Source organism: Strix aluco, chromosome 4 (assembly GCF_031877795.1).
Source record: "Strix aluco isolate bStrAlu1 chromosome 4, bStrAlu1.hap1, whole genome shotgun sequence".
NCBI lineage: Eukaryota > Metazoa > Chordata > Aves > Strigiformes > Strigidae > Strix > Strix aluco.
Genome location: NC_133934.1, coordinates 119,806,945 through 119,920,411, shown reverse-complemented (window position 1 = coordinate 119,920,411; position 113,467 = coordinate 119,806,945). Strand labels below are relative to the sequence as shown.

Below are 113,467 nucleotides of genomic sequence, written 5' to 3'. Positions count from 1 at the left end.
TTTGACTTGTCAAAACTGTAGTCCCAAAGACACGCCTGGGGACATTTCAAGGATCGGTGTGTGAATGGTGCAACCCATAATATAGGGTTTTTTAAAACTCCCCTCATGCTCCAGTATTTGAGCACCACAGAGCTCACTGTAGCTAGAACAGAGCCAACATCATCTCTAGTGTGTCCTGGGTAAGCATCCCTCATCCCTTACAGAGTGCCTAAATGCTCCTGGATTACTTCTCGGTTGGTCTCACCCGTGTTACTCCAGGATATCTTAATGGGGAAGGCTTAGGCAGGTATTTCGGACCCTGCTCTTCCTTGCTTGACCAAACCTACCTGGGCAAGGCCAGCAGGCTGGGGCTGCTCAGCTTGAGGAAGGTGCACCCACACTGCCCTGGGGATGGGGCTGATAGCTGACAGGAGGTTTGAGGGCTGTGTGCCGGAAGCCTTCTCACAAGTATTCATGCTAATCAGCCTTTGACTTTTAAAAAACATTTCTACTGCTCTTGAGCTGATTTTTCTCTGCACAGTGAGGACTTCAGATGACAACAAAGTCTTTAATTATGGGGGTATTAAATCATAGCACTCAGCAGTGCCAGGGCTTGGTTATAATTTAAGCAGGAGAACATTTCTAGAAAAATAAATTAATTGTTCAGTATGAATACATTATTCTTTTCTTCCTTTTTTTTTTCCCCTCAAGTTTGGCCAAGCAAAATTCCTCCCCAAGTCCTCCACCACAGCCCTTTGCAAGTCTTCTATTCCCTTAAGGCTTCTGATTCTGGTTACCTAAAGAGTCCCTCCAAGCCCTCAGGAGAACTTTCAGAAATGCGGCAATTCAAGACTCAATGTGAAATGTTTCTCTGATGGTTCGCTTTCCTCTCCCTGGAGGCTACCAGTCTAGTAGCACAAGTGAGGAATTGAGTTATGCAAGGAATGAGGATAATTTGGTCTCTGCCTGTTCCATTTTCACAGAGGCATTACATCAGGTCCCGAGGCTGGGCTGATGGGTGTACCACTCACTGGAACATGTTGTCACTTCTAGCACAGATCTTCACCCCAAAAGTCTGTGCGTTTTGGAATACATACTGGTGTCACTTGCTATGCAAGAACTAAACTCATCTGCCAACACCTCTGTCTCCAGCACAGATGTGCCGAGAACAAACAGCTTCCTAAAGGGGTGCAATCTGCTTTCAGTTGGGAGGGTGTAAACGCTGGCTTATTGTTGCTGGGTAAGTGCTTAACACAGCTAAATCACAGGGAGGGCAGTTCAGCATGAAAATGTTGAAGGTCCAGGCACTCTCGTTGTTCTGCACAGTGCCAGATCAGGCATCCCTGGGAGAAAGCAGATGCATAAAAATCTTAAGACCTGGCACTGGTAGTCCAAAGCACTGAGAAGCAGGGAAGCATTTGAGGGAAGAGATGAGTGTGGGAGCTGAACTGCACCTTTAGGTACAGTTAAGCAAAGTAACAGCAGAAGGTGTCACATCATGACCACAAACCTTGTCTTGCTGCTGAGCTTAGCCTATTTTAAAAGGAAATGGGGAAAAAAGAGAGATGGTATTCTTGCATGCCAGACTACTGGAGCATCTCATGTCCCAGTTTGCACCCTGCCTGCTCTGTACACAAAGCAGCTCTGGCAGACAGAAGTGAGGAGAACATTCCAAAAAGTAGCATTCACCTGAACTTGCCTTCCATTGTGGTGGCAGCAGGTCTGCACTGCCTGCTCCTGTTTGCTTACCCCCCTGTAAACGTGGCTCCTCTCAGTTTCCCCTTACATCCCTCATTGGCAGCCTTGGGCTCCTGCAGCTCGTGGGGCAAGAGCTGCAGCTGGGGTTGGAGGGGAAGGGGTGCCATGGGCACAGGTACTGTGTCAGGGAGGCAGGAGGGAAGGCACCAGCGTTGGAAAGAGCCAGCACGGTCTCGGGGCTCCCTTGCAAAGCCCTCCTGTTTCTGGGGATGTGGGGTGATGACGAGACCGGACATCAGCTGCACGCCTCTTGCAGGATGCCAGGGAAAGCCAGACGTTGGCAGAGCCTGTCCCAGAGGCGAATGATGCTCAGACTAGCGTTGCCGACGGGGTTAGCTGAGGACAGGAGCAGAAGACAGCAGGACGTGCTCAGCAAGCGAGAGCTGCAGTGCTGCGCTCTAGCCAGAGGAGGAACATGAACTCAGGAATCAGCCGGTTACCCGTCCTTGCAGCAAATATTTTCCCTGCTCCCCAATAAGCTGCAGCACTTTTTTGTCACCTGACTACACAGGTTTATGCAGCTTTATTGCTTGTTTTCTCGCAGATAAAGCCCTCAGATTTTTTGCAGCATCGCCTGCCTTCCAGTTTCTTACGCAGTCCCTGCTCTGCGGTCCCATGAGGAAGAGCAGCGTGGAGCCCTGGTGCTGATGGAGATGGCCACCGCAGCGCCTTGGCCAGCTCCTGCACTCCGGTGGTGCCAGCCCCTGCCAAATCCCCTCCCCTTCGCTGCTGCTAAAAAGAAAATTAAACAAAAATGCATTGGGCCAAGTCTGTTTGTAAGCTCGGTGGTATTTTGAGCACTGTTGCCTACTGCACTGTCTGAATATGGATTTGCAAAACTTCTGTGAGAGGCTGTAACTGCGTGGAGGGAAGGCACAATGATACGAGTTGGTGTCCATTAATAGTGTGCAGGTTGTTTTTTCTTTTAAGACCCCAGGAAGCAATGAGTCCTGAGATCTGCCATTAACACTAATGCGTTTTGCATTAGTCTGTCACAGCGGGGGACCCTTGACTCTCAGGACCAAGAACAAAACAGAGCCATCAGGTGCCCAGCCACGCCGTGCACAGCCTCAGCGACATAAACCACCCATTTAATGCGCTGCTTACCGAAAATGTCTGCGAATTAAATTCCTTGTTTAGGCAGGATCCCAGGAGAGACTCTTGCATACCAAACCCCTTCTCGTTACCCTGCCTGCACCGCGGGCTGTCTGCGTGTGACGGTGCGCAGGGTAGTGATCATGGATACAGCTGGTTTTCCAGCAGCTGTTGGCCCCTGGCATCACAAACTGACTCTGGCGCTTCAGTTTTTTCTGCAGAGCTCCCCCCTCCCTGCGACGCTTTCTGTATGAGCAAGCAAACGTGGCTCCTGAAGGAAAAGTACAGAATGTGCTCTGCTAGCGCGCTGACAAAAATTGATCTCTACTTTAATTAAAGCCTCTATTGTAAGTGACCTCGAGCTACTAATGCATTTTAAAAATGAAGCCTCGCTAGCAGCAAATCCGTACACCCCAATACGGAGGGGTGACCAGGCGGTGATCCGTGCGGCAGGGCAGCCTGCCTTCCTCCGTGCCAGCTGTGCCGTCAGCTGCGCGTCCCCAGACGCTGTCCCTCCGCACGGGCACACGCTGACATCCCTGTGTGCCCAGGCGGGACGCAGAGCTTGGTGTCCTCAGCTGCTTGCAGGGGAGAGCTACCATCCTGCCACCCTCTTGTGCAACGGTCCCTGTTGCCAGTGGGTTGCCTTTTCCCTCCCCCAGCGTGTGGACAAAGGATGCTCTTGCCTCTCTCGTGCCTTCAGCACACAGCATGGGGATGCAGCTACCGAGACGCCTCGCCATCCTGGAGCCAGGAGCCCAAAAATAGCACAAGGAGGGAAGCAATTCACTCTGGGGCAAGCAGCAAGGGGCTCCTTGGGGGAGGGCTCTGAGCCCTCTCCTTGTGCGAGGCAGCGCTGGGGTGATGGGATGCCTGGTGCAATGACCTCTAACATGCAGCACCGCATTGGCCTCGGCTGTGGAAAAATAAATCGTGTATGTGTGTATTTAAAGGCTTGTAAGCTAGAGGAGATTCAGTCACTTGCAATGAACTGATTTGAAAGGGGAAAAGAGCACAAAAAGGCTCTCGCAGGCAGCAACTAAAACATCCGTATAGATATGAATGCCTCCCCCTCCGCATCGAGACCCAGCTGCGGCGCAGGGCCGACAGATGCTGTGGCTGCTCTCGCAGGCACCATGGTAACATCATGGAGCCCGCGCCTCGCCGGCAAGCAACACACAGGCTGACTGTGCTGCACGGTGTCCACACCAGCCCTCCAGCCATGGGGTGTTCTCTGGCCTCGTGAGGTCCAGATGACGGCTTGTGGTGGTGCTGGGGAGGGGTGGGGGGGTGGGGGGGGCGGGGGTCTTCCTTGAGTTCACGTCATGGGGGTGACTGTGTGATGTGGGGTGAGTTTTGGGGGCCTGGCCCTGGGCGACTGCTCTCCACAGAGATGCACTTTTTGCAGGACCACGGTGTACCTTGGGTATTCCCACTCTGCCGGTGTCAGCCACCACCTGCAGCAGCCAATAGCTTCCTCTGATATTTGACCCAAGCTGGTGACTGTTTCATTCAGCACCAAGAGCCTGACAGCCACAGCAAAAACTCCTGCCCCAGCAAGTTCCTTCTCCTCCCAGTACTGCCGGAGGGGCACCCTCAGGAGAGACATGCACGGTGAAATCCCAGCGGTGGGCTCCCGAGCACAGACCTCCTCCCAGCCCTGGCTCTGCCCCGCTTGCAAAGCGACAGCAGCAACTGGGGGCATGGAGATGGTCTTGTTCCCTGCTTGGCTCGTGTTTGTGTCCTGCCGGCTCACGCTGCCCGTTACCGGTGGTCTCTCTGTGGGCAGCGGGGAGCAGGGCTAGTCTCACTGCTGCATGCTGCCCATCACCCTTCATCAGGACTCTGATGCACCTGATGATGAATTCCCAGGCCTTTGAGACGGGATTATGTCTTCCAGAGACTAGAACAAAATATAATAAACTTAAAATAGCTCCTTCCTTATGGAATATGCCAACAAGCCCCACTGAAAACCCAGTAGAGTGTAAATTTGCATAAATTTTCATACATCTCCATAATTTCAGCCTCACCCATCAGACCTGCTCCCATAATGAAGCGCTGCCTGACATTGCAGGCAGCTGAGAGTATTTGACACAAGCCAGGCCACAAACACCATCGCTAACGAGGCCCCTGGGTGCTGCTGCCACCCTGACCCTCATTAGAGACAGCCCAGAGTGACTGTCCCCAGCTGTTGGGCTCCTGCCTGCACCTCTCTCCAGGGACCCCCGGCACCATCACCAAAGCTCTTTGCCCTTGTACTGTGAGAAGATGCACTCTCTCACCATGGGAATAATGTGATAAATCCCAGGCAGGGCCAAGAGGGTCTTATAACTGTCAGCCTGGGCACAGAGGGAAGGAGCAAGTTCAGGTGGCTCAGCGGAGGGGATGGGGAGGGAAATGTTTGCTCAGGACAGTGCCTTGTGCCAGAGGGCTGGGAGCAAGGTCCCAGAGGCAAGGAATGGGGGACCCTGAGCAGAGATTCCCCAGAACTGAGCACACTGCTGGAAAGTGATATAATCTCCTTTTAAACCCAACTAAAGGGTCTAAGCCCTGAAGGCTCCAGGCCACATTTTGAAATGTGTTTGAGCACTGGATTTCCATCATGCATCCAGGCATGCATCCTTCAACCTGCTGTGTGCCCTGGGCAAATCCAGCACTGTGCTGGCTAAAGCACAAGGTGCTGAATTAGACCTGAACTTCCCAGATATCACCTAAGACCCAAAGCTCAATGTTGAACTGTCTAAAAAGGACTGATACCTACAAAATACAGTTTAAAACCCAGAAGCAACACCAGGGAGGCTGTGTCTGTGTGGCTGTGTCCTTACAGTGAAGGTTTGCTGTGGTTTTCTTCATCCTGTGGACACTTTTATTTAGGTGGGATCTACTCGCTTGTGGTTTAGATCCCACCAGGAGTGACATGAGGGGCTGTGAGGGCTGGAGAGGCGGCAGTGTCCCCAGGGAGGTGGTGGCTGCCCCTGGCACGAGGCCATGCCATCAGGTCTCTGTCTCGCTTGCATCATACAGAGGGTTGAGGTAGAAGACCTGGTGGTCTTTGGGAACCATCTCCTGTGGTGTCTCCTCTCCAGGGTCAGCACTTGGTGGCTCCTGCAGCAGCAAGGGAGGGAAAAGCAACTGATGGGGAAGGGAAGCAAAGCCCTCAACAAAACCCACCCAGCACCGAGTCCCTGCAGCTGAGGAGCTGGTGACCCACAAACCCCTCCTGGCCTGGCATGTTGCACTTCCACCAGTGCTCGAGAGGGTCCTGGTTGGGGCCCTGGCACCTCCTGCCCATGTCCCTGAGCATCCCTGTGCCCAGGCAGTGGCAACTTACCACGTCAAACATGGGGTTGTCGAAGCCTCTGTCACTGGCCAGCTCGGGGGACATTGGCTCCTCCGCTCTGTCCCAGGGCCGGGGGAGGCGCAGGGCAGGCAACCTGGGGAGAGACCTGAGCATCACCACCCGCATCCCTCCCATCCCAGCAACTCCCCCAGCCAAAACCCTGCATCTTCAAGAGGTGGATGGGAAAATACAGGGGCAAAGTTTCAGGTTGTCTCTGAAACAGGATGTTTGGCCTCTTTCCTAGGGAAAAGCTGCTATATCCAGTAGAAACCATTAAGCCTGGAGGGCTGTGACCTTCATCCTGGAGGGAGAAGTTTGTCAGAGGCAGACAACCCCAGCACAGTCTTCACTTCAGAGCCATCGCTCTCCCCCTGTGGCCTAAAATGAATTGCCACAGAGCTGACACCTGTTCCCACTGCAGTCTCAACAAGCACTAATTATTTTTATCATTACTTTTATCACGGTATCATTTTATCATCTTAATCACCATCACTACTTTTATTATTTTCTTAATTACTCTTATCCTAAGGGTCCCAGTTACCGAGCATCATCCCCTGCACCAGGGACCTGGTGCTGTTGGGCTCAGCAGTGGGGCCACACACATCACCTCAGGTCCTGAGAGCCCACCGATAACTGTGACCACAGGCTCTATATATGCAATAGGAGGAGCTGTGCTATCTGCAGGGAGGCTGTGCCAGGCCCTTTTTGGTGGAAACTAGCTAAATTTGCTTGTCCACTAGTGGTCAGGATGGCTCTGCTGCATGGAGGGAGACTCTTCGCAGGTTCCCAGAGCCTCCTGCCCAATTTGCAGCATCCCTGCTGGTGTCAGACACCTCCACGATGCTCAGCAGCACTGCCAGAGAGGGCCCTGCCCCGGAGCCACCTGGGGACACGCAGCAGGAGCGGGTCGGCCGGGGACGTGGCCTGAGCTTGGGTTCAGCTCTGTCTCCTGTAGCTACACAAACTTCCCTCCCACTGCTGACGGAGCCGTTTTCAAAGGCCTGTCCAGCATCCAAAGAAGTGTCAGTGGAAGATAAATCATCAAGTAGCAATTATGGGGCTGGAAGTTTTATTTAGAAATTAAATGAAGGCACAGGTTTATTGTTAGGAAATGTCATGTCAGCACGTGCCAAGCAGCAGGGCAAGCATCCCTGGCCACGGCCACTGCTGCACAGCAAGAAAACCCCAGCAGAGGAACCAGGAGGGAAGAAACAGTCTGACTTGTGAGCCTGACACACGGCTGGCATGCCCTCCTGGTTATAAAAAGCATAGGGTCCATCCTGTTTGCCTGTGGTCAAGTAGGTGACATGAGCCATAGCGGCTCAGCAGACAGCCCCCCACACAAGGACATATGACACCCTGCAAAACTCTCCTTGGGAGAGGCAGGGCCCTGCGTGAAGGTGGGTGCATGAGCGAGGAGCAGAGGTGGGTGCCCCACACGCCTGCTGTAGGCACTGCTGGGATGCCCTGTTCACTGCTGGAGCCTGTTTCCAAGCTGTGAGGAAAAAGCTGATGAAGAAAGGTATTTTGGACCAGCTCCCAGCCACAGTGAGGTCAGGTGCTGTGCACCTCACTGTCCCTCCCCCAGGACCTGCACACCACTCTCCATGCATCATGAGCAACTAATGCACCAGAAGCTGCATTTATTTCTGGATACTGTCACACTTTTTCATGGCTACAAAGCTGCAGGACAAGCGCTTGGCATTATTTTGATGCATTTCTATTTAGCAGCTGGCAGTTTCAGCCCTCCCTCCCCCAGCAGGACTACAAACTAACAGGTACAAGGAACAGATTTCCCCAGGAAGGACAACCAGCCTGTGCAGAGCTCAAACTGAGCCACAGCCCAATTCCTGCCAGATCACACCATGCCACATGGCACCAAGAAGCAAGTCCTCCCAGCCAAGTACCAGTCCAAGAGTACAGAAGTACCTTTCAGCCACCTCACCTCCAATAAACTACAAGGAACAAGGAGGGCAATAGTTTTAGACTAAAAAAGAGGGCAGATTTACATTAGATATAAGGAATAAATTCTTCAGTATAAGGGTGGTGAGACACTGGAACAGGTTGCCCAGGGAGGTTGTGGATGCCCCATCCCCGGCAGTGTTCAAGGCCAGGTTGGACAGGGCTTTGAGCAACCTGGTCTAGTGGAAGGTGTCCCTGCCCATGGCAGGGGGGTTGGACTAGATGATCTTCAAAGACTTCTTCTAACCCAAACCATTCTGTGATTCTATGAACCAGTAACGCTGAGTATAGCAGACTGCCTGGCCGTGCCCACCACTGTGGGAGCTCTGGGCAGTACTGTGTGCCCCTGTGCCACCAGGCTAGCTGGAAGGACAGCATGGGGTGACAGTTGCCCCCAAGCAGGAGAAGCCTGGCAATAAGCTGCCAGCAGAACCCTCATCCCTACCTTAGCTTTCCTTTTCTGTAGAGAAAGAGGATCCCTCCAAGGAACAGGAGACCAAAGAGTAGCCCCAAAACCGTCCCGGCTATGATCCTGCTTAATGCATGGCTCCCCGCTTGCCTGCTGCCAGTAGCCACCTCCATTTTGCCACTTGAAATGCCAAGAGTTTCACCTGGGAAAGGACAGGAAGAAATAGGGGTGAGGATTGGACAGGGCAACACATCCCCACACCACCTCATGCTCAGGGCAGAGGGACACTGCAGCTGGGTCTGGCACTGCTCTCCTGGTTGATTGCCTTTCCCTGGGGACCGGGGGGTGAGATACACAGCGGGGTGGACTCAACTGGGACAAGCCTGTGTGGGTCTGCTACTCACACAACAACCACCAGGTTCCCTGGCTGTGACCTACATGCTCATCAGCATCTGCCAGCTTACATGCCTCCACACGCAGCCTTCTGGCTGGAAAGCAGCTCTGCAGAGAGGGACCTGGGTGTCCTGGTGGGCACCAGGCTGACCATGGCCAGACTTGGCATGGAAGGACAATGATATCCTAGGCTGCATGAGGAGAAGGGTTGCCAGCAGGTGGGTGCCAGAAGAGAGGTGACCCTTCCCCTCTTCTCTGCCCTGGTGAGACACAGCTGGAGTGCTGACCCAGGCTCTTCTCAACAGTGCCCAGTGACAGGGCAAGAGGCAATGGGAGCAAATTGAAATATGGTAAATTCCACTTAAATGTAAGAAAAAACTGTTTTACGGCAGAGATGGTCAATTGCGAGGACAGGTTGCTGGGAGATGTTGTAGAGTGTCCATCCTTGGAGACATTCAAAACCCAACTGGACATGTGGGCTGCTGACAGAGGACAAGGAGCTCTGGACAGGAGTGGGTTTAAGTGCACCCGCCAGGGACCCGCCGAGGAGGACAGCAGTGTTACCATGCTGTGCTATGTCCTCCATGATGTCTGCTGCCAGTTGCTCCACCGTGGTGCCGGTCTGCACTCCTGCTCCATCATCGATCAGCACGATTTGGATGAGCGGAGTGGAGATTCGGGGTATGAGTCCCAGGAAAGTCTGCTCTTTGTGCACCTTGGATATGGCCATCCGCATGCTGGCGTACTTGGGCTTTTCAAAACACAAGGAGACACATAAAGCCCATGAGAGTGGTAGGCAGAAATTAGTCACCTCTACAGACAGCCACAATGGATGCATCAGCAAGGCCCACCTATAAATCTTCATGTGAGCCCCTTCACAGAGCTGCCACCCCTGTTACCACAGTGCCATTGTGTTTCCCAAATGAGAGGTTCATATCTCCCCTCCCTTCCAAGCTCTGACCAGCACCTAGCAGGCAGCGTTCCTCTGCAGAGGCGAGCACGCCAAGAAAGCAATTTCGTGTAGCGCACCCATTAAACGCTGTATTAAGACGTGTGGCTGTAAGGAGGGCAGGTAGCAGGCTTTCATCTTGGGATCAATAGAGCAATACTCTGATATCGACCCTCCCAGTGTAACTCAGAACACTCCTCCTCCCCCAGCAGCTCCCAGCCGGGAGGAAGGATGTTATACTGTGTCTGACAAGCAGCAGCATGGAGGGATGCCTCGTAGAGCATGCATGAGTGCTGACCAGTGCCAGTTACCCACCCAGTGCTTGTCTACTGTGGAATGAAAAAGCAGCCCAGTGTTGGGAGCCATCTCCCAGAGGCCACAGGATCCCCTGCTGCAGGTTTGCATGATCCCAGCTGCATGGGCTGACCTCCCATGTTATCTAGACTTGACCTCCTGGCTGGCCTCCTGTGTTTTCTAGACCAGGGTTTGCAGCAAGCCCTGCTGCATCCTTACCCATCTGCGCATTGGCAGCTGCTCCTGCCCCACATTGAGAGGGGCAGCGTGGCTGTGGTGGGGAGAGAGGGAGGCTGCACCAGACTGCCTGGCAAATTGGCACATCCAAGAGCCCAAATATAGGGGGTGAGCTCTGTGGGGTGGTGGGGAATGAGGCTGAACCCCCTGCATTACTGGGACCGCATGCCCCCCCCAGACAGCCTCACCAGCATCGAGTCACCAGCAGATGTGGCCAGTGGCTTGTGGTTTCGTTAGCCCCTCCCAGTCTGGTGGGGTGATGTACCTGGCTCAACAAGGCTTCGATCAGTCTGTCCCGGTACTTCTGCAGGTCAAAATCGGGAGTGAAATCCAGGTTAATGGTGGCTCCTGCAGCCCAAGAACAGACAGACATGACATTGTCACCAAGCCCAGTCAGAGACCTGCCATGGCAGCACAGCTCCAACTGCCACAAAAGACACTGGGGAGCCTCGGGTACCTCCATGCAACTGGTCCGACTGGGCTCAGGAGAGGTGCCTCCAGAGCCCTGCCTGAGAAGTGCTGCCCCGAGAAACCTCTCACTCCCTCACTGGTCTTTTTATTGACTGGTTTTGATGAAAGGCTTTTGGTTTCCACCATATTCCAGAGAGAAGCTTTCCCTGGAAAGCTTTCTCCCACATATCCCTCTGGGAAGCTCTGTATGTACCTGTACCTGGTTTGGGGGCTGCAAGGATGCAATTCAGCAATGCAACCCTGGCTTTGAAGGGAAGGTGGAGAGGAGGGGACACCTGCGCTCCCCGTACCACTGCACTGCAGTCATTGAGTCGAATATTTTCCTTGGAAAAAATGCAAGTCAGCATTTGTTGAAATATGAAATTCTCCTAAAGGCTTTAAGGGGCTCTGTTTTTAGGAGCACATTGGAGAAACATATGGTGCTGTTTTAATGAATTTGGTATGAAATACCAAATATGATATACCAAATATCTAGGTACAATTGTGCATGAAAAATTCCCCATAGCAACCTTCCAAGTAGATTAATGGAGAAGCGCCCATTGCAGAGGGAATGCTGTCACTCTGCATGCTTTTATTTTAAAGGAAATGAAACAAACTTGCTGTTGGAAAGCTGACATTACAGTGAAAAAGGTGCATTTCCTTTGAGTATTTTTGGCTGCATAAACTCAGCAGAGCCCTATTAGCTTGACAAGGTGTAACATCCTGACAGGATAAACCAGAGGCAGGGACAAAGGGCTGCAACTCAGAGCAGGCTCCCAAAAGCCAGGCTGCTGCTTCAGAGAGATGCCCTGGGAGGGTGACACGTGGGATGCGGATGGGACCCATGGGAGTAGTGATACAGCAAAACTTCAACCCACGACCAGCAGCACCCCCTGCACCCAGCTTTCTCCTGTGGAGCCAGGGGAAGGGGGCTGGGGCAGCCGGCACGGCGGGGAGGAGGAGTAGGGCTGTGCCCCCCACTCACCACAGACCCCACAGCAGTGGCCAAGGGGCTGCAAAGGGCTCCGACACGCTGGCGCAGGGCACTGCCTCCCCGATGCCTCGAGCAGGGCCGCACAGATGCGGTGGAGATCCTAAAGGAGAGTACAGCAGCATCAGTCACTCACCCCGCGAACTGCAATGGGACCCCCCTAAATTGCAACGGGAGGACTCACTGGGGCATTCCCGCAGGCACAGCCGGACTTGTCGGGACAGCCGGTGCCCGTCACCTGGAGAGTGCCATTGCCATGAAACTGCAGGGGGGCGAAGGGACCCCGCAGGTACCCGGCCCAGGCCTCAGGGCTGCTGAGCTCCTGTGCAGGGAAGAGCAGCAAAGCGGGTGAGTATGCTCAACCAGGTCCCAGCGCTGTCCCCAGGCACCCGGCTGTGCCGCCTGCACACCCAGTGCCACGTCTGACAGCCAGCTTGGGGCAGCCCCACCACAGGCAGTGAGTGCAGCAGGAAAATCCTGCCAATACACCCATTTGGGCTTTTCCACAGAGACAACAGAAAAATCCTTTCTAATTTAAAACAAAAAAATGACCACAAATAAATCATGAGATGACTGGGCATTTTTTTCTTCTCGCTTTCCCTCTTTTTGCTGGCCCAGAGAATTCAAGTTATCAGCTTTTAATTTCTGGGAGGAAGAGGCTGGATCTGAGGTGTTTTCCTTCAATCTGGGAAGCGTTTCAGTGGGCTCAGCATTAACAAAGGCTGAGTTGGGCTGACCAGCCTTGTCCTGCCAAACTGCTTGTAATTCCCTCATCGCTGTCTTCCACAGGAGGCTTCTCCATGTCCTGGCACAACAGGAGGATTTCTCAGGCTCTGGGGTGAAACTATCCCACACAGAGCAAGGAGCAGGCTGGCTTCAAAGGGACAAAGTAACTTATAAGGTTAGTTTTTAGGAATTACACTGTGATCACAAAGATAAAGAGCACGTTCTCCTTCCATCTCATCACTCAGCAGCCTCTGCCCCAGGGCACAGCCAGCTGCAGTCCCTGGGGGGTGGGTTTGGGGGGGCTGATGTGCCATGGGGCAGTCCCCAGGCATCAGAGGGACTGGCATGACTCCAAGCACTCAAGACCATCCACCTCTGCATCCCTGGGGCTACATGTGCCCACGGTGAGCTCTGCTGTGGCGCTGCTTTGTACAGACTCGCCTGCACCTGCCTGGACACCAACTGAGTTTATTACTCAAAAAGCAGTTACCTAATGCCTCGCCCCAAAATGGCAGATCCCAGGCAGTGCAGCAGTAGAAATAATAAATAACTTATTAAATGTATGCTGCATCCCCCACTCCTGGAAGGAGCCTGTGTTTACTGCTGCAGTGCCTGTGATCTTTCACTCCTCTGACCAGCAAGGGATGGGGCTTGCCATGCGCCTGATTCCTGGGCTGAAGCACAGCACGCTGCCAGAATTTCTATAATTATCCCTCCAATCAATTAAAGAGCAGTACTGAAGCAAAGCTGGGAGATAGTTGCTGGGCCATGGGCCATGTTAAGGTCGGGAGTGGAAGGGAAGTGTCCCCAGAGGGTCCCTGAGCAGAGCAGTTGCAGACACGTGCCTGGGAAGGGGGCAGCCCCTGGGTGCCGGAGAAGATGCCATTTGCTGGTGGTTTGACCCATACGCATTCACCTTTTTTTTAAAGTGAATAGTGAGACAGCCTGTGTTCCCACACTGCAGGGAGGTAGGCGATAACAAATCGGTAGAGGAAAGAAATCATGGAGACCGTCCACAGTAGCAGCAGCAGCCCATGAAGCTGCAGCACCGTGGGAATGCCCCATCTCCCCACACAACACTGCTCCTCCATCCCCGGCTGGTCCTTCCTCTCCTGACCTACTTTGGGGCCATGACGAGGAGGCGTTGAGCCTGTTTCTCATCAGCCCCACATTACCTGGCCCATAAGAGAGATGCTGCGGAGATGAATCACTCGCCGTGATGAGTCGACGTTTACCCGGAAGGAGGTTTCGGGCTGGAAGATAACATCATCGTAGTGGCATGGGACACGTTCCTCATCCACAGAAAAGATGCGCCCGCTTGGCTCGAGCTCACCGCCGGGGGACACAGCCTGCCACAGCGTGGGGTTGAACCAGGCATGGTGCTCGGCATCAGCGAACCTCACTGTTGCACCTAGAAAAGCAACACGAAAGGTTGAGCTTGATCCAGACCTAAATCCACAGCCCCAATGGATGCATCTGGGTTGGTAAAACCAGGCAGTGCTTGTCCCAGAGCGGAGGAGCTCACCCTGCGGGCAGGGAGCGAAGGGCTGGCCCTGGCATCACCCTCCCAGGAACGGCCGCCAGCACCTCCTGGAGCTCAGCAAAGCTTTCCAGCACTCAGGGCTGGAGTCTCAGCAGCTCAGCCCAGACCCCACTGCTGGCTGCAGGCCTCTGGCCCCAGATCCTGCAGGACGTGTCTTCCCTGCTTCCTTAAAACTCACCCTTACAGTTAGGAAGGAAACCAGCTGCCCGGATGCTGAGTAACAGCTAAACTGGATAAAAATGGGTATGATAATTCATGTCCCAGTTTCCAAGTAGCCTGGCAAGCCTGCAGAAATCTGACTGGCCCTGTTCCTGGCAGTGGGCAACCCCAAAACCAGTGCCTCATTTAACCATTAATTATTTAACAATTAACCCTTTCCCTGCTGGTCACAGGTCTAATGATTCAACTAGCATGCAGGTGTTTATTGACTGAATTATTTGCATTCATTTTAAAATCATGCTTTAAAAAAATCCATTTGTGAAAGTTGCCCAGAAACACCTGTTGATTTCAGGGGAGCAGCACATGGTCAGCAGGAAAAGCTCAGTGCAAAGCCAGCTGCCAGATCATCCCTGATGAGGGGCAAATGGCCCCAAAGCAGAAAAATGATAGGGATGAAGGATTTTGGAGTGGCTCCAGACGGCCTCACACTACAGTCCTTCCCCTGGGCAGACCCATTTGGGCTTCTTCTCTTTTTTTTTTTCTTTTTTTGCCAGTCGGAGCACAGGCACAGTTGCTCTGCTTGTACTCTTCCTTTCCTGCAGCTGAAGTAAAAAGTTACTTGCCACTGAAAGTATTAGGTAGCTCTTAAATACCCAAAATACATCTCCCTAGCAAAGAGCTTTCAGACTAATAACAGGCACCAATGAAACAAACCTGCTGTCTCAGTCTCAGCAAAACTGGGCTGGAGGCTAAGAGAGGAGGGAAGGATGCTCTTGCACCAAAATGCACTGAAATGGGGCCAAAGGCCAGCTCACGGTGATGGCTGCGGTTCAGCTCACTGGTGTGTAATTCCTAACCAGTTTTCCTTAAAAATACCATGGCAAAGAAAATGAGGGCTTTGATGTGGCTACATGCTTAATAAGCAGGGTAAAATACAAACAATATTTGCCTCTCTGCTACAACTTCAAAGACTTCCCTACTATAATTACTTTTTTAGAAGACAGGTGATCTAGCAGGAAAAAAAGATCTGATGTGAGGGAGGTCATCAAAGAAAAGGTAGGTATTAAAAACGGAGTGATTCACTTGTGGGACAGCAAAGACCTTTGTAGAAGCTTTTGGGTTGAATTTGCATGATTAATCAGGGACCGATGGGGTGACGGTCTGGGCACAAAATACCTGAGTCACAGCCTGGATCCCAGCTGCCATCGAAAGCTGCAAATCCTGCACCAGATGCCAGCACAAATTCTCCGTTCAGGGGCAGGTACTAGACGAAGGATTCAGAGTATTACTGTGCAGTCCTGCTGCCAGCCACCCAGGCTTGTAATCAAGGAACAGTGCTAATTATTAGGCTGCCTATTACAGTTCCTGTCGCTGAGGCACTTTACAGTCATTAGGAGTTACCCTCGCTGTGCCCTGCGTTAATGGGAAAGTATCGGCTCCCGTTTTTACAGATGGGGATGCTGCAATGGGGAGAGGCAGTTTGACGTTATCTTCCAGTAACACAGAAAAGCACGAAGCGTGCAGAGAAACAAGAACAAGGAAAAAGCAAAATAAACTCTTTTGACAGCTCCTTCCTCCTCTTGCACACTCTCCCAGCAGCTCAGGAATGGCTTTATACACTGGTATGCCATGAAAAACCCAACCTTACTCCAGAGCTCCCCTCAGTTAGTGTGTTCCCACCTCCAGGGCCTGTGCTTGCCCCAAAAAAAGTAACTCAGGGGCCCAAGCAATGCTTGGTGAGGTGCTAGCTAGTGGATTTGCACTCAGCGCAAGCTAACGAAATCACACAGCAGCATTTGGTGGCGCAGCTTGCCATAGCTAGACCCTCTTTTTGCTGGGTAGGACATTACCAGCAGGTAGTCAGGGTCACCACATTTGCCTGGCTTCAGCCTGGCCAGGCTTCTGCTCAGAGACACAAGGACAAATGTCAACAGGCACAACTCTGCCATGAAAGCCCTTTCAGCAAGGAGCTGTGGCCACCTGGGTCACCAGCTGGCACTGCCAACTCTGGGACAGGCCGTGGCAAATGACTGAGTCAGGTACCTCGTTCACAGCACACAGGTTATTCAGCACAGCCCATCTTATTTTACGTTTAGAAATTGCCAGAAAGAAAGTCAGGTTTTCCCCCAATATTTTCACATGTCAAGGAGTGAGTGATGTTCAAGGCTCCCTTCTCTAACTCGGTCTATCCAGGGTTTTAGCATCACTCCCTAGACAGCCTCTGGAAGCAGTCCAGGACTGCATTATGCCGATGCACTGGGTCCTCTCCTCAGGCAGAAGCACGTTAGATGGGATTTTAAGGTTTCATCTACTTAATTGGTCTTTAAATATGCATATAGGTTAGAGAAAGCAAGATTTATGAATGACTGCTGCAGGTGGTTGCGATAGCTCTCTGTCCCTGGGGCAATCTTGCCAGAAGATTCTCTGTCCCACACAGGGACCACCTTGTGAAGGGAAGGGCATGGCAAAAAGCTCCTCACTCCCAAGCTGTAGGCAGCTGTTTAGAAGTTTAGTGCCTTGGTGGTGTGGTGCTTTGAAGGTCATAGCCCAGGTCGTCCTCTTGGTTCAGGAACTGGGAGAAGCCAGCGGGGAGAGCTGCCACCAAGAGCCCTGCAGTGCTCTTGTGCACCATCTGCTTCAGAGCCAGCTGAACAAGAGGGGATGACGAGGTGAACATCTGAGGTCAGGGAAACATCTGCCCCAAGGGTACGGAGTCTCCCCACCAGCCAGGAAGAAAGAAGCCTTTGCCTATGAGATCATAGCATGTGTCATGCCTAACTGGAAGCCACGCCATCATATTCTGTGACTTTCTATTACTCTTGAGTAAAGCTGATTTTTCCAATACTGAAACACTGAAAGAGGCTGAAAGGTCTGCCAGGCTACAAATGGCAATGTGCCCTTTAGCTGCAGATGTAAAAGCTGTGTCTAGTGGTGTTCTGAGGCTCAGGATTTGGCCTGTTTTGAGCTGGGCAAGATCTATGCCTCTTCATTTCAGAAGTGCCCTGGCTTGTTTTCCTGTGAGCCCGTGCAGGAACGGGTGGTGGGACACTTTGGAGCAGTCAGCTAAAGCCTATACCCAGGGCAGGTACCAGCAGCACTGCTGGCCAAGTACCTTGTCCTAAACCCACTGGGCTATTTCAGGCTGGAGCCCCTCACTGCTGCCTCTTGCCCAGTTTGCAGGTTGCCACCCTGCAGCCGGCTGTGCACGATGGGACCAAGCAGGGAGTGTGGCCAGCTGGCTGCTGGGGTCCAGCTGAGCTGCTCAGGGTGGGTTTTTGGATGGGATGCAGTGGATTGCTTCACCAACATAGGGTACCAGCTCACCACAGCAGTGTCCTGTGGGCACTCAGGCCCATAGGTGCAGGGATCTTTGGGTGGTGGAAGAAAAATCAGAGAGCAGCTGTTGGTGATGGGGATGGGTGACTCAGCAGGGCCATGACTGGCTGGCCTCTGCTTGCTTTCCCAGGCTGCAGAAGTGGGTGTTTGTGAGTGTTGTGGCTGGATCAAGACCACTGGGTTGGGAAGTCCCCAATCTCATCCCTGCCTGCTTGCCTGCTCTTTTCCCTGTAGTTACCAAACACTTTGACTATGGCTGTGGGTCAGAGCTTCCCAAACGCCCTGCGGTGGCTATGCAGGACACAATGAGCTTTCCTGTCCAGGGGATTGTTCATTCAGATCTTCACAAATTAACTAGGGGGGAGAAAAAAGCCACAGAGACAATACTTAGACAAATATGTGCCTACATTTGTAAGCTGCATCACTCACACTGCTCCAGGGAGCAATGTAAGAGCATTGTGTGCACGCATTATGCACAGAGCAAAGCAAGGAAAACCCGTAAGGATTTACACGGTGTGGCTGAGTTCAGTATGGCAAGAGCAGGGATGAGGTGGGCTTGCTTTGGCTAGAGATACACACATGTGTGCACACATTGCTCCGCATATGCTGGTCCAAAGACCAACCGAGGTTGTGTCCTCCTGTGCCTGGGAGGGCCCAGGTGAGCAGGGGCTGGATGGGGTGCAGAACAGTCGCAGGGTTAGCAGTGCCCAGCACCAATCCTTCCCACAGGGAGAGGTGAGGGGCAATGCCTTCTGCTAAACCTGCCCCACGCCTGCTGCGCCTGTGCAGGGCTCTGGAGACACTGGCCTCTGGGCTCTCTGGAGAAGATGCAGATTCTCCAGCTACCACTGGAGATCTCCCTCCACCACCAAGGCCAAACCCCCAGGCTGGCTGGATTTCCTAAGCCCAGAGGAAGATGTCTGTGTGAGTGTGGCAGTGAAATGAGAGTCCCACAGCACAAACAGTGTCCCAGCTGCTGGCCCCTTCATACTCTGGGACTGCCCAAATGCTGCTAGCACCAGCCCTGGACTTAAAATGCAACACAACACAATGTGAGCTGGGGGATGGACTCACCTCATCTCCACAAACATGAAGTGCAAGAAGAGCCCTGTAGTCCTGGCTTGTAGCAGGAATTTCTGAGGCTGGCCACCGCAGCTATGGCTCCTTGCCCACCAAGGTGGACATGTTGCTCATCCACCACCAGCCCTCCCTGGTATGCACACCACTGGGCCACATCTCAGAAGTGGCTCCATCATCCAGTGGATCTCAGTTTGTAAATAATTCACACTTTCTTTTCTCCTAACGTAAGTTAAGAGTCTCAGCTCACTGCAGAGGACAAATGGAGCCTCTGGTTGGGCAGTGACTTCCTGCATTTGGGAGTTTAGTATAGAAATTGCATATAGGCTGGGCCACTTTCCAAGTACATTTTGAACTGATCAATGACATGTACCAAAGGACCAGAGCCAAAAAGCTGGCAGTTTCATCTGCTTTCCCTTGCTCCTGCCAACCTGTACTCCAGGGCCATTAATACAGCGAGCTTAGAGTCCCATTAGTCATTTCCCATCCCTGATACTGGTAAATGACTTATCTCCTCGGTCATCGTTATCAAGTGTAATGACAACTGAAACACAGTCATCATTTTTCTCACCAAAGTCAGCAAAAAAAAAGAGGAAAGACCCCATGTGGCTCTCAGCCCACAGTCACCATATTTGCAACCCCAGCATTGCACCACAGAGAAGAAATCCCACTGCCCCAATGTATAAGTGAAAATGAAACTAATCTCCAAAATGCGAAAGAAAAAAATAGCAAAGACCTGAGAAGTGGCTTTTGAAGTGGGTGGCTTTGAACCGGCCTCCTACACACCCCAGCTCTGCTCGATTCATGAGCATTGGGCTGAGATGACTGACAGCAGCAGTGTGACTGGCATGTCACTGTCATCAGTGCAGGGAGCAATGTAACACTTCTGCTTCGAACCTGGGTGAGTGGTGCTCATGATTGCAGCCAGCTCTTTCCCCAGCCTTGTTTTAATTCGCAGCATCAGTGCATTTGAATTCCTGGCTCGGGTGAGACAGTGCCACCATCGCCACCGTGCAGTGCTGAGACTGCTCGGGCATGCTGGGCTCTGCAGTGTTGCACCCATGGGTGCAGCAGGGAGCAGGTCAGTAGCCATCACGGCTGCGTGTGGCTACTGGCTACATTCCCTCGCCCAGCACCCAGCCCAGGGGGGACTTTGGGGCTGGTGCTGATGGCACCCCATTGTAAAACATCACTGGGGTAGGATGCAAGGAGGTTATTTCTCCAACACGGAGTGCTGTAACCCACCAGAGGTGTTAATGTGCAAGGAAAATTATTTCTGTGTCATCACTCCCAGGCCTGCTTTGCTGAGGCAGTGGTAGCCCACAGATGGCAGCAGGCAGGCAGCCCCTGCCCCTTGCTGTGCACAGGTGGGAATAGTGGGGTTTTCCCAATGCCCATTGGGGCTGGGGGGTCTGAGTGCACCTGGGCATGCGGGTGCCTGGGTGGGATCCAGCTGCTGGCTGAAGGCCCCAGAAAGGCACGGGGCCAGATTCATCTGCAGGTGAATCCCTTTGACAGCTCTGGAGCATTGCCAGGGGCTTGCTTGCTGCAGGGTTTCTTGAGTTCATTAGCGGGGGTTCATTCACTTACTTTCCTGCCTGGGTGAAGCTCCCACCTGCATCTTCAGACCAGAGTCCTTCCCCCCAGCCGCACACATCACCCCATGTCCCCAGCCCACTGCCACATCTGGCCTGTCCCTGCCATGGCCCCTGATCTCGCACTAGCTATTCCAGATCCCCCACGAAAGGGGCCAGCAAGACACCACCTGTGTCCACCCTGAGACCTCTGGGTGAGCCGAGGAGGGTGACTTGCTGCTGTACTAGAACTTTGCTGCCCAAGGAGCTCCCTGCCCAGGCACCTGCTCCCATAAGGAGCAGGGCTTTAGCATCCCAAGGAAACCAGGCAAGAAACAGTTCTTATCCCCATAAAACCCACACTCAGACAGGCTGGTGCAGCGTGGATCAGGGCACAGAAGCTAGTGGTCCTCTCCGTGAGACCCATCAGTGGCGGGCAGAAGATGCCCACCAGCCCTCCTTTGCTCCCAGCAATAACTTGTCCCTCTGCTTTTGCCCCCTGTAGCAGGCAGGGGTACAGGCAAAGGGCAGTGTGCTGGTGGGACATCATCATGTCACCATCAGCCCCAGCAAGCTAATGAGGCACATGGCTGCTCTCCCCTGCCTGTGTCCCTGCCTCCCCCTCCTGCACGGCAGGGTCCTTGGGCAGCAGTGCAGCTGTGCTCTCATTAATGCAGGAGCTGGTTCCCCTGCCATGTCTGCTTGTCACGTTTTATGCTGCGCTTCAGGGCACGGGCTCCCCACATCACCTGCCCAAGCTGGCCTTGCCACTACATCCCCTGGCACAGGGGTGGCCTGGCACATGGGCTTCCCAAAACATCACACTTCTGCCCATCCTCACAGAAGAGCCACAGGTCCTGGCCATCCCATGCAAGTTCTGGCCAGCACACACCACCCCGCAGACCCCAACAGAAGCCATGGAGGCCCAAAAAGGCCATTAATTTGACTGCAGTTCCCCAGTGCACAAATCCAGATGTGGAGCCAAACAGTTCCCAGCAGGCTGCAGAAATCAGGTGTTCTGGGGAGACTCAGGGACATCAGGAGCCCCTCGGGGAGCACATTAAAGTAAACCAACCCAAGACACTTGAGTTACAGATGCAGAAAGCACACAGAGGCTTAAATCCATTAGCCAAATGTACTTCAGGTTCAGCTCATTTTCCTGAACTTCCCTCCACAGACAAGGTCAGAGAGAGCTGGAAAGCAGCTCAAGGTGCGGGCAGGGGAGCCATCCCCAGCAGCGAGGGACGGCAGCCGGTCCACAGAGCATCTGCTCAACATCCATCCGCTCCAGCCTGGGATGCCAGCAAGCTGTGTCACTTGTCACAGGCTTTAATAACGGCTTCTGCCGGAAACTAGCCTGCAAGGAGTAAATAAACTCAGGGAGGCGACTGTAAAAGGCTGTTTTATCGCACTCCTTTCCTAGGGCAAACCTTCAGTGGGAACGTTGCCAGAGAAAAGCCTGCAGGATTTGGGCTTGTAATTATGTGCTGGCACACACGCATGCACACACACCCCCATGAAATTTTTTACCTCCATCTCAGGAGAAGGAAAAATAATCCCTTTTCTGGGTGTCCCATTACCCTGCTGTTTGGGAAGCAGAGGGGGAAGGGAGCACCAGTGCCTGGGACAAGCGAAAACTGTGGCAATTCATTAGAGCCGGCGCCCCTGGAGAGCAATTGGCATTTCGAGATCAATCTCTGCCAGAAACCGAGAGGGAGCATTCTGCAGCAAAGCCGAGTACATTCTGCTCTCGCAATTAGGTAGCTAAAAATATAAGGCTGAGCGAGGCATCCCTGGTTAGACCCCAGCACCCCACATGCTCCCGACCCTCACCCAGCGTTTGCGGCCCCTCACTGGGCGGTCAGGGAGGAGGTACAGGCAGCTGCTGCCACCGTGGCAGGGCTCGGTGACAGGGCAGAGTTGGAAAGGTGACGTTGGCGCTGCTGAATAACTCTGGCCAGTGCCCTGACCCTGGCACCACAGGGGTTGAGCGAGCCAGCTCTGCCCACATGGTTAAACCTGACTCTTGCCACCCCAAAAATAGCAAGTGGCATCATCCATCCCTGGCCCATGCTGCAGCGTTGGCCAGCTAGGGCACAAACTGCACCAGGGCTGGTGTTATCCAGGCAAATGATGGGCTCGCAGCCGCAGCCATGCCCTAGCCTGGCCACCTTTGAAAGCACAGCCGTAGTCAGAGGGTCCAAACCCTTTGAAGGAGCCCTTCTCCCTCACCAGGGAGACAAGCGAAGCCAAAACCCACCTTGCCCTGGAGCACCCACATCAGGCACCACCACCCTGAGCACCTCCATCTCTCTATCTTTTTTGCAGATTTATCCCCAGACGCTTCTGAAAGCCAGCTAAATACTGATCAGCACCTTTAGGCAGCTAAAAACCATAGAAAATCCAGCCTAATCACAATGGTTGTGCTTCAAAGTCACTTACACTTAAACTGGATTTGGTTTTAGTGTGTGGCTAAATTAGGGACCCACTCGAAACTTCAGAACAAATAACCTCCAAACTGGGTGATAAATGGGCTTCCTCTGAGCAGGGAGGTGGCTGCCTGCCCCAACAGCCCTGGCCTTCTCCCAAGAAAGCAGCTCCCAGCACTCAGCTGGTGCCCCCATGGGATGATGGGGAGGGGAGCTGGGGGGCTCACACCACACAGAAGTGTTTCCTTTAACATAAACATCTAGGGGAGGCTGACAGTGGCACATGAGGACCCCTGGGCACACCAGATGCCCTCATCTCATCTGGGGAGTCAGGATGGGAAGTCTCATGCCGCCCCTCCACTGGTGGGGCACCAGCACCAAGCATCCCCCCCCCACGCCTGCCGCAGCGGTCACCGTCCTCATGAAAGTCAATGAGAACCCAGCCCCTTCCCTGGCCGTGAATTTCCTCCTGCGCTACTATAGCAAGCAACGCTCTCCTATTTTTTTGGCCAAAGGCTGTATCGCATCTCCATGGCGACTCTAAAGCTTAATGTATTCCTGCTGATTTAAGTGATTAATGCTTCGGCGCAGCGCGGCCGGCAGCCGAACAGGTGCAGCCCAGACTCTGCAAAAAGCCTCACGACCAATTCATTTTCTAACCACCCCGTTGCCAAATTTCATGCCATCCCCACAAGTGGCAGACCGGCTCAGGTGCTGGGTTTCATTCTTTTTTCATCCCTGATCTTGGCAGCCCCCATATCACCTGGTGACAACAGAGCACAGCAGCGCACACGAGGGAAGTGACTGAGCTGAAATTAAAAAGAAATATTAACCACCACGCTAGGAAACTCGCTGGGACAGTTCATCGCAAGTCACTGGGGCAGTGATGCGCAGAAGGAAGGTGTGAACTGCAGCACAGGTTAGAGCCTAGGGCGAGCTTGGCTGCTTGCAGGAGGTGCAATTCAGTGCAGCGGGGCGAGCCCCTGACTGGAGGGGGATGGTACCGCCCTCTCACAGCTGGTGTCGCTGCCACGATTTATTCCCTTCTGGGCCCCCCAGCCCTCCTCTCACCCTGTACCACAGTCAGACTATAATAGTCACTGTAACCCTGGAGCCCACCCAGGTGTTTGCCAGCAGTGGGGTCCTGGAGAAACCCCGGGGTAGCAGAGGGTCCCCGGGGGCTCCTGCGAGCACTGCTGGATCCTTTGATGGGGATGAGTTGGGGGCTGCTCCGGCACCCTGACCCCATCACTCCATCATGATAGGAAACGTCCGCCCGAGCAGCTGGCAGACGGTCGGCACGGCAGCGCGGCCACAGGTGTGACCAGTTGTGCAAAGGTTGTGTTGTGCCTCCCTCTCCTTCAGCCAGCCACAGGGCTTCTCCAGCTTGGCTCTCTAGCTCGGTTGTGAAAGGCTCATGCCATAATGAACAACACTGCTTTGCAATTATGCACTTCGCAGGCCTCTGATGAAAGTACTTTAGAAATATACATTCATCTGTAAGTAAAATAAAATCTACTGAAGTGATATTTTGCTCTTTTCTTCTCTGGGTAAATTCCACATCACTTATTACATTATATTTGTACGTATTTCCCCAGTACATTCTTTCCTTCAAAAATTCATATTTAAAATGCCATATAAATAAAGTAACTCCTCCAAATATTTGTAGAGGGATTAAATGTGGCGCATGGTGTTATTAAAGCATCAAAACTATTAGTGGCATAGACAGCCTGAACAAATCACACCACATAAATTTCAAGGGCTTGTTTGGATTTAATGACCAATAAAAGAGCAAAGCTGCCCTAAAACCAAGAGAGAAAACTTGGCCACAAGCTTGTCCTGTCCAGGGGAGGAAGTTTTGCAAATGGGATCAAGCCCATTTTGTGCTGTCACGGTGCGGGGATAGGGCTTGCTGTTGACGCGTCCCACACCAGTGTGTTGGGGCAGCGGGTTTGCTTTTCCCTTTAGTTCCTCCCTGTTAAATTTTACCTTCCAAACCGTAGGGATTAAGACCCCGTGCTTTCATGGCTGCCTGTCAGCCTGCTCCAGGCAGGGCTCCTCTTCTGAGGGGACACTGGGTTGATCAGAAACCCCTCCGAGACGACATCCTCCCAAGCTTATGTCACTCAACACTCAACACAGTAGGGTGTCATGCCTGTCCTGCCACAGCCAGGCTAATAACGCTGCAGAAAAATATAAAATCTAATAGCACTTGAAAGAAAATTTCTTGAGCAACATTTTGGGATTTCCCAGAACAGTTTGTTTTCATTTCAAGATATTTTGATGTCAGCTTCACTTAGCCTCTGCCCGGGGCTAAAGCCTGCTCCATGCTGGCAGTGCCGTGGTGCTCCTGAACAAACTACTACCAAGGTCTCAGTCCCATGGAGGGTGTTTTATCCTTCCTTTAGGGGCAAAAGATTAATTTCTTCCAAATGAAAGTGGTTTTGGGGTGCTTTCTTCCATCTCCCCTAATGAGTGAAAAAAAAAAAAATCGCAGAAATGGGCTTTTCTGCTCCATGGTGCAGAGAAGCCAGGGCTGCTGTGACTCTTGACCGCTGCCCCAGCTGAGGCATCCTCGGTCTGGCTGGACCATGGAGCAGAATGTCAAAGTCCCTGGAGAGGGGGATAGGGGGACGTGCCACCTGGCTGGCAGCGCTCCCACGTCGGCCCTGCGCTCCCCCACCCTCCCGGCACCACCGCACGCTGCCTTACCATGTCTGTCAGTGCATGGGGAGACCTGACGAAGACTGAGATGACCTGTAAGAAAAGTGAAAATAAAAGTAGGCTTTCCTCTGGCAGATAAAGGGCTTTTCCGATGCCTAATGGTGTTTTGCAACAAATAAAATAGGAAAAAAATAAAAATGTGCAATACCTCGTTCTTCTCAAAATGAACCACGTCGCTGGCACAGGGGACTCTGCCTTTATCCCAGTTGGAGGCGGTTTCAAAATTGGTGTTGGGGATCCACTGCTTGTACACGGCGGCAGCAGCAACTGGGAGGACCAGGGAAACCAGTGTAACCCAGTCCACAGGAGGCACTGGGAGCCCTCTCTGAGATGCGCTATGGGATGGCTTGGCCCTTTTGGGCCAGATTTGGGGATTTTTCCACCCAAGAGCAGCCCCTGCATGTTCCCAGTTGAGCAGTCACAGCCCTCCTCTGCACAGGGTATTTTTTTGGCTGGGTGATAGTTTTTACCCACACAGGTAGGAAGAGTAAGGGAGAAATGCTTGGCAGGCAGAGAGAAGGCAGGAAAGTCCTGCAGGCAATGGGCAAGAGTGGTACATCTGGTACATAAACATTTACTGCAGTGGCTTTTGTTGCCACTCAGACTAATCAAATGTGCAGAGACCCCTTGACCTCAGTGTTTCCAGCAGATATGGAGTGGGCATGCAGGGCCAGCAGGACCATGAGGACAAGGTGAGAGGAGAAAGGGCATTTGCTGTGGGACATGTACAACAAAATACAGGCTGGTTTCATGTGTTTGGGGCTGGAGGGGGAGGATTCAGCAGTGTCCTGCAGCCTGAGGCACCGACAGATTGGGAAATAGGAGTCTTCCCCATGGGGCTTACCAGGACAGCAGTGGTCCTGCCCACGGGTCCCTGCGGCGATGAGCCCACTGGCCGGGGCCAGGCCATGGCAGAGGTGGGTTTCCACTCTGACCCACTCTGCACGAGTGCAGTGGGGCCACACGCCTCCTGGCCCGACATTGTCCAGGGCTGGCTGGGAGGTGCACATTCAGCTGAAGATGAATCTCCAGCAGCCTGAATTAAATGGCTTTGGGCAAGTGAGTTATGAGACAAAAAGAGGAGAAAAAAAAAAAAAAAGATAAAAAAACCCTCTGCCCTTTTCTTTAGGGGAAAACCCCACAAAACTATGAAATAGAAAGCCAGTGGTGGAGGGGATGGGGCAGTGAAGTGGGATGGATGTTGGAGGTCAGGTGGAGAAGGGGGCAGGAGGGGGCATGGGGACCTCCCAGACTGGCCTGGGGAGGGAGGGGGGTCTGAATGACTCCAGCTGATGGAGGGAGGTGCACTGCAGAAACTCTGGGCCCTGCTAGTCCAAATGATGGGGAGGGATGTGGCCGGTTGTGCTAAATAGGTTCTGCAGAGGCTTTATCAGCACACAGCAATCGCCTCAGAGTGTAATTTGTACTGTCTGACTCTGCCAGGGGCTCTGCTGAGACCATTTGCTGCATATAGCCACGTCTGGGTGAAGAGGAAACGATGTATTTTTAACCAGAATGAAAGTCCTAATGTAGGAACGGGGCTGGAGCCCAGGTGCAAGGTGCAGGGGGATCCCCCAGCCCCGTGCCAGGCTGCAGCCACTGCTTTCAGCTGCCTGTAGGAGCCCTCAGGCAGAGCAAACACCCCTCTGCCCCATATCCACTTTAAAACCCACCGAGAGGGAAAAAGACTGTAACAGTGCTAAGAACAGGACACAAGCAGCTGCTTGCAGTTGTCCTGGTTTCAGCTGGGATAGAGCTTATTTTTCTTCTTAGTAGCTAGAACAGGTTTGGATTCAGTATGAGATTTGGTATGAGATGAATGTTGATAATATAGCGATGTTTTTAGTCGTTGCTAAGAAATCAAGGACTTTCAACTTCCCATTTCTTGATAGCATGCAGGTGCACAAGAAGCTGGGAAGGGAGCACAGCCAGAGCAACAGACCCACATTGGCCAATGGAATATTCCATATCATACAACATCATACTCGGTATATAGATGAGGGTAGGCTGGGAAGTTGGGGGGCTCACTTCCAGGATTGCAGTTTTGGGATCTTCTCATCTCCAGGATCACTAGCTGGGAACAGGCTGGGCAGTAGTAGGCAGGTGGTGAGCAATTGCATTGTGTGTTACTCTTTTGTATATTCTATTGTTATTACCATCATTATTTTTATTTTATTTCAATTACTAATTTTTTTTTTCCTCAACCTATGACTCTCCTTACCTCTACCCCTTCAATTCTCTGCCCCATCCCTGGGGGTGGGGGAGGGTGAGCAAATGGCTGCATGGTGTTTGGCTGCTGGCCAGATTTAAACCACAGCAGTGTTGTGGGTACACACACCTTGCTGGCTTGGAGTTGGAAAGAGCTTAAGAAAGAAAAAAGCCCCAGATGGTAATTATAAGTTGTTCTGCCCCTGCTGTGGTTGACTTGCATCCCTCCCATCCCAGGAAGCCGGGGAACGGACAGGTTAAAGCTCCAGCAGAAAGGCTCAGCCAGCCCTATCACACACACACCTCATGTTCCCACAGCTACAAGGTTTTGTGTCCAGCGAGCTCATGCCACACCACGCCACACCACAGAGATGGCAAACCACACACCAAGCACAGAGATCAGCAGCAGCATCTCCTCCAGCTGGAGGCTCTGGGGCCACAGAGGTTAATGTCCTGCTGCAAAGCCTTTCCTCCATGCAGCTGCACTGATGCATTCCTGCACCTTCCACAGCCCTGGAAATACCAGCGTGCTATTTAATCAGCCTTGTCTCCAGGGAAGTGCAGTCCTTGAACATCAAAGCAACATGCATATTCAAGAGAGAGTGTGTCCTGCAGTGCCGAGTTGCTGGCTTCACATAAGAGCAGGAAAAGCCGAGCTGTGAAGGTGCAGGGGGCACAATACACTAACCCCAGCCTCATTCCCCTGCCTTCTCTCTGTCCAGCTGGAAATGCCTTTTCCCATTTATGTTACAGATATGCCTGAAGTGACAGAACCTGCAGCTCTGCTCTGAAACAGGATTCCCAAAAGCACACCCAAAATGGGGAAGTCATCCAGTGGTCACCCTGCTCGTCATGGCAGTCGAGCCCTGAGCGTACTCACCAAGGAACTGCAGGACACTGAGGAGGAAGAACAGGCGCTTCATTTTGGAGCAGGCTGCCAGCCCTCGCTTCCACAGGCCCTGCCTGGCCGGACCTTGGACCCTCCCTGGGGACACGTGATGGGCTCAGCCTGGAGGAGGCTGCGGGGAGAAGGGAGTAAACCAGTACAGGAGGCAGGTTTTCCCCCAGCACAAACCAGAGCTTTGCTCAGTTCCAGAAGCTGGTTTGCTCTCAGCTCCTTTCCCAAGCTCCCCACTTCCTTGGCACCCATGCAGAGCCTGGGAGAGCCACTGGTGCCCCCAGCTCGGCTCACCAGACCCCACCATCCACCAGGGTGGCAATCACAAACATGCCACACCGCTCTCCCCTGCAGACCGCCAGCTACCTTCTAATTACTAATAATGGTCTCAATGTATTTTCAATTAGCTCACTTGGAAGAGAGCAGCTCCCAGCTATGACTTGTAATTGTACTTTGGCCACCAGCTGATTTGCTCATTACCCGGTGTGTGCTGCGGCAGCACCAGCACAGCCCCACGCTGCTTTTGTTGAGGCTGTGGGGAGCCGAAGGGGGCAGCTGGCAGCAGTACCAGCGCACGTGGCTGCAGGAGGAGGAGGAGAAGGAGGAGGAAGGACTCCACCATTCCTGTCCTTTGCCCCAGTGCAGAGCAATGCTGCATGCAGCTCCAGGCCCATGTCTTTACAAGGGTGTTAGGAGCAGAAAAGGACGGGAGAAGAGAAAGGATGTCCTGGGAAGGGGACAGTGTGGGGATGGTGACAGAGGACCACACTGTGGGATGGGGGGAGCTGGGGGGCTCAGCACCACTCTGGCAAGGACCCTTTGGCTGACACTGGTACAAGCAGGGTGAGGGCAGAAGATTTGTGAATGCAGGGGTTTACAGGAGCCCAGGAGGAGACTGGAGAAGTGGTTGGAAGGGACATCAGTGGAGGGGTCACAAACCACAAAGAAGCTCTGACCTGACAGCAGCAAGGATTTAGGAGCACAGGAAGGGGAACAGCACATGCCCGTCCTCATCCCACCCTTCATGCTTCCAACTGGGCAGACCAGGGGAGAGTGAGGACCAGGGATCCATCACTCCTGGGTAAGCTTCTCTCTGTCTCCCAAAACCTTAATCCATTTGGTGCAACTTCCAACCTCTGCTGCAAGCGCAGGAGTGAGAAGAGCAGCAGGGCTCCTGCTCCCAGGGTGCCCTGGCGCAGCCCCAAGTGTGCCCTGCGAAGGAACACAGAGGTGACCCTGCCTGGAGCTCTGTCCCCATGGGTATCATCAGCGCAGCCCACAAACTGCCAAGAGAAAAAGCTCCTGAGCAGCAGCTCTCAGCCTGGGCATCAGCCAAAACGCAGTCAGCACTTTCTGCACAGGGAGCTGGATGCCAAGAGATGTCCTCGAGGTGAAGCCTCCTGCACTTTCATTACCACTCACAAATTTCTCCCGTGGGACTCTCGGGGTGAATCCTAGCTGCAATGAGTCCTGTATTTTAATAGAGTGGGGAAAAAAAATATAAATCATGGATACTCAGCAGTAACAACTTGGAGAAAGGACGGCAGTGTGCAGAGGGCAGGCTGCATGCCTGTCCGCAGCCTCAGCATCTCACAGCATGGCCGGGGCTGGCAGGAGGGGAGAAACTGCTCATGGGACCCCGTGCAGAGGGCAGTGCCATGGCTACTGAAACTCAGTGTTTTGGGGGGTGATCCACACCCTTATTTTTTGTGCCCTGCAGACACTGCTTTTGGGCGCTGCTCATTTCAGCTGCTAGGCAGCTCCAGTCCCACCAAAGCTGCTACTTGCTTGATTTTAAGTGAGCTAGGATTCATCTGACAAGGAGGCAGAGGTCTAAAATACCCAATATGCCCTGTATTTATCAAAGAGCCTGTGAAATCCTGGCCGTGGATGGACAGTCCCCACTGCTCCTGCTCTAGCATTAGAGTAGGACAGGGCATGGCAATTACAAAAATCCCAGCAAAACCTGCATTACTGGGGACAGCTGCTCATTGCAGCATTACTGCTGGGAGGGAGGGGATAGAATAACGTGACCCTTGCCACAAGTCTCTCCTCGGGGCCAGAGCACACTCCTCTCCAACTCAGCTTTTGTCGCTGCTACCACGCAGAGATGCTGCTGTGCCCCAGGACCAGGCAGGCACAACAGAAGGCTGCACAGGAGCATGATTTGGATCAGGTGGTTACAGGGAGAGAGAAACAAAGAAACAAAGATGAAAGGAAGCAGAAATGAGACCCCAGAAATGAAAGCAGCTGCCCTAACATGGCGATCAGCACATTTTACTCCTTGCTGCCAGCCCACCCTTCTTCTCCCCAGCCTGCTCCCCCTGTGCTGGCTGCCTGTGATGCCCCTGGGGGGAGGCACATCGCCACCACAGAGGGGGAAAGCAGTGCACAGCGGATACTCAACCTTCCCAGCGTTGAGTTATAAACTGGTATCAAAGCCAGAAACACCATTCCCCTTAGCCAGTCAGCAGAGCCACCTCCTAAAGGAGCATCCAGCACTACTTTCAGGAACATCCAGCACTATTCTGAATTTCCCTGTCATACAACTACATCTCTTCTCACCACTTAAAACAGTTGTGGCCTGCAACACAAGGGACATCTCCTCCCATGGGAGCCCTCAGGCACCTTGCGGCTGGAAAGGGAGCCTGGCAGCATGAAGCACCGCCAGTCGTGAGCACTAGTGCCCAAGGTGGGTGGTCAACCCCAACTCACACACCAAACAGCCAAGCCACAATAGCACTGTCCCCAGAAAGTCATGAAGCACATGGAAAAATTATTCCATGATAACCATATTAGGCCCTGTGGCCTCAGACAGAGAGGGCAGAGTCATGCCACAACCAGCTGGCTCCAACCCCCCTGGTGCCAAACTACCCCCCTGTTCCCAGGGCATGCTGACAGCCTGGGCTGTACCCAGGCACATGTTACTTGCCAGTCTCCTTGGCATGATGTGTCACTGCTTAAGGTTTGGACATGAAGCTAATCCTAAATAATTGGGGAGAAGAGCCCTGTCAGGTGACAGCCCCTCTAGCTATTACATCTCATGTCTGCCCTCAAAGCAGGCAGCCCTGAGCAGTGATCAGAGGGAGCAGAGTAAGATCCCATATAGGATTTCCTTTTATTTAAGAAAATGTTAGTCTCAGGTGCAACAGCACAAACTATACTGCCATGGCCGATGCCCGGTGGCAGAGGAACTGTGTACACTGCCAGGAGAGGCACGGCCCCACATCAGGGCTGGTTGGAAGCTAAAGCTGAATATTCAGCCAATCCATGGAGTTGAACCCTTTCTGGGACTCCGTGCCAATTCAACAAGAAGAACTTACCTGGTGCTTACAGGCCTCTGGCAGCCACACGGTCACCTTCCCCTGGGAGCGGCAAGGCAGAAGTTGCCAGAGGGGATCATATTTGATCTCAGTGCTGTCTGGAAGCCACACTCAGATTTGCTTCTTACCTATTGCCTGAAGCAGGAGGACAAGGGCTTCCTGCTGAGGATGGCTACAAGAAGCACCTACAGAGTTACATCTGTGTGGATGTGGGGATTCAAGCAGCCAGGCCTGTTTCCCAAGTCCTGAGCCCACGCTTCACCAGACACTTTAACCAGCCCACTTCATCCAGTCCCTGCACTTGGGTAAGATTTCTTTTTAACCTCAGGAGACTGAGTGCTCCTTAGCAGCCACAACTATCTACCCCCAGGACACCTGCTAAAGGATCAACAGCTCATCTGCATTCCCACTGGCTAATGGCACAGGGTATGCTGAGACAGATGCCATTTCCACCAGCCAGGGCTGATCCAAATAATCTTCTCTGTGGGAGCTTGTGTTGGCACAAAGCAGCCATCAAGTGTCCATAGCAATGTCTGCAAACAACTCCTGCCTCTAATCAGCACATCAACGCTGTCAAAACACAGAATTCCACCAGCTGCAACTGGTACCACAAGCTGTGGCCAAACTCCACTTAACCCAATTTGCAGCCCATGGAGTGGAAGTCAGTCCCCAGGGTCTTTTCTGTGATTGCCAGGTGGGAATTCAGCTCCTGGCTTGGGCCATTGCCCATTTTCAGGAGCCTACAGAACACACAAGAGAATGTATCGAGGGTCCAGCATTCACCACTGCCAGAGGTCACCCCGAAGGAGCAGAGCTGGGTGGGCTCACCCTCCCCAGGTACCACATTAGCTGAGGGGGGCAGGGGAAGACATTCGGGTTATCACTTCTTTTGGCCAAACAACAAGGACAAGCCAGATGCGTTACTCAACGGCAACAGCTTCCAGGGCTCAACCCAGGCCAGCAGGAAGGAACCGCACAACTGACTCATGGAAAACTGGCTTTGGGGAAGGACAGGGGAAATCACCTCTTTCACCACTTGTTTTGATCACTGGATATTTCCCTCTTCCTCAGACAATTCCAAGACTTGGTCACGTCAAAGCAGGCTATCCCAGAGAGCAGGAGGCAGGTCCATCTGCAGGACCAAGAAGTCAGAGGTTTTGAAGATGCTTCTCCTTACCAGACAGCAAGCAAACTGAAGGCTTGAAACCCTGGAAAACTTAAAAAAAAATCCCCCTGCAATTCTTCCAAGAGATGACCCTGGCAGCAGGTCCAGGCTTGGGCAATGTACATGTCTGCACAGCACCCTCTGTAGACCAGGAGAGCTGCTCAGCCTGCTCTCCTCAGCTGCTCCGCTCTCCCAGCACCCACACTCTGATCCCGTCACCCTCAGCACGTATCTCCCGCTGGGGAAAGCACGCAAGGCAGCCAGTTGCCTTCTGTGACCTGTTGCAAAGAAGAAACCTATAAAGACTCATTCTTGCCAGGAATGGCATCATGTATCATTTCAATTACGATTCATTGCTGGGGGAGGAGGAGCAGGGAGGCGAGTAGAGAATCAGTGTTTGCCTTCACGTTTAAAGCACTTTGTTTCCTCGTCACCTATCCTGCTGCACTGTAATGACACAAGTGTCACATCTGAGCAGCACCAAGCAAAAAAATTTGGAAGGAGGAGCAGCTCCAGGGGTAGCAAAGGTTGCTCTTCCTTAAGAGGGCTCTGCTTGAAGGTAACCCATTTCATTAAGACAAGAAGTTTGCCGTCTTTTCACACTCCACAGCGAGATGTGAAGAGCTTCAGGCAGCGCAGCCTCGAGTGTCAGCCGTGGGAGTACAAATGGAAAGTGTGATGAGCAGGGCAGGGGATGCCAGAGCATCCAGAGAGTCACTTACCAGCGACTGCACTCAGCAGCAGAAGGGAACATCCACCTCACCACATCCTGCGTGCGGCGAGGACGGCACTTCTTAGCCACCCTTCCCTCTCACTATGCCCACCTTCCTGCATTTGCCTTTTCTCTGGCATCCCCATTTTGTCAAGACAAGACACTCAGCCACCCAGCACTTCTAGACTACCTGCTGCAAAGACTGGTGTCGACGGGTGAGGTCGTACTTGCACTTGGGTGTCAGCAGCATGGCAGTGGCTTTTGCTGAGACACCACGGCCTTGCCTCCGAGCACAGGCAGGACATCCCCACATTGCTAAACCCAGTATTACTCCTGCAGTGACACAGAAGAGGGGAAAAGGGAATTTCAGTAAGAAAGGGGTGGGAGGGAAGAAGAAACGGAAGGACAGACAGATCAGCATAGTGCTCAGTAGAAGCGAATGCTTCATTACACCACCACTGGGGATCAGGGTTTTTATCACTAGGCCGAATCTGAAATGGGGTGAAAATATTATGGCTTTGCTCATTTCAAAACAGCATGCTGCTTTTACAGACTGCACTGTGTTCCATGATTTCAAACACACACCTGAAATGCATTTCTGAGTTGAGAAGAGTCACTAATGACACTGAAAGAAAAAAAAAAAAAAATCTACATTTTCAGACACTGAAGCCACAGAGTGTCTCTCCATTCCTGCACCTCCTTGAGAAAATAGTGTACAACAAATGCACAAAAAGCCATTTCAATTATTTCTAGTCTATTTGCACAAGGACTCTTGACACTGATGTTAGGATGAACACCATCACCTAATTTATTCTAGCAGTTATCACATGGAAAATAGGACTCTGATAAAAGCTATGGCAAATTTCCTCCAAAGAGGAAGAGAAATGCTACAAGAAGGGTCTATCAGGTGTGCAGGTGTAAAGCACTGAACAGCCAACCTAACAGTGGGTTCAGAGAGGAGAAAGGATGCACCATGGCCATTTGCAAGTCGACAGCAGTCATTCAAATTCAACACACCATTTTTTTTTAAAAATATGATTTCCTACTTAGATTTATTTTTCCTTTAATAACACAGTTTAGCATTTCAGAGTTCGGCATTCTACACTCTTACACACTGTCCTTGTTTATTAGCATTTAAACACAAAAAGACATAGCAAGACCTCCAAACACAAATAAATACAAAAACACAATATACAATAAACTGAAATACAACATATAATAATGCTATTGGGAAATTAAGACATGTTGCTAATTCCTTTTTTTTAATTATTATTTTAACAACATGGTTATTGCTGAGCAATAAATTATACATTTTAAAGTTGTTTTTCCCCCTAAAAGAAAAGGACGAGAACCACTGGTTACCAGATCACTTGCACTGTATCCTTACAGCTATTGATAATTAAGACAGGCAGAATATACACAATCAAATGAGGTTGGCCTTCTTTGGTCTTTGTTTTTGATCATAAAACTGAACACAAGTGTACCGTTCACTGAAGAGTATGAGATTAAAGAAATGGATACACAAGTTTCAAACACATTAATTTGTACATTATTCTCAATCACTGATGTCTTTTCCATAGATATTTCTTACAGAATTTCTTGGAAACAAATGTGAGCTTTAGTTTTCCCAATTATTACGTTGTTCCATGCGTCTTAAAGGTTATCCTACTTGTCTAAGAGAAATGGACCTACATTTAGCCCATCATCTCCTAATGGGGTATTTTTCATAGCTTTCTAGTCACCACTAAATCATTGGAGTTTTATACCTTGTAGAAAAAATCCTGAACTTCCCCTGTTTTTTTTTTTATAAAACTGAAAAAAAAAAATATATAAACCAAACAACAGCTATAAGAAAAACAAAATAGGTGGATCACATGATGCATCAGCAACAATGGAAGCTTGTACCTTCCCATTCCACAAGTACAGATTATACAACTCTCTGCCAGTGACGCAGGTCATAGTTGGAAGATGTGTCCTTTCAGATATGAGCTATATTCAAATCCAAAGCTCAGAACACTATGCAAGAAAATGACCTTTACGAATGATAATGCTGGTTTATCTCAGTAACCCTTAGACAGAGTCAAATTTTATCACTACGCATCGCACTGCCAGCAATGGAGCGTGTGAACACCGGCATTGCTAAGAAGTTAAAAAGTCCTTGCAGAACTGGCAACCAAATTAAAAGCTTAGTTCCAAAGGACCATAAACACAAACACCACATAGAGACAACAAACCCTTCCCTAAATGGGTAGGTTAGTAAGCCACAGAGTTGGGATCCAGATTTGAATTCCACATCAAGTCTGGGATGTTTGGATCCAGGATTTTGGTTCAGGTGCTTCTCTGTGAAATTTAGAACTTATTTGAACCCTAAGGAACTAATCCTAACTTGGAGGGAAAAAACCTAAACAAACACATCTACACTAAGATCATGAAATGGAAGACAGAAGCTGCAGTCTTGACCATAAATTAGAAGAGACACAGGAATGGTCAGATCCCTTATGTGTTGTATATCTCTACTCTTCTAAATCTTAAAGAGGATGTCCCTGAATCAGCGGTCCAAAGTTTTCCACAATCTTCCTGTCTGGTGCTTCTCAGCAAAGGCCTGGATTAAGAAGCAGGAAAGAACAATTAAGCCCTCCATATTTTGGTTTAAAGAAAAAGGGAGAAAGCCCCACAAGAAAGAAATGGTCAGTCATGCTACAGGCTGGTACCACAAAAATGAAACCACTTCACTTTAAAATGGTATTCTCCCTCCTCAGTTAAGAGGAACATCACTTGAGACTTACTTTGTTGGGTGATTCTGAACAAACAGAGCAGGACACGTTTGCTGCTATTATTCACACCGACACACTGTGCTGGCCTTCCACTCTGCAGGCTGTGCAAAGCACCGCCAAGTAGCGAGCAATGTCTGGGCTACCATACACGTACAACCCCATATCACGACAGCTTGTATGTTTAATTCTAGCCCTTACTGTCCTGATGGAGGTCTTTAAGGTATGTTAACTTGTTTTTCAATTCCTTTAAGGGACCAATGTATTAAGAGTAAAACCTAGTGATGTGAAGATAACACTAGGGAACTGGAACCTCTCATTCAGTCCTGGCTCCAGGAGATTCCTTTCATTACTCTGGGCAAGACACTTCACATCTCATCCTTGATTTCCTTTTTCCAGGAAAGGCAAATAGCACTTGCTATAAGAACAACACACTTGCAAATGCAAAGTGCTTCCTATGCTGTAGATAGCACTAAAAATATGTGTGATATGGTGTAGTTGGGATCTGTCAGTGCTAGGTTAGCGGTTGGACTAGATGATCTTCAAGGTCCTTTCCAACCTAGATGATTCTGTGAAAAACTACCCTCAGACAGACTGAATTCCCAAACTGATCATTTTTATTGGAGAAGCTATGATTTCTAGGTCAACCAGAATATAGAGGTATTGACTGAACAGGATAAGAATTCCAGGAAGAGGTCCAGCTGCTTTTTATTATCTTTTGTTCCCAAATTAAAGGAAAGAATTTGCAATTAACAAGTTGCCCATCACTATATTTGTTTAAAATACAAGAATCTCTAAATTAGCGGAGTATGAGGAAGGACTTGTGTCCTAGATGACATTCCAAGGTCTTCAGAAAGGCTAAACAAACTTTGTTTGCTATATACAGGTCTTCAAACCTGGATGATGGGAATCCAAAGTTTGCCCTTAGCCAAGATCCTGCCTTAGCAGCAGCAAGTTATATTTGCACCAATCAATCAAGTATAACTTGGAGGAAAGGGTTTTGTTTCATCACTTCTACGTAAAGACTTTGCATATATATGTGCATGCATGTCTGTGTGTATATGTATGTACCTACACACGTACGAGTAATTTACAGAGCAAAAACTAAGAGATTAGGTATGCAACCCAAGAATTTCCCCCCCACACCTATTTGTATATTTGCATAGTTAAATCATATCAAGGCATCAATACTGCAGTCACATTTTTCACTCTTCTGTGGTGCAGGCAACTCTTCTTGTCATTCCCTACGTGCTTCTCTGTCTTGGACCAAACAGCACCAGTGTTTTAAAAACGAAACAAAACAACAACAGAAACCCTGCATTGTTGGTGAAATGCCTATCCCACATGATGGAACACAGATACAAATAGGTGGTAGCTTTTAAACTCCATCTCAACAAGCCATAATCATGGCAAGCCGAGAAACATGAGTGACATAATCAGAACCTAACATTCATGGGTTCAACGCTTAAATTACAACTAACACAAATCTATTACCTTTGCATCTGAGAAATTCACCAGGCACAGAAACAGGCACATATCTTCATCTTTCCTTTTCCAAATAGGAAAACCCATGGGAAGAGGAAATAAACTGTATTTCATATTTATAAGAAAGCTAGCATGTTACCCACAACATCTTTTTTCCATTGGAATTATACCACCCATCATCCCCTTTTCCTATTGCACATTCTCTTTGTGAAGAACATTTACAGTACAAGGCTGAAATCAACATTGCATATTGTAAGTCAGCAGTTGAAGGTGTACCATGTAGACAGTAACTGAAACAAGACCCCTTTAATTAGATCAGAGAAGTAATGCAGACATGGTCATGCATCATAATCACAGGTTGCTCTTTAAACACCCAAATAGTTTCATCCTGTTTAGAATTCAAGACCTTCTAGATAACAGATGCACTCACCCTGTGCTGAAGAGCGTATAAAAAGGGCAACATCCAGATGTCACACACTGGAATCTCTCTAGAGAAAGCTGGAAATGGAAGAGGCTTGTACACAACTTGGAGCATCATCGTTAAGAAAGAATACCAGCAAGAGACTTCAGTTGTGCGCTGCTAAGAATTACTAAGCAGAGGGAAAAAAAGGTTCCGTTGAAGAAACTCTGTTCAAAGTAATACAAATACTCTGGGACCCCCTTGCAATAATGGCACACCACAGGAGTTAGCCAGGACTCAAGAGTACATGTGGGGGCAGACCGTTGCCCTGTGAATCACTTTAAACAGACAGTCCCTAGAAAACTTTGGATATCTGAGTCAGGAACATACAGAAAAAAGGATAAAGGGCATTTCAATGATAAGAGGAAAAGTTAAATAATTTAAAGTGTTGAGTAAAGCACCAGGTATCTTTTTCCTTTCAATTTAGAGAATATACAGTGGCCTTGTTTTCACAAAATGCTACATACTCCTTGCTGGAAAGCAGAGGAAACCGATTTCTATGTACACAGTAAGAACTCTACAGAGATGGCCCGTGAGTTCTGCGGAGAGGGGGGTGTTACAGTCAAGGCTTCAGGTATTCCACAGCAGGCGGTGTCTACATTTGTGTAGCAAGATCCTGGATTTCACAGTACGCAGGGTTGGCAAACTGGAAATTCTCTGGCAGCTTCATGTAGTTTTAAAAAATAAGTGCAGTAGGCCTCCATTTTATTAACTGTGATAAAAAGCACATATGCAAAAATATTTTTATATCGATAGCACATTACTGCATTATAAAAGCTGCCCAAGTGAAGCTGAAGATTCTGGCAGCTGGTGCTTTTGGCACTTGGGAGATGTGGAAAGCAGCATAGAGATCTGTGAAATACAACAGTGACTGATGTTTCTGCTACAGTGATCGGCATTAATATAGTTAGCAGTGTTCATATTTAAACTTCTCTATGAAGTTTCTGAGTCAATATCCCACTAAGAGGAGATATTCAGATCTCTTAAAGCTACTAGTTTAGGCTGTGTGCAGACTCAGGAAGACTTCCCTATTAGTTTACACTTTTCGCATGTTTTAAAGTCCTCTTTCAATCACAAAGGCTGGCAACACTTTTTTCCTCCTCTTTTAAAGAGCCTGGACTTAGAAGCGCAATTCTGTCACAGGAGTTGGAAACTGTAGTCACAAATCTGCAGAATATGCTGGGCCCTGCTTATACTAGAAATCTCCTCCAAGTCCCAGATTGAAACAGGATATAAACTGTTTTGAGATGGCCAAACGGTTTCATTTAAGTTTACAAGACATGCATTAGCAATGGGAGGAGAGTCCTTTGGACATTTCCACTTGGGAATCCTGTTTTCAGTAAAATTCTGTGATGCACAAACACAAAAGCTCAGCTGCCTACATTCACAATTATTTAAATGACACAAGTTGAGCGAACCTTCGCCCTAAAGCGTAAGTGATGGGTTTGCTTATGCAGCCTGCATAAAACTGCAAGTGCCATATAATTATATCTAGAGATATAGATGCGGGTATATCTATAGATATTTCTTTCTTGTGCAGAACGTCCTCCTTCCGTGCTAGAAATTAAATGCTAGCACATGCCTCCAGATTTGAGCTTGCACCTGTTGACAGCTATGTACCATAAAGGGAGTACAGTACCTGGACAATGGAAGGCAAGAAAAGGAAGACAAGTTGCTGCTGACAGCTGTGACAGTCAGCAGCAGGCAGTATTCTAGCAGGTGCCTGGAAAACCCATGAAGACCACTTAGCATGCATTGTATATTCATAAATACTTCTTGCAGGCACTGTGTGTGAAGGCACAGCCAAAAAAGACAACGGCAAAGACAAGCTGAAATACAAAGGCATGAATTCAACTGCACCTTAGACAAAAATTGTGACTATGCCTCAAAAAAGCAGAAAACTGATACAACCTGACATTAAAGGCTGAGATGCAATGTTTTCTTTCAAGCCCAACAAAGGCTAAAAACAGTGGTGCAAGTCCACTCTGCTTAAGCAGCTCTTGGATTTTAATGAGCACCGCAGTCAGGCTATGTATCTAGACTTGCTTGTCACAGGCTATTAAATAGAAGCAGATGAACACAGCAGGTTGCAATCAGCATGTTTCAGGGCTAGCAAATGCTTTCCACTACAGTTCAGGCTGTTGTAAGAAAGAAGCCCGTGCATTCCCTGTTAGGATGCTTGTCTGCTATGAAAAGCTGTCATGAGCGTATACATTCACAGCCCCACAGAGTTCTCAGATGGGTCCGTTTCAAGTGATGCCACCTTACAACCACAGGCATTAGAGGTAAAATGTCGCCTGCCTTCACAGTGGCCATGGAGACTGTCTAGTCCAAGCTCCATAGGAGCACTGAGCATAACGTTTTGGCACCTGAATAAGATGGATTCCACCATGGCCAAGTCATAGAAGCTCCAGAAGCCAAAGAAATGGGCTTTGACTTTCATTTTGTACATTGCAAGGTACCTAAGGGCTCTGAAGACAAGGCTAAACATTATGCCTGAAGTCCAATTAAACTACCATTTCAGATATCAGAATTAATCTGAATAAAAAGCTATGGTTTATAAGCAGCACAGCACATCTAAGGCACATGTATGCATGCAAGCCACCATCACTGTATTAAGACATTGCTGATTTGTCCTTAAGAAGCAATGGCTGCTAGTACAGAACAAACATACAGGCTTTTTTCAGCACTAATCCTCCTCCCCAATACTGAAAATACTATATACTGCTGACAGCATAATGTGCAACATATATAGCTTGATTGGAAAGCATGGGGCAGAACTTTAAAAAATGCACAGGATTCCGTTTAGAACTCCAAAGTTCAACAAATGCCCTATTTTAGGGTGAAAACAATTATAAATCTGATAATGATGCACAGCATCCATGAGTGATTTTTCCTTAATTTTGAAATAGTGTCATTAACTACGACATATATTGTAGGTTTACATTTCTAAAGAGAAATAACAGAATTGAATAGTTTTTTTTCCTATCACAAGTGATAACCAGTGTTTTATATCTTCTATTTTTCTTCCAAGAAATATCAGTCTATCAACAGTTTTAAAATAAAATGTTTTCTGTAACAATAGAACTTTAAATAAAAATATGATTTTGATTCAGATACTTTTGAGAAGACATGGATACTTTTCCAAGATCTTCTGACAAAGTAATTATTAAAACAGAGACCAGATGAGGCCTTAAAAAGACAATATACTATATTTCAGACAAGATTGCACCTCAGTTTTTCAAATAATATCATAATTGCAACATTACTTCATCATTTCTTCTTTTAACATGCTGACAATTTCCAGCTAGCCCACGTGTGAAGTTTTTTTGTTGTATTCTAGCTTAAAGAAATAAAAGTCAGTAATTTATTCAGCACATACTGTATATGTCTTTTCACCTCCAATTGACTAGATCATTAATAAGTTAAAAAAAAATCCTCTCTGACCATAATCATTATCCTCATGAGGGATAAGTGATTCTTCAGAGCTTAAGTGTTGCTAGTTCTATTAAAAAATATACCATGGTATGATTTCTTAATGTGTTGCTACTTTCGCAATTGGACCCTATGCAGTTATGCCTTCAAACTCTTCCGTCTGTTCCACAAGGTGGTTCTGTGAGCTTTAGGACCTCTGATTGAAGACAAACTGATATAAAACCCCCAAACGGAGTTGTCTTCTGTTTAATCCACCTCCCCCATTGTATGTCAGGGGTCTGGTAGATCCGATGTATCCACTATGACTTTAATAAAAATAGTATCATCTTTAATATACGTTCCATTCTCTAGAACAGTTTGAGCCACAAAGACTGGGCAGCCAGATGCAATGTTCATTTCTCCAGTTGGCTTCTTGAAACTGCTGCTGTTTGGATCTGGCTTGAAAGCATCTCCCAAGTGGCGTCGAGACGGTCCCTGATCCATTAGCATGAGAGTCACTTTCTGTTTGAACGGCCAAGGAAGCAATGCATCGTATTCTCCACGCATTATGACAAAAAACAGCGACAAGTGCGTCCCCTTTCCCATGCCATCTCCGTTAAGGTAAACTCTGGCACACATTTTGTAGCCAAAGTATCCAGTATAAAAGGGTTGGCTGTACAAGGACAGAGTCTTCCCCATGACTGCCTCTTGCTTCCGACGTTTATAATCTCGGATTTTCCAAATTAGCACTCCATTGTAGCTGGCAGTTTCCAAAACTTGGAATCGGAGGTCCATGTCAGCCAGCCGAATATCATGAACACTCAGCATCTGATCATGTCTGCTCAGCTGTGTCTCTAGAAGGCCTGTTAGAAAACACGAAGGACAGGGGTGAGAAAAGTGGTTTTTTCTAAAGACTGTAAAAATCAATTGCCAATGCTGCTATTGTATAGGAAAACACCTTCCTCCTCAAGAACCAAAGAGCATTCAGTCACTGATGAAGCAATTTCCACAGACAATAGTTTGCCAGCTACTATCTAAGTTAACTGGGATTTTTATAAACATGGGTGTTAATCACACATGCAGTAGAAGTCAAATATCCAAATCATCTACCAAATTTTGTCTGGTCACTAAGCAATGTAACTACAGAGGCTTCCATTTTTTGAGAGGAGACTTGGTAGCATTACCTGTAGATTGCTATTAGCAGTGAACACCTTGGAAGTGGTCACACATCCTACATAATCCCTCTGAAATTCAGAAACACTGCTGATCACTCGAAATACTCTTCTCAGACACTACTTGTCTCAGAAGGACAGTGCTGTTATGTCTAAAGTTCATCATAAAAGAACAGAAAATTCAAGCTTAGCTTTGTATTATATGATCACTTATTCAGTTTGGAGGGAGGGCTGTTTTTAATGCCCCCTTTCCCTCACATGAAAATGTTACTCTTTGTCTTTGCATACTGGCAAAATGGGCCAACATAAGATACTGAGAAACAGATGAATCCTTAAGGCAGGTTTGTTTTATACAGATCTATTTAAATGTTAAGTTCTTTGTCCCAATCATTTAAACACTTACATATGATCTACCCTATCCTGCTAAACTCATTTTCACTTTATTCAGCAAGCATGACCATATCCTTATTCTCAAGCAGATCTCACAGTTTTCTTTGGATCAAATATACCTCTGTAACAGATATCAGGACAGGTGGTTTCAGGTGAATAATCATACTGTTGATCCATTCATATGGGAGAAGAGTAATAAAAGAAGACTTGTCAATATACTGAGACTACATTTAAAGAAGCTGCTGAAAGCTATTAGCTGTCAAAGATCAATTGAGAAACTATTTATAATGAACTAACATTCCAGTCAAGACAAGGGTCAAGAAAACAAAATAAAAGACAAGAATCAAGCCTAAGAAACAGCATAGAAGCAATGCCACATCATCAAAGGGATTACGCAGTTTCCTATTCAAAAATCAGAAGAATCAGCATTGTTGACGCTTCCACATAAAAATCACAATGGGAGTGCCATTCAAAGGACACCATTTTTCTATTGACAGCACTGAGTACTTCAGTCCATTGTGCTTACACTCACTTGTATTTCGAGCTCCTTGCCCTCCAGTTTTATCAACACTTTCCAGCTCAGTCACTCTGTTCTGGAGGGATTCTACACTGCTCTTCATGCTGTCAGCCTCCTCCCAGTTCTGGCGGAAGGGACGGATTTCTTTGTCCAGTTCTTTCAGTTTTTCTGCTTGACTGTCTATCACTCGCTTTATGAAACAATAAATTAAGAGTTAAAATAACAAAAATAGATTAATGTATGCAAATTAAACAAGGATTATATACCGATAATAAGATGCATTTCCACTATAAACAAGTTTCACTCATGTCAAATATTTTATTAACACAAACCTTGAAAATTTAGATGAATAGCCCAAATATTTATAAAACACCCATAAAAATCTTCAGTGCTGTATAGGTATTAATACTAGAGCACTATCAGAATTATCAACACAATTATTTAAAAAAAGGAACTGTTAGTGTGCTCTTGTCTGTTTTTTTTTTTTTTAAAAAAATCTTTCAATACAAGAACAATATTCTGAATGTCTCTATGTTGATATTATGGGCTGACATTTGTAGGGTTTTGTGTCGGAGAGTCAGCAACAAAGTATGGGCACAACAACTTACCATGGTGTGAATCAAGTGGCTGCTCATGGGCACGCATTTATCAGTGGGTAACAGCAAAATAACTTACCCCTCCAGAAAAACATCAGCACTCTTGCACTCATGGAGCAGGAATGCATATAAGTGCAGATACAGCAGCATTAGCAAGCTCCAAGCTCATGTAAATCAGTTATCAAAGTCTAAGTTATTATGTGCCCATAACCACTGCAGAAGCCCTCAAGAGCATAAAGCAAAACTACCACTTCCATCCCCTTCAGCACTTCTAAGATTCCCACCCTTACTTCCTAAACTGAATAAGCCATGCATCCTGAAGGTGCTTGCTGGTTGAGTCTCTTTAAGAAAACAAAAGAAAAAAGACCAGTTGATTTTGGAAAGGCATGAAATGTATAGGAAGGCTGGTATTCTCTGGAAGAAGGACACTGCAAGCACCTCAGTATATTACAAATATAAAGGAGAATGTATCTGCCTCAAATCTGATACAAGAAATGCACAGCACTTCACATTATCACAGCTTATTTGGACTAGCAGGAATTTTAGCCAGAACCCCATAATCAGTTGTGAAGTTCAAATGGTAACACAAATATCTGAGACAAGAAACTACTTTTGCTACCACCTACAGTTAAATTCCAAATCTAACTTTACAGTTTATTGTCATATAGTGCCAACATCTGTAAAAATGATTTTTCACTTCTTAAAAAAAAAAGTAGCAGTTGAGTACAAAACAAGAAAACAAAGGTATTTTACATTTGCCTTCTGGTTAGCCATGTGGATTCAGTGTTCCCCACTGATGGGGAAAACCCTTCTGCCTCATGCAACCTTCATTTCCCCTTTTAGGCATTTGCTGTTAATCATGTGGTTTCAGTTATACTGAAAGTCTGTAATGATTAATTGAAGGCTGTCAATTTGATAAAACTACTAGCAAAATCACGTTCTAGGAGTATTTTGTTGTGTCTCAAAACGACTGAGTAATCTAACATATTTCAAGATTAACTATTTATTTCTATGTTGGTCTTTTAAAACAGGCTTATATATCTCACTTGCAAAATTACAACTTTGTGAAGGAAAGTTGTGTACTGAATCATAAATGCAGGGTTATGGTCCCATTAAATAGATTAAACAACTTGCCTGAACATACTCATCATCAGCTACCAACACAGTCACACCCTCTCACTTGGACTGATGGTAATCAGAAAATAAAACAGGGAAGGGCTGTTAGCTATACATATAAAAGGAAACACACCATGGAATGGCCTGAATGAATGTTATAAGATTAGAGCCACAAGATTTGGCCATTAGTTCACAGTTAACACACAAAAGTAAACTCAAGGTGTGTGCAAGTCTGATTTTTTTTCCCTCTACTCACACAAAACATGAACTGTCCAAGGCAAGAACAATAACACGGTCATGGATTTGTACAGCACCTCACATAGAGATGCTCTAATTTCCAACTGGGACCTCTTGGCATTAACACAGTATCAAATAAAATGAATACATACATTTTTAGATGAACTGGGAAAGTGGTAGAGATGCAGAAGAACTGCAAGCTATTCTTCTTTTGGGATAAGTTTACTAAAAGTTGTTACTAGGGACCAACTTCTCCATCAACCTGTGTGCAACATTCTACCTTTGTACATGCACAACCAATTCTGGTTTTTAGCTGCTTCTACTACGCGTTAGCAAACATGTAGTATTGTATCTCCTGTACCTCTTCATGAGAATTCAAGCGATACAGAACAATCAGAAAGAGACTTCTATTCTGTTTTTAAAAAGCAATGGGATCTCTATCTTTTTACCCTACAGGGAGTCAACCTCCCTCATGCTGGGAGATACTGATGTACTAAATCTGAATTTAATGCAGCAGTGGAGAATTTCACTCTAATTATTCCATTAGAAAGCACACAGATGTCTCACACTGTACTCATAAATTTTGAAGTAGATATCAATTTTCTGCATGCACTTTTTATTCCAGCAACTGACCTCTCCAGATCATTAATCCAGAGTTATATGCCTGGCAAACCATTGAGGGCTCTTCTTGATGTTGATTTCCATGTAGGTTTTGTTCGGTATTTCTAATAAACAATTTCCAGAATTTTAGCACTAGTATTACTAAAAGAATTTAGGAAGTGTCATGAGGAACTGAACATAAGTTATATTTGCAGTTCTCTCTCTTTCAGATGCTCCTAATGGACCTTTCCATTGCAACTGATAGACTAAAACTGAAAAGCTGAAGAACACACTAGAAAAGGAATCAAAGGTACTACTTGGCTGTGAAAACAAACCACACATCCTCCTCCTTTGAAGGAATGTATTACCAATCAAATAATTTTACATTCATAACGTCATTGTTTCTTCTGTCTTTAAGTTCCTCATGTCCACACTCAGCTTAACACTTGGCTTACTAATATGCTTCCATATACTCATAAGAAAGACTGGATACTGGATGTGAAAGTTCCTTTCCACAAGACAGCAGCTGAAAAAGTATCATATACTCTCTTGGTAAAAACACTTTTCCTAGAGACCAGTATATAGAAAATTAATATGAATCAGAACACCTCAAGGTTGAGGTTCCTGCCAGTGCCTAGACACCTCCGATGCATTTATAGTACTTGTGTGCACTAGGTTACAACTAATGCTGAAACTGTACTAGAAATTACTAGCATGCATAGGGCTTGGGGGACTAAGAAAGTATTGTTTGTCCAGACCTGAATTGGCTAGTTCTACACTGGAAATATCTGTGGCTCTTGTATTGCCATGGCTGCTCAACACAGTCCAGAAAAAGAATGGCTCACAACAGGCAACCAATTCCTTCAACTCCCAGTAGGCAACAGGAGGCAGCTAAGCGTATGGTCCAGGGAAAAAAAAACCCTGAGGTGTGCTTCTAGGATGCCCTTAACAATCTGACTGACCAGGAAGTGGAAGAAATCAGGTTGAAATAGCAGTTTGGCTTAAAGTAACTAAACTAAAATAGCTGGCAAGAAGAGGAGGAGGACACGGATCAGGGAGGAAGGAAAAGGGCAAAACACATCCTCTCCAGTACTTATTAACACCAAAAAGCCACCTGTTGGAATCTGCCAACCATATTGCTTTGTGGTGTCGTTGGTTTTTTTTCCTAAACATAAACCATTTGAAAATTGATTTTGCTAACACTTACAGCTTGAGGAAATCAAAGATATTGCAATCTGTCATCAAGACAATCATGAAAAACTCTACTTTTTTCCATTTTCTTTCTCATCACTGGTTATTGAGACAGCATGTGTAAAAACCCCAGGCTTACAAATTAACTTACCTCCTGGTAGATTCAATCAGCAATATCAATACATACAAGGATTAGCTTCCCAGTGTCAGAATGCAATATTGTAAGCATGCAGCCATATCCCAGACTATCATCAGACCAAATAACAATGACTAAGGGAGGCTAAACTGTTTACTACATGGGCAGAACAAGGAAAGAAGCAAGTGCTGTAAGGAGAAACGTGGCTGTTGCTGAACTTAAAGGTTTCTTTATCAACCAACATTGAGGGTCTCAAGGCTCTTGAATGTGCTACCCTTTGAATTTTAGCTATACTCTAGTTTGGATACTTGTATTGTTCTGGAGTATCAACATTTGAAGTTTAATATGTGAAGTGAATAGTAAGTGAAAAAGATAATTTTATTTACATTCCCTTAAGCTGGGTGCTAAAACGGGTATCTGATATTCTAGCAGCAGACATACTAAAATAACACGTAAACGATACCTTCACAATAGCTTGCTAAGTATCTCCTGAGGTTTCCCTGATTGCGGTTAGCATCACACAAGCTAACAAAAATTCCCAGCATCCACATTCCGTCATCTCTGAATGCAAAGCAAAGAATTTCAGCTTGGGCTAAACACCATGCTAGAGCATCCAGAGGATTTCTAGTCTGATGCTGGCTTGTGGCCAGGTGATTCAGACCACAGAGTAAGAAACTCATGCCTACTGGCGAAGGAATAATTAGATACATTTTCCTCAGAAGGAGGACAACAGAAACACGGATTTTAAAAAGTGTATTCAAATGCATTGTACTACGTTTGGATAAATTCCACACCAGACTGATCGCATTCATGATTAATATTTTTAAAATACCAGCAAGTAGAAAAGAAATACACATTATACATATGACAGTTTTAAGGTGCTAATCTTGTCCTCCAATTTGACAGTAGTTCCTCAAGCAGTTATTTTTTACAGACAAGAAAAAATAATTACGATGGTTCTTCAGATAAGATTTGTAGTATTGTTTTCAATCTTTTCCCTTTTTAAACAGGGTTTTTTTGTTTTAACATAGGCTAGGCAACTGCACAGTGTTTTAGAGAAGTATCTTACTCCAGCAAATGAGCTATTGACCAGAAGGAAAAAAAAAAAAAAAAATATCAGAATAGCTTTATAATAAGGTAAACTCTCTCCACCCCTTTTTAATTAGAACACCTCACTTCACAAGTGTAAAGGCACAGAACAGAAGCTACTACCATTTCTGCTTTAATGGGGAGATTCTAAATTTCTTACCTGTAAATGAAGTATTTTAGATTCATTATTCCGCAGCATTTCCTTCTGTCTTTCAATTTCTATTTCAAAGCTACAAATCTGATTATGTAAAGTTTGTATACTCTTGTTCTTTTCCAAACTTTCATTCTGGAGCAAGGCCACCTGGAAAAAATTCTACAATTACTCCTGCCAAAGTTTATTAAAAATACCTATAACTTTGTTAGTTTTAAACTATCTTACATACATGAAAGGGATGAGATCCTAATAAAATCTCTCTCCATGTCTTGCAAATAAATAAACCCCAACCTTCTGATAGCTACTTTTGCACTTCCACAGGGTGGTATTGGTACAACTTTGGCTAATGAAAGTGCAGATGGGAAACACAAACAGCAAAAGAACTTTTGTCTAAGCATAATCTTTTCTTTATTCAGTTTAACGGCTTGATTTCCTGGTTTCCACTAACTGACTTCGGAGTTGCTTGGAGTTTGGAAGAAACAACCTATTTAGCTCTAGATCAGTGTTAAGAACTCGAGCCCGGCACAGAAGGGATACCAGGAAGAAGCCGAGCAGCAGAGAAGACAGTCAAGAAAGGGAACATCAATCTTCCCGACCTACTTCAATCTATCCTGATCTATAGCAAATTTAAGGAAAAACATCATCTGCATGGGATTGGCTTGGCTTCACAGAATGTGATGGTGATGAAAACTCCTGAAATGAGTGAATACAGAAGGAAACCATGCATTTGAAAGAAAATCCAATGGTGCCTACTAGTAGAAAAGACTTAAAGAGCTACAGGCTGTGGATTATATTCTCTCTCTGTATTGACATTTTATGAATTCATTCATTAGTGACTCATTCCGATTTTAAAACATGAGCCTTGTTAGAAGAATATCATATATCTCGTTGGGGATGAAAGTAATATAGTAAATATTCTCTGTCACACTATTTTGTGCTTTGTTCATTCATGTGGTTTTGGGGAAGGGGGTTGCTTTGTGGCGGTGGGTTGCTTTTTTAAAAAATCTCATTTTTCCCCAGCCAAATTATTCAGCAGCAAAAACATAGAAAACAAACACTTGACACAAAATGACATTTGGACACACCCTGACTAGTTCCACAGATTGATCTTTATATGGATAAGAAGCAGCACCATTTCTGACCCAGGAAAACTGTGATAAACATTCCACATGAAGACCAATTACTTGGATGTTTCATGTTCCAAAAAAATCTACACCACCATCCCCAATACAGATGCTAATTTGAGGTCAAACCATTTTTACCTCTGATCTGGGTACCACTGTAGAATTCCAACACCTTAACTGCCCTCTAATCAGACATAGTTAAAACCCTTATGTGTCATTGCATTCCTAGACCCAAGAAGCTAGGCTGTTTAAAAAGGTAAGTAACTTCAATCTCTATACTAGCCTAAACTAGACAAAGGACTGCCAAAGTCCACAAGCATTCAGTAGGTTCATCAGAAAGGGGCCCAAAAATATATACCATAATACATGTGCACATCTATGTTTCCATACAGTGTAGCATGTGTGCATATACACACAATAGTTCCACTTTTTATATATGGAAAAACTGGCAGAAGAGGCTCAACAGAAATGAGACAGAGCTAATTTTGCCAGTGCAGAGAGAGAAACAATCTCGAGGCTGAAAGAATGCATGCCTAGGTACAAGAGAAAATTTTCAAGAACAAGTTTAAGCTTAAACTAGTACCCCTGCCTCCCACATATTTCAGATCGGCTGGGTAGCCACTTTAATTTTTTGCATCCTTTTCCTTAATGAATCAGTTTTTAGTTAATTGTGATCTCTGCGTTCCGCTTTTCTCATTGTTTCCTCCTCAGGCCTCCCAATCATAAGGCAGTTATACTCTGTGTCACTAGCATTACATTTCCATTTTTGTACAAGTTACAAAACGTGGGCCTGTCTTGTACTGAGATTTTCCACACAGTTTTACAGAACACAAGAAAAACAGAATTATGTCCTTCAGCCCTTAATCATACAGAAATGTCATTGTTAAGTCAGTAATTGTAGTTTGGTGGTAATTTGTGAATAAGAAATCTTTAACACTAAATATAGTTTCCTAATAGCATTTGGTGTAAGTCTTTGGAACGTCAGTTAAAGAACAGGGTAAGGAAACACAGCATCTATTTACAAACTGCATCAATCAGTTTCCTTTACTTCCTTATCATATTTGAAATATTCCTACGTAAAGCATGCTCTTCAGCAGGTTTTCAAATTAAGCTATTGCTTATTATTGTTTACTAAAAGAGAATGGAAGAAACCTTATGCCACAAAACTGGATTAAAACAGGTCCCATAATTAAGTCACATATTAAAAAAGGAAAAACAGTTTATATCCGATTTCTTTAAGAATGTGACGAAGCCACAAAATTATGCTCAACTCATTATTTCCAACATCACAAAACCCGTGGGAGTTCAGTCTGCAAGTCTGTCCCATCACAGAGTGAACAAAACATCAAATTTTAATTCACCCCACAAAAGCTTTGATTCAAGATTTTACATCTGACCTTCTCCTTCCTACTCTTTGCCAACAACACCATTCCAATACCAAACTTATAACTTAGCACAAGCTTTGCAGCTCTGAAGACTTTCAGTCTGCATACTCCACAAGCACTGTTAAAGAATGTGATGGCTGGGAGAAGGCAACTTCTCCTTTCCTCTCCATACATATCACAGTGAGTACCCCAAAGGAAATCTTGACCCTACAGAAACCAACAAGACTTCCACTGACTTCAGCAAGGCCAAGATTTCTGTGATATTCATCAGCTAAGTTAACTGTGCACTGTTGTTCTTCAGTGCATTGATTAATTTTCTCTCAAAGAAAAGAACAACAATGAAGTTACAAATCATTTTGTTACCCTTCTCTAGAATAAAGTCACTGACATATGATATGTGGTTAGCTATTCTGGTAACTTGGCACTGTCTTGGGATTTCCAGTGATTCAACTCTTTAATATGAATAGGAAGAAGTCTACAAAGCAGGAAGTGAAAAGAAGAAAAAAAAAAAAAAAGACAAACAATGATAAGCAGTTATGTCCTAAATGAAAGTTAAAACAAAAATTGAACATAAAAGAGTAGTAAAGTCTATATTCTCTTAGCTCTATAAAGAGACAAACATAGAACTGCTGGGCATTTTTTAAGTGACAAAGCACCTCTCAGGACACTGACAAAAGGCGGAACATTATCTATTCTGGAAGTCACAGGGAACATGCTTTTTTTTCTATGATGTAAAATAAATTGTATAGTTTTAATCAGATGATTGAAAAAAGAACTAAGAATATGAATTTGTATCTGTTAAAACTGAAAAATTTACAGTTCCTACATTAACAAAGGGATTCAAGTGCAAAAGCAAACTTAAGTATAGTTAATAATCATCAAATTAAGACCTACAGATGTATCAAAAATTATATCTAAAAAAACTACACCAGACATCTCAATGGTTTCCTTACGAGGCTTCACGTTCAGAAACAAGCAGTCCAGGGACAAATGTGCTGGGGACAAAATCATATTTTGCTGTTGAGCTGCTAACTTCTGCTTTAAAACTACACTTCCTGCGGCTGCAGGACCTTGCTGGAAACCCATGCATGAGAGATCACTGTAGGCCAAAAAGGGAATGCACTTTCTAGACAGTTTGCTAAACTCAAGCTAGCAGTCTGCTGGGAGATGAGAGAAGTCACAAGCCACACATATCGTAACTGCCACTGGGCTTACACTGGAATTGTTACTCTTATTTAACTCATTCTAGAAAATTCTGGAGGGGCTCCTGACTCTTCTGCCTGCATTTGTACAATAGTTTGGTAATTCTGGAATTTCTCCCTCTCCCTGGAAAAGCAGAAGCATTATTATAATGGCTATATAAAACTTGTTTAAAAAGAGATTTTTAAAAAAATATTGATTTGTTCTGAAGTTTTGTATTTTTAAAGCCTTAAATTTTATTTGCAGAACAGATGGTTAAGTCATTCAAATGATTCACAAGATTGTAGCTGCTACTGGTATGATTTCCAGCATCTCCCAAATCCCAAACAATCTAAAACCAGGAGTCCCAAGGAAGCACTGCAACATGAACTTCATTCCGGTCTAGCACTAAAGCAGAAATCATTATGCCCAAGAGTTACAATATGTTTAATTTAATTAACCCTTGCAGGTCATTATGTTTTGACAGCAAGAACAAAAATAAAAAAAATAACCAGTTCATTACATGGTATATCTAATAGTGTTATCTCTGGAAAAATACTGAGGTAGCAAAAATACATCTCATAGGACTGCCATAGCTTTCTGAACCCTCCCTTTTGTAAGAAGGCAGCTCAGAGAGGAAGTTTAATAAGGGACTGTTTATTTATGTGAAGAAAGTGTGTTAATTAAGTTACCAATGAGGAAAATTGTATATGGAGTTGTGAAGCCAAGTTTCTCACAGCATTTTATTATAACAAAGGTACCAGATATGCTAAAATGGCTTCGTTGCTTTTGGAGCTTACTAGTGCTTTAGCTGTACTGTTGAACAGCTGTTAAACAGAAAAAAGCGCTTCTTCCAGTACTTTTATATGATTTAAAGAAATCAATGAAAATTAAAAGTGAGTAGAAGATATACCTTATTTTCTAGAGCATTGCTCCACTCTTTCAATAAGTTAACATGCTGCACTGCTGAGCTGGCTTCATGTGCTTTAATTTGTTGGTTTGTTCCCTGTGACAACAAAGAATTTATACATTTTAGCCAATTCCACTTCTTTTAAACCTATAAAGAAAGAGTATATCAAGACATCGAACCAACACTACATATTTTGGTTCACGGATGCATGTTGCAGAACTGTAGAGAAGGGAAATCTACTTGGGAATTTACAAAAGTCAGGAATACATTTAATATAGCAAGTGTTTTATACAACTGCCATATATCTCCATCCAGTATGCTTGATACGTCAGAGACAATAAAGATGAACAAGATTTACAAAATGAATTGTATTTTAGAGTCTTTTGTGTAGCTTTACACTAAATAAAGCACAATAAAACTCTTGAGTCATACAAAACCTAAAATGTCCAATTCCCCAAACCATAATTTAAAACTTCTGTTGTGTTTCATGAACAGCTTCATAAGCAGTAAATTTTCCCTCAGTTGAGTATTAAAGACAAATATTTAGGATAAATTTATCATCACTGGAAACTGCCAGCTTTATAAACTACTTTTAGAGATATTACAATGCCTAGTTTGACATCCTAAGATGTTACCATGATTGCTCTGTGATATTCAGATATGCTGCCTCTGCACAACCTATAAATGCTGTTACAAATAACCACTATATATAAAGTTTACAGAACACACATAGATCATATACAGAGTACATAAGATGCAGACCATATTACTTACTTTATTTGTATTGTGTTGCATTACACCTACTTCAGTAAGTGTTTTGCAATGCAGAGTGTATTAGCTTTGATGGTAGATAAGCTGCAAAGCAACTGAAAGGGTTTCAATGATCCTCAAGGTATGTACTCTATATAAAATACTAAAAATATATATGTGGATATATGTACATATATGCACACATATACATACATAAAATGAATGGCAATACATACGACATAACAGTGGGCAGGGTTACAGCACTGATCAGTTCTACCACTAAGAGCATTACTGTTAACACTTAAAATGATGAATGCTCATTATTTAAGAACCTGGAAATACCTGCAGGAAGTAGTTTATTGAGAAGTGTTGCTGCTTACAGTTCTTGTCTCTTAGTTATCATGGGCTACAAATGAATCACACTATCTGATAAACTCAAATTTTTCCTGTCAGCAGTTTCTGAAATTTCCTGACTAATCTCTTTGTTATATAAGCATCCAAATTCCCCAAGATATATGGTAAGGTAAGCAGAATATTGGAAGAGACTGGAATAACGCTACTGAAACTAAACTCTGGGATTTAGCTCTTCTTTATTTTTTAAAATATTGCAGGGATTGCCAGGATTAAAATCTAAAACTTTTTTTTAAAATAAATTTCATGCTGTGCTTTGATTATACACTTATGTGCACAGAGACATATGAATGCACATAAAAATACATGTTTTAAGTGCACTAACCTATGTTTAACCTTAGTAAAAATATTCAAACACACAAATGAGAGAAAATATAAACATACTTAGCTCAAGAAAATAAGTACTTTCATAGGAACAACTGAAGTTAGTAGTCTATTTTCTGAAGAACAAAAGTGACTTTCCTCTTGTTCTAAGTTAAAAAGTTCTTCAAATGTATCATCTTCCTATTTCAACAAGATGTACCTAATAACTGAACTCCCAAACCACTGCAGGAACGTGTGGGCTTTTTATATTGTTTATTTTTAAAATGCAAAACCAAACATCTGCTGCATAATCACTTGGTGCAACTGGATGACTTTTTCTTAACCGAGACTAGAGAAGTCCAGAACTTTCACGTCAAAGAGTTAGGTTCTATTTGCAGACTTTCATCAATTGGGAAGTATAATTGTTATATACTGACCTGAAAAGTGCAGCCATAACGCTTAAAACTACAGGTACTTGGGGCATTAATACATTCTGACAAATGTGCATTCAACTGCAATAGGAAAAAAATGTGAGTTTTGGCAAAAGACGTTTGCATGATAATGCTCAAAACATAAAGGGCACAGGTTATTAGGTTTGTATCGTGTGCCATTTGCAGAACATACAATACACGTGTGTATATTTTCTCCAGTCTGACCTAAAGTGCAAATACTATATATACACATATGTAAACCACACGCACATGCCAATACAGTATACAGTGTGATACATTTAATATACAGTGAAACTTCTACTAAAGACTATTTCAATAGGCAACCCAATTTAAAAAAAAGGCAAAAAAAGAACACACTCTACAATTATTTATATGATTTTATTTGACTTTAGTGAATGACTAATCATTGCTCAACAGGTGATTTTTACTGGTGTTCTGAGCAAGTCTTAAGATCAGTTTCACTGTAGTAAAGTACATTTTTTCTAATCCTAATTTCATGAGGAACCAATTTTTCAAAACATAACATGCAATTCTCCATGCCTAAATTTAATGGTTAAATTACACAAAAAAAAGACTTAAACAAGTACTGCATGAAACAGACAAAGAGTTTTAGAATAGGTACAGTTAAGTAACTTTAAAAAAAAATGCAGTACACAGGATTAAAACTGATTAGTAAAATGCCTGCATTTTTCACAGATTGAGATTTATTCCAATATCTTGGATTATTATGAGCACAGACCACTTTTCATTTAAAAATAAACCAATTCACAGAAGCATATATGTATATACAGACAGCAGCCATTGCAGAACTGAGGGCAGCAGCTGGATGCAAACTGCCTAGAAGTTGGAGCGAAGAGCCATTTTTGGAAACAGTAGTGCTACAAACACTCTCTCTTCAAAAACAGGATCTGCAGTTTGTATTTCCCACAAAGCAGACAGGAGCCAGAGCCTAGCTCCTCAGTTGGCATCACTCTTTCAGATTTCAGTGTCATTTGAAATTCCCACACCATAAGCCCCACATGACTCAGCTCATCCACCTCCATGGAAAGAAGTGGTGAACCAATGCTGCTTTGAATGTGTAGCTCTGGGACAGACAGGACAGTCTTTAAAATCTGATACTGAGATGCAAGCGGTCACTCATCTCTGATAGATACCTATTGTGTTCTGAACACTATCTGTAGAAATTCACAATATAGTTTCAAAAGACACATGGTTCAGAAAAAAAATAAGACCAAATAAGAAAGAGACATGTGGTATAACAGGCTTTACAAGAATGCCACATTTTCAACTTCTCAAAACTAGAGTCTGCCAAAGAGTTATGAATTAAACATGAAAAATTGCCTTTTATTCTACAGTAAGATATTCACTTGTACAGTACAGAATTTTCTCAAACTGTTAGGCAGGCATTTTCCCATTTTTTGCATTAGAGTTGTCCCTAACCATGCAGCTAAGTAATATATACATTTTCACAGTATCAGAAAAAAAATTAAGCAACATACAGCAACAGATGATGCAGGGCAAGATGACCAATGCTTTCTGAACCCAATTCTGACTATATGTGTAACGACCCAAGCTTTAATGGGTCAGTTCTTACTAGCACTCAGATATACCTCTGCTCAAAGTAACTGCTGAAGTCAAGATTTAAGAATATGCCTAAATGCTCCAGAACCAGGGTCTAAACTCAGAAGTAAGCACTGATCAAATTAGCTCAGTATACATATTTTCTCTTTTCTTAGCAGCTCAATTTCTCTTAATAGGTACAGTATCTCACACATTTTATATTTCATTATCCTGGGGGAAAAGACTGCCCCTGTGTTTGGCAGGTGTCTTATGTACCTTGTGCACTATGACATGATTAATAATTTACAACTGTAACTGAAAAATAGTACAAATGCAACTCAGGAAGTAAGTATCCATGAGAAGAGAAAAACTTATCCTCAGATCAGAAACTTAATTTTCCTTAAGTGAGGCTTATGGAGTGCTGAAGACTTAAATAAGCTCTTCCCCATACTTGGTAAGTTCTATTTTTAGGAAAAAAGACGCACATCAACTTTGACAGATGCTACTTATATCTTTTAATGTACAAGAACATGGATCTGTTCAAACAAGAAAGGTTTTATTTTTTTGTTTAATCTGGGTCTATATATTACTGCAAGCTTTTATACATTAAGAGAAGTTTTAATGCACTGTTGCATCTGGCTGTTGAAATGTTGTACTCGTATTACCCTGTATCTTACACTAATTCTTTAAGTATCAGTTACTATTTTTTTCCCAGATCTAATCATAATTTAAGTTTTTCAATTGAATGATTCTACACATTTCTATGATTTTTCTAGTCTTTAGCTCTTGTCAATGTGCACTAAATTTTAACTCTTTTTTATTTTAATATAAGCTAACTACCCCAAGATGCTGCTTGTTTGTGCTCAACAAATTCTTCGAATGGGGGAAGGGCAGGGGGAGAGCTAGTAAAAATGAAAGCAGGAGAGACATGCGCTAATAATCTTGGGCAAGCCAAGTGTAATAATGACACAAAACTAAGAAATTATTTATTTTTAAATAGTTTTTCAAGAAATCATTAAAAATATTTGAGCGTTATCACACTTAACTGTGTGGTAGAAAAAGCTTTTCTTTAGATCTCACATTTTAATAAGAAAATGGCTTCTGGCAAAATTCTTGCGAGATCTCATGAAAAAATCATTTAATTTTTCAGCACAACACTGGGCATGACTTCTTACCTCGCTCCTCATGAGTGTTTTAACACTACATTTATGAGGACATGAAACCATGACACACGGGCAGTCTGTATCTTCATGTTTCTACAGAGGAAAAAGCAAACAAGCCACAAATCAACTCTTACTCTGAAATTAAAGAGAGGACTTACCTGCAAAGAAAAGCATCCTACAATCATTTAAAAAAAAAATACCCACAAGATTTTTTTTTCAATGTTTATCCCAATTGTGCAGAGTTACAGAACTACAATTGCTCAAACATCAGTTTACACTTTCAATTGATGTGTTGATATTGTGAGGCAAAAACAAGGGTTTTCTTGTGTTTTCCCATGCAGAGTAAATCTATTTGTTTCCCATTTTATTCTGTTTACTTAGAGCAATGAAACAATAATAAAAGGAAAATTTTCTTCCCAAGAATTACTCACAAAAATGGGTATCTTTAAGAGTGAGCAGAACCACTGTAAATGTCCTTTTCAGTAAGGGGATACAGTGCATGGAAAAGCTCTTCAGACGTGTACATTGCCCACGCTCAGAGAATCTCTCTTTCCTATGCACGGAATTCCTACCCCCCCTTCCAATTATTTTCTAATTTTGATTCCCAAACATTTGATACTAAGTTTTACTGTTATACACCTAAAGTTCAAAGAAATGTTGAAATTCTATCACGATGCTGGGCAAGCATTTTGATCTGAACCTAGATGATGACAGATACTACAACATAGCTGTCAAACCATATCACTATAGGTAAGGAAGAAAATCAGGCCCTAACTAATTGAATTTACATTTCTTCTCAGTTTTTCCTCAACAAAATGAAAAAATGTGGAAAAAAATTTAATTTCATGTCAAGTGACATGTCCCATTCAACTTGAAATGCACTTCTTAAGTACCAGAAATGAAACAAAGCAAAGGAAACAAAGGTCTAGATTTATAAACTTGGTCAAAAAGGAAGAACAAATAGCATGCCCTTTTTGCCCAGTAATGATGTCTATTTTTTGAAATAAAACCAAGATGTAAAGGAGACCCAAGCTCCCAAACGTGAAAGGCCTTGGTTCAGAACTCTGTCATAAATCTGCAAGTATTTTAAAATGTATACCTCCTCACTTTTAAAAACAGCTTATCAGGTATGCTGCTCTGAAGCAAATCTACCCTGCCATCCTTCTTACCTGCACTAGTTCACTTGGTGTAGCACATGTAGACAGTCGCAGAGACAGTTGTTCCGTAGCCAGAGAGCTGGGACAGCCTCCCAAAATATACAGGTGAGGAGCTAGCTCCAGCGCCCCCCCCAGCAGGACATGGATACCCAACCAGGAGCAATGCTAACAGACTGACACCACCTCTCCTCAGAGTAACCTCTGCCAGGGTGACTGCAGTACCCTTCTGATAAGCAATGGCCTGGAGGACCATTTCTGCTCAGACTCTGGAACTGGACCTGGGCCTCCCCCATTCTGAAGACACCTGTAATCATGTTGAAGAGACATCACACACCACCACACACCTTTGGGAGACCTACAAGCTTCTTTGATGGTTTATCAACAACAAAACTAGAAAAATAATACTCCTTTCTAACCTTCATTCCCTAATTGTAATACCTTTAGTCTCTTCTCTAACCTACCCAAACTACCTGGCAAAGGCTATGACATTGACTCTTGGTTTATGATAAAAAGGCAATGTGCAACTCCTTCTCAGACCTCTCTCCAGTTCTCCTCCTCACTCCACGTGCCACAGCCCACCCACTGAAACCAAAGGGAGTCTTTCCAATGACTTCAGGATATACCAGAGTAATTCCATTCCAGTGGCAGAATCCTCTTCCTACCGATCAGCTAAATTCACACAGTCGAGTACACAAAACCAAAAGCCAAATGCAGCATAAAACATGGGTGACCCCACACACAGGGCACCTGGCACAGATGGGGGGAAGGCAGGATATTGATATGGCTCCCAAGAGAAGTCAGTGCCACATTAGGAACATGTCTAGTTCCAGAGCAGTGACAAGGGAGGAAGATGACAATGTCTCATGTCTTCTCCAGTGGCTGTCCCAGTCAGCTTTGTTGTATTTCAGACCACTGAGCAGAGTCCAGATTGCTGTGGCACAGTCTGCCTGGGACAGCCTTTTTGCAGCCAGGGTGGCAGTGAAAAGCCTAGGCACTAAGCAGTGCTGTCCTTCCAGATCTGCATCATATTACTACTGCCCAAGCATCAACTTCATAGGAGGGGCACTTGCAAGTAGTTTTGTGGACTATCCAAAGACAAATACAATAATTCAGAAGCATTTCAAGCTACTAACTTCTGTTTTAAGAATGTACCGTCTTTATCTGGCAGAAGTTGTAAGATGGAAAAGGTAGCTTTGTGACAAAACTCCCCCAACTTTTTAGACCGTTTAAACAAAAGAAAATAAATTAACTCACATAGTGACAGTGCAGGCAAGACAAATGCAATCTAAAAAAACGTGTACTAACATTATTAACTAAAGAGTCTGCCTCCAACAACGGGGATTTCCTACCCCACAGGTCATGGGATTCTATGAAGACATGAACCATACATACTCCGGTAAAATTATTTTTGTTGCTATTTGCATACCTTTTTTCTCGGTATGCTCCCTCTATCTCCATTTTCAGCTCATGTCACTGAGGCCTGCTTCAGTCATTATCGCCTTAGAGAAAATTTTAGGCTACAGAAGCTAGAGATGAACTCAAGCTCTGGGTGACAAAACTCAAATAAGAAGTCAAAAAGAGCCTTTCATTCAAATGTACAGTCTTGTTAAGCTTCTGATTCTTACTACCAAAGTACAATGAGATAACATTTTATCAGGCCACAACAAATAAAACCATCCGCATTTCTGTAATCACTGAACTTTTAAAAGCCTAGCAAAAAAAAAAATTAAAAATAGTAGTCTAAATTAATCTTCTAATTGCGGAGCTTTCTGCACCCTTAAAGCAGCTTGGAAGCAAAACTGTCCTTTTTCTATGTACTAAAACATAAGCCAATGGTAACATGAGAATATGTGACACTGCTTGGAGATGTTCTGATTTACAAATATAGATTTTTTTAGAACTTTTAAGGAGAGGTGAATAGTGGTACCAACTTTTAATACAATCAAAATAGTGACATCTCAACATAAAACTACATTTTAACAAACTTCTTTGGCGCTCTGGATAAGCTCTTAAGCTTATTAATTCTTAAGGAACACTTAGGATTTTGGAGAACAATTACTTTATTTACAAACATTCTTCTGTACTTCAGAGTAATATGCTATTCTTGTTTCCAACATGAATGTCTAAAATAGGTTTTGCTGTGAATTAAAAATCTGGTAGACTAAAACTTGTCTCAGCTTCTGAGTATCTTGAAAGCTACTGCTAGTTCAAAGAGTTCATAAATGTTATATCCATCAACATCTGATAGAAGAGAAAGCTCTTAAACTAAAACAGAGTTCAGTGTTCTTCAAAGCCTAAGGATGATTTCAGACTCTCAAAAATTTAGCTACATTGCTCCTATAAAAAGAAACTGACTACAAGGAACTTGTGAGCATGTTGCTTAGATATGGAAATTCAGTTTGTACAAAAAGACATATTTAATATTCACTGATTTTGTCTGTTAAGACAACACATCTTTTAATATCACTCTCTGCCTCACATCAGTTCCCAGCCTAAAGAAAATTCTGGGTGAACAGCACCCATAATCCAACTAAATACAGTTTCAACTCTAAATCAGAATGTGCAAGAATAAACACAGTGTAAACTTCATTTTCTCTGGATTATTTTCATCTCTCAGCCACCTTATGTTAGGTAATGCACAATTATTAAAGTACCAGCCCTTGCAAGTACACTCTCGAATAACTGAAAGCCAGATCTAAACAAAAACTTGGTGAGATTCTACCTATGCCTTTTTGTAACAACATCTCTGACCAAAAAATGCTTGTCATCATTGTGAGACTTCACCTAACAAACAATACATATGAACACAAACGAAAATTAAATTCTCACCACTCCTACTATACTAAGAAGATCCAAAATCCAAGACTGTCAGACTATGGAAACTACCTAAACAGAATTTTTAAAAAAATGTGACAACAGAGATTCAGCATAATACAATTAAATGAGAAATAATGCAAACATAGACAAGTTACAATTCTATGTGTAAAGCAAGTATGACTTTCGCAACCTCTGCTCTATACTTCTCACTCACAACACGCTGCTTATCAGACAACCTACTCGTATGCCAAAAACAGCAGTAACTCTGTAGAGGCCTGTCATGTACCATTGCTGGTTATGCCAAGACACAATTTGTTTATACATTATTTCCTCCTTTCCTCTGATAACGGATCACACAGTAACCAAGAAGGATTATATAGAAAGATGTTATTTCTCCAGTCAATTGCTATGCTTATGCTGTTCCAGCACAACATTTAATTGTTATCATGGTAGTTGCATTTATTATATCAATTTAAGAAAAATAAAAAAGCAAAGCAAAAATCACTTTAGTATCAGTATTATGCAGTGGATCTGAATTTTTCTAAAATGCAGTATCTGAACAGCAGAAAAAGATAGTGTTTCCCAGTCAAATTAACTGGTATTTTTGCAGGAAAAAAAAAAAAAAGTGTTTTGAAAGTTAGACTGTTTTCTTTTCTGATTTACTAATTCTGGCTGAGAGGCCAAGGCTCTATTAACAGCTACACAGAAGCACAAGAAGAGTTATTATTCCACATTAATGTAAGGAATCTTGTTCTATATACACAAGAAAATACTGCACCTGCAACATAATCATTGGGACTTGACTTTTACAGTATTTACAGGTTGTCTCCCGGTATTTACAGGTCTTCTCTACATGATCTGGCAAATCTTTTCTCAGTATTTTTTCTTTGCAATCAGCACGAGGACAGGAGAGTTCTTCAAACTGACAATCAGTTTTCAAATGCATCTGAAAGATTTTAAAAAAAAGAAAAAAAATAGTCGAGCCAACTGAGCTTTGTGCATGTCTTCTATCCTTTGAAGACATCCCACATTAAGTAACTTTCAGAACCAAAGTAAGCAAAGTTGTTTTATGCACTATACTGTGCAAGAGCAAACACCAGCAAATCTACTCAGGAATACATTTCTGACGTTACATTCCCTTTACCTAGACAGCAGATTTCACTGTACTATAGATAGATGTACACAACCTACTTTTATACTAAAAGCATTCTAACAGTCAAAAATTCCATGCAGACTATTTACACAATAGATAAGCATTCTTTTTCAAGGTATATTATTCCACGTAAACATAGATGCTGCTTTAAGTTGTTTAAGTACCTGTACTTGTTCATTCAAAGCAAGTACCTAACACATCTCGCTGCAAACTACTGTGTAGCCATACCTTATAACTGTTAAATTACTGGATTACTGCTATGTTACACCTTCACGAAGGAAAGCTACAGGTTATTTTGTACCAGTCTGGGAAAGTCAAAGGTTTAACTCCACACATAAACGACCACTTATGTGAGAGGATAAAGACTGGTAAATGAGAACAAAAACACACCAAAAAGGAAGAAAAATTTGTCACACTTGCAAAGTACACATTAGTTTTTTCTCGATTTCAGTTCTCTCTCCAGTTCTCATTTGCTTCATGCATTTACATTTCCGAGCTTTAATGTCACAAATCACATCATTTTTTACTGCAAGTCCTTAAATGCTCATCGAAAAGTGAGTTTCAGAACAGTTTAGCTCTCTTCCAACATTTATGAAACAGACCAACCACTAGTATGAACAAGTGAAGAAATGGACAAGGGTTTTAATTTGCAAGATTTCTTCTCATTCTTTAACTCAAAAGGAAGTAGTCTATGTTAGATTACTTACCAGCAATTGACCCAAAGATAGTTGTTCTTTACAGCCCTTGTTTTCATTTCTGCAATATATTTGAAGGGCAAGCAGTTCTCTCCTGCAACAGTTATCTTTAAATACCTTAAAAAAAAAAAAAAAAAAAAAAAAAAAAATCACTCAATTTTAGGAATTTAAAGCCACTCAAGACTATGCAAGTTCAAAGAAGAAAGTAGAAGCCATGCAATTTGGCTACAGCAGTGTCATTTAATTCTAGCTTCATGTGCCAGATATAAAATTCTACCATTCAAATATTCTTGAATGTGCACATCACAGATTCCTCCACTATGAAGCAGCCCAGTTAAGGAGAGTATTTGGACAGATGCTCTACTACTGTTTCACTTTTACTATAAATACAATTAAAAGGAAAGGTACAAAAAACGATTAATTTTTTTGCTACTTGCTTGCCAATAATAGGCCTGCATAAGCCAGAACTCTCTTATGTTGTTTGGCAAGCTGGTATATTAGGCACAATACCATAAGATAAAAAAGAGCCAAAGCACAGTGGTTCACAGAGGAAGGATTTCATGGAAGACAGTCCCACAATGACTAGACTGGTTAGTTGGAACCCCTACTTGCACTTCAGTGATAATACATAATTACAAGACATTTTCTAAGGTCTTAGACTAGAGGTTTATTGTTTCACAGATAAGCAGGTTTTAACTGTATCTCCATTTCAACGTTTATAAACCTTTCCAGCATTTTTTGTCTATAATAGAACTGCAAGAAGTCAGAAATAGCTCAGGGTTTGGATTTTCCACTTTTCATGGGTGATACCCCATAAAAGATAAAGAGACAACATAACTGCACTCTGAAGAAGCTCCATTGCTAAGGGCAGGAACTGGAGATAAGTACTGAAGGCCACTACTACCCTTTTGAAGTCCAAAACAAAGAGATAAAAACTTCCAGCTATTTTGCAGTTGCTTTCATGACCATTAAGAAATGCCAAGGAACCAAGACCAACCTATGACTACTACTCTGACAAACAGAGTTCTGTGATACTGTGTACACTGCAGGGTTACTGTAATTACACAATGGTTCTGCATGCCAACATTTAACAACAGTAAAGAATTACGATCAGATCTGTACACAGTGACTACAGATCTATCCCCAGTATCAGTGAAGAAGGAAACACTGCAACCATTCTCATACGATCTCATCTGACATAGGTCACTTATTTTTGTTTACTTTTCAGATGCATATGTGAAGTTTAATGAATCCACAAATCTCATTTGAATATTCAATTGTCAGTACTGTAGTACTTTTTTCCAAAATAATTCACAGGGTTACTAGGCACAGTTTTGCTGACTGAAGTTAAGGTAAGATGACAGTTTTTAAACAGTTTTTCCAAGACTGTCTAAAAGCTCTTCGGTGATTTTGGACATCAGCATTCTATGGGAAGAGAGGAGTTTCCAGTTTCAGGGAAATCACTGACTTGCACAGTTAGTCTAACATGTATTTAATATGCACTACATGTCTTGTCCTCTTCCTATTTGAAGTTTGATATCAAATGTACATACTTATGTATACTGGGAGCTAAAAAGTCAAGAGTTAAAGGGACAAATAAAGTACGCATGATTATTGGTCTGAGCTCCTGGAGAGCCAATCCATGTCAAAGCTGAATTACAGTGAGCACTGTTCAGAGAACTATTTTTGAGTTAAGACAAGGAAAGATTAATGTACCCACTAAACTTTTTTGAAAATAGTTACTATTACAAGAATTCATTTAGGCAGGAAAGACTACTAACGCAAAGAATTTACTGAACACTTCAGAAAAATCTAATGTAAAAACTGCATAAACCATGTACTAAGTCAAAAAGAATTCTCTCTACCCTCAACCTTTCAAAGGCAACACAATGTTTTGCTGGGGAAAAAAAAAAAAAAAACCAACAGTGAAGAGGGTATCAGTGAAATAACTTATACATATAAAAAGCATCTGATTCTATTACAGTTACTGTAACTCCACACTGTTCTGGTTCCAGTGTGGTTCACAGAACAATACACTGTAAAAACCGATTAGTGAAACAGTAGACACGAGTCTGGAGCCAAATCAGGAGTATGATTTGCCTAGACCTGTCACATCTCTGCATCTACAGGAGATGCAATATTTCTTATCACCCTCTTGGCTGATGGGAGGACAACTGCAATGTGTTGCTGCAGCTCACAACTATGAAAACAAAATGTGACACCTGGCTGGACCATTAGGGATGAAGCTGACATGTTGTTTTCTACCATGTGGTTAACAGTAAAAATGAGCTGAATTCCTATATAAAATACATGGGTTAGGTTTTATAACAAAACTGTCTTCCTCAGGTAGTTTATTAGACTTATGAAATAATTACCACAAAGCAATAACACATCTTATGTATGCCAGACAATTCAATACCCTTGAATAAGAAACGGTTTTAACAATACCTTATCTTTTACTATGCTTTCTTGACACGCTGTACATTTTGGACTAGAAGAACTGGAGAGAAAACAGAAAAACTATTTTAACTCATCTGAACTTTTTAATACAAAAATTTCCATTTATGAGGCACTTAGTTATGATTATTCAGTATATTTTAAAATAATTAAAAGTGGATATAGTTCATTATAATCAGATAACATGATGTTATTTCAAAAAATTTGATCACTGAGTTTTCAATGGGCAGTATGTGGCATTCCCGAGGAAATAAGACCACCACAATGCCTCCAGCTAACTGAGCAGTGGTTTTCTTCAAGGCAGCAAAATCCATTCTTGATTTTACAGTCTCTGCCTGACCCACAATTTTCATCACCTCTCTATCTGTGCTAACAGGCAAAATATTGTCTCTTCAATTATCCAGCCCTTTTTCAAACAACACCTAATTAAAACTTTACTTTCTCTGATATTCAATTATACATCCTTTTAGGGTAAAAAAGTATTTATGCCCAGCTCCTTCAAGTCTGTTCTGGTTTTAGCAACTGTTAGAGATCCTTGCTCCCCCCTTTATCTGAACTATTGCCCTGTAGCTGTTTTGGTAATCTAATTACCAAACTTGTGATCTCTTAGACAACAGGCAGGTTGAGGAGCAGAGCAGTCTGTGAATAGAAACTGGAGTGTAGGAAACCTGGGTTCCTACAACTGTTTCTGGCTCTGACCTGCTAGGTATCATAGTGTAAATCCCTTCATTACTTTTTAGCTCCTTTTCCTCATGTAAAATGGGGATAGTCATACAGACCTCTCTCCCCTGATCTCACTAACATCTATGGATGAAAAGCACTAGGTAGAAGTTAGGTAAATTCTTTCGGAAAGCAACTCATTGACAGGCGACATAAGTTGTGGCTGCTAGCAGCAGTGCAAATCAATGTAAAAGGTTGAGTAAGTTTGATTATGTTATATAATCAGGATGGTTATTTCAAAGAGTGAGATGCACTGGCTCCTGCTCCTTGAACTGACCATTCTGTGTCTCATCATATTCTGAGCATCTTAACTATCTTGCAGTTTCAATATATACAATATTTTTCTTAAGTGTAAAAAAAAAAACAAAAAAGAAGGAAACTAATCTACTTGAGGGCATATAGTGTTTAATACAATGTCATGCTTTCCTCACTCTTACCGAATTCACTCAAGCATCCCACTTGCTCTCTTAAACTACTGCTGCATATTGAGCAGACATCTTTACTGTGTTATCTACACTGACTTCCAATTCTTTGTCCCCAAATAACACTGGAACAGAAGCTGCTAGCATATAATCAGTGTGTGTGCACACAGCAGCATATCTACACTGAATGAAAAATTTTTGTGCCAAATACAGAAACAATGTAAACTTATTTTGCTTCCATTTTTATGGCACACTTTTTATTTCTCAAAAAAAGGAGCTGTAAATCTAATTTTAATAAAGGGATTTGTTTGCAACAAGCACTTAAATATAGTGAAATAACTCAAATGAAAGAGCAGTGTGGTAGATAGTCTTACCCATGTGTCTTTTCAATAACAGACTGGTTGGAAAGTCAAGATGGTAAAATTACACATATTCTAGCTGCACTGTAATAAGCACATGTGCATGTCTCACAGCAGGGAAGGAAAATTGCCCAGATTCCAGCAATGCCAAAATTGTTACTGCTTAGATTGTTAAGGATCTGCTCTGTCCATCTGCACACATCCAAGCGTGGCAGTTGTTTGCTTTTCGACAGTCACTGTTATTAACCATGTAAGAGTCTTCCAAAAACATATATTCAGAGGGAAGTAACTGCATTTCTTAAATGCAAACTACACCTCACCTGAAAATATGTACTGAAAGAAAAGTTGGTGGGGTTTTTTTTGTTGTTGTTTTAAATTTGACACGCTATAGCACAAAACCTACAAGAATGGATCAGTGAGCTATGGGCCCTTGTATTTACACACTACAGAGGTTAACTCTATCATGAGACAGAGTAAATGTAATATTCTCCAAACTCTTTTGCCATGCTGTATGTAGTCTTGATTTATATCCACCTGAGATTACAGTACTTCCAAGTGAAATATAAACTAACACCTAAAGTCAGCATGGCCACAAAAAGTGAACAGGAGATCACCAAGACCTTCCAAAGTCAAATCCACTCTCTGTTAGTAGTCCAGTGTGCAACATCCAGCGAACTCATTCTCTTCTGTACCTCTGCTTTCCCAGTAGTAAATGGAAGTACCGACTGCTTATTTACCCCAGGAGATTAAAGCTTGCAGAACAGTCTCCAAACATTAGACCAAGTTTTGAAATCCCACTGCTGAATACCATCAGTAGCAACGCACTGAAGTTGAGAGGCAAAGAAATATACTCCCCTACTGATGCACAGATACTTCTTAAAAGCTAGCTACCCCTTGAATGATCACACTTTTATTCTTACCTAGACTGGGAAAGATTGCATCTCTTAGCATTCATTTTATGTCTATAATAGTCACTCACCCACTCTGCACTCTGGCCCAACTATCTCAGTAATGGAGAAGCCCGCCTTCCTGACCCTCCTGGAATCCACAAAACATACAAGCCCCAGGACATAAAGCTAGAAGGGTTACGTGGAAAGGAAGCTCCACAAGCAGTTACATTTATCCAAGGGTCCCACCACTCAACTGTAAGGCTGCGTTCACAGCTACCATCACTCTAAGGAGCCTCTGCCAGCTCACTTCCTCGCACAGCCACAATTTACTAAGTGTATTATTCCACATTAAACACTAGCCATGTTAGCAGTCACGTGAAATAGCTACTCAGTCTGTGCTCCACAGGCAATAAAATTCTTACCTAACACATCACTACATGGGATTAAACCACTTAAACAACTGTTTCAAGAATACTGATGGAAAGCTTAGTTATCTCACCCTGATCCAGAGTAGAACACAAATGTTTGCACCAGGATATGGATAACAAATAATCAAGCAAGCAACATGCGGAAGGCTGCTTCGAGCCAGGGCATTAGCTTAATGTATTCTAAAAACTAGAATGGTGTTCACACTATTTTCAGCGGATCACAAGATTTAAAGGTATCAATGCGTTCTATCATAACAAAATACATACCTTAGCAAGGCATTCATGCAGGTCTCACAGAATCTGTGTCCACATTCAGTCTGTTTAGGATTGCATAAGATGAGGTGACATTTTTCACATTTATACTTATCTTCCACAGCATTTACAAATTTCTCTTTGTAGCCACCTTGCTCTGGAACATAAATCGATGCTGAAGGACTGCGATCAGGATTGGCCCTTTGTTGTACCATTTCTACAGATAAAGGGGGTTCTGTCTTCTTACTGGTGTCCATGCTCTAAGATAAGTTTCTGTGAAGCAAAAATGAGAAAACTTCTGAGAAATTGAGACTTCCTTTTCCATTTAGGAAAAAAACCAAACACAGCATCTCTGAGAGACTACATAAGAACAGAAAGCACTAAGAACAAATGCATGTCCACGCTTCATGTGATCATAATACACACATATCTGCCTAAGTATATTAAGCATAGTAAATCTGTAAGATGTTCTACATTTTTCAAAGGCTCTAGAGGGTCGAGAATTAAAACCTATTCCTGGAAGCAAAGTGTTAGTTAATTATGGCATCACTCTAAGAACAAAGAACAGAGCTTGCATTCTTTCTATCTTTCTCTCTCTGAAAAATGTCCTTAATATTGAAGATGTATCATTAGAGGAAGCAGCAAGGGGTGTGGTGGAGAAGGTCCACTGGTACCATACCATGCACAATACTACTCAGATGCTACTGTAAAAAGCACACAACCACCAGCGTCCTATCCAGAGTCTACGCAGCTGCACTGCCATCTTCTCCTGTCTATCCCGTGCCATAGCAAAGTGTAAGACATGCTGCTTTAAGTCTGTTTCAGAACAACACAACAGGTTTTTACTTATTAAACACTTTCCAACCTTTTCATCATACATTCCCACGTGAAGAGAACAGATAATACAAGTCTAACTGACAGAGCAGAAAGGCCTACATAACATGGCCACTTCAATTCACCAGGACTGAGCAGAACTGACAGGCAGCTGAGAAAATAATTAATGCAGTTGAAAAATGAATTACAGTACCTGTAATTGGACTATGATGCTTCTAGGTCAGCATGCAAAGCATTAGCAGAGCAACAGAGGAAGAATACCACAGGTTAAAGTTTAAAACCTGTTTTCAATAATTTCCTTGCTTATCTTGTAGTCAAACAAGTATAAGTGGTCTTAAAAAGCCTCAGTACATGAAGGAGAAAGCACAACTGGAGAATTTAACACCTATTTACACAAGAGAGAAATGCCCCTGGCTATTTACAAGAGAAAGGCATACTTCAATTCTCCCTCCGTGTTAACTGACACTTGAAATATAAACCTATTCCATCACTCTACAGTTGCCTCAACTGCTACAGTTACAGTTCAGCTTTAAGAAGCAAAATGAAGAAATAAGGCCCAGTTCACTTCTCAATTATAAAACTATGGCCACCAATACCACGAAGGGAGTCAAATGCCCCACATCCCAAACACACAAACCTACTTGTACACGGTTTTTGTGATCCCTTATCTTCCCTCGATAAGCCCCAAACAAGTACTTGTAATTAAATGTATTTTCTTGTAGATAATTTCTGCATCTATACTTTTGGTATAGAATTCTCCATGGAGACTAAACACACAAGGAAATTTCTTCCATTTCTGATGCCAACTGTTATTTCTAGAAACAAAAGACGCGATCATTGCAACTCATCACTGCTACCATTTCATGTCTTTACCAAGACCAGCTGAGCAAGGGTAGAGGTGTTGAGTGAAGAATCCCCACTTCATTTGCCCCTTGCCCCAGGGAACAGCCTCTCTGTATCTCCACCAAACAGAGAGCACCCAAGGAAACCATCCTCATAACTCCATACATCAATCCTATGATTGGGTCTTATTCGAAACACTAAAAAAAAACCCAAACCCCAAAAGCAAACACGAACCAAACAAAATAATTTCTACAGTACCTGAAAGGGAAATATAAATTCTGCTCCATAATTTGAATTAATGTCTGCCTGTGAATTAATGTATGCCTGTTCCTTGTCTACTCTTCAAAGACTGCAGAGTCTAATGCCTTGGCAGAACAATATCTGAAAAAACAGAAAAATCAGTGCTGAACTGAAAGTAACTTGCACTTCTCATTAATGAGGAAATTCAGATTATTTCAGACCAGGGAAGTAAGCAAAGCCTGAACTAGAATTTCAACAGCAAGCATAAAAAAGAAAACAAAGAGATACTGATGACACTGAAGAGGCAATTCAAGAGATTGTAACCAGCACACAAGAAATGAGATGTGATGCTGAGAACAAGAGTCTGAGAGACAAGGAGGTTAAGAGAAGTGCCATGAGTGAGAAAAGCAGTTGATGAAAGTAGTCTAGCTTTAGAGATTGCCCAAGGCAGGACTTCCATTGCTGAACATCTGTGGCTGGACAAGGGGAACAGAGTCACGAGCTTAGGACCTGGCATTTCGTTGCAGCTGTAAGAGAAAAGGAGATGAGCAAGAGAGGAAAAAATATACAACTCCATAAGCACCTGGACTGGTAAAACTTGACTATCTATGGATTTGCTTCTTTAGCGCAACTGTGGGAATAGCTTCATTTGGAGCTTGTAGTTTAGGAACCTGTAAAGGTTTTCAGTTCTCTGATTTATAATTTGTCGATAGACACTAATGCCTCTTTTTCCCCTGCAATTACTTGGTTTTTGGGGTTTTTTTAATCGTATTCCACATCTCTACCATTCTGTCAACTCTTGAAGTTGAAAGCCAACTTCAAGCACGTTGACTGGTAAGAACAACCCAGGGAACGTGATTTTCCTTAAAATGCCTGAATAAAACAAGGCATGGACTGATTCTGACCCACAGAAGAGGCACTAAAAGGTGCTGACAGAGACTTGGCAAGTCAAGAGAGCACCGAGTTTCTGAACTTCTAAGTCATACAACACAACTACTGAATGTCTCTTTCTCCATTTTCTTCCACAGAAAAAGAAGCTAAAGATTATTAGAGATGTGAAGTCTTCCAATAGCACTATTTCTTCACGAAAACTGAATAATTAGTCATAAGGAGCAGGCAGGGGTGAGAAGGAGAATATTCAAGATTTAACTGAGAAAGAGTACTGAATGCCAAATGAGCAGCAGGTGAGAGTTTCATAGAGATACGAAACTACTCAGGGGCTGAACTGTCAGCTGGCAAGAGAGATTTCATAACAAAATAAGCTGCACAGGGCTCCACAGGACTCCACTTTTGGAATTGATGTATTGGATATCTTGTCAAGAAAACAACCAGAAAGCACACTGATAAATAAAATTTACTATGTAATATGCCTAACAGTCAGATTTGTGTGCCTCAGCATATATATTTCTGTTTTATGAAGAAGTATGTCAGACCAGAAAAGCTAAACAAGTGCAGCACCAGAGTAGCCAGCTTGGTGAGGAATTTTCTTCCACCATACTCTGACTGCCAGCATTTTCTTATGCAGCAAAACTAGGAAGCCATTCATGAAGTACTGCAATAAAATACAATAAAGAACTGAGCTTAGAAGAACACCAAAACCTTATTACAACGGAAGAGCTGCATTCAACAAGGGGATGGGGAGACTTGATGTCTATCAAACTGCACACACAAATCTGTATGCACGGAGCTATGGCCTCATGCATATGAGTTACATACTCTCACACCTGTATATGGGATCAGTGCCGAACACAAGGGAAGACAATACAAACATTTCAACTCCACCCTTCTGTAAACACCTTTCTATTATGGTTTACATACCACTACAGGGTGTCATCTGCAATGTCTTCCTTCTCCTTTTCAGGAACCTTTAACAGCAGGACTCAGATTATACTCCTATAATCATGTTTCAAACTGCCAACAAGAAGCAATTTTGAAGTCACATCTCAGTAAGATACTATGTACTTATAGCAGTGAAGATAGCACACTTCCAGAAAGCAGGGAGAGGAGTCTGGCTAGAACATTCAAGATAGGCTTGTTCTGGTGGAGGCTACTGATTCCTAAATGCATGGCAAGCTGCCATCAAATCAAATCTCTGGTTTTTGTTCAGCAAGCTAAATCTTAACTCCTAATTCACCACCAGCTATTTCTTAAGCTACAGTTTCTTATCCCTGGGAAAAGTCATCACAATAAAAGAATATGACTTTTAGATGCCTTTTAAAACTGTTAAATCTTGGACAATCACCTTTCAGGACAGATAAGCACAGTCACCAAGGTCAGTTCTGTCCACTGTTGATTACATTCTTTCAGCCACCTCTCCTGTAGCCAGCATAAACTTATATTCACACTTCTGCAGAGTAACAGAAGCAGAGATTGTTCTGGTCATCACATGGGTGACACTGCTTGCTCCAGTCTGAGAGGTCTCACTGAGCTCCATTTTTGTCACTACCCTTGTTCAATAAAAGTGGTACTCAAATACCTGAGGCTGGACCTCAGTTAATATTTCACACTGAATATACTGTAATAAAGGTTGGAACAATTTGTTGTTACTTAACTCAAACTAACATGAGTACAGAGGGTTAGAAACTAGAAGCAAAAGTGAATTTACTGTCAAAGATGTTCTGAGAATTAGAAAGCATGGGAGTTACCAAACAAAAAGCATTTTGCTCTTTCCTTGTTTAATCAGGGATTTTGTTCTCGCCACTGAGGGCAAACATCCTAGAAATCTGCATTAGCGTTCTGTATTATACCACATATATTTTTATTTGCTCTTTGGGAATGAAACCAATTTGCAACATAGAAATACAATAAAGCTTCTATAAAACTTCAAAATAAATTTGCATCTAAAGAAAAACAGGAAGAAAAATTAACTCTTATGTAATCTAAAACATCTCCCAAAAAATGATTACAAAAGGGACCACACAATTTGGCACCTAGCAAGCTCTGCATGAAGACAGTTTCAGTATCTTGTCAATACAAAGCAAATAAGCTTTAGCCAAAGTTTTAAAATCCAAAAAGGTCAAGAAGTTATCTGAAATAAATGTTTTTGTTGCACTACCAGAGAAGAGGATAACAGAAGACACAATCTAACTTGGTTATTACTTAGGTACAGAAAAGTTTTTCGATCAAATTACAATTTGCACTGAGAACAGAGGTTACTCAGAACAGCACTGCATGCACAGTATCTAAATTAAGCTCTGAAAAAGAAACCTGAAGTTGGACAAGGAGCTAAAGATCACAGCAGAAAAGTGAACAATAAGATAATTCAACCTCTCCTCTTCAAAAAACAGTTTATATATTCTTATCTAAGAAGCATAAAAACACACAAACTTCAGTGTCTTATTCTAACTAGGTCAATTTTTTGGTAGCATGGGGTATCATTTTTTAGTCTAGCCTTTAATGAGATACAGCTTGTGATTGTGCTGTCTCTCCTCCCAGCCTCTCAAAAACACTTGGGAACCAACTGGACAGATAGCTGCTCATTTTCGTGAAACCTATGTGGGAAACAGAAACTTAATGTAATGTCCCCGTAAACAAGAGGCTGTAAAAGCACAGCCTCAATCCTTGCCACCTCTGTGTGCTCTATCAGTTCACCAGTCAGTACAAAATAACATCCAACCCAGCCAAGATCACCTGCTCGCTCTTGTCCAGGCAAACTTCATGGTCTTTGTCTCCTCCAATATTATAATGCAGGGGCTGGGCTGGAGGCTTTTTTAAAATTTTTTTTTTAATTGAGGAGGGGGAGGTAAGCATTAAAATGGGATGTAGTACACAGATCAGTAAGAAACCAGACTTCTTCAGGTTCACTCTTCACAGAATTTTCTTCTGTACTTTACAGGATACCCTCAGAGACACAGATGATCAGGCACCTGGCGTAGTACTTCCAGCTCTTCAGTCTTCCCAGCTCATGTGCTTTCTATCATCAAGAATTACTACTTCAAGTTATCACACAGAAATCTTTATCTTAAAATTAAATTATTAAAGCAATCTGAACTCTTCCTTTGTCTTATATTTCAGCATTTTAGAGCTTCTAATTCCTAGCACATGCTTACTGAAAAGAACATATGTCTTTCACTATCTTTCAGACAGGTCTTATGACTCTGTTTTACTTCTGAGTGTGATTATAATATGCAACATATACTGTCATACCTTGATGATTTGTTAAAACAATAATGCAAACTGAAAGCAGTATATTGGTGACAATGTATTACCAATTTACTCAGTGCACACATGTCAAAAAAAATTAAATCTGAGCAGGGAGGCTGCCACAGGAATCTTGACTCTAAAGCTCTTAAGCATGAAGGTGTCTTACTGCAGAGGGCCAGCCTCACAACATCCAGCCACCCCTCAGCCTGGCGTTCTGGTGAAACCCCCACTGTTGAGTCTGGACAGGGGCACAGAAGAACAACTGATAAATAAAGTGCAAATAGCTTGAAACACTCCACAAAAATACCCAGGCAGTGACTGAAGCAGCAGTGGAGTATCAGGTTTGAAAGCAGAGGAACATCCATTGGTTTTGCCCTGTGTGAGGTCAGAAGTCTTGGCACTTTCATTCCTCTTGTTTGTGCAAGGGAACTACTGGTTTTTATTTATTTTTTTTCCCCCTCCACGCACTTGTCATACTTGAAGCACTATTCACTGTTTCTATACAGCATACATAGGATCAACTAACCAGTGCTGAGGTATTTTCTGAAGGGGATAGGGGAGGACAGAGAAGGGTTGCTGGTCACCAACACTAGATATAACTTCACACAGTGAAAAAGATGAGACCATTCCTTATCTTCTTTCATGCAAAACATTCAAATACTAATTCCTGTATGAAAATAAAAGCAGCATTGATATCTGTAACTTATTTTGCCTTGTGTTAAACTAAATTGGGTATTTTAACTACTTTAAACTTTACCCTACACCTCTATAAGCATCCACCTTCCTTGCATAAACTAACAGAAACCAACTGTGAAAGTGACCTTGAGATCACACACATAATAGAACAGATGAAGATCAATGAGAAAAATTACTACCTGGATATAAGCAAGTAGGACAGAAGCATTTGAAAACACACAAAAGACACTGAGTATTCTCCACACAAGAATCTTCTGCCATTTGCAAGCTCTTCCCAGCCACTCACTAGTGCAGTATCCCAGAGATACTGAGGTAGGAAGGCACCTCTGGAGGTCACCTAGCCCAAACTTCTATTCAGAGCTGGGCCACCTTCAAAGTTAGTCAGCTTGTCCAAGGCTGAGTTTTCAAAAACTCCAAGAATGAAGATACCACAACCTCTCCAAGGAACCTGTTCCAGTGCTTAACACTCCTCTGTGAGGAGTTCTTATTATAGCAATTATGGCATAATATTCTTATGCAGAAAAAAGGCCTGTTCCAATAGAGGAACTGCTATGTTCTCAAGCAACTATATCAGATTTCACCATAATCTTTAAGAGGTCTATTCTGTAAAAATTATTGAACAAATAGCAAAACTATTTTTGGCTTGGATGGTGCAAGCTATTCCTTCTTTTCCTATCTGAACTAGAAGATCAGAAGTATAACCAAAAATAGCATCTTGATATTCTTGCAAAAGACCAACCATGCACATCACTTGAATCACAAACATTGTGTATTTCCCATCTCTAGTTTGCAAGATGAATGAATAGCAGAAAATGAATGGTAAGTTAAGTTCTACATTGTTTTATTCTTTTAACTTTTTATCACCTTCCTTGGCTCTATTTCTTTCAACAATGAGTCTACACATTCCTGTGAAGTGTCTTACAGCATTAAACAAAACAACATCCCAGTTCAGGGAACTCAATTTAACAAGCCTGTTAGACTATGCTTTCATGAAAACAGCTCTAATATATACTCCCTTCTGCTCAGTGTAACAAATTTTTAGATTCTAAATAGAAAAGAAAGCATTGGATGATGTGCAAAGTAATTACATCAGCATTGAGAGATGAGAATGGGAATATTTATAAATAATGATGTAGTATTTATATAGTTTGGAGTATCCAAGAGCCCAGGGACTGACACTTTTAGTAACTACCCAATAATATGTTGATAGAATTAACATTCAGCCTAACACATACTGTACTAATGGGAGGAAAAAAAAAAAACAACCAAACTTTAAAAGGGATTAGATTTTAACTATTAAAAAAAGACAGCAGAAAAGTAATTCAGAGCAGTTTAGGAAAGATGATTTTTACGTGACACCATGTTCAATTATTACTTTTTTGAAAGTTAACAGCATTCTTTTGAATCATGACATATGGGCTGGCAAAATGGCTTTTAAGATTCAGCCTGAGGCAGTAGTAAAAACAAAGTGTTTGTATTTTGACTTACACTTGCTATCTACAGCTCTCAGTAATTACTTTGTAATCTCAGTGGGCTACCAAAATACAGTATAAAGTAATTTGAAGTACAAGAAATCAAAAGCCTCTTTTAGAAATCAAAAGACCTCTCAAGCTTTGAAAGCCTAGGTCACAAGACAACAGATAAGAGACATGATGTCCAAGCTCCCCTTGAGTACTTTCTTCCGCATTTTTAATTCTGATTTGGGTTCTTGTCTATGTGTGCAGGAGAGAAAAGAAAGTACACAAGGTTATTGCATTTCACCTATGAAGTTAACTCCCAGTTGGGATCCATATTTCTATATGAGGTTTTTAGTAGAAGTATTTAAAGAATAGATCAAAAGACAATCAGATGATCACAGAACAAAGTATACTCTAATCTCTCCCTTTGCTGTTCAGGGGAAGTCTGTGATTGAGATACGTATGCCAGTCCCATGTGGAGGAAAGTAGATCGACACTGTGTATTTTTTACTAACTCCTGGCTCTGTTTACAAAGGAAAAGTTCTATCTACCACAGAAGAAAAATATTCAGATCAAATATCCTGGGAAATGCCACGATAATCATAGTATTTCAAGTTAAAGGTAGTTTTCTTTTACAAAATCGGTTCATATATGCTTTGAAGAGAGAACTAGCAAAACCAGTTTATAATTGCATTCTGAATACTCTGTTTTTATGGAAAGTTATTTCCATCAGCCCAGATTTCCTCCACTTCTCGTTTTACAGCAAGCCTAACGTTGCCTTTACTTTTGCTGCACAGCACAGAAGTCATTGGTTCACATGTTACAAGTGGTAATACGAAATAAACATACACCCAAAAGAGAAGTCATTCACTGTGTTTCCCACTTATGCCTACTATGACCAGGAAACAATAGATTTGAACTACCTATAACAAATCGTACACAAGGATCAACAAGGGTTAAGGCAGATGGCAGGTTCGGGTCATTTTGGCCAAAGCATACAGTCCTAGAAAGAAAGATCTCATCCCCTAGTGACCTAAAAAAACACCCCTTTTCTTCCTAAGGTGTGCCTTCAAGAAAAATCTGCTGCACGATCTATCAGAAACAACTTGCTTTTAAATTATATCAACTTAAGACACCAAAGTCTCTTCATGTCTGAAATCACCAAGTAGGAATCAAAAAAACCTTGCTGTCTTAAGTTATTGTCAGTCTTGTCTTTTTTTTTTTTTTTAAACCAAGACCTATCAATGGATGCTATTCTTTTCCACTCTATTAATCAAAGAGATCCTCAGTTTCAAATCTAATGAAATTTCAGAAGTCAAGCAGAATAGCAAGATATATAATTCAAATCACAGTCTATCTATCTACTCTGCTGACTGGCAAGTGCATGAAGAATACTTTCTGCATTGCCAATTCCTGGCAGAATGCATCTGTGCTGACTCTTAATGAATCCATCTTGGAATCTAAGCAGAAGTACTACCCATCTTAAAATTCTTTACTTCATCTTCTGCAATTATTAGAAAGTATCTGAAGGCAAAGGTGTCAGAGACCAGCAAATTAAAAAAAAAAAAAAACAACAAAGCACTTTAAGAGGCTTATTATAAATAATTACAAGAAAACTGCCTTCTCAAGAATCCCTAAAATATTAGTTAATCTAGTTTTAAAATGCAGCTCATCTTTAACAAAATAATCCTCCCAGGAAATTCTGAACACAGAAGAATATAGAGAAAGCTGGTAAATGAAATAGAATGCAACTTCAAGCAGGGCTCTGCACTTCTTGAATTCAGTGCTGAAATGAAGTCCTGTGGAACTAGAAATGGCTATCCCAGAAAACTGAGATCACATTATCTCACTTCCACAAGAAATTCTTTCCACTCTAACCAAAGCAAGTTTCATAAGCTTACATTCAAAGCTCAAAAAAAAAAAAAAAATCTATCTATTCCGTCTCCTATGGAAATTAACTCACCCACATAAAACATTTCCTGCTCTTCCATTTTATTCAATTGACCACTACATATTATAAACACAGGAAGAAAGAATTTCTTTTTCACACTAAATACTAACCAAATTCTAGAAACTAACAACAGCAAGCAACATCATCAGCATATTTTATTTAACATTAAACTTTCTGGAAGACATTAATGCATGCCCAGATCTCAACCTCTCACTAATCTTAAATGGATTTTCCCACCATTCTAGATGACTTCTTCAGCTTTGTCTAAAATCATTGCTTCTTATTCGGGAAGAAAACAGAAAAAATAGCATAAGGGCAACTCTCATCATTTGCCTGTATTTTACTATTTATCAGGAAGTGAGGGAAGACAAAAACATTGTCCACTTGTTTAATGAAGTGATAGCATGTTTAACTGCAGTGTTCATACTACACACTTCACTGTTTAGATTGTATTTTCTACGATCAATTTCTTGGAGTTTGGGAAAAGTGTGGAGAGGTGTTTTTTGTATTAGAGGGGAAAAAAAACAATTGAAACATGTTTCTAAATGGAATCCGGAGGGAAAAAGAAAAAAAAAATTAACAAACCACTAAAAGACTTGTGCTAGTATTTCTAGTTAAACTAAAGTTCATTTCAGCTTCTACATCTCTAGTAAAAATGTCTTACTGAAGTTGAGTTTTCATGAGGAAAAAAGAAGGTTTGGAAAAAGTCATAAACTTTTAATTCAGACTTGTCAGAATATTTAGCAGTGAACATGAAGTTCTGATTCTATCTAAAGCATTTTTTACCTTTATAAAGGTGTTCATGGAAGAAGCTGGGGTTTTTTTGTAACTGAAGATTTAGATTCACAAGACATGTATCCCAGCAATGTAAGATAGGAATTAACTTGTTGCTTCCTCTTGTAACAAACATAGGCAATTGAAGGTCAAGTCTATAAAGACACAAATTGCTTCTGGTGTATGGCAGTATTCGTTTTTCCAGCTGCAAAGTCTCATTAAAAGATTCTTTTACCTAGAACCTGCATGCAATTTCCTAGTTTCTCTCTCAGATTGTGATTGCTTTTCCCTGTATCAAACTTTTATTATTTTGCCTTACCAGCCTTAAGTCTTGTATTTGCTGTCTGCAGGTTTGTATCAACTGCTATTCTGGAGGTTTCAGATCAGTAGCTATTGTTGACATCTTGACAACAAGCCATCTCTACAGCACCAGTTCAGACAGCATACTACTAAGGACAAAAAAAACCCAACAGGTCCCTTTGAATGTTTCTCTCTTGCACTGGATTTTAAGAATTAACAAAAATCAATGAGGATATTGTCCTTCTATAACATACTTAATGTGAAGATTGTAAGAGCTCTTCACAAATTTTTCTGACTAAATTTCACATCACTACCCAAAAGCAAGTGTTTTATCACTGTTACACACCCAAAAAAGTTTAACACAAGAGAGCAATCTTTCAAAGAAACTTCTGTTAGAATAGTACAGTACTGCTGATGCTTAAGAGACACATTAAAAACTAGTGCTTTCCACACCATCCACAGGGCCTTAGAAAGATATCTGTCTTCAAATTTGGAATATGAAGTTGCCAGTTTTAGTTGAAAATTCTTTTTGCATGCTTAAAGCCAGAGGGCTCCTCGAGTTAATATTAATGAAATCATGTTCACCTCTATCAAATCAATACTGAATAGAGCAGTTTTGTTTAATGTATTAATGGCAATCTAACATTTAAACATGCATTTTTATTTTTGAAAATTCAAACCTGAAAGCCTCCAGGTGTTGCACTAGAGATTAAATGAGAATACTCAGTGATTCCTTGGAGAATTTATGCTGATAAAGACTATCTGCTTGCATTATAAAGATCCATGTAGGCATAGTCTAGATATGCGGAATGCAAAGAATAACTTCCAATTAGAGCAAATGCCAGATTTAAAAGTATGCAAAGGACACTGACTGTTAGAGCAAGGGGCTTATATCCTAAGATTAGAGTTTAAAGGATGTTGTACCACTAATGACTGTTCAGAGAACAGACAGTGCTGACTCCCACTTTTTGCAAACAACTTCTATCTAGGCAGTGAAGCTTCCAGTATTACTGCAGTGGCTTCGAATTTTCCACCAATTCTGAATGGCTACATGATTTTAAGACTTTACCACTTTGTTTTCCTCTGAACTGTAAAATAAGCACAGTATTGCTTACGTTTTATAGCATCCCTGGCCTATATCAGTAGGAAGCATTATTTTTAGACTCTTCTAGCGAGATCTGGCAGCAGTCTAAATTCTCCTAGAAGTCTGGATAAGAAGAAATCACCTGTCTGCCCTTAGTCTCATAAGAGAATTTTTTCCCCATAATACTTTCCAACTAAACTGCAGCCCAGTGCTTTATGATCTACATGAAGCCACTTCAGGATCTGAAAACACTAGGTATAATATTACAGACAAACAGCTAAAGAGGTTAAGGAACCCTAGTCTCAATCAGGAGAACTACCACTTTAACATTATAAATGCTTCTGTGAAGAATCCTTTCTTCTAACCGCTTCACATTGTTCTGGAAGCTCTTGTGCTGCCTTTAGAAAATTCCAAAAACTGTCAGACTGAATCCAATTAAGAACATACAGAAATGCACTTCCTACAATACAGCATCAAGTCCCAATATATATCAAAAATGCAGTCATATACATCCATGAAGCCAGGCACAATCCAGTCCCTGGGATTCTTTTCCATCATTAAACAGCCTCTACAACACACTAGTGATAGGCTCATAGCCTACAGCACAGACAGACATCATGTCATAATTTCATTCAAGCCTAGGAGTATTTGCTTTCAGCAGACATAGTTGAAAGTTTTCTAGCAACAGGAAGAAAAATAAAAAGGGGGGGGAGGTAGCTCCAAAGCATCTGTTAAGCATGATTCTTGTTTCCTCTATACCTCTGCTCAACCTGGAAGCAATTATTTTGCGGCCAAGAGCAGAAAATTCCTAGTATTACCTCAGATCAGCAAGTTTTATAGGTTAATCATACGGTGTCAAAAATTGTTTTTTCCTTGGGCTTTTTGAGTTTTTTAATCTTCCACTTTTCAAGACAGTTGGGGGGGGGGGGGGGGGGAGTTATTAAACTAGGTATATGTAAACTCACACTGTATTTTTTTTAATATAGTTTTAATATTTTATTCTTCTGGGTATTGACTGCACCAGACTTTTACTGATCACAGCTACCACCAGCACAGCTGTCAGCAAATAACCATAAGTGAAGGTTATCCCATTTTGGAACAAGGATACATTTTGTTATCAATCCAAACAGCTTCTGTGCCTCACTGAAGTAAGGGATGTCATTAGTGCACTTACAGAGGATAGAGGGCCAACAATAGCTGTAATTAAGGCAAATCCACAAACTCAGCTGAATGAGGACAATTGCAATTTTCTCTCTCTTCTCTAAATCTTTAATATGTCATCACCCATTTTTTAAAATACTCTCCAGATACATTTTTTTAAAAAGTGGCCTCAGCTGAATATCATATGCAAGAGCTCACCTCTATTAATACAAACATTTTATACTCATATGCTATCCTTTACATAGCCCTCTTTTTTTCTCTCATCTGATGAATTTTGACCAGTAGTTTCAATCAAGCCCTCCACTACCACATTCAAGATTTACCTTGAAGCATAACGTAAGAATCAACAAGACAGATTTTTGCAATATATATTCCTGGCATCTATCTTTGATCATAGCAGCCAGTGCAATGGAAACTAAGCATTGCACATGGAAATTCAGACCGAAGTCATCAAAATAAATGCTCATCTTCAGAAAAAGTTATATTACTTTTTCAATGTAAGGAGAAAATATTACGTATATGACTAGATGCTGAATTAAAAACAAGGCAAAAAGGAGATTTCCAGTAAAGTTTCAGATGGCAGGTAAGTGGAAAAAATATTCCACATGACTCCTAACAATCTACTTCAATGCAGTAAAAACACTGCTCAGGTAAAATGTTCTCCTCTATACAAGTACTCATGCTTTAGTAGAAAAAAATAAATAAAAATCACAAACTCCTTAATAAATGTAGCAGCAATTTGTTTCCTAACCATTACCTAGCAAGTTCATGAAGTTTGGACTGAGTACAGCCCAGTTCAGCCATGCACTCAACAAAAGGGAAAAGAAACCTTTGAGAGAAAGTACATCGAAGTCCAAATAAACCTTTCTCCTTCAAAGTTTATCCAATGCTATCAGAATTTTCATGTTTGACAAATGTGAGATTTCTCCCAGCAGTCAAAAAAAAAAGTTATATTAAAATCAAAAGTGTCAAGAAAGAATTTTACCATATCACAGCCACACAAAGCAGCAGCAGTGCCACCAAAGAATTTGACACAGATATGAATACAGTTTCAAGTAACTCGCAAGTCAAGTTACAAGCATTAGAAAATTAAAGGTGAGTCTCCAAACTAGCAGTAACACTATTCCATAAAATATATGTACTTTCTTAGAATCTACTCTTTAGAACAGGTCTGCCTTAAGAACAGGTTACAAGAGCCTTTTCCATTGAAATACCTCATCAGTATCACAGCTACTGCCAGAACAGCATAAAGGTTAAAATCCTTGACAGTTCTTGTCTTCTTCCCAGCCCAGTCTTTTTCTCACTCACTGCCTCTTCTAACCTCTTTACTAGCTTTCTGCTACCAGGTAAACTCTGTATCAGCCTGGAAATTATATACCTTCTCACACAACAATTATCCTTGACAGACAAGTGAAGAGACTACAAAATCAAAAGGGGAATTATTAGTTTAAAAAAAAGCTCCTGATTTCCAAATTTCATGCAACAGTTTTCTTTAGCAAATCTGTGTACTTCTTTTACTCAAACACTAACACCCCACCTTTCCCCCAAATTTGGAAGACTCTTTGATTGCTTACATTTCCTTCGTTTTATTTGAGTCTCATTTGATCTGCAGCTTGAGGAGAAAGGAGAATAGGTTTTCTCAATGCTCTGTTGGGGTTCTCTTTACTCTTGCCAATAATGGGAGCTTTGCTACAGTCTGCCCGGTTTGTTTCTTTGCCCTAAAGAAAGAAAATTTTATGTTACGTTACCTTCATTCAAAAATCCTATAACAGGCTTCTCAGTACCTGTAAAAGTTAGTCTAATGAAACTGAGGAAGTATCAAACCAATTCTAATGATAAATTTTAAAATAACAAAAAAAACCATACCAACACATGATTTTTAAACCATTGTTTTCCTCTCCTCCACCACTGTTCACAAAGGACTCTCAACAAAACAGCATAATAGAACATCATGCACGAAGTAAAAATCACAGCTAATTTTTCCTGCCTTCACACAAACTTCTCCACCCAGATACATCTTGTGTCAGTACAGACCATACAAAATCTTCAGAGCAGTGCCATTTTCTCGGTAACAGCCTGTTAAATTCCATTTGGAAACATCAGTCCAATTCTGGGAAAGTAACTAATTGTTCTGTAGAGCGTTTCTTAAAAAAAACACCCTATGAAAATATTAAAACAGATCATTGAAAGAAAGCAACCTGGTTTGGGGAAGCTTGTTTCATTCTGGAATTTATACACGTGCAAAGAAAAAGAGGAAAAGAGTCTGAAAGCATAATTAACACGTATCTTCACCAACCCCTATCTACGTGCATTCCTAAATGTTGATAGTAAAATTTAGATGCAACAAATGCTACAATGCCCAGGCCACCAGTACATTAAATCTGAAGTCCCCACAGTCTCTCTCATATTTACACTTCAAGGACAACATTTTGTGACCATGTTTCAGTACCCTCACCAGACCATTTACAATATATGCAGTCAAACCACATCTTTGCAAGAAGTTTCTCAACTCGTCAGTGAAGTTTGCATCCACCTACCACAGAGTCCAACAGCGTCAGTGAACTCTGACAAATCTGAGCAGCTATTCTGCAGTGCCAGAGCAGTGATGCTCCCAGGCAGACACTAAGCAGACCAGCACCAAGGGCCCAGCTCAGCAGCATGTTCCCAGCTGTCATCCTGCACAGACTGCTACGAAGATGGCTCAGCCTCAGCAGTTACACAGAGCTGGTCACGGAATTTCAGTCAGTCCCAGAATTGCATACCTGCCACTACATGTGCTGGGCTCTCATTCCCATTATCATGTCTAAAGCAAGTGACTTTGTAACACAAGACCAATATTTATCTAGTCAGGAGAAATGCCACAAACTTCCACAGGTTTAGATGAGTGTTTTTGTGCGTTTCTGATTTTTCAGTATTTCTCATGTGCTACAATTCACCTCCGGTCCTCAGGAGGTAGAAAGGAAAGGCTACTGCTGCTAACAAAGTAGCAGACATGCTACTTTGGACCAGAATCATATCAAGTAACAGGCTAACAAGTGGTTACAGTGGTTCTGGCAAAAGAAACACGCTGGCCAAGGAAAGCCCAATCTGGCTCATTCTAGAAACACAGTAAGCTGGAAAAAATAGCCCAGCACTGAGATTTACAGAAAACTACAGGAATAAACTCTTACTCATATGAAAAGGAGATCTGCAGCTGTACAACACTTTCCCCACCAAAACAGTATATAAATTGCAAATCTACCCATAATTCTTACATATGTCATGAAAAAAAGTATGAATTTCTGTACTAAAGATTTGCAGTAATCCTGCAAGAAATTTAAGGTCTAAACCTCTTTTAAGTTCCCATCCTGAATTTAGACACCAATGAGGATTGCCCTGGTCACCATCCATTCTTATTCTTAGCTATAAAACTGAATTTAGTGCATTTTGCTCTTCCAGCCTCTCCTTTCTCTCCCAACACATCAACCAACCCCTTCCGATTCACAGAGAATTTAGGCACCTCCAAGGTTTCATTCTTACTGAACATGTGCACTCCACATCTGAAGAGCAGCATTGTGACAGTGCTATACCCTTAAAATTATGGCATTAAAAACCACTCCAAAACCATGGATAAGACATAGAAAGGATTAGGTTTTTAGCTCTTAAGGTTAACATAAAAAGAGGAACACTCCCAGAACACTGTTCTTGAAATCAATTCCTTATTATGTTGGATAACCACAGTGAAAGCTGACTCCAGAAAAGTATTTTAATACATATGAAGTACAAATAACTGTTTGTCAACTTTAATATACTAGATAATTCAGGGAATTTATTATAATGAATTTCAAGGAGTTACAAGCAATAAAAAAGGTAATCAGAACTTCTACTTTCCAACAGAACAGTTATTGTTGCATGCTACAACATGCAGAAATTACTTCTATTATCCTTTATGTGTTAGGCAACAAAAAGTACCTTACCTTATTCTCCACCGTCTGAGCCCAGAGGATTAAAAACAAAAGTATTAGGCAGAAACAGCAAGTGTTGCATATCAAGAAAAAAATCAATCCACTGCATCAATAAACCTAATGGCTGTCTGGCATGCCATGCACACACTAGGGACACTTGATGAAAACTTATCCCCATCCTTTTCTTGCAAGCAGTCAGATCTCCAAATAGGAAACCTGAAGGCAGCTGTTCCTTACCTCCTGCTTCAAAATGCAGATCTCAGCAACACAACACTGCAAGAGGAGCCACCCTAGCTTGATTTTCCCTCCTAGTAATTCCCTCCTTGCCAATTACTGCACTGCAGTCTTTCTGAGAGCTATGCAAAATACAAAACAGAGGAGGAATGAAAAGAGCCCAGGAAAGAAACACAGTTACAGAAGAGTTTGTCCAACTCATGTCTTAATTGTGGGCTGAAAGGAATAAACTGCAGCGTGGATTCTCTCTGCTGTTTCTCCTCTCATGTTCCCGCCTTTCTTTTCATTTTCCATTGAATAATTTTTGGATTTTACTTTGTGACAAAACTAGAAGGAATTGGGGAATAAAGAGAGATGAACAATTTTTTTAAATGTTTAAGTTGTTTTTTGTATTTAGTGACTTTATTGTTTATAAGTTATACTAAAGCTACCTTTTGGTCTCATAACCACTAATATTTAAAGGCTTGAAAAAGTAAAGAAAAAAGTATTTTGTTTGGGGTGTTTGGGGGTTTTCTGGGGTTTGGGGGAGCAGGGTGCTGATGGGTTGTATGCTTTTGCTGCTTAAATCAGGCATTTTAGTCAATTAACTATTTTACCACTTGGATGCTTTCCCTATACAATTAAAACTGCGTGATTACACAGCAGCAGCATTTGCGAGACAAATGCCCAGCAGGAGTATTTGTAATTATTTCCCAAGTGCTCCACAACAGCAGCTAAAGAATACATCCAAATATTAAAGAAGCTTTCACACAAGGGTTGAGGCTGGAACGGACATCTAGAGATCGTCTAGTGCAACCCCCCCCCCTCAAGCAGGGTCAGCTAGAGCCAGCTGCTCAGAACGGTGTCCCATCAGGTTTTGAGTATCTGCACAGAGAGCAACTCTACTACAACTCTGGGCAACCTGTTGCAGTGTTTGAGCACCCCCACAGTCAAAGTTTTTCTTGAGTTCAGATAGAAATTTATGGTTTTTTGATTTATGCCCATTGTGCCCTTGTACACTAGAAGTCTAATTTATACTGGGGTTAGCTTTTCTTTTTTTCCCTTCCCCCGCCCTCACTTCTTCATTCCCCACAGCTGCATTTAAGAGCAAAGGGAGCAACAATGAGCTCTCAGTGTCAATCAGCCAGTTGCTGGCTCATTTGCAACAATAGGCTCATCACTGCTCTCCACCCCTCCCTTCCCTCTCCATCCTTCTGAGCAAGGCCCAAGGCCAGATCTTTTAGCCCACAGCAGCCCAGCTGCCTGCCATCAGCAACCTATTATTCCTTGAGATCCATGTCCTCCTTGGGGGAAGATCCTGCCCAGTCTTCTCTGGTTTGGCCTCACTGGAATATTAGGCAGGACTTGAACACATGCTGACAATGACATGGAAAGCTCAGAAGCCTCCAGCTGCTCTTCAGCACCTCCCTACCTTCTGCTGCAGCCCCCCAGGAGAAGGGGCAGTAGCCAGCATTCAGAGCACCTTACATGGGGATAAGCAGAAAGGAAATGGGAGAGTTTGGAGGTAGTAGATGCATCCTTTTGGGTTTTGGCTCACAGCAGTGAAAAGGCTGGTTGTTTTTAGTGATATGTTTCAACAAGGTTTATGTTGGCCTTTTAAAGAAAAAATAACAGGCAACATAGGTACAGACTCACAGATACAATGAACATACCTACTACCCACTCTGCCACCCATAGTGGGGAGAAAGATTAATTTCTCACAGCTGTGCACAAGTCCTTTGCTTACTCTTCACAGGTGCTCCTGAGTTTCCATGCACTAAACCAGCAGTTTTACAATTATTTTTTTCTTTTCTAACATGGCTTAGTTAAAATTGAAATTCCTGTAATGGACAACATATACTCAGTTTAGGCTCCCAAACAAAGTTTTGGTTAGTTTTAAGTGTGTCTCTACTAAAAATAATTTATTTAACACTAAAGGTCATCTTCAGTTTCAAATCTCTTCTCTGGTTTGCAGACCAAACATCACATACCACATTTTAAAAAATATGATAATGAATTTGAAAAGAGGAAAGGCCTATTGGCTTTGAAACAGAAAAAAATCAGAAGAGCTATCAGAGACTTTCTGCATGACTTAGAGCACTTCTGTACATTTCTATTCTCTTTCATTGAGGAACAGATATAATGCCTCCTTTCTCTGATCTTACCTGGACACCTACCAAGTTCCCATCTCTTCACATACTTGTATACATATTACCTTGTATAAAAGGACTTCAGTCTTAAGCTGGGAACTGCCAAAAGTGAAAAAATAACTAGAAATAAGGAACACAAAAACATAATTATATCTTGGTAAAGTTGGGGGGAAGAAGGACCAAAAATATCCCCTTCCCCTAAAAACATAACATAACTGGTAAAATAAGATCTTTAAATATTTTTCAGTTTCTGCAGTTAGTCTAAAACTAGCACCTTAACAATACTTTTTAACCTGTTTTGCTTCAGGACACTGAGAATGACTTGAAGACAGGCACATTCAGCCAAGTTACTTTCTGGCTGGAATTCACACACTATCAAGGATGCACACCGCATTTCTTAGGAAAAAAAAACGCCTAGCACTAAGTAAGAGGACGGGGCCAAGAAATAAAATCTTAGAGAAAGATAGCAAGTCTGCTTCATAAATTGTTCAAGGTCCCATGTATTCTTGGTGGGAGGGTAAGACAGAGAAAAGGCCAAGATAGTATTCAGTCATTCCAGCAGACTGTTTCCTCTTCCTTCACCCTTCAGGCGCTACATCTAGATCACAACCTAGAAAGGACCTGTTATACTGTTATGTGAACCTACAAAAAGAACTTACTGTGACAAGAACATGAACTTCTGTGTATAAACAGCATCATTAATTCACATAATTTATTACTTACACTAAGTTGTTAGTCATAGTGCTTAATCTATTGTCTAGTGTTATTGTAGCAAAAAGCTTATTTTTACCACTTTACCACACAAAATTTTGAAAGATCCTCTCTACCTTCCAGCTTTATAAAGCTGCACCTGCTCTGAGGAACAGGCCACAGAGTAGCCCCAGAGCATCACCTACTGCTGCTCTTCAAAGACACAACCGCTATCACTTACCTGAAGGATTGAGGAATTTCCTATGTTCATGTCAAGAAGTTGAAAAGAGCCTGTTTCACTTTTTTTAATCCATTCCTAATTTACAGCTTAAACTGAAGGCAAAGATGACTACTAACTTTTTTGTAGAAGCATTAATTCTTTTCAAAGTCCAGAAAAAGTAGAGTGGAATAAGGAAGAAAAGCACAACCTCAAACTCATCTAAGGTACTATTCTAAAAGATTCAGGATGTTTTCTCCTCTTGCAACTAAGGTATAATGTAGTTTCCCAAATCAGGTTGTGGCTGACTGAGGAAGCTGGCTAACACCTATGAGTTCTAATCTTATTTTTAAGCTATTTGAAATAAAAAAAAATAATAATCTTTCCCTCAGATGTTTAATGAAATGGAGATAATATGCTTACCTTCCTTGCAAATACAACAGAACTGATAAAATAAACCAAAAATAAACAAACAAGCCTCCATATACTATCAAGCAACTTAATTCCATCAGGCAAAGAGTGCAAAAGAACTTGCTAAATAGTCCATTGTGATTGTGTGGAAGACCAAACAAGAAAGAGCAAGGCTATAAGAGGGTTTACTTACAGAAATAAGAATGAAACTTGTTTGACTTTTGAGGTAACACCCTCATTCATAACTAAAGCAAGTCCAGGCACTGAAGATGATTTGTAAAATTAGTACCATCAACTTAGAGATGTGAAAACACAAAGGAGAACAAGGTACTTTACAGTTTCATGCAATGATACGAGTACTACTTCTACCAAAGGAAAAAGAAACCTACAAAAAATCCCAGCTCACAACTGTCATGAGGCTTCTAAATGCACATATCACAAAAATATATACAGCAGAAGAATTGTTGTTACCTACCTGTTCACATGAAAAAAATTCACAACCCAAACCACAGTGACACACAAGACTGCAGTCTGTGCTTCCAATGGATTAATATATTGTCTCCCACTGCTGAGAGCTGGTCTTGATTCAGTTTAAGCCTAAGTACTCAGGCTTTCCTGCCGGGAAACAAACAAGTAAAGTCGGTTTCAAGCATCTCCTATTAATATACAGAAACAATTCTCACAAGCCTCAAGGCAGAAAAGAGAAATAGTAGGTTAAGGTTCCACAAAACCATAACAAACTACAGCAAATCAAAAAGCTGCACTGAGATTTATTAGTTCACTAGAAAATTCATTACAAAAGTCTATTTACTTCATGAAGGAAGTCACCCCTAGCACCACTTAAGTGAGTCAAGCTAATCTGCAAGAATGTTTTACATAATGGGAAAATTTTTATTGGCCAGAGGTTCACAGTGTTCTTACATTTCCAGAAACTGCAGATGTAAAGATACTTCTGTTAACCTAAACCAAAACCAAGAAAAGAAACTATCTGAGATGCATGCTCCATTTCACAACAGAGGTCTAATTTTACTAGCTACTGTACTTCAACCTATTCAGCATAGGAAAGATTTACACTCTGATACAAAAGGAAGGAAGCATGAACACTGAAAACACAGGTAGTTTTAATACTACCGCCAAATGGTATTAAAACGTATTGGCTAGCACATTGCCACCATCTCTGAACTGTGATACTGAGAACTGAAGTAGTTTAAGCTACCAGTTTTATTCTTGTAGAAAATTAGTACTAGTGAAACAGCCGGAATGGATTTACAAGAAAGCACGATACCATCTTATTTCTTCCATTTTCACTTTCCTGTGAAATAAAAGCTAACAAGAGAGCCAAGAATCCCTGCAGACCACAGTAACGAACTGAAAGGTGTTCTTTCCTTCTTTTGGCAACGAAAATACACTGCAACATGACTATCATATAAAATCCACTTCACTCGAAGTAGCTTGAATGAAAGAATCTCCTCAGTTTTCAGAGGGCTGATAACAGCTTAAGAATTATATATAAAATCAAAAGTAAATTCAAAACATTTCAAAGCTCAAATATTACTCCCCTTATTCTGCTAAAAATGATCAATTAAATACATATTGTTCAGATTATATTTTAGTTGCTGCTTTTAAAATATTTTTAATGACACCTAAGAGTAGGTCTATGTTTTTAGTTACACAACTTTTGAAATTGAATAAATATTTTGAATTAATGCTATGGATCGTTAAGTGCACAAGTATTGGGATTCAAGCTCTAAAACAGACTTCAAATTACAAAACTGATCATGAAATAAACCCTAATATGTAAAGTCTCAAAAGCGTAAAGACCACATTTGTTTTAGTACTGAAGAAGTACAACTGTTACCATTACTGTGTAATACAACTTTCCTAACAGGCCACAAGGCATTCGGGGCCAGGGGGGTGGGGAAGTTTAGAAGCCCAAATTCAGAGGGTTAAATTCATCATCTTTTTTGCTCCATAATGCAATATATGAACAAGTGTTTCTGTGGTCCTTTTCTTATTCTGTTTTTGGTGATGCAAATCCTTCAGAAAGGTTTCTGTCCTGAAACATTCTTTCCACTCCACAGTACATTAAGACATCCTATCTCACTTTTCTTCTCATAGACAATTTACCTATGTATTTGCCAGCAAAAGCCGTATCTGTGATTATGTGAGTTTTATCTTCATTGATGATAACAGAAGAATGAATGAAAAAGGCTTCTGACTCCAGTAACTATATGCTCCTTTTTAAATTGAAACCTAGTTTTAAGGGGGTTGTCTCCACTGCACAACAGAACCAACCTGTAGTTATGGAGAAAAGGGAAAAAAAAAAAAAGTAAAGCATGTTTCCTTCTATTATCAGGGGATGTACTTAAAATGATCATTTTAAGGCCTAAATTCTACCCCTGGAGCATAAAGACCAAGACCAGCGATACAGCTGTACTGCCTGAGTAAAAAGCAACATCTCCATGTTGTAATGACCAAAGCAATCTCTGGGAACCATCCTGAGGACCCAAAGGTGTCCACCAGTTCACACAGAAAGCAGACACTAGCAAAGTTTAAGTTCCCCAGGATAGCTAAACACTTCTCCTCACCTGCAACTACACTTTTCTTGTCAGTCCTGACAGCGCTATACTTACATGGACTTCATCATCTTTATCCACATATTGAATACCAGTCCTCACCCTCCATGAACTTGCAGGCTGCTCTCCCTGTATGCCTTATCAAAAAACCACAGCCAGAACAATATTGGTTTTGTGGTCTGCCTTAGGTTTTCCACCTAAGGCAACTGGTACACTTCAAATCACAAGAGTAAGCACAGTTCTTCCTAGAGCATTAGACATCTAGAAATCATGCTGGAGCAAGCTTAATCTGCTGTTTTGCAAGATGGCCCTACAGAGATCAGAATCCTTGAAGCTACTGTCATAAGCTTAAGTCACAAGATGAAAACAATTTCCTCAATTCAGATAGGAATATAATGCTACAGAGGCTTCAGTAGTTCTTGTCTCATGCTGTATCTCCATGTGGTTCAGGGAAGGACCTCAGTACAGTAATAGAAAACACACAATGAAAAATTTAAAAAAAAAAAAGACAGAAACCAAAAAACTGGATCAGAGGCAAAGGATAGATTAAAAAAAATAATCCTTGCAGCAGCAACAAACAGCTGTGCTCTAGTCTACAGTCCAGCCCCTGATCTAGTCCTCTGGTGACTGGAAGAAAAGAGAACATGAAGACAGAATGACACTACACACTGGAAAGACTCTCTTTTTTCTGTAATGGAGACTCTCCTTCCACAGACCTCTGCTTGTGGACATAAGAAGATAAAGACCCTGTATCACTGTTTAAGAACACTTAAGAGTTCTCTCCTCACATATTGACTTCCCAGACTTTATACACTCAGTCCGACGATCCACAAGTCAGAGTATGGACTGAATACAACCCTGAAGCCTTCTGTGTTTAGACAACCACCAGAAACAATTACATTTGGGCAAATTGCAGACAATGGTATTACTGATTTAAAATATGTAACATTTTAACATCTATTTCCCCTAGGCATTTTTACCTCATTCAGTATTGGTAGTAGGTCAGTTTTATCAGTTAGCATAATCCTGAAAAGTCATCAGCCTGTCACCAATTCTCATCCTGACTGCTTTTTCAAAGTTAGTTAATTTGGACTGTCTAACTAGTTCTGCCACAGCCATAGCAAAGCTGCGATACTGTCACAAAGATGAATGACCACACCCCCTCAGGGGTCAGTATTGGGACTGGCACTCTAACATCTGTCGGTGACATGGACAGTGGGATCGAGTGCACCCTCCGCAAGTCTGCCAATGACACCAAGCCGTGTGCTGCTGTTGACATGCTGGAGGGAAGGGATGTGCCATCCAGAGGGACCTGGACAGGCTGGAGAGGTGGGCCCGTGCAAACCTCATGAAGTTCAACAAGGCCAAGTGCAAGGTCCTGCACATGGGTCGGGGCAATCCCAAGCACAAATACAGGCTGGGCAGAGAATGGACTGAGAGCAGCCCTCAGGAGAAAGACCTGGGGGGTGCTGGTTAACAAGAAGCCCAACATGATGCGGCAATGTGTATCTGCAGTCCAGAAAGTCAACTGCATCCTGGGCTACATCAAGAGAAATGTGGCCAGCAGGTCAAGGGAGGTGATTCTCCACCCGTACTCCGCTCTTGAGAGACTTCACCTGGAGTACTGTGTCCAGCTCTGGGGCCCCCAACATAAGAAGGACATGGACCTGCTCAAGTAGGTCCAGAGGAGGCCACGAAGATGATCAAGGGACTGGAGCACCTCCCTTATGAGGACAGGCTGAGAGAGTTGGGGCTGTTCAGCCTGGAGAAGAGAGGGCTCTGGGGAGACCTTGTAGCAGCCTTCTAGTACCTAAAGAGGGCCTACAAGAAAGCTGGGGAGGGAACTTTTTACAAGGGCATGTAGTGATAGGACAAGGGGTAATGGCTTTAAACCAAAAGAGGGTAAATTTAGATTAGATATAAGGAAGATGTTCTTCACAGTGAGGGTGGTGAGGCACTGGAACAGGTTGCCCAGAGAAGCTGTGGCTGCCCCCTCCCTGGCAGTGTTCAAGGCCAGGTTGGACGGGACTTTGAGCAAACTGGTCTAGCGGAAGGTGTCCCTGCCCATGGCAGGGGGTTGGAACTACATGATCTTTAAGGTCCCTTCCACCCAAACCATTCTAGTATTCTTTGAGTATCTGCAGAAAAAATGACCCAGTCACCACTTAGTCTCATCCTAGTTACTGAAAATAGATTAAAATCCTATGTTAGCTTAGGCAATGGAAGCTGAACTCTTCTGTACAGGCATTATACACCGGGCTCTTTATTCTTGCAATGAACATCCGGATATGTAAGGTAGTTTCACCAGAGGCTTTAAGGAAACAGCATCTCAGAAGTCACTTGTATGCAAACATTAAAGGCTTCTTAAAAACATTTCTATTTACAGGAAAATTAGTAGAGACCAGAAGAACAAAGAGACAACAGCAGTTTAAGGTGAGTATCATACGGGCTTAGGGAGCTCTAACAGGGAATAAGGCCATATAGAAACATATATTATTAAAATGCTCTTTAAACACTGTTGTTTTCATTTTACTTATTATATGTAATACCTGGCAATAGTCTCTGATGCTTGAGCCCTGGTGACTAACTACAGCCATTAGGATATTGATACATCTTTATTTGGCCTTCCCACCTCTTCCTTGGAATTTACTATGCTTGTGGTAGTAAAAAAAAAAAAAAAGAAAACAAACCCACAAAACCATGGCTCCTTGTTTTTTACAGTTCAATTCACATCATACAACATAAAACTTGTGTTTGCTGGTGGTTTAAACACTACCCAAGGTACAATGCGAGTTCCAGCACACTGCAGTTCTGGGTCTACTCTAAGAGAGGCAGAAATAGCAACACTGAAATGAAACTGTGTAATGCCATCAAGACTGGCACACTGCGTCTGGTCTTAACATCAGATTCAGGCATTTCATTTAAGACAATGTATGAGGCTGTAGGCCAAGTACTTTGAAGCTCAATGACATCTTGAATTGGATTCAGTATTTGAAATCAGGTGAACAAGAGAAACTAAAGCTGCATCCTTGGTTGTGAGAAAAATGTAGGCCATACGAAAACTTAAGAGCAGGGAGCTAACAGATGCCACTGACCCCATCAAGGCCTGTTCATTTTGAACTGGAGTTATGTTCTCCAGAATACTTACAGGGGTTCCCAGTTTGGTATCTGTTTGTAAACGTACTAAATTTGTTCTCTATTATTCAGTCCTTAAAGTCATTGTTGGAAAATTTTAACTATCTCACGAGCCAAAACTGATGCCTAGGCAGTATCACCCGAGATGATGACAGCTGCCTGCGTATTCCTGTTCACTTTTCCAATCCATTGCATGCTACCCTTGCAGCCATATCCTTTAAACCAGACTGTTTCTCCTCAGTCCCCTAGACCCTTAATCTAAGGACACAGAAAGAACTGTGATAAAATACTATGGAGAAATTTCTAATGGCCCTTACCATCATTCGGTTACCCTGCAGATGTTGTTTATAAACAAAACATTTATTCTTACTTTTCTGGAAAATAAATTTCATTACTCAGTTTCACATTACTCCTATCACAGAAAACAAATCACAAGATCAAATACAAAAACCTTTTTGAAGTGCATTTAACCTCAACTAACCCAAACAGCTGTGAAAGAGTTAACAGCTAACTGGGTTATGCATTATATCAGTTGTTTTTTCTAAAGAAGATAAAGAATAATTAGTTCATTTCTCTTGGCATCAACTTTTGTCACTTTTCCCTCCATATTGGCTACTGAAACAATATCCTCTTACTGCTCAAGACCACATGAAGAACATCTTCTTGTTATCCTTTTATCTCCCATGTTAGTTTGATACTGTTTTATGGCTCAAACACTCCAATCTTCTTTCTACACACCTGTGCCATTCTTTCTTACTCATCTTTAACACTGTTACCTAAATTCATATAATTTCTTCTCAAATTTCAAATCATTAGCAATGTATTAATTTAGCCAAAGCTGTCTGTTGCTATGTGTCAGTGCAAAAGAAAGTAAAAATTACTAATTCACACTTGTTCCCTTAAAGGAAGATAATTTTAACCGAATTCCTTAGATCCAGGCTTCCTATGGCACCTTACCTACAAATCTTCTGAATTCTTGTTGTCTTTATTTTGCTGTCCTTCTCTATTTTGCTCTTCTCCCTCCTTCACTTCCTAGAAATACTGAATTTTATCAGTTCAAGTTAATCTTTCACAAGCCGCCTTCTTCTTCCATCTTTTTAATCAGCTCCTTCTTCTCTTGGTCAACGTTAAATCAAGACAAGCATCCATATTTATTATCAAGAGCCTTCCCATACATCAAAAAATTCTTGCATACAAATGTATGTCCCACACACCTTTCTCAAAAGATACCTGTGCAAATAAAATCCTTCATTTACAACAAATCTCACGTTTGATTGTTTGTTTATTTAGTATTTTTTAAAAACAGAAATAAGCTTCACCATCCCTCCACCCATTTTTGGTATGTCTATCACAATACTGCTCTTCCCACTCCCTAGACCTCCCCTCATTACCTTCTTCACCTAAAAATACACATCCTTAATACACAATACATTATCATTTCTTCCTTGACTGTCCTTGCTATGCCCTCTCTGATCAACATTCCTGTGGGATATGCTGTTGATGCCATTTTGGTTGTAGGAGCAACAGTTATTCCTTGATCTGGAATCTAAGTGCAGCAAAATACAATGACAAATCCTGTTAATTGCCAAGTCTTTGCCTGTAAACACAAAGGTAGTCTCCTAACCAGTTGAAAGTCAAGGTCGGAGGGAAGAAGCAAGGCTAGGTTTTGCTAATATTTAAGTATCTATATCACCCTTCTGTCTATACACTATCCTATGGCAATGTTAGAATTAAGGCTTTCTGTTCAAGGTGACCAAGCATGACTTTCTTTCTGCCCAATTCATTTCCACCTTTGGTTTTAGCCTCACTTAGCAAGCCAATCACGTAACTGAGGAATAGGAAGTTCATATTTGATGTGAAGTTGTGTGGCTGGATGACATTATAACCGCTATCTTTTAATTGCCCCTTTAAGGGTTGCTATTAGCAAGCTGTAAGTTATTATTAGCAAACTGATAAAACACTAATGGCCAAGTTCTCTCACACAACGGCTTGTCCATTTCTCCAGTTATCATATAACTGATAACTTTTCCTATTTGAGTTATTCCAAAATGGATGATTAAGACCAATGACTATCATCCCTCTACCTATTACTTCAACGTGCTAGATTCTGGGCAACTAACAGCACCTGGCAATCACACATTTTAAGCCTGGTCAAGGTTAGAAAGTCCACAAGGATTTTTGCAAACTTCTCAATTTCTTTTTTTGAAAACAGAAAATTACACGTGAAGTCCGGTGGCTGCTGCACACCACTTTAACAGCTGTTAAACTCAGACCAAGTCTGTTAAGCCAGGCTTCCTGCTGCTGGATCCAAAATTATTTAAACTTTCCAGCCCCAAGATGTAGATTTTTGCTAAGCTACTACTTCTTCAAAGGAAAAAAAAAAAAAAAAAAAATCTTCGTTTCTTAAGAAAGATTTTGTCTCTTACATTTCTTGCTCAGTGCTATTTAATGCTACTAAAATGTTTTGCTAGCTCATCAGTTACCTTGATTCTTTAAATCACACTAAAAATACTTCTACCTGTAATGAGAAGAGGGCTGTGGCTTCGTGAACCTAACCTGACTCACTCTATTGCTCTTGACCAACGCCATTTCTAAAAATGAGGGTTTTTTCCTACTTACAGCCCGATGGTATGGAAGATTCAAAGACCTCAGCAACCTTGTCTTGCTATCTTTGAAGGAGTCCTAACAGCAAGGAGTATTTAACAAATACATTTGCTAACGCACATTGTTTTATTTAATATGTATCTCAACTCTAACTATTGCAGAGTGAGTCAGGTGTCCAATGACAGGTGTTTAGTACAATTTTAGATGCTCTAAAATATCCAAGATGTGTGCAGGACTGGAAGGAAAGAGTTTGGCCATATGAAAGACTGCACACTTTTGGAGCATCAACTTCAGACCATATGGGATCACCTACAGCATTTAAGATGGCACTAAGCATCTCTGTGTGTAGGCACCATCTTTGTTCCCCTAAGTTTTTCTAAAATCACTAGTCAGGGCTCAGGCAAAGGAATACTATCATCAGGTGTTAAAATACTGCTCTTTAAAAAGAAATGTTAGTAGGCAGGGGTCAACAAGAAGACAGGAACTCAAATACTAGACTCATGAGGGTGTTATTGCTGTAATGGTCAGTCTAATTAATTTTTAAATCGATTTTTAAATCAAGTATTTCTTAACACTGAATTTCTCTAATACTGCAGTATCCCCACCTACATGATAGCAAGGCATGAACATAACAGAGTCAACACTCAAACAGATGAGAGCTACAACAGAAGCAGCTGCTAAAATCTAAATCACTCTGCAAAAAGCATGATTTATTTCTTCCATATCTCCTTCCCATGGAGCCAGCCTCTCTTTTTAGTATCTTTTCATCTCAAACAAACAAACAAAAAAATCTTATCAAGTATTCTTGCCTTTGGAAAGTATTTTAATAAAGAGAAGTCCTTTTAAGAAAAAAAAAAAAAAAAGAATACAGCCAGCAAAACAGTTCTAGGCAGAAGCCTGCTTCCATTAGGTATATAAATATTTCAATCCCAGCAGCACCATCTAATGGAGAGCTCACCAATTTTTCCCCTTCTTTAACATGACAAACATTTTATTTTGGAGGTGTTAACAACTGATACTTTAACACATGGCCCATTTAAGACTCTATAAAAACTGATTAGCTACAAGAGAAGCCAAATCATTTCTCCACAGACAACAATCAGACAGCCCTTTTCTCCTCACAAACATTACATTCACACACAAATTCATTAAGTACAACAGAACGTTGGTTTAACCAGGAGATAAGATTTTAGTCAGAAGTACTTTTTTTAAAAAAAAAAAAAACAACAAAAACAAAACTAACACTATAAAGCAGCAATGCCAGCTTAAAAATACAGCTACCTTAAGCATATTTAAACTTTCCCGCTGAAAGCAAAACAGATATGTCAGTACCTTTAAAGTGTAAGGCATAGGGACAAACCTGGACCTTAACCATAGCAACAGAAGTCACTACCTACACCTGCTTAAGAGGAAGGTAGGCATTCCAAGACATCTTCAGGTTGCACTTCTGCTACAAAACATACCATATATGGGAGATGGGTGGCAAATTATCGTAAGCATCAATAAAGCATGTAGCATGATGACTGTTGTCAGCTTCTACTATTTGTCTCATTAACATTTCCTCTTGCAGACAAACATGAAAGAACTTACAGATCTATAAGTAGTAGTATGTTCTTCCTATAAATCACAACATTGCAAGTAAGGGTTCAACTACTTTGAACTTTTCCAATTAACTCAGCATATGGACACTCTTGTTCTGGAATAATTGCCTTTTTATGTATAGCTCAAATGACTTTCAAAGTCTGTCTGCCCTGTCTCATGTCAGATGAGATTTACATTACAATACATTACAAACACCAAAAGTCTTAGTAAATAATTCTACAAAAATACAGCATCATACTTTTCCTACATGTACTAACAGCTTTATTTACACAAACAGGACAATTCCAAGCTTCTTCCTTGTTTATTTTGAGATAACCTCCTCAGCAAAAATATACAGAATGCAGTAAATGGTATTATCTGCTTGCCCTAAATCTTTCTTAAAAAACAAACAAAAAAACCCCCCAAAAAACAAACCACCCCACAGAAACAAAGCAAACAAAAAAAAACCCACACCAAAAAACCCACACACAACCAACCAACAGTAAATCCCCCAAAACTCCCTCAAAATCTTACTGGCCAAAATACTGAAAGTTGCATGTCTAAATGTTTTCAAAATGAAAGTGAAGTTTTTAGGAATTTGTAAGAAGGGAAGAGGAATAAGGGAAATGTATGGTTCCATGTATTGAAAAATAGCTGATGAAGTACAACACACAAACAACAATAAACTTGTTTTATCTTCCTAGAGATTGCCAAGACCATTCTTCTACACACGCTCCAAAAGAGTGTCAAAATACCTTGCTATAACACAGATACAAAACCCCCTGCCAAACAGTAGGAGCAACACAACATCAGTATCTACTAGATGAACTACAACAGAGGATCCATTGGTATTTCCATTACATACTGACACCATGGGTGAGTAGTAAGACATATTTGCTAATCTGAAATATAGCATGCTCAGGTTCTGTAGATAGAAACATGATTCAGCTCCTGATGGAAAACAGACAGAGGAGATACTGCTGACTTCAAGTGATACTATGTATTATTAACTTCAAATGAAGTTCTCTCAAATCCTTGCTTTTTTCCCTCCCAAAGTGCTGAGTTCTAGAAGGCAATGAAAATACTACTGCATCAAAGGGTTCCCAAAACGCTAGAGATGCACATATGCAAATCAGCAGCCTTCATTTATTTAGGTATCCAACTTCCTTGTACTCAAACCGTCGGCCAAATGGTAGCATTTTGAGAACATGTCATTTTACAACCACAAGCACTTTACCTTTGGCACCCACTGAATGGAGAACGTGTGTCCTAATCAGGTTCAACCACAACAGTCATAACAATAAAAACATTCCCAGGCAAAAGCACAATGCTCCTCTCTCAAGGATGTTGTGCTGAACAGAAAAGAGGACAGTGAAAAGGATGGAATGAGAGTGTAAGTTTAGATTTAAAAACATGTGTACTTCAGACAATAGTAGGGTACATTGTAGACCATCTTTAGTGACCTGGAAGACAAGAGCCTGTTAATTCACCTGGAGCGGGAGGTGGGGTAGGGAAGGAATCAAAAACGCAAGCAGCTACAGAGAGGTCAAAGAAAAGTGGATTTGCAGATAAAAATTATTAGCTAGAAGTGTGAAAGTAAGTACAAGTCTGGAAACAAGTATTTCAAGAGAAAAGCAATGTAAATGGAAGTAGGGAAAAGGGGAAAATGCAGTCACTTTGTTCAAGCACAAGGATAAAGACACCTTGGAATACGAGTCATCCCTTAACAACTCTAAAATTACAAGAGATCTGACTGAAAGCAGTTCAAAATAAACCACTTCTCAAGCTGATTCCTCTGATTCTTAGAAATTAAAACCATTCATACAGTTTGGCCAAACAACTTAAGATAGAAGAGAAACACAGCATGGACAAGAGCATTCCATTAGTAGCTGAAGAGCATAAAATGCAGAAAGAAGAGTCACTTGGGATGGTTTAAAGGACATTAAAGCAAGAACAAGTTGAATGAAAATTGTAAGGCTATACTTCCTATGTAAAATCAAGACTTACATCTGCGAGCCATTAAGTTAGAAGCCACAACACTCAAGGAAACCAACTCTCAAAAGGTTCCTCTCTGTGGAAAGACAGAGAAGGCATAGTCAAACTGGTACAGTACATAAGATCTCCATTATAAAAACCTCCAGTGATTGTTCCAATTACCTCCCTCTCTCAAGTACATGGATGAGCTTACAAAACGAAATCCATTCACATTGCCAAAAATTTGGTTTGAGCTGGATTTTGCTGTTAGAAAGTTATTTTAGGCACATTTATCAAGTAAGCTGGTTCCATAGAACAAGAAAAAATTGTTACTTTTCTAGAACATCCAAGCAGAAAAGTTGGAAACAAGTACAAGTACCAGAACAGCTACCACTGACAAATTTTGTCATGTACACTCAGCTTCATATAGCACTGCATGTTTGCTGTACGCAACAATGGAAGAGTGTGAAGTAAATACTGCTTCCTGTCCCACGATGCTGACGGTGCAGAATGGCACAGCGCTGCAGAGGAGACAGAACAGGATGCCTCTACACAGCACTTGCAATTTATTTCATTTATCAACAGATGACGCTTGTACTGCCCTGCTGGGTCTCAGCACCTCTTCACTTTTATATCCTCAGACTGTAGGAAAGCACCACTATTCCCATTTTATTACAGGCCAGGAAAATGGTTTGTATATGGAGCCAGACACACATAAGCCACTAGCTGCATCAAAGTTATTCTCAGAACTCCCAGTCAGCCACCACCTAACCCAAACAGCACCCAAGTACCAGTACTCTCTTCTTCTCCGGCTTCTTCTTCTATGGTTAAGGAAATGTCTGTCTTGACAAGGCTGATCACCTCAGCAAGCATCTCAACATCAAGTTCTAATGCACCAGAAAGCAATAAACAGAACAGCAGTGGAAGAAACATCAGCAGACTCTATGTCTTGCCTCATCCTGGTAATTGTCCTAACCACTTGACAGACATCATGCTTCCTCTTGCTCTGTTTCTCAGGCACACTGAGTTCTGATTATTCCTGGCATAGCAGAAGAGTTTCAAGAGAAGGAAGTGACACTACTCTTAACTGGCCTGTGGCTTGATGATGAGAATACTCCCCAGGGAAGTAGGAAACTTGGACTGGAATCCCCCTTCTGCCCCTGGGACTCGGGCATGATGTCACATCACTCCATGCTGCAAAGCCCCTTGTCGGTCTGCCCCTAACTGAATGACTTACAGTACGCACATCTACAGGAACAAAAAAAACCACCAGCTTCCAGGTCTCCTAGATTTTATACTGATATCTTCAATGGACCATCTTCTCTTTCTTGATAGATGTCAAAGCTTGCAGGAATGAAGTGGCAGCCAGGAAGGCACGACTTATCTTACAGTAGCATCTGCAACATGCTTTTCAAGACAGATCAAATCAAAATAACTCTTTTTGCTAGACGCCTAAGAAAGCTGTAAAGACTCATGGCATTTGAGCTTGTCTTGAGTGGGCCTATCTTTATGTGCAAAAAGATGTTTCTCCATTAATGCAGAAACCAGTCAGACAAAAGTTCAGTATTACTCCAAATGTTAAATTTTTCTAATTCTGAGCTTCCACACAGGCATCATTAAAGCATGTAAAACAAAAGCTTCATGACTTCACTAATGTTTTGGACTGATGCATTTGCTATGTATGTGAAAGGATATATTCACTTCAGAGCATTTAAACTATACTACAGAATTATTAGCAATTTTCAACATTGTAAATAATCTACAGAATGTTTCCTCTATACATCAGAGAAATATATTTCATAAACAATCATTTTATGATACTATATAAAATAAAACTGGAACTAGGAAACATTGCAACTTAAAGCATTCCTGCTATGCCCACTGCAGTTCTAATGCCTGCAATTTGCAAAAATTCAATCTTGATGTCAACATAGACAACACCTCAATTTTCAGTACAAGGAGGGAGCCAGGGATGAAGGCCATCACACATGTCCAATACTGAACTTCTGCATCCATGAACATGTTGAGACTTCACTTCCCACGGTGCCCTTGACTAGATGAACTGCAGGACTTGAAATTCTACTGAAAAATCACACTTTACACATGCAGAGTAAAGCAGCAGGGAAGAACAACAGCATGGAAATCAAAGGCTTAACATTTTTTGGGGGGTGGAGAGGATTAGTGACCTACAGTTGTTGTATATAATTTTAGAGACACTCGCCCTGTTAACCTAGTTACAGTCAGCAGCAATTGAAGTCACAGTGGCAACGATATTTTGCTGTCAGTGCTTCAGTAGAAAGGATCTCCAGGAAGAAAACAAAAACATCCTCAAAGACCATATAAATATATATCTCAATATCACAGTTCCAAACACCAAACGATCTTTTGTCTTATTTTCTCCCCAAGTTCTAAGATCTTTCTACTGTATACTTTCCTTACTGATTTTCTAGGGGCTTTTTTGTCTTTATTTCCTTTTCTCTTCTTTCTCATTAGAAGAGAGCACCTCTTCCTACTTTGCAGACACCTAATGATCTTTCATTCTAAGTTGCCCCCCCTTTCCTCTCAATTTTGTAGTGCTTTCTCTTTCCACCTTAAAAACAAAAGGCATAGAAAAAATGAAATGTGTTTGTGATTTGTCTAAACAAACATATGCTAACTTTAAACTATCCATTTATAAGGGTATGGGCTTCCAGTAGGCAGAGCTAGAAGACCAGTTATATTCTCTTTGCCAGCCCTTCACTGCTGTAGTTTCTATGTCACCACTTCATCACCACAGGTTAAAAAGTGTAAGATAAAACCTAGCATGACTACAGCACTATCTCTTGTGCTACAATCACACCTTTATCCTGTTCCACAAAAACACACAACTCTCCCTCCCTTGGCTTCTTTTTCCCCATACCACATCTTGACATCTCCAATTTCATTCTCTCCCACCACTTTTGGTGTTCCTGAGCCATATGCCAAAAATGCCAGGAGGTTTCAAATACAAGCATCGTATTCAGAAAGTACCCACCCACAGGCATTAAAAAAAAAAAAAAGAAAAAATTAAGCCTTGGCAATTCTTTAAAGGAACTGTGCACAAGAGCACAGACATCTGAAACCAATGTGTAACAAGCAGTCTTCAGACATCATAAGATTCAGCACCTTCAATTAAGAAACACTATTATAATAAAAAATTTAATGAAACCCAGTTATTGCATCATCTAAGATACCAGAGATCAAAACATATTATTCTTGCAATATCTATTCATACAAAGCCAGCTTAGGATATTGGAACAGATTTAAGTCATTCCTATTTTTAAACAGCCTTTTCATCTGCAGAAGAACTATGATCATCTACTTATCAATGTATTTATGTTCCAGTGGTTTAACAACAAAAGTTTAAAATTAAGATTTCTGGTTTTTCATTTTTCAGCATTGCCATAGAACAGCTGGAATTCAGTATTGAAAAAACATGTTCCTCTTCTCTCACTTAAACTTTTTATTATGGACAAGAACAATGTAAAGATCTAAAATACAACAAGATCTTGAAATTATTTAGAAGACTGTATTAGCATGGACTGGTAAGACTTCATAAGGAATTTTTTGTCACGATGCTAACTACTGCCACCTTACACAGTTTTCCGAGGTACCAGCAGTAAATATGCTTACACGATGATCAAATTCTCTGAATCCATACAAGAATGGCTTCTCAAAATTGGTATAATCAAACTTAATTGCAGAAGGACTTCAGGAAAGCCTGAAGACTGAGCCATTTAGCACCCTCTTTTGATTAGAATTAATTTGCTTTGCTACTGAATGCACTTTACCTTTCTATATTCTAGGTCCAGCTATTATTGGAAGCGTCTCATCAAGGCATATTTCATTAAAACACCTACCATTTTCACGTTGGAACAAAGCAACTTTTATAACCCCATAGTGCTGCCTGCTTGCAATGCCCAAACTCATGATACATCAATGTTTCCGTTATCAAGCTTCATGACAAGGGGTTTCCCAGTTCAGCCATTAAAAAAAAAACCACTCTGATTCAGTCCAAACGATCAAGTATTTCAAAAACCCTCTCCCTAATCATAATAAATAACACTTACATCTACGTTAATGGATCACCATTTATAGACACTTTCAGATCAATGGCTCATTTTAAAGGATGACATGCGGTATATGCTATGATGTCTTTAAGTTCTAACTCTAACAATCAGTGGTGTCTTTAAATCCAGGCTTTTATGCAAGTCAGTAGCTGTTTTAAATACGGATTTTTACTAACTATTTCAAAATTAGACTATTTCATTTGTCTAAGCTAAATACCGCTAGTACACCTTCACATCATACACTAAACTCCTTTTCAGTCTATGAATGCAAGTTCAGATCAGTGCACAAGAATGCGACGTGCATTCTACGGGACAAACCTGCAAGGAAAGACACACAGCTCTACTGAAGAAATAAAACCCGCATGAATTACAATATACAAGGCTGTTATATCTCAACAAGCTAGAGAAGTCACTGACCCAAGGAGACTGCAAATTTCAAATTGTATCATCGGAACTTCCCACATTTTATTACTACAGAAACAGAAAAAGATGAAAAACGTCCTAATGCATGGTAAAGATCCACACAGAGGTGCACATACAGTCTTCCACGTCACACACAAGCTCAGATCGGCAGAACATGCGATTACGTCTCTTAGCATCAATATCATTTCTCTTGTTTTTCCGCAGATAATTCAGATCTTGACACTTGAAGATACAAATAAATCAAGATGTAAATGCCTTACCTTCCTATTTTACAAGCCACTGCAGTTCTCAGATTATGAGTCAGTCATAGGTTCATCTGCAGAGGAATGACTCAGTATAAACTTTTAAACACTCGTTATTTTTTCTAACCTACAACGCGGTAATCCATTTAACATACTAAAACGCGGAGTCGCGAGTCAGCGCAGAAAATGAATGGCGTGAAAACAAACCACTTTTCTTTCCGCTCACGCCAGGCAGACGGGGCTTATAGCGCAGGGCCGCTGTAGGCAGACAGACTTTACACAAATATAACTCCTTCCGCACCGATCAGGGGCAGCTCCCTACCAACGGCACAGGATTCTCCCCGGCGGCGACCGCCCCGGTCCCCATCACCGGGAAGAAGCGGCCGCGGAGCGGAGCAGCGCGGAGCCGCCGCAGCGGGCTGGCTCGGGAGGCGCCGAGTTGCGGGGCCCCCGCGCCGGGCGCCCAGGCTCGGCGGCTGCCGGCAGTGCCCCTTTAAAGGCCGTCGGCCCGCCCCCAGCACCGCATATGGAGGGAGCCAGGAGCGGAGCGAGGCTTCTGCATTCAAACGACACATCAAACGCCGCAAGCGCCGCCGCACGGCCCCGCTCCGGCCTGCCGGCCTCGCCTCCCCGGCCCTCCCCGGCGCGCAGGCACACACACACCGCGGGGCGCAGGGCGGGGAAAGCCAGAGAGCGGGGGGGAGGGAGAGAGGGAGGGAGGGAGGCAGAAGTAAGTAAGTGAAAAGGGGAGCACCTGCAAAGCCCTGGAGTGCGAGTGCGTCCAAGCAGGCAGAGTCCACGCCGCCCCCGCCGCAGGCTGATCTATCCCCGGGCACCAGCCGCCGCCGAGGTCCCGGCAACAGGCTGCGGGTGAAGCGCGCTCGGCCCCTGCCTAGTAGCAGATGCCTCGTATCAGCGCCGCGCCGCCGCCTCGCCCCCCGCCGGCTCCGCGGGAGCGACCCCCCCCCCCCCCGCACACACACTTCCCCCCCCCCCCCCCCGCCCCGGCTCTCGCCGCCCGCCCAGCCCCGTCCCGTCCCTCCGCCCGGGGAGCCCGAGTGCGAGCAGGCGAGCCCGGCCGGTGCCGGAGCCCTGAGCGGGAGCCGCCGCCACGGCGGCGGTGAAGTGCTTCCCCCCCCTTCCCCATCCCCCCCGCCTCGGCCGCCGCACCGCGCCGCTCCCCGGAGCGCGCCGAGCCCCGCGGACGCCCGCCCTACCTGCGAGCGTGTGAGGGGAGCGGGGCGGCGGGCGCAGCTGGAGCCCGGCGAAGGCGACCGCCAGCCCGACGGAAAGTCCCTGCCGCTCTGCGCCGTCTCCCCCCGCCCCGCACTTCCTCTCCCGCCCGCTCAGGCTGGAAATCCCCGGCAAGCCCGCTGCTCTCCCGGCTCCTCCTCACACACCGAGGGGCGGGCCCGGCCCAGCCGCTCAGCGCGCAGGCGGCTGCTGGGGGCCGGGCCTGCCCTGCCCGCCTGCCCCGGCTGCACCTGATGCCGCCGTTACCCCCCCCCGCCCCCCGCCGCCGCCGCCGCCGCCGCCGCCGCCGCCGCGGGTGCAACCCGGGGTGAAGGGGCCCCGCGCTCCCCGCCCGGCAGACAGAGCCCGGTCCCGCCCGGCGGCTGCCGGCCCGCTGCGAGCGGCGAAGGGGGCGCGGGGCGGGCTGTGAGGAGACGGCGCGTCCCGCTGGGCCCGGGGGGGTAGCGGTGCCGAGGCTCGCCCCGCCGCCGCGGGGGCCCGGCCTGAGGGCGGGCGGTGCTTCGGCGGCCCGGCCGTTGGGACACGGGGGGCAGGGCGCGGGGATGGCGGCGGGACGCGGGGCGCCGGCGGGGAGGGATCGGCGAGGCGGAGAGCCGCTTGATTCCCCTCTCCGCCCCGAGGGAGGTGCGAGCAACCCCGCACAAAGGGTCGCCTCGGCCACAATAGCCTGTATTAAAAAAAAAAAAAAAAAAAATATTGCCACTGGGGAAAAGGGGGAGGGAGGAAAAACCGCGAGGAGGAGGGAGAGAGGGGAGGGGAGGGGGAGAAGAGTCTGGAAAAGATCAGAAAAGAGCGGCGAGCCAAAGCCGTTCGTCCCCAGAAGAGGCCGATCGCCTCGGGGGGGCCCGGGCCGGCTGCAGGCGGCGAGCAGCCGACCGTAGGTGGCAACCCAGAGTCACCGGCCGGCGGGTGGGTTCCCTTCCCCGGAGGCGCGGGGGTGCGAGAGGCACCCCTCTTCCCTCCTCAGGTGGCTCTCCCGGCAGCGGGGCAAGGGGGGCGACCCCGACACCCGACAGAACCTGTCGCTTCAGGTTAAATAAACGCCTGTCGGGGGCTCCGCTCGTATCGCGACACGTCCTGACCCGGGCAGATGCCCGGCCGGTACCGGCAGCCTCGCTTTTACGCGGGCAGCGCTGTGAGGCTTCTGGCCATCTCCCCGGGCTGCCGGGGGGGGCGGCTCTGGCGCAGAAGCGGTGAGGGGGGCTTAGCCGGAGCCGGGGGGGGGGGGGCGGGGTCAGCCAAGGCGGGGGATCTCAGCCGGAGCCGGGGGCGGGGGTCTCAGCCAAAGCGGGGGATCTCAGCCGGAGCTGGGGGGGGGGGGGCTCAGCCGGAGCTGGTGGCAGCGCGGGCCGGGGTCGGTTGGAGGAATCGCCTTCGGAGCTCCGGGTGCAGCGATGGGGCTGGTGGGTCAGGGAGCCGGGAGAGCCGGAGCTGTAAGGAATGTGCGGAGCTGAACACGGAGAAATGTGTGGTGTTTGGCTAATTTCAGTGGGATGAGGTCACCATCCTTTTTGGACGATGTTTATGGAGGAATCACTAGGGAGGAACAGTTGGATGCGTGATCCTGAACGGACAAGCTTTGCGTCATAGTTGCCGCTTACAGCATCTCCCCGCGTCCCGAAATCCATCCTGACCCTCTTCGGTCTTCATCCCCCGGATCTCTGTAACGCCCACGCCAACCTGCCCTGCAAAACCAAACATCCCCAGCTCCGGCTGTGTCCTCACCAGCCCCTAAAACACGAAGCCTGACTCGCACCGCTAATTCCCTCCTTGTGTGCTGTTTTTTTCCTCATCCCTCTTCTCCGCTTTCTCTCTCCCCCCCCCTCTCCCCCATCTCTCCCTCCTCTTGCTGCTGTCCCCAGTAAGAGGCTGGTTTAGCTGTCAATACAACTGCGCCTTTTGAAATGATGCCGTGAACCTGCGATCAGAAAGACAATCCAAGACCGATGTCTTAAATGTTCCCATCACTTGTTCGGGATTGCTTAGCTCTGGACCAGCTGATAGGACTGTGCACCGAGCCTGGATATGCAGCGGCAGGGCTGCAAACAAGTTTCTATCAGAGACAAACCTGCAATTTCCTTCTTTGCCACTCTTTTTGCTGTTGTATATGTCTCCTCTTGTTTTTTCAAAAAAAAAAAAAAAAAGGGGGGGGGGGGAACATAATAGGATTCCAGTGCCTGTAGCTCTAGCAGCTACACTAATGTATTCTTCCCCCAAAAGAGCAAACAAATTCTTATACCGTTGAAAAGGTGTCAGAAGCTTTTCCACATTTAAAAATGTCTGTAGCCAAAGGGATAAAGTGTTATCTATGCAATATCTAGTTGCAAGTGCTTTGGTGGTTATTTTCTTTTTCCAAGCCACAACTACAAGATTTTTCAAGATTTCTAATACAGTTATTATAGCGAGACACATCACCAATGTCTTGTCTCTAGCTGGTTTGGAATTTCATGTTATAAGCAATGTTTTCAGTGGGGCCTGAAACACTGTGCGGCTACATGCTGCACACCACTGCTTAGTGTTTAGAATATAGTTGTTGGAAGAGTAGCTACTTAAAACAACAGAAATAATGATAAAGACCATAGAGTAACTTTATTTTAGTAAAATGATTTGAAGAAATAAAATAATAGAGCATTACGTTGGCAAACTACAGGAGAGCAAAGAATTTAAAAAAAAATCCACCAAGCGAAGGGTGGTAATCCATCACTAATTTGGACAGGGATAGTTATCTCCAAAAACTATGGGGAAGATATAGAAGAGTGAATATCATGTGATGATGGGAAACTCATTTCTCAGATACAGACTGGAAAATACCACTGGGAAATGGTAGGGCTCAAATGTTCTCGACTGTCATAGAAACTTGATTTCTCAAGCAAACGGGGAGTGAGTCCATGAAGGAAGATGCTATTTTAGGCCTAGTATTAATGAATGGCAAGGACCTGGTAGAAGGCCACAGTGTTGAAACTAATCTTGAACTGAGTGAACTAATCCAGCTTATGTTAAACTGCAAGAGGGACAAATGTAGATCTTTGTTTAAGGCTTGGAGTCACAGAACAGCAAACTTAGAGAAACGGAGGAAATTCATGAGGTTGACTGGGCAGAGGAACCCAAAGGTTACTTTTACCCAGAGATTACTTACTGAAAGAAACTAGCAAAGGAAATTACAATTGTCAAAGCAAGGATTTGTTCAAGGTTAGAAGTAGTGCCCTGTGCCTAAAACACTCTATAGTGAAAGGAGAAAGGTGGTGATGCTGGTAGCCTTAGGCCTACTTGCCTGACCTTACTATGTGCGTGAATTCCTCCATGAGAAAATGACTGTGAGCTGCCAGCGGGAATGGCTGTGGAAAAGGCTTATGTGAGTCTATGATGCACAAAGTGGGGTATTTTTAGTAGAGAGAGGGAAGTATTAACATGGCTTTACTAGAGGACCCTTGTTTGGAAAATTATGCCCAGTTCTGGTGACTTACAATCAGAAAAGGTTGACTCAGGTTGCCACAGGTGCAAAAGAGGAATACTGGTGTGGCAGGGGAGCAGAGATCCCATTGAACAGGAGCTGCAACCAAGCAAGCTTGGCTTCCTTAACTAGTCAAATGAAGCCAAAACAGCGAGATGATTCACAGTAAATACATTCAAACAGTAAATATCAAGGAAGGAGAACTATTTAAAGAATTATACTAGCATGAGTGAGTATGGTTATAAATTGGTCATGAGAACACTTGGACTGGAAAGCTTTCTAACCATTGAAGGAGCAAACAAACAGTACTCTAGACACAAGCACCTAGATTATTTTAAATTGGGACATGATACTTCAGTGTTTCCAAGGGACATTTAAATGGGACTGGGTTGCTGACCTTTGGCACTGTACTTCGACCATTCCCAAACTTCAGGGCTTCTTCTGGTCCTCTAACCCCATCTGCATTTGGCTTGTAAGGGTTTTTTCAACTGCTTCTGAAGCACTGGAAATTAGTCAGAAACAGGATGTAGAAAGGACACTGGTGACATTAAATCATCAGGTGGTTTGTGGTGAATCTTGCTCACAGGCGTACGGTTGAATTGATTGCCAGATTTGGGTCACAACAAAACTTATTCCCTCAGGTGAGCCTGGGAAAGGACTGTTATGTCTTTTTTTCCCCCTGCCACTTTCTCAGAATCTTCTGGGAGATATCTTTGGTAAATATCTTGTTGCAGGGGTACTGGTTATAGTCTTCTGTGATATCCTGCTTGAGAGATTTGATTTTTTACTGCCACTCTTAAGTTTACTACCTGATACTGAAAAGTGTTTTGTGACCCTCGATGAGTGGGGGCTGCAGGAAAGGCATTTGGTGAGGCCTCGTCAACAAAACGGCCAATGGGTAGTTGTAGAGAGGGATCGTTTTCAGACCTATCACCTTCCTAAAAGTGGCATCAACAGGTTATTTTTAATGCTGGAAGTAAACCTGAGAGGGAGAGAGAGAAGGGGCAGCACACCATTGTTTCTTGTGTGAATTGGCTTATTGCAATTAACAGTCATTCAGCTGAACATCTATAATTGGTAATGATGCAGTACATCCTTATTAGCCCTGCTGTTTCAGGTGCAGTTTGGCACTGGTTCTGTACATAATGCTAACTCTAAGCATTGTGAATCGTGTGCATTGTGCATGCCCTCTCTGCAGAAGGTGGTTATGTTTTGTTCCTAATCAATACCTATTGTGGATCTGAGCAAGACCTAGAAGGACCCAGTTTCTGCATTTCTGTCACTGAGGCAGCTTCTTGACTTGCAGCTTCCTCATCCTATGCCTTGGATTGAAGATGCTTATTAACAGAATAATAAAATCATTACATTTATATTCCTTTTTATTG

The 113,467-nt window shown here is 43.2% G+C and overlaps 2 protein-coding genes across 18 annotated transcripts; both read right to left on the bottom strand.

Annotated features, from left to right (window-relative positions):
• Positions 1-5,636: 5,636 nt before the first annotated feature.
• AMN (amnion associated transmembrane protein) lies at positions 5,637-26,407 on the bottom strand. The gene is made up of 12 exons (XM_074821308.1): positions 26,270-26,407; positions 25,574-25,750; positions 25,414-25,458; positions 15,462-15,549; positions 13,759-13,994; positions 12,042-12,179; positions 11,852-11,960; positions 10,682-10,764; positions 9,501-9,687; positions 8,580-8,745; positions 6,164-6,266; positions 5,637-5,937 (listed from the first exon to the last, which is right to left on the bottom strand). The coding sequence occupies exons 1-12, from the start codon at positions 26,405-26,407 to the stop codon at positions 5,827-5,829; spliced, it is 1,581 nt and encodes a 526-aa protein (XP_074677409.1). The 3' UTR covers positions 5,637-5,826.
• An 8,357-nt stretch (positions 26,408-34,764) lies between these two features.
• Positions 34,765-108,755, bottom strand: TRAF3 (TNF receptor associated factor 3). 17 transcript variants are annotated; one of them, XR_012623355.1, is made up of 16 exons: positions 108,595-108,755; positions 108,132-108,269; positions 107,396-107,451; positions 91,230-91,369; positions 84,704-84,847; positions 69,662-69,919; positions 66,567-66,618; positions 64,131-64,235; positions 63,049-63,216; positions 58,309-58,389; positions 55,559-55,633; positions 53,661-53,753; positions 49,066-49,206; positions 43,956-44,130; positions 38,418-42,724; positions 34,765-36,333 (listed from the first exon to the last, which is right to left on the bottom strand). XR_012623355.1 is itself a non-coding variant. In XM_074825151.1 (16 exons), the coding sequence occupies exons 7-16, from the start codon at positions 69,901-69,903 to the stop codon at positions 42,153-42,155; spliced, it is 1,704 nt and encodes a 567-aa protein (XP_074681252.1). In that variant the 5' UTR covers positions 69,904-69,919; positions 71,582-71,704; positions 73,382-73,474; positions 91,230-91,369; positions 107,396-107,451; positions 108,132-108,269; positions 108,595-108,755; the 3' UTR covers positions 34,765-42,152. The 17 variants fall into 17 exon arrangements, 16 of the variants coding, with proteins under 16 accessions (XP_074681252.1, XP_074681250.1, XP_074681253.1 ...); XM_074825151.1 differs by lacking the exon at positions 84,704-84,847 and adding exons at positions 71,582-71,704; positions 73,382-73,474 and having other exon boundaries at positions 34,765-42,724; XM_074825149.1 differs by having other exon boundaries at positions 34,765-42,724.
• Between the last annotated feature and the right edge of the window lie 4,712 nt (positions 108,756-113,467).

Bases quoted from the DNA above. Each gene is read 5' to 3' on its own strand.
- AMN (XM_074821308.1), bottom strand. From the start codon at position 26,407: ATGTCGGGCCAGGAGGCGTGTGGCCCCACTGCACTCGTGCAGAGTGGG. The intron at 25,751-26,269 runs GTAAGCCCCATG...AGCGCATCTCAG, and splicing joins GCAGGACCACTGCTGTCCTG to AGAGGGCTCCCAGTGCCTCC. The intron at 10,765-11,851 runs GTGAGTGGGGGG...CTTGGGCTGCAG, and splicing joins CCACTGCTGTGGGGTCTGTG to GAGCCACCATTAACCTGGAT.
- TRAF3 (XM_074825149.1), bottom strand. From the start codon at position 69,903: ATGGACACCAGTAAGAAGACAGAACCCCCTTTATCTGTAGAAATGGTA. The intron at 64,236-66,566 runs GTATTGTTAAAA...TTTTTTTTTAAG, and splicing joins AAAGCATAGTAAAAGATAAG to GTATTTAAAGATAACTGTTG. The intron at 49,207-53,660 runs GTATATCTTCTA...AATTTTTTCCAG, and splicing joins GCAATGCTCTAGAAAATAAG to GTGGCCTTGCTCCAGAATGA.